General features: G+C 34.9%; 2 protein-coding genes and 1 long non-coding RNA gene across 3 annotated transcripts; 1 reads left to right on the top strand and 2 right to left on the bottom strand.

The window, feature by feature from the left end:
• Positions 1 to 13,613: 13,613 nt before the first annotated feature.
• LOC149778428 (vesicle-associated membrane protein 4-like) lies at positions 13,614 to 73,182 on the bottom strand. Its single transcript, XM_089939254.1, has 7 exons — positions 72,970 to 73,182; positions 55,359 to 55,405; positions 50,898 to 50,951; positions 42,169 to 42,269; positions 31,612 to 31,691; positions 29,711 to 29,762; positions 13,614 to 16,061 (listed from the first exon to the last, which is right to left on the bottom strand). The coding sequence occupies exons 1-7, from the start codon at positions 73,033 to 73,035 to the stop codon at positions 16,027 to 16,029; spliced, it is 435 nt and encodes a 144-aa protein (XP_089795380.1). The 5' UTR covers positions 73,036 to 73,182; the 3' UTR covers positions 13,614 to 16,026.
• A 21,238-nt stretch (positions 73,183 to 94,420) lies between these two features.
• LOC149778429 (uncharacterized) lies at positions 94,421 to 107,993 on the top strand. Its single transcript, XM_089939255.1, has 4 exons — positions 94,421 to 94,597; positions 98,766 to 98,940; positions 102,364 to 102,599; positions 107,676 to 107,993. The coding sequence occupies exons 1-4, from the start codon at positions 94,493 to 94,495 to the stop codon at positions 107,877 to 107,879; spliced, it is 720 nt and encodes a 239-aa protein (XP_089795381.1). The 5' UTR covers positions 94,421 to 94,492; the 3' UTR covers positions 107,880 to 107,993.
• Positions 107,994 to 110,744: 2,751 nt separating this feature from the next.
• Positions 110,745 to 112,730, bottom strand: LOC149778430 (uncharacterized). The gene is made up of 2 exons (XR_016415340.1): positions 111,779 to 112,730; positions 110,745 to 111,195 (listed from the first exon to the last, which is right to left on the bottom strand). It is a non-coding gene; the product is annotated as an uncharacterized LOC149778430 (long non-coding RNA).
• Positions 112,731 to 144,179: the final 31,449 nt, after the last annotated feature.

A 144,179-nucleotide genomic window follows, 5' to 3' on the forward strand; every position in this document is an offset into this window, starting at 1 on the left:
AATCTAAGGGATCTAATGGAGAAATATATACTTGAATATCCAAATGATGATCTTAAACATAAAATCATTGAGATAGTTCAGCATCTGAACCAGGTGAAATCTGATATAAAACTCCTTCAAACATGTGTGATAATCACAGCAATGATGGGTGTAAACAGCGTAAATTCAAAATCGGATTTCTTAATAATTTTAAGATCACTGAACGTCAGCTGCCTACGTTCAAACTATTTGGGTTGGACTATGATAAAATGTAGGAGGTTTGCAATGATATAATTAAAGAATATTTTTCTGAAGATTTATGTGAAATGGGAGAAAATAAGAGGCCCTCCAGATATATTCTGACATAACACGATCCATTGGGTGGTGGTAGTCATGTATCGCAAGGTATTGTCAATATCACGTCGACAATCTCTGTAAATCTAGTCTGTGACGTAGGCGACGGTATTTGTACCGCGTCTGGGCAAGCATACAAAGTCAGGCCCAGCAGGGATATGTTCTTTACAGCTTTTCTCCGGAGGTCACGCAGGGTCATTTGACTGTATGTGTCCGTTAATCCATGTTTATTCACAATCTCATAATCCACGGTAAATTGTCATACGTCATTAGGAAAATATTTCTACAACATTATTGTGTTACAGCAGGTGCAGTGATTATTTTGTCATTGTTTCAGCGTCATCATAAATTCTATATCAAGATCAAAGTGGTGCTGTTTTTGTCTTCTCTCGCATAACCAGCTAATTTTGTTCTTTAACGTGCTGGGGACTATTGTTGCCCCAGTCGTTGGTCGCGAAGAGACCTGCGTCTCCGACGCAGTGTCTGATCGATTAAAATTATCAGACAATTTTACGCAGTTGAGATTTTTTTTAACTCTCGATACTCCAAATATATTAAAGTTGACCTTTCGATTCGATCGTCGACAATCCAGATATTGGTATCTGAGAATGTTAGCCCCTGCGGCGAATGACTATTTTTTGCATAACCTAGAGTCCAGCAAGATGTCTCCAGCGGCTTTACCACCGGTGTTAGAGCATGCTTAACAGCCTCCACGAGAACTTCAACGACATCATTAAGAACGATCTTATGTTGTGTATCAGTTCCTGAAATAGTTACCAGGATATTTTGTCGACGGATATCCGCTGGATGATAACATAATGAAACTGGCATAGCCGGAAATCTTTCCAATTGAAGCTCAAATAATCTACGCTAAAGTGAATCACTGACGTTTTTTCGTGATACAACTATCAGCTCATCGGGTCGCCAAAAGTTTTAAAAATTTCAACATGAACGTTTGTGGAATTACACTACGGATTATCCCACATTGAATATTGTCCGGCTGTAGTAACGTTTTGTAACTTTAGTAATGATTCATCGAACGAAGGGGTGGGGGTCGTACAACATTTCCTAGTAAATATCGACGTAATTTTTAGCGAGTTATGTGGGGATTCTCCTATCAACGGAGGGGGTTGTCCTTGATCGTCGCACATGATAATTGCTGTGGTTTTCGTCGACAACTAGTCGAGAAACATTTTTGATGTGTCTTTTGACTCCGTGCATATTTCGCCCCAAATGATGATTTTAGGAATATATATCAAACCCATTCCCTCTGGGGTCCTCGCATTACCACGTTATCAATAAAAACTGTTACATGTGCATGACTTAAGCCCCCGCTGTTTCGTCTCTGGCATGACGGTGAATTGGCGTTAACACAATCATGTCTGAGCATTTAGATAATTCTATCGCAAGTGTTGTTTTACCAGAAGCACCAGGATCATTAAGATAGACCGTGCTATGTCTCGTGATTGGATCACTCACTGACGGTGGCAATGATGGTTCTGATAATGTACTGTTTCGGTAATACACCGCAGGAGGCTTAACATCATCCGATTCAGAATAGTTACGTATTTGTTTGCGCTTTATTCTCCAATGACCCCAACGTGGATTATCATTGGCGGTGGCAAAGACACTAGCGTCTTCGACGGCGTCGATAAATGGTTTTAGTAAATCTATTTTCGATTGAGTTATTTAAATAGAACCCGTGGCGACTCTGGAAATCCGTTAATCATTGATAACTGGTTTATTGGCGAATATGCGAGCATCGAAGATTTCAAATGAGTAAACAGCTGAGAATAAAAATCATAGTAGCTGACTATCGTGCTAATATTTATTCCATCTCGCGTGATTGCACGCACTTTGCCACGACATCAATACTATCTCGAAGTTGTATCTGCGATCACAAAATCTTTTTCAGCGGCGTTTATTATCAGATGACGCAGAGAATATAAGCTTACCGATAATTTGTTCTGCAAATATCTTTATCATCTTGAGGAAGCCAGACAGATTTGTGTGGCCTGTGTGATATTATCTCAGAAGTTACCGTCAGCGATGTAAGGATCTTGGCAATCTAATTTTTCTATCCGGTTTATTAAAATGACGACCAAGCCAGACGGGTACAACCGGATGAATATTTGCTGAGAACCCGAATGATTCAGTCTTATCAAATCCAGTCAGATCATAGTCGAGAGGTTGTGGGGCGTTTGTTGCTACTCTGGTAATTTCGTGTGTTGGATGACCGAATCGTTCAAAATACGGTTGACATTCACCTTATCCATGAAAACTAGCCAGGTAAAATGCCATGTTGTCAGCTTAGATCATATCGGCAAAATTATATTTGTGTTCCAGAGACCGCCATGTCCAAACTCGACACAAGATCGTAATATGTCGTCGAGAAATTCTTTTCGTGTTGGACGCCATGAATTTTTTGTTTTGCTATGAGCCACAACAGACGATGTAGTAAAACAGATTTTGAGTAATTCATCACTGTCACCGTCATATTTTACCACAATTTGTTTCTGCGCACGTTGGAGAGATTCCTTCCGATAAAGTATACCGGACGACATCACAAATTGATCAGATGTTAATTCATAAGCTGAAGATAAATCTTCGTCGTTACCGTAAAATAGCCAGACAGATACAAGGTGACGTGCAATAATATTGTAAATTTCCTCAAAAATATCACCCTCATAAAAAATAGTTGTTCTTTCTCGTAAAAACTTTGTTACTGATTCAGTCCAGGCGTGAATGTTATGATCTGTACTCGCTATTGGGGCTCCTTTACTACAGTATTTGCCAGAATGATACAAAATCTCATTGGTTATTGTTTTGACCACGATTAGAAACCTCAATGTCTTTTTCCAATACAGCTACTTCATTTATTTTAGCTCCGTCGACATGAGAGTTTTCCCATATATTTTATTTCATTTTTTTATATTTGTGATTCTGCTAGTCCATTTCCACGTCGCGCGTTTTTAAAATGTTCTCTGACACTTTGAGGCGCACAATTTAACTCGCCTGTTCTCATTGGGGCAAGAGGATCATTAAAACTGTATAGTACATAAACAGCGGATACTGGATACGTGTGATTGTCTATTCCGTTAAACGTGCCTGGTATAGAATTATTTTCCACGCTGACGACATTGTTATGTCGCCGTGATTCCTTAATAGGGTCCAGTTTATCACAAGTAATCCAGGTTAGACCATCTTGGTTAACATGTTCGACAATAAATTTTATTCTAAATATGTACTTGCTGTCATCCACAAGATTATTACTAATAGTTCTCGCGCGTTCTTTGACCAGACATGAACAGCGCCATCTTGCGCAAACTCATGTTTTGCCATTCTGATAAATTCGTGTAAATGTAACTCAAACGGTGGACTTTTTTTTATCGGTTATTCTATCGAATTCGAACATGGTAATATACTCTGGTTGAATCTCGGATAACCTCTCAAATTCAGTCGAAGTTACAAACGATTTTATCTAGTTTCGTTAAAAAAATGGTGCAATTTTCCACCTTGGAAAAGGTGGTGTTATCCCAGTTACTTTGAAATACTGTTCTCTCAGCTGCTTTGCAACAATAGAATTACTCATTCTCATATATAAGAAAAGTATTTTCTTCAATTGAACTTTATCCAAATAATATAATATGACAGAGCAAAAAATAGTTCGATGGTTCATGATCGGATTAGTTACACCTTGTGAAAAAAAATTATCATGGTGTTATTGTGGTTGTCACATGGCCAGTGTTTGCCGTGGCAGTACCACAACCATGTCTGAAATGTAGAGCTCAGGTCAAGGGGAGAACACAACTGTGTGTATCTTGTGGTGGACGAATATATCGTGCGCTTAAACAATATTACGAGATACAAAATGCTTCCAGTGACATCAGAATAAAGGATGCAATGGATTATGTCAAGAAATATTCATCTGCTGAGAAATAATGTTATATCAGAAGAAGAGAAATTTACATTTGGAGCAAGCTGAGACAGAGATTGAACTCGATCAATTTAGATGTCACATTGTTTCAGTAGCTCATTGGTGGAGATCCGTTTTTCTGCATAGGACTCCCAAAGTGCCATCAACCGTCCCTGGCATTTAACAGTCTGCTTGTGTTAGTTCTCCATGGCCATATTATGTAAATAAAATTAATTTAAATAATAATATGATTCTTCTTATCTTTGTGCTTGTACAGTATACGGTATACACTTTCAACAGTAATGTTCATACAGTTAAATGATTCATAATAAATTCAGCTAACGAAAATCACTTATGATTCTCGTTGTTTTAGTAAATATGATTTATTTAGGATAAAGAAATATTCCACATAAATCTTGCTTTTAGAAAAGGCATTAACATACTCAGACTCATACCAGTATACGTAGATGAAAACAAATCACCTACATTAATTTTTTCTGTGTTAGTAATTTGCAGAACATTAAATGACAGATTATGAATTCAGAAAAACATTAACAGATGTTGCTTAAAACAAATATTATTAAAATATAATTCGTCTTACAAGGTCCACAAAATTAGAAGAATATAAACGTATGATATTGACGTCTGATATTTTACCGAACTAAATCAAAACTTTTACAGCACCTAACTTTCTCCTTTAGGATGTAAGCTTTATGTAGTACTATTAGTATTATTATGTTATTTGATTTAATTTATATCTGATTTAATTGTTTGTAAGTTTTAAAAGCTTTTTATTTTTTTAATTCCATTATATGTCACAATAATGTAGTTCTGTTTACTAGGAACTCATACTTTTTTCCAGAAAATAGTTTGACCTTGACTGTTCATTTTTGTAAACACATAAGGCTGACCTGGTTCCCAACCTTAATTCAAAATTAGTAACAGTCACGTCAAGAATTTTTTTTAAAATTTTATTTTTAGTGTAGGAATAATAAGGTTGAGATTGAGGCTGTGTTGGATATGTGACTCTCGACTTGTAAATAGATCTTAGTGAAGTAAACAACATTTTTTATTTTATTCTTTGAGTAAAATGATTGGTTCTTGTGAAGGCCATGCTGAGAGTATGTGATGTAAACATGATCGCATGACCCTTATTCGGGCATCTGTTTTATGCAATATTCAAGTTTTAAACCATTGCTTAGAAAGAGATCTCACAGTTGGGCTTCTAAACACTGGGACATAGAGGTGTTTCTTTTGTTGTGTCATTTTGGGAATTACATTTTAATGTTTATTCAAATTATTTGGATTCTAAAAGATTAATTCATTTCTCTGGAAATATTTTGAATGCTCATACAGAATTCTTGAACAAAGAAATTTCACTAATTCAAACACAGGATTATTTCTTGTGTTTCTACAAGGAACTGTTAACTTCAACACAGTACAGGATACAGCATACGTCATCGCCTTCCATCTTGGATTCTTTGTCGGAACTTGAACTTGAATTCATTAGAATATTTCAATATTAGGATTTCTAATACTTTATTCGTGGATTATTCTTGGATTATTTTTGGATTTGATTCTTAAAACCAAAAGTTCTTATTTTTTCATTTTACATTATTTTCCCAGGGAAATGAATAATTTGTTAAATTTTTCAAAGCTTGTTGTTTTCACTGTTTCTTGTGTTGCTGTTTATTCAAGCCTTAACACGTAACATAAAGAATTTATAGTAAAACAGACAGTATAAATAAATTCTACATAAATCTAACAAAGGCATAAACCTACCCAGACCTGTCCACCTGTATTTGTGGACAAATATAATGTAAACTCAGATCAGTATGTATGAATAAATGTTGCTGCATGGACCAAGTTTTATGATTTTTGTCCCAACAATGTGCATACAATTTAATGATCGATTCCTTAATTGCATATCTGAACTGCTCAATGTAGGAAAAAATGAGAAATATCGTGTCTTAAACAAATCTAAGCATTACATTCAAATCTCTAATTCAATTTTTTTATATTCAATCAGGATAAGGAGTAAGTAACCAACTTGATGTCAGTGATTTTATCGGGGTTCTTGGGTTTGGAAGCAACCACAACTGGAGATACCAAGGGAGTGGTCTATCTACCTTCTCAATAATGTTTCATTTTTCAATTCTTTCCCGCTCTATTTCAACTTTATTCTGAATGCAAAATGGTACACATCGGTGGGGTTGAGTTAGAGAGATTACAGTATCATCAGTGTGAAGGTGTGTCTGTATGTTCTTTGATTTACCAATTCCTTTGAATATATCTGTGAACTTCTTGCACTATTCTTCAGACTTGTTCTTCGGTGTAGCATGTATTCTTGGAATTATTAGTAACTGCATGCTTGTTTCAAAGCTCAGATTTCCAAAATTTCTTTTAATTACATAGAATGGAGTTCTAGTGATCTTAATACTCAGTCTTGGCTTGAAATTTGCCAACTTCGTAACTGTAATTTCGTTTCCGATCTATAGGCAAATACATCTCTTCTCTGTTTTCTGCAGTTTGAGCTTTGCAATATATGTTTGTCAATGATATTAAAGCTTGATACTGTATCAATCAATCAATGTTTTTTGTTCCATCTACTTCTACCACTCTATGAGGCTGTTTTTGTTTAAGAATATTGACTTTATCTTTAAGAATATCGACTTTATCTTTAAGAATATCGACTTTATCTTTAAGAATATTGACTTTATCTTTAAGAATATTGACTTTATCTTTAAGAATATTGACTTTATCTTTAGTTTGCAGGCCAAAGGTGCATTCTTCATCTGAGCTCTCAGATATACTACGTCTATCTTGCTGACTTTCTACTTGACTTTGTTTTCTGCCTCGATTCTTGATCTGCAGGTTTTTGCAAAATGGTTTTTCTTCTTGCAGAAATTACATGTTTCCCATTTGCAGGACACTAACTATCTTTGTGTGAATATTCACTAAAATTTCTGCATGTTTGGTTTCTGCATTGTTGTTTGTTGCTGCCTTTAGCTTTTTGCATAAAACATGTAGTGTAAGCCTTGATCTAATTAGCTCTGAAATATCACTTGACTAAAAGTAATCAGATATTCCACACTGAAAAAGAAATCCTAGAGAGAATTCCTGATGGTCACCAAGGCATAGTTAAATGCCGAGAATGTGCCAAAATGTCAGTTTGGTGCAAAGGACTAAGTACTCAGCTAGAAAACTTTGTAAAATCTTGCCAAAATTGCATAAAAAAACTAAAGAGATCATGTTGAACCAATGATACCAAATGAATTTCCAAGCTGACCTTGGCAAAGAAGGACATCTGACTTATTTGAACTGAATGGTCAAACTAATCTCTTGATGATTATTTTTCATGATACAATGAAATAGCAAAATTGCAAGGTACAGGTTTAAAAGCAATTGTCAGTTATCTCAAATCAATCTTTGCGCAACACGGTATACCAGAAGTATGTTTCTGATTTTGGTCTGCAATACATATCTGCAATCTTCAAAGAATTTGGGGGCCCCGAGTGACCGAGTGGTCTAAAGCGCTCACCATTATGGATCACTGCCATCTCACCTCTGTTAGCGTGGGTTCGAGTCTCGGATTCAACCAATATGGGTATGTTAGAAAGCTTGCCAGTAGCTTCTCGTGGGTCAGTGGTTCTTTCCTGGGTTTTCCTGGGTTCTTCCTCCACCATTAATACTGGCTGCCATGTATAGCCTATCTTGTGCTGAAAAATGGCGATAAACCCTACAACAACAACAAAATGAATTTGCGACAAATTATGTATTCAGGCATATTACAAGTAGTCCAAAATATCCACAGAGCAATGGTCTCACCAAAAGAGCTGTTAAAACAACTAAAACAATACTTAGAAAAGCAAATGATCCTTACATAGGTCTTTTGACATATCGTGCAACACCATTGCCAAATGGATACAGCCCTGCCAAATTATTAATGGGAAGAAAATTACAAACTACTTTGTCAATGGCACCAGAAAACTTGCATCCGAAATAGCCAGATTTAAAAAAACTGAAGAAATCGGAAAACTATCAAAAGCAAACTCAAAAGAGAAATCATGATCGAAGACATTGCACCTGAAATATGAAAAGAACTTCATGTAGGGAATAAAGTGCAAGCAATACAACTATGTATATCTTTTCAGTTTTAATCCCAATGCATCCAAAGCATGACGTATTTCTCAGTATACACAATAGTTCTGATCAGTTGGTTTTTATACCTCTGTAATTTAAAAAAAATAGCTTCTTTTAGAATGAAGAAAAAATATTTTCATACGGACTTAATTTCTGTGATCAATGGGGTAGTCCTTAAAATAATCATGGAAACGTAATAAAATATCCAAGCAGCCAGTATCACTGTTGTCAGCTGTTTCATGTTTCAGACTTGCTTCTATCCATCTAATTTATTAACATTTGCACATTTAAAGTAATTTACATGCATTGTTGAGCATCCCAATAATGTGCTGTAGTCTATGTACATAATGAATTATACAGACTTTCACTTTTCATAGGTGCCATCATTTTATTTTTTATTCATTATTTGACTGATGTATCTTTGTTGTATGTTAATAAATTATACCGCGATCTCCACTTTCAATCATCAGGAATATATCATAATTGTTTAAAAATATTCTAACTCAGTACTGGATATATTTAAACTGACACGAACATCTTGACATAACGTAGTGAACTAGTGCACAGGTTCTAGTTTGTATTTTTCACTGACACTAAAGTATCTTTGTCACACAACATTAAAGTATCCTTGTCACACAACATTAAAGTATCCTTGTCACACAACATTAAAGTATCCTTGTCACATAACATTCCTGCAGATCACCAAATAGTCGAAGGTTGAAGTGTGACATCATATTACCACATTATATACATAATTTTTATTGATGTATTTTAATTGTTAATTGATGAGTAAAATGTTTCTTTTGATTGTAGAACTGTTTCAATGAACCTATTCAAATTATATATATTTTTTTCTGTGTGTCCTTTTTCTGAAACTTAGTTTGCATATTTCGTTTGGTTTTGGCAAAAAATCATTTCACTGCATTTGTAAATTTGTTATCAGTTACCATGGCTGGCCCAACCCTCAACCAAACAGATGCCAAAGTACAAAATATACGGATGTAAAACAAAAATTTTTTTGGGGGTGGCGCCAGAGTCATAGTTCACCTAGGGCGCCAAAAACCCTTGGATCAGCCCTGTCACTTATATTATTTTGCCCACTGTTCCAATGACTTATGTATAACAATTTCATACATTTCTGGCATCTGAAATTCATGTTACGTTCATTATATGCATACGTAGGACATACCGGAAAAATTATTATAGGTTCAGGCTTCGTCTTTAAATATTTTTTCCCCCAATGATATGGCATGTATTGTCTAGTTAAAATGCCTTTTTTGATCATCCGTGAACAGCATTGGTTTTGTTTTTTTTTGTCCTTAATTTGTCATATAGTTTTTACAACAAGATGAGAAAAAAAAGAATGCATGAAATCAGCATACCTTCCATATTCCCAGACAGGGCGGGGTTTTTTTTTGTGACTCATAAGGTAAGGTCACAACAAGGGGGGACAGTGTGTCAGCAACAACAAAAAAACAATGTCATCCAACTGAGAACAATCTCATATAAGCCAAAATAAAATTATTGAAAATTCAAATTGAACAAAAGAAAATAATGTCTATTTTCTTTAAAATGTTTAAATACACTTACAAAGAAAAAAGATTTGTAGACTTAGTATGGTCAGTAGCATCAAAACATGTACAATACTCACATAATCACATCACATTGATATTAAATAAAAACATACACCAAGTATGGTCAATATTATCATAAAACACTCACATAATCACATCACATTGATATTAAATAAAAACATACACCAAGTATGGTCAATGTCATCACAATACATGTACACATATGCAAAGACTCACATAATCACAACGCAATTACATTAAATAAAAATATATCCCAAGTATTTTCTTCAAAATCCATTGGAAAACAAAATATAGACTTAATTATATGCAGTCTAAGACACCCTCAATAGTTCAAAAGAAGTCTGAAGCAAATGTGTTCATATTTACACTCACTACTGTTGTTCAAACATATCTCCTGGATATTTGGAGTGAATCCTGTCCGAACCGAGTTGTCCTTAATGACCATAACATTAACATTGTTAGAACTATATCTGATGCAGTCTGACCACGAAATATGCTTGTCTTTATAGAAAAATGAACATACTTCACATCTGGGAATGACTATTGCATTGTGGGAAAGGTGGGATGAGAGGACATAATATTTTCAAGATTAATGGGGGGTTGGGACTGAGGTAATACTGCAGTGATATACACCTCTGTCCAGTATGGTTGTTAACGCTTTATCAGCACAAGAAACTCTGAGAACATGACCGTGTGCTTATAATTAAATCAGTCAATTTCATGGATAATATTACCGCAGAAAACACGGGTCAATTAATAATTATTATTTTAACAATATTAAGGCAATGAATAATAATAAAGAGAACTAATCATTTCAACGTGTCAAATATGTTGCATACAGGTGGTGCTCCTATTTAGATGGACGTCGAATATTCCAAAATTACTTTTGCTTATATGTTGTTTGCAGTATGTGTACAAAATTAACCCCACCTGCACTGCTTTGCTTCTCAAAGTCAAACTCTGTGAACTTGGAGTTTTGTTATTTAATTTTGCTTGACTTTGCTTGTTTACCCAGCAGCTTAATGCTTCCTGAATCACCTTAAAAAAATGAATCACACTTAAATACTATTTAGACAACTGAAACAATCGGAATGTAATGCAGGGAGTAATATCAGACTTAAAAACAAAAAGTTTCTGCTGTTCACAAACCACAAACTTGCCAATAATCTTTAATACAGATGATGGCTTAAACATTCTCATTCCAGGAAATGATGTATAATAACTTCTTTTTCAATTTACATCTGTTTTAGTTACCTATAGCTTAAGACAAATTTAGTTACTCTACTCAACACATATCTGAGTTACCTATAGCTTAAGACAAATTTAGTTACTCCACTCAGCACATATCTGAGTTACCTATAACTTAAGACAAATTTAGTTACTCCACTCAACACATATCTGAGTTACCTATAACTTAAGACAAATTTAGTTACTCCACTCAACACATATCTGAGTTACCTATAACTTAAGACAAATTTAGTTACTCCACTCAACACATATCTGTTTGAGTTACCTATAGCTTAAGACAAATTTAGTTACTCCACTCAACACATATCTGTTTTGAGTTACCTATAACTTAAGACAAATTTAGTTACTCCACTTAACATAATGGGCTCATCCACATCAGTCTTCCAAAGGCTTAACACATCACACTAGCTATTGTCAGCCAGTTAAGTGTGTGTGTGTGTGTGTATTTTTAACTTAACTTTAACAATTTGTCAGTGATATCGCTACAATGTCTTCAGTGTGACAGTTTATAGTGATGTCTAGCACTGGGGCATCATGCTGCGGACATGTAACATCATGTCCCACCCAGTCACATTATCCAGACATCAGGCTGACCAGTCCTAACACTAATCTCTTAATGCTGAGTGTCAAGCGAAGCAGCTGCTAGTACCATTTTTTATGTCTTTGGTATGACTGAACTGGGGTTCAAACCTGTGACCTCCCGCATCCACTAGGTCACCGAAGCAGTCTTCAACAGTTAATACCTGAAATTGTGGTTGATTATACCAGACCTCTTTGCATTTTAATTGGCTCTTGAGACAATCTGCTATATACATAGACCCAAGGATACTTTTACATGAGCTAGAAGCTGGGTTGTTTACCGTTTATACCTGCAAAATATTACAGGAATATACTTATGTACATCTATTATTTTTGTAAATTTTATTCACGACTATAAATTGTGGTAACTGTCAAGCTAAATTTAGTGTATGGGTATATTTTCTATTTTAAGATATTAAGACAGTAGACTGTGATTTGGATCTATGAATATTCATTGACATGCATAATGAGAATTATTAATAATAATATTAATAATAAAACCTTTTTACAAATTTATTGTTGTTTGCCATTGGATGTGTTAGGTCATGTGGATTCTTTAACAATGTGGGATGTATGTGAAAAGTACGTAGCTAGTAGAAGCAAAATGCATTGTCACCTCTTATGCTTGTAGATAAGTGTGTGGAGCTGGACAATTTTCATATTTTTTATTTCATTATTGTAACATCAGACTTAGACATGTTTTATGTTATGTTTAAATATTATTTGAGAGGAAGCTTTCTGGTTAGATTATACATTAAAACAACAGTGCTCATTGGACTAAAAATTATTCTGGGACTACTATGAATTATTCAAAGAGTTCTGGACAATGACATTGTGATAACAAAATTTCCTCAACATCCAATTTAAACTCCTTGAACTCCATGTGCTCCATAGTGAGGTTCTAGTGAGCCAATTGATCAAAGTTGTCTCCACACTTACTGTTAATGCTGTAATCAGCAGATATCACTTCCATACGATGTTTGGCTGTAGATATATTTACCGAAATGATAAAATGAGAACAAAAGAATTAAACTCATGATTTAAGCAAGTAAGTCAGTAGCGAAAAATGTGCACCATCAACAACTAAGTGAAAATTTTATGTTAGAAGTTTTACTCAGTTGTGTTATAAATAATTACAAAATGAAAGAAAACAATTAAATTATATGCATGTTTTACACTAGAAATTTTATTTTATTACAAAAGAATAGAAGTCATGATTACTTCATTAAAAGGGGTCCCGAGTGGCCGAGTGGTCTAAAGCGCTCACCATTTCGGATCACTGCCACCTCACCTCTGTTTGCGTGGGTTCAAGTCCAAGGCTCGGCTAGCATGGGTACGTGGGAAAGTGAGCCAGTAGCTTCTCGTGGGTTGATGATTCTTCCCTGGGTTTTCCAGGGTTCTTCCTCCACCAGTTATACTAGCCGCCATGTATAGCCTATCTTGTGCTGAAAAATGGCGTTAAACCCTAGAACAACAACAACAACAACTTCATTAAAATGTTACTGCTTTGTGTTTAATGCCATTTTTAGCACATGATACACTATACATGGTAGCCAGTATATTTTGTGGAGGAAGAACCTGGGAAAACTCCAGGAAGAACCACCGACCCACGAGAAGCTACTGGCAAGCTCTCTCACATAAAATGGCTGAGAACAAGATTCGAACCTAGTAGAAAGATGTTGGATGTACCTTTGAGTTTATCACTTGGCAAAACACACACAAGAAGCTGTCCATCCCTTAATTGCAAAATGCTCGAAAATTTAAGAGTGGAAGGGAAAGTAAAAAAAAAAACAGAAGACTTTCTTGTATGAAAGCTATAACTTGCATATTTTATTTGTTAAGAGTCTGTCCCAAACAATTGTTAAAAAGAATGAAGAGCATTAATTTTACAGTGACACTTTAAATTCATTGGGTTCCAATTTTTGTGATTTTTGTAGGTGAGCTAGAGCATGAATTTAAAGTCACAATGAAATAAATGCCATGCCTAATGAAATGTTTGCCAAGGTGTCATTCACCCCACCCCTCAGCGAATATGCAATGGAAAGGCATCCCCTGCTTTTTTCTTTGCTATAATGCCATGACTACCTATAATGCAGAGAATGTGAAATATACATTAGACTAAGTGCATCAATGATGAGGGACACTGGAACTAAATGATTCCAATTTGAATGCAAAATTTCATGAGTATAAAACTTGTGTAAGATTGTAAGGACCCAATCTGTTGTACAATAATAAATGTATATTAATTCACTGTCGTCTGTGTCCTTTTTTATTGCCAAAAGTGCATATTATTCCCATTTATATACACATCTTGCACATAACTGTTAAACAAACAATCAGAAGATTAGTCCTGCTTTCTCAAAGCCCATTTCAATCAGGTTTCTCCAAAATGCTACTTTGTCCTGTGTGCCAATAAGTCACTTAGCAATAACTGGCTTAAGGGTAGATGTTTTCTCAATACACATCTCCACTGTCTATATCTCTGATTCCTTATTTTGTAACAATTCCTTCTGTACTGTCCATCACAATAAGCAAATTAATAACACTGGCATTCATTGGAACTTTGTGGATCCAATTTTGGACCACAAAGCTAAGGTCACCCAGCAACAAGGGGTTCCCATGGGGCAATTTTAACAGAATTATTGCAAACAAAAGAGGTTTACAATCCTTGGCATTGTTCAGGCACCTAATTTCTAACTGTTGAGAACTTTATTATTTGATAGCAGTCTTTAAGAACACAAGAGAACCTAATTGCTTCAGATAACAATCAGTTAACTCAAACGTGAGTGCATAAAAGTAGGCATTCTCTTTAAGATTTCAGAATTTATGCCATCTGTTAGCAAGGAATAACTTAATTAACCAACTGCAGTACAGATTACATCAGTCTGCTTGCAAATGCTTTGAAATGAATGTCAGTATAATTGTTTACAGACACATATACATCATTTTTGGGGTTTGTGTACATGTTAGATCCATGAAATTAGGTACCCATGAATATGTACTTTTTATCCAAACCACAAATTTGAAATCCACAAAAACAAAGTATTTCACGATATTTTTCACTATGGAAAAATCGGAGTCAAATATCTGGTCCCTTGACTTTTCCTACCAATATTTTATTATATTTTCATTTATCATTCACAAATATAATGCATACAACCTTCACACAGATAGACAACGCTGACAACACCATCATAAAGTAATAATTAGGTTGTCATATATGGTAATGCAGGTGATACCAAACTAAACCCTCACCTGTGACATATCCTTCTAAAACTAGTCTAAACAATTAAGCAAAGTAGCAACCATTAATAAACAGAACAACCAATACCATTTTGTTATTTTACTTGTTAAATACATCAATTTAACTTCTACAATAAACTGTTTTCAATATATATACATTTGAAATAGAGATGGTTTCAACTGCATGAAGAATTCATAAAATAAAGTACTTACTACCAACAGGTCATATCAACCCTATATGCAGCTTTAGGGGGAACAAATATTAGTATGTAATACCTGCTACTACTGCACTGACTGTTCTTTTAAATCTGGGCCTCTAATTACTAGTCAAAAGAGGAAATATTAGCTTGGACTAGGGACTGAGCATCCCAGAAAATGGAATCCAATGCAGTAATAGCAGGTAAGGTAATTACTGCTGTTGAAACATTGAATTAAAAGTTATCAGAGAGAAAATCAATTGCTTGCATGCAATAGATATAATAAATTCATGTAATTATGGTACACATAAAGCTACAGAAATGACAAAAACCATTTATGTAAATCAGGATGATAACATATGTACAGAGAAAAAATAATAAATAAAGTGAGTTTTGAAACTTGTCCTAAGATCAGAAATAAAAAAAATCATAAAATCAGATACATACAAGGAAACCCCAATTGCAAAATTGGAAGAGTTTGCAACATTGTATTAGAATAGCAGGTTATTATGACATTTGTAAACCCTATGAGATTTAAAAGTATTCCAATGTCAGAGAAGAAGTGAACATCCCAATTTTGATACTTTCTTTCAAAAATCAAGACCACTACTCATCCGTATACATTAATAAGGAAGCTAAACCCTAGTGATACATCACACTGCAGGTGTTGAAACTGTTGGGCATTTTAGCATGTTGGTGACTTGTACAGCACTGCTTTCCAAGAAAACCTAGTATTTACTTCTTCTCTGGACTGTTTCCTTGATGCTTATTCTTAGTTCTTGTTTATCTGACTCACCACAATGGGGACTGAAAGCACACACAAAATAAAAAAATAATGAACTCACTGACTCAATACGAAAAAATCTTAAGTTTAAACAATATATTACTTCTTGCACTGTAGTGTAGATGCTTATGTAAAACTTCAGAGACAAACAGTAACTCATACAAGATGGTTCTCTAAACTATGAACAATAGCATTCCATCAAAACATTCTTAACAACTTCATTTAGTATACAGTGTCTGACTGAATCATGGGAAAGAAACAGATTTATAATATTGATAGTTAACATCAAATTAATGCATTTAACCTACTCTTGCACCATGTGACAGTCAAACATGTTCTTCTAGTTTTAGTAATGGCAGCCATAACTGATGGTGGATTCCCATCAGCATTATCTTCTTCCTTAACTGTATCCCTAGGAACAAAGTATAATTGCATCGCTTGTTTAAATGTAAAAGTCCTTGACATCATGGATTTTCTGCCAAATTCAGTCAAATTCACTTACGTGGTTTTTGAAAAGTCCTTTAAAGGTTTTTCTACTTTTAGAAACAGTGGCCATATTTGATAACACACAGACATCATTGGTACCTCAATGAAAGATCTTAATGCCAGGTTGACTTTTTGTACAAAAATTAAGTTTCCTTTCCAATATTTTTAGAAGAAAACATTTAAACAATTTTAAATTTTGCATAACTTCTGCCATATTTGACGACAGGTCAACATTATGTTAACAAAACTTAAAGTACTTTTAGACCATGATACTTTCTGTCATATTTTGTTAAAATTCTGTTAAGTGGATTTTGTGAAGCAGTTGATTCAAGATTTTTCTATTTTATAAATGGTGACCATATCTGATGGAGGATCAGCATTATTGGTAACAACTTGAAAGCACTTAATAAAAGAATGCTTTCTTTGAAATTTGGTCAAATTCTGCTGATGTTTTTTTTTTACATTTCTGTTTTTTGCAACAGTAGCCATATCAGATGAAAGATAAACATTGGTTGTAAAAAGGATGAAAGCACTTTATATCAGGATGCTTTGTGAAAGCTGGTCAAATTCTGGTGAAATTGGGCTTCGAGAAGTCATTTAAGATTTGTGTTAATTTAGGTAAGAATCATAATGGTTTACAGTGGATCAGCAAAGTTATACAAATTTGAAAGCCACTTATGCCTGGATGCTTTCTGTGAAAAGAAGTCCAGTTTTATTCAGCAGTGTTTGAGAAATCATTTACTTTTAGTAACAATAGCTAGATTTGATAGTACATTTGCATCACTTGTGAAACGAAACATCAATAGGGCTGATAAGATTTTTCAAATTAGCCAGTGTGTCTGCAATACTGTGTGTACAACCAGCACCATTGTCATTAAGGACAAACCAGACCCAATTTGAAGACTTTTTATGAAAACCCATTCAAAAAAATCAATTACATGATTTTCAATAAGTTCATTGTGGCAGCTACATCTGAACTGATATCAGTACCATTTTCATTCAAGACCAACTAAGCAATATAATTAGTCTTCTGGTGATAGCCCCATGTCAATATGACTTTTCATTCAGACTGAGCGGCAATAGCAATAATATAAAAATGACTGTCATGGTGGCCATACTGGATTGTCAGATCAGCACCAGTTTAATTTAGTACTAACTCAACATCATAAAAAGTCTTCTGATAAAAACTGCTGATATTACTTTCCATCTAGAAGAGGCACAAACATTTTCAAGATGGCCACTGTTGTGACCATACTGAATATCAGATTGGCAAAAGTGTTATTCAAGACCTACCAGACACCAATAAGAAGCTGTCTGGTGAAAACTCCATACTGATATCCCTTTCCATTCTGAAGTAGTACCAATGACAAACTTTTCAAGTTAATTGCCACGGTGGCCATACTTAACCGTGAGATCAACACCATGTCATTTACTATCAACTCAACATCATAAGAAGTCTTCTGGTGAAAACCCAATGTTGCTATGACCTTCCATAGAGTAGTATAAATATTTTCAATATAGCCACTATGACAACCATGTTGGATATTAGATCGTAAAAAGTTTTGTTTATGGCCTACTACACAACATAAAAAGCCTTCTGCTGATATGACTTTCCATTCAGGAGGAGTAGTGCTGACACTGGATGCGAGATTGACACCATTTTCATTAAAGACCAATTAGACATATGAAGTCTTGCTGTGAAACCCAATAATGATAAGACTATCAAGTCAGGTGCTGTGATGATAACTACATTTTCAAGATTGCTACTGTGGTGGCCATTTTAATGTCCAGGCAACACCATTTCATTAAGGACAAACTATACATCTTAAGAAGTTTTCTGGTGAAAACCCCATATCAATATGACTTTCCATTCAGGAGAGGTAGCAATATTTTTAGGATAGCTGCAATAGTTTTTTAATTATTTTGCTTGCTAAAAAGTGTGACGGACAGCTAGCACAAAACCAATGTCCAACATACTTGGATAGGTGAGTGGGGGGGGGGGGAGATTATCAATATTAATATACAAATGCCTATACCAAAACAGAACTGCTTAATCACATGCACCATGTCAAGCTAACAGCAAACAAAAAGGATATCAAATCTAAGCAAAAATGATTATGTATGATCCAATTACTCAGAAGCTAAACCTGCTTTATTTTGACATCTGTTGTAGACATCATACTCTTCCAACAAAAGGACATTGTCAGTCTCCAGCTGTTACATACCATGAAACCAATTCTTTTGAGCAAAATATATTTCTCTGACAAAACATTCCTGATCGGTGTACATTAGGAGTACATCCACTACTTCACAAATTCCCAAGCCTTATTTATACACTGAAAAGTGCTAAATGTCAACTTCAGACTTAGGTGAAGTCAAGAAAAAGTGATCTCCCATTTGATAGAGGGATTGGCACCAAATACATGTACCATCCATACCCCAGTTATGATTGAAAAGGATATGCACACTACTGAAGGTTCTGAAATGTAGCTGTTGGAAGGCTTGGAGAGTATGCCCATATTATGATCAGGTAAAAAATGATGAGAAAAAAATTTTACTCCAAAAATTGGTTTCTTGTTCAGATATGTTATGATCATATTATAATGTTTGAGACTACCTGCAGAGTCACTGAACTTTTTGTCAAAAATCTCTCTCAATCATATTACTGAATTTATCATGAATATTGGGACATGATAAAAATAAAAAATTTTCCTGTCCCAGAACTTATGGTGAAACTTTTTTCACTAAGGTCATATGTCCCAAGACTTAAGAAACAAAATAAATTTGTGTTGAATTTGCACCCTCTCTCTCCATCAAACTGCATGTTGCAATAAAACAGATATACAAAATGCTTATCTGATAATAAAATGAAAGAAACTAATTTTGTCTTGTTATTATTTATTCTACTTTTTTATCATGAATAATTTATTAAACAAAAAAATACATCCAAAACCTCCATATAAATGTAAAATATGCATCCATACTGTAGTGTGTCTCACTTATGTCAGATAACACAGGACACATGGTTCACTAATGTGAATTATAGAGAAACGAATGATGTTTAGTTGTACTCAAAGGTTTGAATATGTAATCAGACTGAAAACCGGATCCAACAAAATCACAAACATGAGAGAGGGAAATATCAACTGACTGCTCAAAGGTACCTGCCATTCAAGCATGACACAGTGTAAGATGCAAATAACCAAGATTTTTTTATATCCAGATTAACTGCATGACAGTATCATGCAAATAAAAATCATCATTTGAAAATACATTCACTGTAAGTGCCAATGACAACCTTTTCACTACCATGGGTTGAAAAATTACTTTTAAAGCAGGCTATTGCTGTGTATACTATTTACCCTGCAGAGATTAATGCTCATTTGTATCAATTATGATTACAAACGGCAAACAAATGGAAGCCCAGGTAGTGAATAAATACAACTGGTAGTGAGCAATAAAATCATTGTTTGAACTTACTAACAGAATATCAAATACAAAGTTACTGTGTTACAAAGCAAGCCAACCTTGGAAGCCAACTTTGTCTTCTTTGTTTTTAATATCAGTCAACATAGGGAAGCCAACTTTGGTTCCTTTTTATTGGTATTCAAGGGAATTTTGAAAATAAATTGAAACAATGGAACAGTTCTTAAAGTGACACAACCTAGTGCTTTGTGCAAGGAAGTCGATAAACTGTTGTCTCCCAGAATATTTAGATGAAAAAATAAAATCATTTTATGAATTTGTGAAGGCCAGAAGTGAAGAAAAATGATATAGTTGACAAAACAATCATTAACATGGATGAAACTCCAATGTACTTTGATCTCAGATTGTCAGTAAGAAGTGGGTTAAAAGTGTGAGAATTCTCATAACTGGTGCAGATTTTAAAAATCTTACTTTAGTCCTTGCAGTTTCTGCAGCAGGAAATGCATTGCCTCTAATGATAACTTTTCATTGCATGAGAGAACTAAAAAATATTCATATACTGAAACGATGGATCATAAGTTTGCCAGAGAAGGGTAGGGTTGATGAGTCATGCTGCAGTGGATTAGAGAGTTTTATCTCAAGTACAGTTAATAAATTTCTTTTAATAAAATTTAAGTTTGAATGCTATTTCTGACATGTTATTTTCGAATTATCTGAAAGGTATCCCACAACTTTCGACTTAAAAAAAATAAAAATTTGTCCCAAAACATGCAGTGCACAAAAATTTACCTTGAAAATTAATTTATGGTGCCCCAACAAATATCGTGCATAAATATGTGAAGTAAGTCAATATTTGTTTTTTTTTTAATTTATGTAAAGCTGTACTGATGGTAACTGTCAGCATAAAAACTTTAACTGCTTCACATTTCTCATGCAAAGAAACAAGTGCCTTGTTTGTTGTCCCATCTCTGATCATTGACGGAGAAGAGACTAGTCAGATGATTCCTGTCCATGGAGAAAGGAACTGATGACACCCTCTCGGTGCATTAAGTGACAATTGGCAGTCCCCCTTCATTTCCATTAATAATAATGTCAGAAGAGGCAGGTAAAATCTAGGGCATGCCTGGTCCTCCAATCCATGAAACCACAGTGGTGAAGTTCCCAAACTATATGTGTGTTAAACAGGAACATCAGAAAAGGAATTGTAATGACCCAGTCCTTTCCCCAGGACTAGTCCTCAAAACTCGAAGCCCATTCCTCATAGGGAAGAGGGTGTTATCAAACCAATCCATCCACCTAGACAGGTGGTCAAAACTTGATACAGAGTCTGAAGACTGGCGTTCAACACCTGACAAAAGTCGCTTGGTGCTCTGTACCTGTCAGTCAGTGTTCTGTGATCAGCATTTGGTGATCCTAGCTAGGTGACCTAAAACTGACAGCCATACACTCAAGGCTTCTATTCCAGACTGTTTCTGGTGACATAGTTCAATGGCAAATTGAGACCAGTGATCAACTTCAGCAGGTTCAACTGATTCATTTTGGCCCAGAAATTCAAGGTGGAGATGGCAAAGTTGGTACTTTTTTCAGTACAACATGATGACTATGTAATCAGTCAAGACGTGTCCAATGCATATTTTCAAAATTCAATTAATATGATGTCATGCAAATATTTTCAATTTGCCTATAAGCGCAAAGTATATTATTCCATGCTCTTCCTTTTGGCCTTAACCTAAACTCTTGGGCCTTTACAAAACCTCAAGACTATATTATCTCATGGTTCAGGATAGCCTCCTCCACAGTGATGGCAGTGTTCCATGGGCCACTTCCTTCAAAACATTGCGTAAGTTCAGTTTTGGTCCAAGATATGAACAACCCTCTTGCCCCCATTTGATAAAGGAGACTGAGGCTCTCTGACACAACTTGGATCTTCCAATTGTTTTGTGGAAAGAAGTTTATCCATGCCTGATGAAAGGAGTCTGGTGCCATGGGTAGGTTGAGCAGGTGGCATTTTAGAGAAGAAGAATGCAGGAGTGCATCTAAGTCCATGTTGCAGGAGACCATCAGTGCATTAGCCATGGTGTGGTGAGAAGCCCTATTTATGACCTTGGCAATATGGCTCAATGAATCCCAGGTGTTTGTTTCCAACATTCTCAGTGAGGCGAAAACTCACCAAGAATGCTTAGCAAATAGTAAAAAGTTGAAATAACATTCTACACTAGCTTGGAGGTGGCAATGTAGACTTGCCAATCCACCCGAGTCCATAAACTGAAGCCAAAAGTGGAAACATCCTTGTCAACATGAGGTATTTCTGAACTGTATGGGTCAGAGTGCAACTTGTATCAGTGAAACAAGAAGCTAGCTGGCAATTGGCTCACAGAAAAAAAGGCTTATTTATTACAGGTTTGTAAATTTGTTCTGAGACGCCCAGTGATTTATGCAACCTTTGATGACTGAGATAATTGCCAAACTATCATCATCAGCATCTACATCCACAAATACTCCACCCCTGTAGATGGAGATGACTCTAGGTGGAGGACATTAGTACATGGGCAGGTTATTATAGATTTTTTCTATTGCTGCCTTAAAGCTGAATTCTGTCCATTTCATTAAGGGATCAGATGTTGAAGGCATTTCCATTTCATCCCCTTAAGGGATCAGATGTCGAAGGCATTTCCATTTCCTCCCCTTCATCTAACTGGGTATTTTCTCCTCTTGCACACCTTGGATCCATGTAGAGTATTCCATACAGCAATGATGATGACATATCATCGGCATACATCTTTTTGCCCATTAAAATTGGTGGTATACTCGGCATACTCAATGTGTTGTATGTTTGGCACAAGATACTGTAGCTATCTGAATGGATGGCTTGCCAGTCCCACAAAAGCATCTGTAGTCATACATCACACATTCATTAGGCTGGATCAGTTTGGTTGGAATGGCATATGATAAATGCCAACAATGATAGGGTGGTACAGCTAGACGGCCAGCTGGCTGTACATCTGTACAAATCAAATTGCAGCTCATTCAGTCCAGTCATTCAGCCATAAGAAATCAAATAATGTGCCCTTGTTTCCACCAAGAAGGTTGTCACGTGTGGTCAGAGTATGCGGTATTGTGTATTCATGCTTCAGAAACAGAGACAAGTCTGTTCCTTGATCCATAGGAAGGGTGATATTTCACTAAGGATTGTCACACCTTGTGGGCTAAAGGTCTAAAGAGCTGAAGGCTTATCCCTGATGGAAGCAGAAAACTTTCTTCTAAAAGTATTAAATTCACCAAATGTTTATTAAAAAAGTCATATGCATCATATAAAACAACATTTTTACTTCCTTTACACTACAAAAGAAATGTAAAAGCTATCAAATTTAACCAAAATGTTTGGAGGACATCTTGATAGCATGGAAATTAAAGTAAAATTGGTTTAAACCAGGTATACCAGTAGCCACCTCACAGACAGAAAGGAAAATTAACCTGTAAGAGTTGATTCCCTTTATCAACATAATGTATAGACAGAAAGATGTTTTTTTACCATCATTCTGGGAGGGCTAGTTTTGGAGGTAGCAAAGAAAGTTGTCCCAAGTAATGTGACTGATAATGTATTTACTGTTGCATACAAGTACTAAATGGCAACATAAATGGTATTACCAATATTTCATTCATTAACTGATTTTAACTACCTTAATGTTTTAAATCTTAGGATCAAACAGAGTCATATTTTTATACATCAACAATAGCAGCTGTTCCCCACCCTTCCTCTCAACTGTTAACAAAGTGTGATTATACCTCAGTAACTTCTGTTCTTGCTTTTGCAGTGGTAGTACTACATACCTTTGAGCCTGACAAAGATCTATGAGACAGTTCAGTGGTAGTACTACATATATTTTAGCCTGACATGGTTCTATAAGACTGTTCAGTGGTAGTATTACATACATTTTAGCCTGACATAGCTCTATAAGACTGTTCAGTGGTAGTATTACATACATTTTAGCCTGACATAGCTCTATAAGACTGTTCAGTGGTAGTACTACATACATTTTAGCCTGACATAGCTCTGTAAGACTGTTCAGTGGTAGTATTACATACATTTTAGCCTGACATGGTTCTATAAGACTGTTCAGTGGTAGTACTACATACATTTTAGCCTGACATAGCTCTGTAAGACTGTTCAGTGGTAGTACTACATACATTTTAGCCTGACATGGTTCTATAAGACTGTTCAGTTGTAGTACTACATACATTTTAGCCTGACATAGCTCTGTAAGAATGTTCAGTGGTAGTACTACATACATTTTAGCCTGACATAGATCTATGAGACAATTCAGTGGTAGTACTACACACATTTTAGTCTGGCATGGTTCTATGAGACTGTTCATTGGTAGTACCACATACATTTTAGCCTGACATAGCTCTGTAAGACTGTTCAGTGGTAGTATTACATACATTTTAGCCTGACATGGTTCTATAAGACTGTTCAGTGGTAGTACTACATACATTTTAGCCTGACATAGCTCTGTAAGACTGTTCAGTGGTAGTACTACATACATTTTAGCCTGACATGGTTCTATAAGACTGTTCAGTTGTAGTACTACATACATTTTAGCCTGACATAGCTCTGTAAGAATGTTCAGTGGTAGTACTACATACATTTTAGCCTGGTATAATTCTATTTGACAGTTCAGTGACACCAGGACCCTATTTTAATGTGTCATGACCATTTTACCATAGAACATTAGTTTCAAATTGTTCTTAAACAAGCCATTTTCCAGTTCCAAATCTTGTTATGGTCTTCTAAGTAATTATAGAGCTTTACTTGTTTGTCTTGAATAGAATAAAGGTCAAGTTTGTCTACATAACCAGATATCATTATCCTGACAGTTCAAGACAAAATAATCAATTGGCTGACCTTTTTTATATGCTTCCATATGTGCAATCTGGACTTTACACAGACTTGTTACTAATAAACCCTACTGTGTAAAGATAACCACAAAGTTTCCTGTGGTAAGGGAACTATGAAACATTTATTCCTGGTTCAATATATTCAACCCCTACAAAAGCTAATTACAATTACATTTACACATACATGCTTTTGCAAGTACCAAAAATGTATTTCACTTCCATCATGAATTAATATGTATTGTTGTTCATGACTAAAGTGAAATTTCATAAAGATGAATGTGCAAGAATTGGCTGACATAACCATAATGAAATTTTAAAGTGAGATGGATGTGTGAATTTGGTGCCATGACCACAATGAAACTTTACAAAGACATGGATGTGTGTGAGCTGGTCGATAGCAACAGAGAAATTTTATAAATATGTGATTAATGTGAATTGGATGTGATAACCACAAGAAAAGTTTACAAAGACATGAATATGTGTGAATTGGGTGATATGACATCAGCGAAAGTTTAAAAAAAACATGGATGTGTGTGAACTGTGTGCCATAAGCGCAATGAAATTTTACAAAGACATGAATCTGTGAGTTGGGTGCCATGAAAACAGTGAAAGTTTACAAAGATATGGATGTGTGTGAATTGTGTGCCAATACTACAATGAAATTTTACAAATACATGGATGTGTGTGAACTGGCTGCCATAACTAAAATGAACAAAGACATAGATGTGTGTGAGTTGGGTGCCATAACCACAATAAAAGTTTACAAAGACATGAATGTGTGTGAGTTGGGTGCCATAACCACAATAAAAGTTTACAAAGACATGAATGTGTGTGAGTTGGGTGCCATAACCACAATGAAAGTTTACAAAGACATGAATGTGTGTGAGTTGGGTGCCATAACCACAATAAAAGTTTACAAAGACATGAATGTGTGGAGTTGGGTGCCATAACCACAATAAAAGTTTACAAAGACATGAATGTGTGTGAGTTGGGTAACATAACCACAATGAAAGTTTACAAAGACATGAATGTGTGTGAGTTGGGTGCCATAACCACAATAAAAGTTTACAAAGACATGAATGTGTGGAGTTGTGTGCCATAACCACAATAAAAGTTTACAAAGACATGAATGTGTGTGAGTTGGGTTCCATAACCACAATAAAAGTTTACAAAGACATGAATGTGTGTGAGTTGGGTGCCATAACCACAATGAAAGTTTACAAAGACATGAATGTGTGTGAGTTCGGTGCCATAACCACAATGAAAGTTTACAAAGATATGAATTGGTGTTAACTGGGTGCCATAACCACAATAGAAGTTTACAAAGACATGAATGTGTGTGAGATGGGTGCCATAACCACAGTGAAAGTTTAAAAAGACATGAATGTGTGTGAATTGGGTGCTGTGACCACAATGAAAGTTTACAAAGATATGAATTGGTGTTAATTGGGTGCCATAACCACAATGAAAGTTTACAAAGACATGAATGTGTGGAGTTGGGTGCCATAACCACAATAAAAGTTTACAAAGACATGAATGTGTGTGAGTTGGGTGCCATAACCACAATGAAAGTTTACAAAGACATGAATGTGTGTGAGATGGGTGCCATAACCACAATGAAAGTTTACAAAGACATGAATGTGTGTGAGTTGGGTGCCATAGCCACAGTGAAAGTTTAAAAAGACATGAATGTGTGTGAATTGGGTGCTGTGACCACAATGAAAGTTTACAAAGATATGAATTGGTGCTAATTGGGTGCCATAACCACAATGAAAGTTTACAAAGACATGAATGTGTGTGAGTTGGGTGCCATAACCACAATAAAAGTTTACAAAGACATGAATGTGTGTGAGTTGGGTGCCATAACCACAATGAAAGTTTACAAAGACATGAATGTGTGTGAGATGGGAGCCATAACCACAATGAAAGTTTACAAAGATATGAATTGGTGTTAATTGGGTGCCATAACCACAATAAAAGTTTACAAAGACATGAATGTGTGTGAGATGGGTGCCATAACCACAGTGAAAGTTTAAAAAGACATGAATGTGTGTGAATTGGGTGCTGTGACCACAATGAAAGTTTACAAAGATATGAATTGGTGTTAACTGGGTGCCATAACCACAATGAAAGTTTACAAAGACATGAATGTGTGGAGTTGGGTGCCATAACCACAATGAAAGTTTACAAATACATGAATACGTGTGAGATGGGTGCTATAACCACAGTGAAAGCTTAAAAAGACATGAATGTGTGTGAATTGGGTGCTGTGACCACAATGAAAGTTTACAAAGACATGAATGTGTGGAGTTGGGAGCCATGAACAATGAAAGTTAACAAAGACATGAATGTGTGTTAATTGTGTGCCATAACCACAATGAAATTTTACAAAGACATGAATTGGTGTTAATTGGGTACCATTACCACAGTGAAAGTTTATGAAATTTTATGAAGACATGAATGTTATTTTTCCTGCCTTCAAAAAGTTGGTCGACTGTAGCTAGTCCCAGTAGCATAACTAGACCAACCAGTAGATCTCACAATTTGTGACAGTGGTGAAGCCCAGCATGATCCCTGAATACACATTAGTTTTGGTACAATTAAGAAGAAAACACTATTTTGTTGAGTTCGAAAAAATACATGTATATAAAATTGCAGGTACCATGCCATAATCATCTTATATAAGAATTCATACATGATCTCTTACCCAAAAATGATAATAAACCATTTACACATTACATTTTGTACTTTTAAGAAAAAATATTTTGAGACAAGTACATGTATATAAAATTTCAGGAGCAATGCCACAACCATATTGTATCTGAATTTGTGTTATAGCAGAGTGGGCTATTATGGGGTCACACTGTACAGGGACGTGTGAGTTGGGTGCCATAATCACAATGAAATTGTGCAAATACATGGATGTGTTTCAGTTGATCGTTGGACGCACAGATCTTCAAACTATACAAATAGATTCAAGTTTTTTTTACTTTATTTAAAAGTAAGAAAGTTGCCAAGTAAACAAATTGCTTAATATGAACAAAACTTGCTATGTGCCATACAAGTGAATTTTAACACCTTAAAAGGATACAAAGATTTGTTTAAAATGAATCTTTAGAGTTTAAAACAAATCTGGTCTGAAGGAACTGCATATACTTTATTTATAAAAACATAATTTAATCCCTAGTTTTATTTCATATTTAATTTACTATGATTTATTATTTGTATTATTAAGAAGCTAACCAACTTTGTCCCTTTAAACTTCAGTTACTTACCCATTTTCAATGTATGTGTTTCATACATTTCTTATTATTAGAATTGTATTTGTCAGATGTTTTTGTATTATCTTTTTTATCATAACTATTATGAAGCATTGCAAAAGCTATTCTGCACTTCTGATGACCCTGAAGTCAACTTTTTACCATACCCCATTCAAGGATTAGGAAAGCTCTATGTGGTCTATTTGATAATATTGCTCACAAGTTATCAAGAGACAGGTGTATGTAAATTTAGCTATCAGTCCACATTGAAGTGAGTCTAATCCAATTAAGTTACTCATTTTATAAACCCTGCACGTTTGCTGAACTGAAAATGGCTTCAATTTCTTTTTTTAATGACTAAACAGCAGCATGAAATTTGTCTTACCCCTTTCATGGTTACTGTATGTACTCACTTTCAAGTTGAGTCAAACTACAAGCAACATAGACCCTGATCTATCATCACATAATGTATCAGTGATTGAGGATCTATGTTGTTCGTTCTACAGATTACAGACTCAGACTGCAGATGGAATAAACTCACAAGCATGTATATATGGAACATTTATAATTTTAGCAAACAATTCTGTCCTAGTTTTATTCCATGAGCAATCATGTCAAAACCACTCAAAGTTCTTAAATTTGTCTTTTGATTCTAAATTTGGTCCATTTTAAAAAAAAATTCATATGCAAGTGATTTGGACAAAATCAAGAATTCAGAATTTTGTGTTACAACTGATTTTTTAAAATTTATGTATTTCATAGGTGAGCGATTTTGGAATACAGTAGAGAAATTTTTAACTTTGTCTTATTAATATAAAATGCTCTATGCTCCCTTACATTTATGAATACTTTGGGATGTAATTCTTACCAATTAAACTTACAGGTTCTAAATGAGTTTAATTGATAAAAATTACATCCCAAAGTATGCATAAATGTAGGGGAACATAGAGCATTTTAATATTAATAAGACAAAATTACAAATTTCTCACCGTGTCCAAATCACTCAACTACAAAATACAAAATTTTAAAAATCCGTCAGACTGCTTATAACTTAAATATATTGTGGCATGAAAAAGATTATAGTTTGCACTATAAAACAATGTCAAATTAAAATCTGATTGCAACTGCTTTGCAAAATACTTTACCCTACCATATTAAATACACGACTAGCACCATTTTCATTTAGGACCAATTAGGTATCGTAAGAAGTCTACTGGTGAAAGCCCCATGTTGACATAGCCATCCATTTGGAGATGTGTAGAAATAGCCACTGTGGTGGCCATACTGCATGTCTTAGTAGCAACATTTTCATTTAGGACCGATTAGACTATGGGATGAATGTGTGTGCAAAGGTTCAAGGCAATCTCACAGTAGTTTAGGAGTAGCTACAAGACACTTGTGGTAACAGACAGATGGATGACAGACAGAAGACAGACAACAGACTATCCCATAAGCTTTTTGGGATTATGTTCATTGGAGCTAAGAAGCTTAAACAGGCTACTAGGAAGGTAGGTAGTGATTCCTGAGCCTGTTTAGCTACTAACAAACGTAAAACAAAAGGAATCTATGCTTCTTGTAATGAAATGTGGAATCTCACTTACCAATAATGACTGCAAGCACAATGAGAATGACAATCACCATTATTATTCGCATCTGAAATGAACAATATATATATATATATATATATAATTTCTAGGTACTAAATATTTTACCAAAGGCTTGGTCTATGATTCAGCATAATGTGTTATTCTCCAGCTTAATAGTACTAAAATCCATAATAGTTTTGAATCCTGAAATATGATTACAGAACTGTTATGGCAGAAGAGTTTAACTTCTACAAAATGGATAATTATAACAAAATCAGCATTTCCTTTGCACTTCATTTGCATTCATTATGCATTTCTTGTACATTCTGTTTACATTCCATTCATGTTTGCATATCAGTTATCATGTCCTTTTTCATTTATGACCTCAGAAATGCATTCTGATTTTACATTAATTGCTTCCTTTCATAGTTTCCTTTTATTTTTGTTCATAAGTAATGCATTTCCAGAAGTCTGAATTTCAAATTTTCTCACCAATGGAATGCTTTAGAATCTAGTCTTATTAATGGTGTAGTTTATTAAAACAGACAATTCATAAAATTAATAGACTACATTGAGTTTATGAAAAAATAAATAAGCAACTGGAACAGATGCACAAACATAGTTATCTGACATCTGTCAACAGATTTTATTTCCTATTCCATTTTATACAAATATATATTATACATATACAACTATCAGGGATGATGTTATCACACCATCTTCAGCTGTTAGAAAAATTTCACAGCTTGCAAGTAGTGAAAAACTGTGTGTCAGTGTAAAGATTCTGATCCAGGATTGTCATGTACAAATTTATCAATTAAAATTAACTAGCAGTCCAAAAATAGAAATAAATTTTCAAATCCATTCAAGAAATGTATATGCATTTAGTTTTCATTCATCATTCACAATTCTGCAATTTGTATCTGCAGTTTTCTCCATTTCACTTGCCCTAATTCTGCATTTCACTTGCATTCAGTCTGATTTCTGTCAGAACTAGTTTAATTAGTTTTAGGTCAGTATGTTACTGCTCCTCAAATAGAAGACTGATATTTCCTGTATTCTGTTTGTTTTCCTATGACACTAAAATGATTCACATGGGTGAGTCTATGCTTTCAAGCAACAGATGTGGTTTAGGTCACCATCTTTGATGATCTCAATATTTCCATAATTTCTGGAGTTACATCTCTATGAATACATGTATGGAAGAGCTTCTACTTTTTATTTAGTTCAATTTGTTTTAGAAATTTTAAAACTAGACATTACAAATATTGGACGCAGATGTGCTTTTAATGAAATGGACTGTTCTAGAAACCAGGAAATGACAATGAGCTATTAGTCTGCTTATTTACAAAGATCTTTCTTTTGCTATGAAATGCCAATAAGTAGACAGCGTTAAGGACCAACTGGCAACAGTCAGGTTAGAAATTTTAAATCAATGAATGAAAAGGCTAAGTTCTGTGCATTTTTTATATCACTGATGCTTTTTGTTTTTAAAATCTGTAGGGGAGGTAGAAACAAATAGGAAGGTGTGTGAATACTACAGCTGCAGTCAAAGTCTGGTGACAATCACCTGCTTAAAACTATTTAAAAGACAGGAAAATTTATTTTTATCAGATGATGATGATTAATTACCGTTTGAAATACTGCCTCCAATTTTTGCATGCTGTAGAAAATTACATTTTGGGCAACTGACACTCTGAGGTTTGACTTTCAAATTCCTTTATTTGTAAGTATCCTTCAATGGCCCAACCCTTTCTACATATCAGGTTTATTGCTGACAGGTTGATTTGAACTTAACTTTTTGGGGATGAGGACAAAATAGTCACAAAAACCGCTAAAAACTCCAAGATATGTTTCAGTGGCACAACCAAATCATGAATATTGATCATACGTTTTAAGACTGGATTGATACTAACTCGGCAATTTTTCCACCACATATTTTTTTGAAGCTGCTTTGCCCTGTTCCTAAAGATGTCGGAATTCATAGCAAGACCATCTGAAAAGAGAGAAATATACCTCAGTACTAATAAATAAAGCTGAGTTAACACTAACTTGCTAAGAATTTAAACCACAATTCATGTACACACACATCTTAACCCTTATACTGTAACAACCAATTTTTCCTTGTAGAAAAAGTTTCTTCGAGAATACTTACCCTATTATAATTCCTTAAAAGAAGAACTAGTACTACCTCACAAATCCAGCCATCCCAGATACTACTTTTAGCTAACGGTAGCTAAAAGTTGTCTGCCAACCTGTGGCATTCACTGGGTGGAGCCATGATAGGATGGTTTTATGAGGTTTGTGTCCTATGTATGGCCCTTAGGGCCGTTGTTGATTTCTGTACTATCCCTGTATCAACACTGTGGTTGTTGGGGAGGGAAATTGGTCTCCTTGATGGCTTGTTTGCAGAACTCTTCAATTTGTCAGTTAAACAGAAGGGTAGAAGATGAAGGCTGTGCTCATTGCTTAGCCTTATGGTGGTCCTTTAGGAAAGTGCAGGCAGAGCACACTGAGTCACATTCCACCAATTCTAAATTGTGGCTGTGATTACAGTGCTGGCCAAAGTGTGTTAAGCGACTCTGTTCCATACATGCTTGCCTGAGATATTTGTAGTGGGAGATGATAAGCTATGTTCCACCTGTTGGAAGACAGCCATAGAGACAAAGACCCACATCGAAGACACGGCAACAACACTGCACACTAACTGCCAAGTGTCATCAAAGTCCATCAAATTCAAACGTATGGAGTGTGGCTTTGTGATCCCAAAAGCAGCAATATCACTGTCAATTGCTGGGGTTTCCAAATGAAATACTGGTAATTGACAAAGGTAGAACCACCAACGAACTGATGATGAAAGCAAGCCAGAATGTCTGTAACCTGCCTACACTGCATACTTAAGTAACTAAGTTGGACTCTGGAGTCTTCCGTTTCATCATAAGGTCAATGGATGCTGGAGCTCTGGTCCATGTTGTTGATGGAGTGGGAGGAGTAGGGCAGAACTCCAGGATTCAAAGGCAGAAAACATCCTCACTGGAGGCCTGGAAGGCTAAATCTTCCCCTGACAATGGAATCTAGAAATGATGAAATAAGGTCTCCTGTAATGTTTGAGACTTAGTTGAAGAGTGACAAGGTCTGCTGCTCACTAAACTCGTAGAATGCCCTGAAATAGAAAATGTAACTTCAAGACAGGTTTGAGTTAAGTCTCTTCTCATGGCAGAATTTAGAAAGATTTGTGAAGCGACATCTGATGAAACATGAGAACTAATCTTGGCATAGTGCCAAATGAGTGTCGAGGCAGTATGTGGTTAGACTGGTCCCTGTACATGTATGCAAATGTCAGATTCAACAGGGTGTTAAGTGATTGAGTCCATAATATTGTTGTTTTGGCCTCTCATGATCCCTAGTATATGGCCTAGACCAGTTACAAGGGTAATAGGATATCTGTGTGGGGTGGATATCATCAGGATCATCAAGTTGGGACAGGTTATGAGATGTTTGATTCACATAACCAGTCTGTATTCTTCTGAGCAAAAAGGAACTTGGCTGTTTATTTAGCTATTTCACTAAAAGTTCTACAAATGAAATAGAGTCGAACCCAGAGGAAACAAGGTCAATAGAAGTCACCAATAATGCCGAGTCCTATGGTGATGACTTGAGTGCTGGAGCTGTTTCAGAGCATGCCAGTGTCCAGCACTTCATGGCTGAAGGCTAAGAGTTAACTTATCTCCCTTTTCTGCTCAAAATTCTCACTCTGAGGAAAGGTCATATTGCAGACTGGTGACATCTTTGTCCTTAGCTGTGCATTTCAGACAAATAGAACATATAAAACCATAGCACTGCACCTTTCTTTAGAATGCAATGCCCATGCTGACCTAAATCTTAAAAAGTTGACCCAGAAATTGATAATAAATAGTTTAGTAAAGCAATGAAGCATACAGATAAAATATAATGATAACACCACCTGTAGGGAGGTGAAGTATAAACCTGTGGGCCTGCACCTGTGTTGTTTGAATACAGAGTGGGCACAGAGCTATACCAAATGATGGCTACCTGGAAACTAGTGATAGCAGACAATCTTAATTACAATAATACCTGTAGGGAAGGTCAAGAAGGGCATGTACAGGTAGAATCATTGAAGCATGGCATTCCAAGGCTAAGGATGCTGTGGTAAAGGAAACTCACCTGTATGCACCAGAAATGATGAATTATACATATATAACGAATTTCTTAAAGGAATAAAGACATGCACACATATAAAAATATGTATGTATGTATGTATGTATGTTTAATTTAATTATATGTTATGTACATTGTACATTATATTTGACATTGTTCAAACTCAAGCTCATGATATACCTGACCAGTAACATTTATTTTGTTGTTTTTGTTTTTAAATTTTCAGTTTGTATTCTAGGGAAATAATTTTTTAATTGAATTTTATAAAACTTGTTGCTTTTGCTTTTTTCTATTACTTTGTTTAAAACCATAGTCATAACAGAAAATTGTGGTGCTTGTCCCAGAATACAAATTTCTCTAAAATATCTGAGAAAACTTCAATTTGTTTTTTAAATTAAATTGACTCTGATTCAGAATTTTATAAGTCCCAGGTATTATTTCAAATGTTTGAGAAATTTATAATGAAACCAACAAGCTTTCATAGTGTCATCTAAAGTGGAACCTTTTATTTTAAATCCTACCCAAGAAGGGTTCAAGTCCTTAAAAAAGGATGAATTAATCCAACTTGCCAGACAATGTGATCTTCCTGGGCTGAAGGCATCTTAAAAAAGCAATATATACAAAATATTTTGGTCCAATTTATGGTGGAAAAGAATCTTTTGGATGAAATTCCATTGGGTTTAACTATTAAGTCTCTATATGGCTCTGAAACAAAAGTAACAGAATTGCAATTAAAACACTAGATGGAGTTAAGAAAGCTTCAACGTCAGAAAAAGAACAAAGAGAGACAAAAAAGAAAGAGAAATGCAGTTGCAAAAAGAGGATTTTGTTGTTGTTGTTGTTGTTGTAGGGTTTAACGCCATTTTTCAGCACATGATAGGCTATACATGGCGGCCAGTATTAATGGTGGAGGAAGAACCCAGGATAACCCTTGAAAGTACCACCGACCCACGGCAAGCTGCTGGCAAGCTTTTTCACGTACCCACATTGGCTGAATCTGAGACTCAAACCCACGCAGACAGAGCTGAGATGGCACTGCAAAAAGAGGAAAATGTGAGACAAATGCAACTGCAGAAAGAAGAAATAGCGAGAGAAGAGAGGCTAATGGAATTCCAAATACAAAGTTAAAATGAAGAGAGGGAAATTCAGATGCAGTATACATGCCAAAAAATCCAAGAGATATAAGCATAAGTATTGCTATTATAAGTCAGAAAAAAGTGTAAATTTGGGCATAAAAAAGTGTAGTCTATATATTACATGCCAGAATTACAGCATGTATGAAAAAGATACATTTTTACAACTAACCTGGTTTTGCAGCTGGTCAAAATTCTTGTCACAATGGGCAAATCCATATGGATTAGAACCAAAATACAAATACAAAATATAGTGAAAAATTATTTATATTCAGCACTCACTTCAACAAGTCTACATGTGTAACTTTAGCTGAATGATCGTCAACTCAAATTCTGCAATGATCACTGTCAGGTGCTGAGAGTCATGTATTACATTACTCTCATATTCTTCTTTTAAGGTTTATAAAACAGTGTTGATTTTTTACTTTTTCTGATCTGACATGTTTTGAAGTTTGAAAAGATCCATCTACTCTAATATTTCCATCATATAACATCCACAACTCACACATAAAGCATTTCACTGAATGTCTGGTGCCATTTTCTTTGAAAACATAGTGTTGTTCATTAACTACATGTAAAACCCATTACAACATGATGCTTGGAGTCCAAAGAATAACATCACGATATAAGCGGGATTGTGCTAACAATTTTTTTAAAAAACTTCCCCATACAAAATGTGCATTGAAATTTCAATGTCATCAGTTTTAAATAACCTCTTGATCAAATAATCTGCTAGGGATACAAGTAATCGGCTTTTTCAAAAGGATGTATTTAGAATGTTAAAAAGAGAGGTCATCTTAAATTAAAAAATGGGAGCCATGCTGTCATTGTGTTATAAGCAGAATCACATTATAACAAATCACATTATAATGGGTTTTACCTGTACATTTTCAATAATTTTAAAATCAATCTGTTGGGCAGAGTTCACTTTTGAAGAAACCTGTATGTTTTCTTCGAAATGCGTCATATTAAGTTACAATAAAAACAAAATAAGGAAAATACTCTTGCACAGCAGTCATTTTTTTAATAATCTCAAATTTATAAGACTAAAATTAAAGAGATGATAATAAAATGACAAAAACAATTTGTATTGCTTTATTTTAATTTATTTATAAATGTAACAAAAAAGTGTAATCCATTTGCAGTCTCATCAAAAACATAACTTGGTTAAAAAAAGTGAAATTATTATGTAGTCAAACTTTCAATACTAAACTTACAAAGTATCATTTTAAAGTTAATTGCCTCCACATTTTCAGCCAATATACAATGCACTGCTATTACACACTATTGGTTAGTTGGTATTACATACTAAGAGAGGCCACTCATGAAATACAATAGATGTCATTAGGACAAAGCACTAAAATATCTGCTTGATCCACCAGGGTGTAGACAGGGTTAACGTATCAGAACTTTGGTTAGCGAAGATACTTGAAGAGTTGAGCTGGTACCTGAGGCATCTCAGTAAAGGTCTAGAAAAAGAAACTGGACAGAGCCATGTGAAATTTGCAAGAAAAAAAGAACAATTATTTGATGGTGGTACTCAGCAAGGAAGGCTGGTCAAGACTATGATAACCTCAGCCTTCTCTCTGGTATGTAGTCAAAGTTTAATGCTAAACTCACAAAGTATGCTTGTACAAAGTCTTGGTCATGTATTTAAAGCAGTACATTTTTTGGGTCCCCTCCCCCCCCCAAACAAAACTGTCTGATTTTAATATGGAGAATTATGAACCATTTATGTTGAAAGGTTCTACATCACTTATTAGTGATTCTGCCAATCATATCCTTATTAAAATTTTAAGGGACACAAGAGCTTCTCAGAGTCTTTTATTATCATGTGCTTTGCCTTTGTCTGAGAAAACTTCTAATAAAAATATTCTTATTCAGGGAGTAGAGCATAGCTTTGTTAATGTTCCTCTCCACTGTGTAAATGTATCATCAGACGTAGTCTCAGAACCCATGATAGTCAGAACAGTGACATCTTTACCCATCAAGGTTATTCATTTATTACTAGGCAGTAACCAAGCTGGCAATAACTTTGTGGTTAATCCACTTGTAACTGATAGGCCTTGTTTGGATGAGAAAGTTGATCCTACTGAAAAAGAAATCCCTGATGTATACCCAGCTTGTGCAGTTACTAGAGCTATGACAATGAAAGCTCTTGAGAATAATGTTGATCAGCAAATTACTCCTTTAGCTGACACATTTATTAGTTAGGCTTTTGAGTAAGTCACTTCTGCTCCTGGTATGAATCAATCAAAAGGTATTGATCACAGTGATCCTCTTCTAACTATTAAACTCTCTTTATTCTAATCAGGGTGACAAATGACAATCACTCATTGTCGAAGAGGAACAAGATCCTGAGATCTCCTGTTTGTTTCAGAGGGCTAATAGTGGATTAAAGCCAAAGAAGTATATTCTGTTATTTTGTTATGAGGAAATGGAGACCACCTGAGGTACCCACTGATGACGAGTGGTCAGCAAGTTATCAAATTGTTTTTCCTACCTTGCATAACAGGAAATTCTTAGTTTAGCCAATGAAACTCCTTTGGGTGGTCATTCAGGGGTCAATAAGATTTATCACAAAATCTTGAATCATTTTTTTTTTGCCTGAAAATTGAAGGTGATGTTTGCACATACTATAGATCTTGTCACAATTTTCAAACCAAAGGAAAACCCAATCAGAAGATACAGAAAGCTCATCTGCAACCTATTCCTGCTTTTTGATGTCATTTGGTAGAATAATGGTAGACTGTGTCAGTCCCTAACCTAAGACCAAGTCGGGTAATAGATACTTGTTGGCCAGAATTTGTGCATCCACAAGGTTTCCATAAGCAATTCATTTGAGGAATATAAAAACTAAAACCAGTAAAAGCTTTCTTGATAACTTTTCTTTTTGACACAATCTGGCCTTCTCAAATCTGTCAAATTTAATCAAGTATCACATTTTATGTCTGAAATTTTCCAGGAAGTTATGCATGAATTTGGCATCCATATGTTTTGTATGAAAAAAATATGTGTGATTTAAAGCATCTGAGGTAGTCCAGTAAAGTTAACCTGGTTCCCTGACCAACTACACTAAATCTAATAAGAAAAATGGACCCAAATCTAACACAGACAAGCTAGTATCTGGATTTTACCATAACAATCATATTTCTATATTTTTTGGCTCTATACCATAAGTTTATATGTCAAGGGTAATTTTCCAACTAGATACTGTAATAGCATCTTTCATACGAATGTGAAAGTGTGAAATGGGTTCTACTTATCCTATCTGGTCAAGCAGGTTTGGAAAGTTATTCTCTAAATCTTTATTTTTGTAAAAACAATATTAGTCACCACAGCTGTACTTGATGGGAGATAAGTATCACTTTTTTAGTCTAGTAGGTTTTTCACCTGGTTGCTAATGAAGTTATGCAGTTGCTAGGAGAGCCATTCTAGACATAATTACCATCAGTTCACTTGGCCTAACTTGTAGGTAAGCTAAAAGTTGCATAATCTTTTGCATGAACCAACCATCCACCCTCCTAAAACTGCAATATGTAGTTCCCAATAAGACAAAAAGACAAAAGGCAAAGGTGTCCAAATTCTATAAAATGCATATCAAATAAAAGATAGGTAGAATGTATAGAATTCTTAAAACATTCATTTACAGTAATTATAAAAACCATATGCTTTTAAGAAGTTCAAGATCTAAATCTGAATCTGTCAAAAATAATATAATAACTCAAGTCCATTAATAGAAATTTTATTAAGGAAATAACTATCTGAAAACATATTTTCACAGTCTGGGACAGAAGATTCAATAAGTGGCTTTAACAAGATTTTTTTCTTCTTCACTTTCTAACATTCTGTCAGAATATATCTCACGAGTTTTGTGGGTTCAATATATTTAACTTAGAATCTAACAATTCACCTGGACACCAGGACATCAACAGAAGACAAAGTTTCTGGCAACATCAACATAGAAAAGGTAAAATTCATGAAAATAAAGTCCAGTGTTGAAAGCTGTTAGAGTAAACAACCACTGCAAGAGGTAGAAGAATTACCTATGTAGGACACAAGGTGTTAACAGATGGTGACTGTGAGCATGCAAATCAGCAAAGCAAACCAGACCTTTGCCATGCTTCAAACTATCTGGAGGCCAGCAAATCTAATCATGGAGACCAAGTTAAAAACCTTCAAAAGTAACATCATCAGTGTTCTGTTATATAAATACTGGAAAACAAACTCCTTCTAAAAGAGGTTGGATATATTATAAACAACAGTCCCTATAAAATCAGAAGCATTCTCTGTCCCAACAACATCTCAAATGAAGAACTTTAAAGAAAAGCTGGAGTGGAAACTGTCGCACTGTAAATGAGATCAAGAAGATGGAGATGACTTGGGCACAGAATGCTGTCTTCTGCACTATCTGGATAGCTCACTGATGGATACTGCAGGGCAAGAGAAACTGATGCAGGCAAAAAGGAAACATTGTGACAGACAGTCAAGAAATATCTCAAAAGCAGTAGTCTGACATAGTTATTTATAGGTTACTGCAGATTAAATTGCACATCATGTGTTACACTGGTTACTTATAGGTTACTGCAGATTAAATTATCATGTATTAGACTGGTAACATATAGGTTTACTGCATACTAAATTGTGTAGGTCATGTGTTAGACTGGTTACTTATAGGTTACTGCATTATTAAATGGTACAAGTCATGTATTACACTGGTTACTTATAGGTTACTGCAGCTTCAATTGTACAGATTGTGTATTAAACTGGTTACTTGTAGGTTACTGCAGATTAAATAACATGTATTACACTGGTTACTTATAAGTTGCTGCAGATTCAATTGTACAGGTTGTATATTAGACTGGTTACTTATAGGTTGCTGCAGATTAAATTATCATGCATTAGACTGGCAACATATTGGTTACTGCATACTAAATTGTGTAGGTCATGCGTTAGACTGGTTACATGTAGCTTACTGCATTATTAAATGGTACAAGTCATGTATTACACTGGTTACTTATAGGCTGTGATAAATCTTTATCACATGTAAATATGGCAACTCATTTATGAACTGGTAGTCTCACAATCAAACAGGGTTTATCCTGTAAATTAAACTGCACCTGCCAAATACATTTAATGAAAAATGTGGCATATACTTGTAATTAAAAAGTGCTGATGTCATTTTCTTGTTGCCATATTATGATTCTTAAGGGTGGTACAGGGCAACCAGTTGAAAGTTTTCACTTTCCAATTCTGATTTTTTTTGTCACAAATATTACTATTTATTCACAACTTTATTTATTCACAACTTCAAGCACTAATGAATATATTTCACTCATGGAATTATCTCCTAAATGAACATAGTTTGAAAAAGAGCTTTTACAACAAAACAAACGAAATACAATTAACACTGAAGAACATCACGAATATAAAATTTACATTTCCTTTCAAATGACAACAAATGAAATGATGGTAAGTCTTAGGACACCCTTAATTATTTTTAAAAGTAATTTTCCTTATAACTTATAAAAGCTGGAGAATTAAAGCAATTTATTTCTTGTACTATAAGTCTTGGGACACCATAGACATTTATTCTACTGATCGACCAGCATATTTTACATCATTTTTAAAACAACTGACCGTGGCTGTTAAGGGGCATTCATTATGAAGTATTAGATGGAAATATTTAAATTAATATGATTTGTTTAAAAACTCAATAAATTTATTTAAATTTTACTTTGTTTTCTTATTATTTCCCTAAAAGAAATATGAATAATTTGCTGGATGATGTACCAATTTAATAGTAACTTCTCCCTTTTGTTCTCAAGTTTACTACTGTCAGTTTATGCATTATTGCATTAAAAATATTATAAGTCACTAGTAATTACATTTTGATGCCTTTAAAACAAATAACTTATTAAAATGTGATACCAGTATGACAACAACCTAAATACATGTAGTGTTTGGTTCAACATTCACAACTGCATAGTGATCATGTCTACACCATGGCATCAGCACATGTACAATGAAGATTTGGACTTGTGCTGAATGAAGTACATCCCTTTGATTCAAGTTATAGGCACTGCTCCACTATACTTATATAACATCTCTAAAATAATAAAAAGAATTTTCAGAAATAATGCTTGGAGAAAAAAATTTGCATACTGTAAAATCTCATTTGCTTTGATGTTAGCAACCAAATATAAGTACCTGTATACGGCTTTGATAATCATGTATAAAGTAAAAGTAAAAGGCAATTACACATCAAAGCACTGGTATTGTACATAATTCCCTCTTTATCCAAGCTAGTTTCAAGGCTTAAGCAATTAACTGGCCTCGATTACTCTCCAAAAAACAAAAGACAAATCCGCAAATAATAACCAAAAGGAGATGCTGAAATAACCAGCAGTAACAATCAAAAGAGGAATGAATAATGTATGAAAAATTATCATTTTGTGAAGCTGATAAACAACACTAAAATGCAGAGCTGATGATCTTAGTCAATCTATATTCAGAATTTTAACCCAAATTATGGCATTCTATAATGAACGACAGCTATGGGAATATATGCTTGTTATGTGCCTTATACAATTTTAAAAAATGTCCTTTCATAAAGATTTCAATTTCTGTGAAGGATCACTTACATCACTCAAAATAACTGTACAGTATATGGTGAGCATGCAGATCAAAGTCAATGAAAGCAATAAACAATCCTACTTGAATGTAATCTGGAAGAATATAATTTGGGAAAAACATGAATAAAGCAAAATCTGCATCAAACATTTTGGAAAATAAACATGGATATACATGACACTAAGCACAATTTTTATACCATGTAAGTATTTTACACTAAATGTCATTACGACATATATTATCTATATTGTTCTTATTAAGCTTATCAGCATTTTTAAAATGTACACATGAAGTTTTAACTGAGTCATCTTACAATTCACACAAACTCCAAACACAAGCATGGAATGTAGGAAATTTTGACAGAGTTAAATGCTGGAAAGCAAAGTGGCTAATAAATGACATTCATTTACACTAACAAGTGTAAGATCAACTTGTTGAAACATAAAAGTCATGACAGTGTGCAAGACAAAGAAGACTCTAAATTTATGTCTATTTAAAGTAATTTCCTAATGCAGCCATTCCTCCTACCTGATTTGTCTTGAAGGTCTTCTAATCTGTCACCTCTCTCCAGAACTTTTTCCACATTTGATTTCATTACTCCAACAACTTCCTGTACCTGGCCTTGTAGTCTGCAGAAAAATTAGCAGAGGTGCATGTTCAACAACTAAGACTTTATTTTTATTTACTTTGACTTCCAATGAAATCAAATGCTTCATGTTTACAATCACTTCACACAGTCCAATATTTTAGACTTGCAGAAACAATATTATTACAATGTAGCCTAATTATATAGTACACACAGCCCAATACTCTATACCTAAAGAAGAGGACACAGGTGGCCAGGTTGTCTACAGCTCTCAACTTTCCCAATCACTGCCATCTCACCTCTGTGCATTTTGTTTCAAGTCCTGGGCCCAGCCAATGTGGATATGTGAGAAAGCTTGCCAGTTGGTTCCCATGGGTCATTGGTTCTTACCAAAGTTTTTCTGGGTCCTTCCTCCACCAGCTGGCTGCCATGTATAGCCTATCATGTGCTGAAAAATGACATTAACCCACACCAAAAACAACAGTATACCCAAGGAAACCAATTTTTCCTAGTAAAATATGTTTCTTCTAGAATACTTACCCAATTATATACCTTAGAAGAACAACAACTACCAGCCCTCCCAGATACTACTTTTAGCTAAAGGGAGCTAAAGGTTGTCTGCCAACCTATGTGGTGGTCAAGCAAAGTGATCTTCCCTTACATATAAGACTTGGTGGCAAAGTCAGAATACATCAGTTACTACTGGAGCAGAAGGCACATTCTCTATGGATGTAACTGGGGGGGGGGGGGCCAGGAGGTTTATGTGTACTATGAGTCGGTAAGTATTCTCAAAGGAACATATTTCACTAGGAAAAATTGGTTTTTCTTCAAATAAGTTACCCAATCATAATACCCTAGAATAGATAAGAGGTGGAGGGAGGTATATCCCCTTACCCCAGAGATATCATCTCCAGTCTCCTAAGGTATGTTAGACAGCTTCTAGGTAACCTGAGGGGACTCCATCTGTCAGGGGGTGGATTCAAAAGGGAAAAATCCCCTACCCCAATTCAGCGGAAGTCATTAAACTACGTCTTAAGAAGCTGTCGATCGATCTGGAAGGTTGAAATGTTGAGCTGTGGATATAGGTCCTACCAGATCAAATTGGGCACTCTGGGATGAGAGATCTCATAGATAGAAGCTAGAGAATGTGGACTCCATCCCACACCCTGAATGATGTCAGTTTGCGAACAGTTCCAGTTTGATGCCAGATTGGTGGCAACTGCCCAAATCTCAAGAGCCTGTCTGATATATCCTCCTGTCATTTTATGAGAAGTAGAAAGTGGCATGATCTCCCTCGGTGCAATGGCTCTGTTTTATTAAGGTACCACCTAAAAGCCCAAACTGGGTCTTGTAGCTGGCTTCAGCAGGTCTTGTAGGAAAAGGATCACTAGAGATCTCCTTGAAATTGGTTCAAAAGGTGTGCTGTTCAGCCAGGTTAATACCCAAGATAGGATCGACTTTGGGCACAGGGTAAACGTTTTTGGCCATGGATACACAAAGCTGGCGAGTAGGTTGGATAAGTCCTCGGCTTGTTCAATATCCGCTCTTCCATGATGATGAAAGGTGTCTGAGATCGAGGAGCGGTAACCTTTGATCGTTGTTGATGCTAACTTTCTCTCTTTGAAGAGCAAGAGGAAATTAGCTTTCTGCAGTACAGAGAGGTAGGATATGTTAATTTGTGCAACACTGAGTGAAAATTTGCCATTTGCCTTCATATGCTGTCAGAGTGGAGGGCCTTCATGCCTGAGTGATTCTCTTCATGACTGGTTGTGAGAATTATTTAAGTCTGAGCCCCTTTGTCTGGGATGGGAGAGACAAAGGATGGGAGTTTTGGTATTGAGCCTTGTTGCAAATGGGCCCACCACCAGTCGGTCCCATCAGGTACAGATCTGAGGGAGAACAAAGGGATGGAGTGATCATTCCTTCTGTACTCGTATCATTACTCATTTTGTCAGGTGAGTGAAGACCAAGGGGCCAATGTTGAGCTCTAAAGGGAGTGCCCTGAATCGGTATATGATGTTGTAGGCAAATCAGAGGAACGTGCTGGCAGCCTTGTGAATAGAGAGAAGATGGTAAGGTCATCTAAGTCCACAGTGATGGCAAAGTCTCCTTCATGGGTGGCACTCAAAATGTGCAGTGCTCTTTCCAGTGGGAACCCAGGGGCATGGATGAATGGATTGAGGGTGTTCAGACTGATAATAATAATAATAATAATAATAATGTGGACTTTGTATAGTGCCTAATCTTTAGAAGCTTTAAGTGGTATACAACATTAGTTAACACCTATAACATAAAATAAATGTATATAATGATATGACCACAAAAAACACCATGAAATTAGAAAACATAAAAAACATGCTTAAAATATTTCAGGTACGAAATATTACTAGATCTTTAAGTTTGTTCTTGCAGTCAAAATAGGTGAGTTTTAAGAGCACTCTTAAATGGGATCACTGTTTCTTTGTGTCTAAGTTCAATGGGCAATTCATTCCATGTTGCTGGGCCCTGGTATGCAAAAGAACGTTGTCCATATGACTTCTTTTCATAGTGGGAATAAAAAGCATGAGATTGTCAGAAGACGAGCATAAGTATCTTGCTGGTGTGTACACATGGGTGAGGTCGGATAGGTATACTGGACTGGAGTCCATCGGTGAAACGTAGCACAGAGAACAAATTTTGTGTTTGATTCTGGATTGAATGGATAGACAGTGTAAGGTACAGAGCAGCAGGGAGGTGTGCTCTGATCGTGGTGCTCTGATCGTGGTACTCTAAGTATGATCTGAGCAGCTGTGTTTTGAACTTTTTGAAGTTTCTAGAGCAAATATTGAGATGAACCAGACAGAAATAAGTTACAATAGTCCAGTCTTGAAAGTACTAATGAACACACGTGTTTTAGTGGCATCCACTGAAAGATATTTGCAAACTGAGCTGATGCATCTCAGTTCAAGATATGCAGCCTTGCATAAATTCATGACATGGTGCAATGTGAGAGTACTGTCCAGAGTAACACCCAGGTTTCATACTGACTTTGTGAATTTAATGTTGCTGTTGCTGATATTTATTGTTTGAGGTAAAGGATGTGAATGAGAAAGTCTTTGTGTTGTGATCAGAATGGCCTCAGTTTTATCATCATTCATCTGCAGCTTATCATCCATGATTTCACATCAGAAATGCACCTCTCTACACCTTGGATGGTAGCATCAACTTCAGTTGGGTGGCTAGATTTGTATACTTGGGTGTCATCAACGTACAATTGGTGAGACAGTGGTCGATGATCTATGGCACTTGAGAGCGGCTGAGTGCATAGGATGAAGAGAACAGGCCCAAGAAAAGACCCTTGTGGAACACCACAACATAGATCAACTGGGCTGGAGTGTATTCCATTTGCAGACACAATGTGTCCTGCTGACCAAGTAGGATTTGAACCACAGTAAGGCTGTATGATGAATGCAAAATACATGCTGGGGATGGTGAAGTAATATATCATGGTCTATTGTGTCAAATGCTGCAGACAAATCAAGGAGGGTGAGGACTAATCTTTCCGCTATCCAAAGCAGAGAGAATGTCATTAACTACTTTTAGAAGAGCAGTTTCAGTACTGTGGCAAGGGCGATATGCAGATTGTACATGGCTAAAAGGACTGTTTGAATTCAGATGAGATACAAGTTGGGATAGAACAACTTTATCTAAGATTTCTTTTATATGAATGGGAGATTAGAAACTGGGTAGTAGTTCTTTTAAATCATTATGGTTGAGTGTTGGTTTCTTCAGCAGAGGCTTTACAATGGCAGTTTTGAAAAATGATGGGAATTCCCCAGGTCAGAGAGAGGTATTAATAACATCAGTTAGTGAAGGCAATACTGGATCTAAGCACTCAAGCAGCAGTGATGTTGGGATTGGGTCAAGTTCACATGACTTTAAATCCATAGAGACATGTTCAAATGCTGCTAATGGATGCCACTGAAATTCTGTATCCCAACTGTATAATGATGACAAGTCAAATGAAATTGTGTTGTCAAGCTTATCTCTAATGGTCTGTATTTTGTCACAGAAGAAATCTGCAAACAGATCTGGAAGGTTGACTGGAGAAAAGGTAGTTGGAAGTGGTGTACATTTGTTCCTCGACATCAGCTTGTTAGTAATCTCGAAGAGCTCTTTGCAGCTGGAACTTTCCATGATCTTAGTACTGTAGTGGGCTGATTTTGCTTCATGGACTATGTTTGTGAAGTTCTTCTTAGCGGCTTCATAGATTTGCTTACGAATAGTGAGTCTGGTGGAAAGCCAAAGCCTCTCAGTTTTGCGACGGTCTCTTTTAGCAGTACAAAGCTGGTGCCTAACACTGCTATACCATGGAGAACATTTTTGAATTGATACTCTGCACTTGGTGGCTGGGGCATGTTTGTTGAGCAATGAATGCAGGCAGTTATTGAGTTGTTCTGCTGTAGGAGGTAAGCAAGTTGTTAGGTTTGCTTGGATGTTATGCGTTAGTTTGGTTCTGTTTATCATACAGAGATTTCTCTTATAATAAAGGTGTAGAGTTAGGGACTGATATGTCAAGATGGCATATAATGCAGAGGCGATCTGATGCAAGTTCGTGGGATACCAGGGAGGACCATAGAATATTATCATCAGGTCTATGAAGAATGCAGTCTAAAATGTGACAATGTTTATGGGTGGGTTGGTTAACTGACTGTTTGAGGTTGAAAACATTAATAGAATCTAGAAGTTTTATGTATTTGGGTTTCCAGGACAGTCAAAGTGAAAGTTGAAATCTCCAAGAATAATCAGGTTGCCACCTATTGAATTTCCATACTCCAGGAGATTTGGAAACTGCTTCGAAAAGAGAGATTCCGTCAGCTTGTTTTTTCTACTAGGAGGAGGGCAGTATAGGCAGAAAAAATGGACTGACCTTTGTTCCAGTGTGAGTGAGGTTTGGACTAGTTAAAACGATATGTGGTAGAAATTGAAAGTGTGTGTGTGATTTGGATTTTTAATGTAACTTTAAAGAAAATTTCAAACATATCGCTACGATGTCTGCAGCGTGGCAGTTTATAGTGATGTCTAGCACTGGGGTATCATGCCGCAGACATGTAGCATGATGTCCCACCCAGTCACATTATCCTGACACCAGGCCGACCAGTCCTAACACAAACCTCGTAATGCTGAGTGCCAAGCAAGGCAGCAGTTAGTAACATTTTTTTAAGTCTTTGGTATGACTTGGTTGGGGATTGAACCCACAACCTCCCACATATAAGGCAGACGCTCCAACCACTAGGCCACCGGAGCGGTGAAATTGAAAGTTGTGTGGTTAAGACATTTGATTATAGAGTTCTTTGTGATGACAGCAATTCCACCTCTGCGAGAGTGGCAGGGGAACGACCTGATGGAGTAACGAGCGGGTGTTAGAGCTGCGCACTTAGGCTTATCGCCTCATGTTTTTAGCCATGTTTCTGTCAGGAAAAAGACATTGATATTCTGATTGTTGATAAAATTAACTATTTCTGTGCACGTTTCCGGTGGTCCTACTGCTTGGGCATTGAATAATGCAATAAGCAGAGGTATCTCTTGGATAGTTGACACAAACATTGAAGATTTAATAGGGATTTGAATTAGGTTATCTAAATTAATGGCCAAATTTTTAAATTGTTGAGCCGGAAAAGGCATACGGGAGATAACTGGAATTCTTCTTCCTGTTCTACACCAGCCAGCTTTGAAGCATTTCTTTTTTCGCTTCTGTTTACATTTAAGTAATGATGAATGTTTCCCTGTTCATTTAGTCTAGAGCACAATGTAGTGTGGAGAGCCAAGGAGTGGTCATTTAAAGCAATTAATGAAGGTCCATCATAGCATAAATGGGTTGACTGGCAAGTATCACATGATGGTGGTTTGTTCAACAACAAAAGATGTTGTACCATCGGATACTGTAGAATAGATGACAGTACTGAAGAACAACTAACATCATCTTGGTTGTGTGAGGTGAGGCTAAGGTCCCTTGTAGTGCTTGAGATGTAGCTGGCGAGGAGTGACGAGGTCTGTCACTTAGTAAACTGGTAGAATGCCCTGTATGAGAAACCATTTCTTCAAGCCAGTCACTGAGTAAAAAGGCTCTTCTCGTGGCAGAGGGTAGAGAAATTGCCAATCAACATTTGTTGAGGCATGAGGAACTAATCTTGGCATCATGCCGAATGAGTGTCTCGAGTTAGCATGAGAAATGGACTGGTCCCTGCTAATGTCTGCAAAAGTCAGGTTTGACATACTGGAAGCCGGGCTGTTATTGTTTGATCCCGTAATATTGATGTTTGTACTTTCGTGATCCCTAGTATATGGCCTAGGCTAGTCAAAACAGAACTAGGCCATCTGTGTGAGAAGGATATTGTTAGGATCATCAGTTGGGACAGGTTATGGTATATTTGATCTATATAACCTATCCATATGTCTGTTGAATAAGATGGAATCTGGCTGTTTGTTAGCTCTATCCCTAGCTGATCCATGAGTGGAATCATTGGACCCCTATGAGGCAAGGCAGAGGGGCTTGCCAAAACTGCTGAGTCCTGTGGTGGTGACTTTGATGATGAAGCTGTTTCAGAGAGTGTCAATGTTCTGTGCTTTATGGCTGAAGGGTAAGTTGAATTATCTCCCCTGTCCCCATAAAGATTCAAGCTGAGGAAAAGTCAGCATGCAGACTGGTGACATCTTTGTTCTGAACTATGTGTTGTTTGCGCTTTGCTCAAAGTTCTAATCTATAAGACAAAATAGAGGAAAACATAAAAAAACAAGGCAACCAAAGCAAGTGCTCATTATAAATGATGGATAAGCATGACTCAAATGTCACTTATATAAAACTTGCATGGGAAGGATGAGACTGAATAAACCATGTATAGAACACTGACCTGTACTTGTCCTACCAGAGCAGAAGAAATAAAGAAATGTACATGAGTGTCTACACTACACATAACAAATTTTCATAGAAAAGGGAACTGAGGCACCATTACAGAGAAGTACAAAGTAGGTGCAACAATATCCATAAAAAGGCAATACTTGTAGTGAAAAATAACCCAGAGACTGCCCGAACAAGAAAAAATAGTGAAGTTGGCATCCGGATGCTATGAATACCTTGGAACAGAAACTCACCAATATGTAATCGTTCTTAATGGAATTACACATATAGGAGTTTTATAAGCACTAGAGAATTGCACATATAAAATAATTATAGCCTGAACTGAATGTGAAGTTGCTTAGGCATCACATGCAAGTACCTAAATGTGCTATGAGTTAAAGTGTTAGCAAATTGTAGATGCAGAACTTAACATGACAGAAAAAGGTGGAAATATAGATGGAGTATACTTTCCTTAGATCTGAAGTCAAAAACTACTCCAACTTGTAGTGGTATATCTTTCACATAGAATCTGGCTTTTGTGAGGTCTCTGATGAAGAGAGCATGCTTCTTGGCATGAGTGGAAGTGGTAACTGGTGTATTCTTAGGCTCTGCAGCCAAGGCTTATATATGTAGGGGAGATCACTCTGCCTGACTGCCACATAGATAAACTTTTAGCTCCCTTTAGCTAAAAGTAGAATATGGGAGGGATGGATTTGCAAGGTTGAGGTATTTTTCATAAGACATTATGACTGTGTAATGTATTTGAAGAAGAAACAACATTATTATAATGTAGCCGCATTATATAGTAAACAAAGTCCAATACTCTAGACTTAGGCAACAAAATTATTATAATGCAGAATATTCTATTATACACCTCATAAAATTTTCTGAAGCTGAAAGTAGTCCACCATGATATTGCATTAAAAAAAGACAGTAATGCAATTCATGATAAAAAAAATTTCAATAATAAAATAAATACACCAAGTACGTGCAAACTAATGCATGAAAATCCTGGAAAAGATGATTTCAAAGTACCTCAGCTCTGCCCAGGTTTGGAACCAGCTGATACTGACTGATTAAAGAATGTGTGAGACTCAACCTCAACCTGGGCAAGAGAAAGAGGTGACTGTATATTTTCTCAGCTTCTAAAAATTGTGTTTTATGACCTGACTGGTATATTTTCATATAACTTGATGCTGAATTTGTGGCAAACCATTCTGCCTTAACCAGTCATCACTATAAAAGTGGCACACAAGCAAGGCAGACAATATATTATATCTCATCTTTTACTTGTTGAATTGAATTTTTAGAAATTTCCTCTTAGTGTTTAAACAGACGTGAGATTATGGCTGCTTCAATTTCCAATTCAAGAACTGACACTGGTAAACTAATAAAACATTTCCATTTTGAAGATATATAGAAGCACACAAATACTTTAAGGATACTTGTTTTTGAAATAATTAGGCAATATTTTCCCAAATGTGTTGCTATATGTAAAAAGCAGGATTTCCTGTTGCAAATTATGGGACAAGGTATATTTACTGAGAATATGGACAAGTCTACTATTACATACCATATCTCTGCAGCAAATCTCACTACAGTCCTGCAAAGGATTTACTATTACCTATGATCCTAAAATAATACAAAACATGAAATTTCCTCAGTTACATTTGTACTCATTGAAGCCTTTCTTTGAAAAAAATTAACATTTTTCCCATTTTCATAACCTCTCTGTTTTCTTACAAAATTTTATAGTTTGGCAGAAATGATAAGTTTGACAGACTACTGAAATACCTGGACACTTTGGGGTCCTTCCCATGCAGTTTGTCCACTCTAACTTTTGGTCCACTGAAATGGAAAAAAAAAATTGTACAGAAGTTGCAGACATGTAGCATGATGTCCCACCCAGTCACATTATCCTGCCACCAGGCTGACCAGTCCTAACTCTAACCTCTTAATGCTGAACGCCAAGCAAGGCAGCTGTTAGTACCATTTTTGTAAGTCTTTGGCATGACTTGGCCAGGAATCAAACAAACAAACTGAAGCATCCGAGGCGGACGCTCTAAAAACTAGGCCACTGGAGCGGTTCCAATGAAAATGCTTTCTAAATATATTTTTTTTTAAAGGTTTTGACTGCTGTGCTTGCATTTTTGTCTCCATAAAATCTGTTTGAAACAGTACGTGATCTGTCAAGGGGTAATAATGGTGGACCTTTTCATTTAGACTGTCAGTTGCATAAAATTTAAGGAAAAATACACAGTCTTTGTAGAAAGGAAAGTCAAAATACCGTGTGATAGAAGATATTGCCAAAATATAAAAAATGACAATTAGGTCAATACTCTAATGTGGAACACCAATTTCTGGGAAAATATGAAAAAAGAAGTGAACCAAATAATATCCAACTAACATTTATTACAAGTACATAAACAATTTTTTAAAGCATATATCTGAAATCTTATCAATGGATTGTTGTACAGAAGCTTAAAAGTGCATAGTCATAGTAAGAAAATCCACTGCTAAAAAGAAGATGCACCCACATGACATGTGTGGGAGCATATTTGTTCACTGCTGTGATCCAATTTAGTTAGAAAAATGATCTACTCCTATTAGTGACAGTCAATTACAATACTACAATCTAGGTACTCCTATTAATTACAGTTACAATACTGTAATCTAGGTACTCCTATTAATTACAATTACAATACTGTAATCTAGGTACTCCTATTAATTACAATTACAATACTACAATCTAGGTACTCCTATTAATTACAATTACAATACTACAATCTAGGTACTCCTATTAGTTACAATTACAATACTACAATCTAGGTACTCCTATTAATTACAGTTACAATACTGTAATCTAGGTACTCCTATTAATTACAGTTACAATACTGTAATCTAGGTACTCCTATTAATTACAGTTACAATACTGTAATCTAGGTACTCCTATTAATTACAGTTACAATACTGTAATCTAGGTACTCCTATTAATTACAGTTACAATACTGTAATCTAGGTACTCCTATTAATTACAGTTACAATACTACAATCTAGGTACTCCTATTAATTACAATTACAATACTACAATCTAGGTACTCCTATTAATTACAATTACAATACTACAATCTAGGTACTCCTATTAATTACAATTACAATACTACAATCTAGGTACTCCTATTAGTTACAATTACAATACTACAATCTAGGTACTCCTATTAATTACAATTACAATACTACAATCTAGGTACTCCTTTTAATTAAAATTACAATACTACAATCTAGGTACTCCTATTAGTGACAGTCAATTACAATACTACAATCTAGGTACTCCTATTAGTTACAATTACAATACTACAATCTAGGTACTCCTATTAATTACAATTACAATACTACAATCTAGGTACTCCTATTAGTTACAATTACAATACTGTAATCTAGGTACTCCTATTAATTACAGTTACAATACTGTAATCTAGGTACTCCTATTAATTACAGTTACAATACTGTAATCTAGGTACTCCTATTAATTACAATTACAATACTACAATCTAGGTACTCCTTTTAATTAAAATTACAATACTACAATCTAGGTACTCCTATTAGTGACAGTCAATTACAATACTACAATCTAGGTACTCCTATTAGTTACAATTACAATACTGTAATCTAGGTACTCCTATTAGTTACAATTACAATACTACAATCTAGGTACTCCTATTAGTTACAATTACAATACTGTAATCTAGGTACTCCTATTAATTACAGTTACAATACTGTAATCTAGGTACTCCTATTAATTACAGTTACAATACTGTAATCTAGGTACTCCTATTAATTACAGTTACAATACTGTAATCTAGGTACTCCTATTAATTACAGTTACAATACTGTAATCTAGGTACTCCTATTAATTACAGTTACAATACTGTAATCTAGGTACTCCTATTAATTACAGTTACAATACTGTAATCTAGGTACTCCTATTAATTACAGTTACAATACTACAATCTAGGTACTCCTATTAATTACAATTACAATACTACAATCTAGGTACTCCTATTAATTACAATTACAATACTACAATCTAGGTACTCCTATTAATTACAATTACAATACTACAATCTAGGTACTCCTATTAGTTACAATTACAATACTACAATCTAGGTACTCCTATTAATTACAATTACAATACTACAATCTAGGTACTCCTATTAATTACAGTTACAATACTGTAATCTAGGTACTCCTATTAATTACAGTTACAATACTACAATCTAGGTACTCCTATTAATTACAGTTACAATACTGTAATCTAGGTACTCCTATTAATTACAGTTACAATACTGTAATCTAGGTACTCCTATTAGTTACAGTCAAATACAATACTACAATCTAGGTACTCCTATTAGTTACAATTACAATACTACAATCTAGGTACTCCTATTAGTTACAATTACAATACTACAATCTAGGTACTCCTATTAGTTACAATTACAATACTACAATCTAGGTACTCCTATTAGTTACAATTACAATACTACAATCTAGGTACTCCTATTAGTTACAATTACAATACTACAATCTAGGTACTCCTATTAGTTACAATTACAATACTACAATCTAGGTACTCCTTTTAATTAAAATTACAATACTACAATCTAGGTACTCCTATTAGTTACAATTACAATACTACAATCTAGGTACTCCTATTAGTTACAATTACAATACTACAATCTAGGTACTCCTATTAATTACAATTACAATACTACAATCTAGGTACTCCTATTAGTTACAATTACAATACTGTAATCTAGGTACTCCTATTAGTTACAATTACAATACTGTAATCTAGGTACTCCTATTAGTTACAATTACAATACTACAATCTAGGTACTCCTATTAGTTACAATTACAATACTGTAATCTAGGTACTCCTATTAGTTACAATTACAATACTGTAACCTAGGTACTCCTATTAATTACAATTACAATACTGTTAGTTACAATCAAATACAATATAAAGTTTCTGCAGTGCTCTTAAGAAGTCTTACGTCCAATGGCCAAAATACAACGCATAATATTATCTCTCCATCCAAACATACAAATTCAAGTATGAAGAACACTGCATTTGATAATCATACATTCAAATACTTACAAATATTTATACAAAACAGAGAATTCTGAAGATAAAGTATTTCTTAACTCATTATCTCCCGTCGTGCCATGTTTACTTGTCATGAGGATGTGCCCTACTTCTGTGCTCTTTACCATCAACATCATTTAAGATGCAACAAAGTGGGTGGTATCTCAGAAAAGTAGACAGGTAGCTCTACAATTATACCAAATAACTAAAGGTAGACTTTCTACCCACATTACAAAATACAGAAAGAAGAACCTAAGTTTTGAGATGTGATTTTTTAGGCCAAAAATGACTGTTTATGAAACCAGAGTTTGTGTCGAGATTTTAGACTTTTTTACGTGCAACCTAAAGGATACAGGTCCAACCTACACATGGACAGGTGAATCTTTGCTACAAACAGGATTTGGAATCAAATGTAACTGGGACATGAGAATCATGGGTGCAACATGACCAGAAATTAAAAAATTTACCTTTCTGCATATGTGCTATCAAAAGAGCCAATAAAACACAATTTCTTTTATACACCCATGCATCCAGCTAAATGAAAATCTTAGAAGTGGATATATTTGGATGTAATCCAAAGTAATCCCCAAAATGCATTTCCAACCTAAATTTCAGACACAAAAATGAGTTAAGGAGTTAAAAACCAATGTTAAATACAAATATGCATAATGAGAAACATGCATCTAATATATATATATATATATATATATATATATATATATATATATATATATATATATATATATATATATATATACATATATATATACACTTTCTTGCTTTGCTCCCATTGCATGTTTTCTTTTCTGCTCTCTCTTCTATCTAGTCCTCCCAGAAACGTAAATTCAAGTCTACCTTTAAGAGTTGACCGCTATGTTGGCTGTAATTAGTTTGCCCTATGCATTATTTAGCTATGAGGCACAATCATAGTCTAAATGTTAATGAATGACACACTGATTTTTTCAGCGACTGTGTATTCTACACTGTACAATATGTTCTTAAACTTTAATATGAACACATGTTGCAATGCTACATGCATGGAGTACCGGCATGACACTACAAACAAGGTAAACTCTCCCAATCAGATGTACATGTACTTTTAAACTTACTTCAGAAAAAAGTCATCCTCTTCTGAGTCAACATCTAATAGGGCTCGCTGTAAAAAAAAAAAGGCAATGTCCAAAATAGTTTCATTTTTTCTGAATCTTTATACATTTGGTAGTGTCTGTCAAAGACTAAATTAAATATCTTTATACATTTGGTAGTGTCTGTCAGAGACTAAATTAAATATCTGTATCCATTTGGTAGTGTCTATCAGAGACTAAATTAAATATCTTTATACATTTAGTAGTGTCTGACAGAGACTAAATTAAATATCTGTATCCATTTGGTAGTGTCTGTCAGAGACTAAATTAAATATCTTTATACATTTGGTAGTGTCTGTCAAAGACTAAATTAAATATCTTTATACATTTGGTAGTGTCTTTCAAAGACTAAATTAAATATCTTTATACATTTGGTAGTGTCTGTCAAAGACTAAATTAAATATCTTTATACATTTGGTAGTGTCTGTCAGAGACTAAATTAAATATCTTTAAACATTTGGTAGTGTCTGTCAAAGACTAAATTAAATATCTTTATACATTTGGTAGTGTCTGTCAAAGACTAAATTAAATATCTTTATACATTTGGTAGTGTCTGTCAAAGACCAAATTAAATATGCTTCTTAATGTGATCAAGACAACATGCAAATATTATATAAATAAATTTAACTTGAATATATTAGAATTTACAGCCACAGATATAGGTATGAAGGACTTGAACTGACTGGTTTAGAGTTAAATTTAAAAACTTGGAACAAGGTAGTCAAAGACATTAATGTAGTGTTATAAACAAATTATATAAAACAGAAAGAAGGCTGAACCCAACAGGAATTTTTTATGCTTCATTTCCCATCTCCGTGTACTTCCTTCACTTTGAGAATATTTATCTCAGATGGAAGTATAGTAGGGACTGGGGATAGGGATGGTTGGATGGATTGGGTAATGTATAATTGATATCTTCAAATAGTACAGTGTGGAAGCTGCAATACTGTTAATCACAAATTTAAGCAACCATTAGTATTGTATTAATCTATTTAAGGTAAAGGCAAAAGCATGATGGTATGTGTTTTTATTGTCCAAAGCATATCTGGGTCTTCATTTATAGTATTTATTGCACATAATGTATTCAGGTCATCAGTTACAGTATTTATTGTATATAATATATTTGGGTCCAGACCACTCTGGTGACCTAGCGGTTAGAGCACTCGCCCCAGATGTGGGAGGTAACAGGTTTGAACCCTGGCCAAGTCATACCAAAGACTTATAAAAATGGTACTCAGCATTAAGTTGCATATTCTGGATATATATTAAATTCATTTCAAATGGTTGCATACAAATGATATATATTAAACTCTCTTCAAATTATTGTGTACTGGTATCTTCAATATTTATTAAATTCATTTCAAATAGTTGCCAATTTTGGAATTTATTTTCAAATAGTTACAATATTATGGAAATTTACAAAACCAATGATTATATTTAACTGGGTTCTATTTTTTGGTTTCTGCAGATGATCCTTAAGTGTGTTCAAATAAATTATACTGAATATAGAAAAAAATTCTAACTTGGTATGTATGTATGTTTACACACTGCTCTGGTGGCCTAGTGGTTAAGAGTGTCTGTCCTGGATAAGGAAGGTCGTGGGTTTGAACCCCGGTCGAGTCATACCAAAGACTTCTAAAAATGGTACTAACAGCTGCCTCGCTAGGCGCTCAGCATTAAGAGGTTAGTGTTAGGACTGGTTGGCCTGGTATCAGGATAATGTGACTGGGTGGGACATCAAGCTACATGTCTGTGGCATCATGCCCCAGTGCTTGACATCACTTTAAACTGCCACACTGCAGAATTGTAGCAATATGACTGGAAAATTGTTAAAGCTATGTTAAAAACCTAATCACACACAAACACAACATGTTTACATAGCTAACTTTGTCCATGATTTGAGTTTACAATATTCAAAATACAGACTTATTTTTAATTTTATTGGAATTTTCCATTGGAATGACTCACAAAACAGGGTCAAGTGAAAATGTCTATAAATTGTGACCTGAGAAACAAAAAACACTGGTCTACAAATTTTTAGAAGTCGTCTGCTTCTGAGATAAAATGTGCTATTTATTATACATTTTGGTGTGCTGTATTTAAACAAGACAATTAAAAGAACTGACTGGCTACTGTTTTGAAGATATTTAAGTTTTTACATTTTATGTCTATATATATATATATATATATATATATATATATATATATATATATATATATATAGTGTAGATAGTAGAGTTTTAATCATAAATTGTAAACCTAGGTCTTTTCATGTGTCTATGGTTGCTTTACATGATAATATTTCACCTGTCCTGTTTAAGTAACACTTTAGAAAACAGTAACAGGGTTATACAAATACAATTTATTATGAAACAAGGCAAAAAACTATTATGTATATATAAGTACATAGTTTAGTCCTTATTCAGTGTCAAATCAGTGCTTCTTGGCTTGTCTCTTGTATTCATTAAATGGAGCATCTCTTGTTCTTGTGACTGTCCAGCAATAGTTTGCAAGCACTGATGGGCTCCATATGCCCTGAAAGCGTTTCACCATTGTTGCAATGTCTTGGTGAAATCGCTCTCCATGCTCGCCTCTCACTGCTCCACAGATGGGTGAAACAAATTCTAGATGAGAGTACTAAAAATGTATCTTTAGTGACGTGTTGCAACCAAGGCTTTTTGTATGTCTTGAGGAGGTTTTACACCAACTCCCTGTAGTTGTCTGCCTTGTTGTTTCAGAGAACATTTGTTGCCACTAACTGGAAGGCTTTCCATGCCATGTTTTCCTTGCCATGCAGTGCATGGTTAAATGCATCATCTTGAAGAAGTTCATGAATCTGAGGACCAACAAAGACACCTTCTGTTACCTTAGCTTCAATTAACCTTGGATATTTTCCATGGAGGTACTTGAAAAATGCTTGTGTTTTGTCCATGGCCTTGACAAAGTTCCACATCAGACCCAGCTTGAAGGGGAGGGTGGTAACACAATCTTCCTTGATTCAACAAGTGGTGGATGCTGAACACTTTTCCTTCTAGGATCCAACAACTGTTGGAGTGACCAATCTCTCTTGATGTAGTGGGAATCTCTTGCACGACTATCCCAGACAAAACAGTACTCTGTGTATCCAGTCTGCAGACCAAGCAAGAAAGCAAGAATCTTCAAATCTCCATAAAGCTGCCACTGATGTTGGTCATAGTTTATGCACCTCAAAAGTTGTTTCATGTTTTCATATGTTTCCTTCATCTGGAGTACATGACCAACTGGAATTGATGGCAAAACTTTGTCATTATGCAGCAAAACAGATTTAAGACTCATCTTCAATGAATCAATGAACAGTCTCCACTCATCTGGATTATGAATGCTGTTGAGGGCTGCCATCATACCAATGATGTTGTTGCAGGCTACAAGATCACCTTCCATGAAGAAGAATGAGACAAGATCCTTCTGACGGTCATGGAACATGGAAACCCTAACATCACCTGCCAGGAGATCCCTCTACTGTAGTATGGAGCCCAACAAATCCGCCTTACTCTTGGATAGTTACAAATCCCTGACAAGTTCATTCAGTTCACCTTGTGTTATAAGATGTGGTTGAGAGGAGAAGGATGAGAGACATATTGTCATGTGACAGTGATGGTTCAGGTCTAGAATTTTCATCCACTTCCTCTTCCTCGCCTGACTCAAGTGAGAATGATTCTGGTGCATCAGAAACTGGCCATCCTTCTCAGTGGGGTACTGGGCTTACAGCTGATGGAATGTTTGGATGATGCACAGTCCACTTCTTCCTTTCCCAACTGGAGGCACAATGAAGAAGTAACAATTGCTGATATGATCTCCCTCCAAATCATTGGCACTGCAAAAGGCATATATTTCCTTTTCCTGTTCAAACACTGGCAAAGATTTGTTGCCCAGGTGTTGCAGCATATGTGTGGGGCCCACCTCTTGTCCTGATCTGCAAATTTTGCAGCCAAAATAAAGGTGATAGGCTTTCTTAACAACAGTGGTTATACAGTGCCTCTGTGATGCAAAAGTCACTTCAACACAAACATAGAAGAAGTTATCTGCATTGTTAACACAAGTACAAGGCATCTCTGTTCACTTTGGCTAAACAGAAATGTACCCCTTTGCAAAATCAAACACTGACAAATAAAAGAGCACAACACTGTATGATTTCTAGAGCTGATATAGGGCAATTTGTTCAGCAGAGTGATGTAAGCTTAGTTATGACTGCATCATCCATGCCTTCTAGGAATAACATTATGCAATTCATATCATGTATGATGCAATACCAGCTTCAGATTGCATCATTTATTGTTTTGCCTAAAAAGCAAGTACTGTCCAAACCCAGTCATAGATGTATTAATAGATCCAGTCAAAGATGTATTTTAGTTATTTCTGGTTGAAACTGAATATCCTTCCCTTTATAACTCACTTATCCCCCACCATTCCCAAAGGCAAGGGCCGTATATACTGACCCAGTATCATATCTTTAAAACTAGAGTCAATCTACAATTTTAAGCATCATTTTCTTTCTCAGTGGGGGCCCCGAGTGGCCGAGTGGTCTAAAGCACTCTCCGTCACGGATCACTGCCATCTCACCTCTGTCTGCGTAGGTTCGAGTCTCAGGCTCAGCCACTGTGGATATGTGAGAAAGCTTGCCAGTAGCTTCTCGTGGGTCGGTGGTTCTTTCTGGGGCTTTCCCGGGTTCTTCCTCCACCATTAATACTGGCCGCCATGTATAGCCTATCTTGTGCTGAAAAATGGCGTTAAACCCTATAAAAACAATAACAACTTTCTCAGTGACCCAGAATTAGTAAAGTTTGACTACATTTATTTCAGAAGCATTTTGGCTGTAGACCAGTGTAATTCATTCCTATCTTAGATATTCCTTGAATCCACTTGCTGTCAGAGTTTACAGTTGAGTTCAGATATAATTTGAGAGAAATTAATATTATTCATTTTGAATTAATAACTGCTCATTGACTTGGATATATACTACTTGGGACTATTGTGAACTGGTACGTCAGGGCATTCAAGACTACTGGAGTTCATTCTGAACATTCTATGTTTTAAATTTGTATAAGGACATTTAGGATTATTTAGGATTTAATTCACAATACTGTAAGTGTCTCTTAAATTTTCACTTTGTAACTAAGAGAAATAAACTTTATTTTATTCTACATTTTTTGGGGCCCCAGGTGGGAGAGTGGTCGTAAATGCTCCATTTCACCTGTCTGCTTGGGTTTGAGTCTCAGGCTCAGCCAATGCAGGTATTTGAGAAAGCTGCCAGTAGCTTCCCATGGGTCAGTGGTTCTTACTGGATTTTTCTGTGTTCTTGCTCCACTAAGTATACTGGTCACCATGTATAGCCTATCTTGTGCTGAGAAGCATCGTTAAATCCAAAAGAACACGAACAACAACACTGTTGAGTGTTACATATATCTGATTTAATTCATATGTATTGTAATTTAATTGTTTGTCAGTTTTAAATATTTTTATTCTATTATATGCTGTTATAATGTAAATTTATTCACTGGAGATGATATTTTTCCAGAAAATTAGTTGACCTGAATCATTCTTTCGTAAACACCAGGTGTTGATCTAAATCTTGACCTTGTTTCAAAATTTGTAGCAGCCTTCGTAAACAAGTTCTATTTTATTTTTAAATGATTGGTTTTCGTCAGGGTCATTTTTGGTGTACATGACATAAATACGATCACGAACACACCCCTTTTCGATTTTGCAATTCTGGTTTTTCCATTACTATGCATTTGTTAATTTTAATAGAGATGCTAAGAGAGAGATTTCTCAGTTTTGGGCTTTTTACACTGATGTCAAGTTATTTTGTTGTAGACAGATTTTGAGTTATAATTTTCTTCAGATCAGTTGGATTTCAAAAGGATTAATTCATTTTTCTCTGGAAATATTTTGAGGAGTGCTCACACAGAAATTTTGGAAAGACATTGTTTTTCAAATTTAATTTGGATTTCCAACACTGGGGTGCCATTATTTGTATTTCTACAAGGAACTGTAGATAAGCACAGTACTGACTACAGCATACGTCATTGTCATCCATCTTGGATTTTCCATCAGGATTCAAACTTGAAATTATTAGAACATTCAGTACTACGGCTTTTGCAATTTAATTTGTGGACTATTCCTGGATTTTTTTTGGATTTGATTCTTGAAACTGTAAGTTCTTCTTTTTTAATATTTACAGAATTTTTCTATTAAATTTTAAAAAGCTTGTTTTCAATCTTTCTGTGTTACTATTTATTCGAGCCTAAACATGTAACATGAGCTAGAGTCATAACAGTGTATTAAGGCAGTAGTAAATGCACATACGTTTGAATTTCTTCCCAATGGTCTAAATCAGTGGTTCTCATAAAAATAATTTTGTGAACCATTTAAACATTGCACAGGGTTTCAGTGGACCAATTAATCATCTTTCCTAATGTTGATCGTACCATTAGTTAACTATTGCAACCTCTCTGCAGACCACCCAAAGGGAACTTTTGGACCATAAATGGACCACTGTTTGAAATCCTCTAGTCTAAATTTACTAATACATGTATGTACAATTAAAAAGTTTGCAGTTCTCATCTGCTTCTTTCAGGTTTTGATCCCACATCTCTTCTGGTTAATATAATAACCTCAATACCAAGGAATGAGCAAATCTGCAGAACCATTGCTATGTCCGTCTGTGGGAATACTAACTAAAGGAAGATGTATTTTTTGCATTAAGCAAATTTGTTGTTGTTGTTGTTGTAGGGTTAATGCCATTTTTCAGCACAAGATAGGCTATACTTAGCAGCCAGTATTAATGGTGGAGGAAGAACCCGGGAAAACCTTGGAAGAACCACCGACCTACGAGAAGCTACTGTCAAGCTTTCTCACATACCCACATTAGCCGAATCCCGACACTCGAACCCACGCAGAATGAGGTGAGATGGCAGTGATCCGTAACGGAGAGCGCTTTAGACCACTCTGACACTCGGGGGCCCCCAAATTTTTTGCCTATTTACACAGTACTGATTTCCTTTAATAAAATTTTAGTGCATTTTTACAGTGCTATTTTCTATTTATAATACTAGTGTGCACTCTATGTTTTTATGAGAAAACAGTGATTCCCTTGTTATAGCTTTTCCAGATTTACTGGTAAATATTGTAAATACTGTTTGGTGCATTCAATGATTATATTGTTTCCTTACGTATAATCCCAAAGAAAACTGATTATAATTTTTACCAATTTTTTTAGACTGTGTGTATTCTTTGTATTTTGAGGTTACATTTCATCAACAGACTTAATCTTAAAAAACATAATATATAATTGGTTCTATTTATATAAAAGAAAGATTGAAGATTTGACCAAAACAATCTTGTACAGTACTAACATCAGAACTACAAATGAACTTGACTATTAATCATTATAATATTACACTACTGATCATATCCTTTCCATTTTATCAACAAATATTTTTTACATTTTTTTAAAATTCAATCTTGAATAACTAATTTTGCTGGCATATAACAGCTAGCTCCTCCTGTTCCTTTAAGTCTTCCAATTGATGTATCACATCATTTTAAGTCTTCCAATTGATGTATATGTACCACATTATTTTAAGTCTTCCAATTGATGTATATGTACCACATTATTTTAAGTCTTCCAATTGTTGTATCACATCATTTTAAGTCTTCCAATTGATGTACCACATTATTTTAAGTCTTCCAATTGATGTATCACATCATTTTAAGTCTTCCAATTGATGTACATGTACCACATTATTTTAAGTCTTCCAATTGATGTATATGTACCACATTATTTTAAGTCTTCCAATTGATGCACATGTACCACATTATTTTAAGTCTTCCAATTGATGTATCACATCAATTTAAGTCTTCCAATTGATGTATCACATCATTTTAAATCTTCCAATTGATGTATATGTACCACATTATTTTAAGTCTTCCAATTGATGTATCACGTCATTTTAAGTCTTCCAATTGATGTACATGTACCACATTATTTTAAGTCTTCCAATTGATGCACATGTACCACATTATTTTAAGTCTGATGTATCACATCATTTTAAGTCTTCCAATTGATGTATCACATCATTTTAAGTCTTCCAATTGATGTACCACATTATTTTAAGTCTTCCAATTGATGTATCACATCATTTTAAGTCTTCCAATTGATGTACCACATCATTTCAAGTCTTCCAATTGATGTACATGTACCACATTATTTTAAGTCTTCCAACTGTTGTACCACATCATTTTAAGTCTTCCAATCGATGTATCACATCATTTTAAGTCTTCCAATTGATGTATCACATCATTTTAAATCTTCCAATTGATGTATATGTACCACATTATTTTAAGTCTTCCAATTGATGTATCACATCATTTTAAGTCTTCCAATTGATGTATCACATCATTTTAAATCTTCCAATTGATGTATATGTACCACATTATTTTAAGTCTTCCAATTGATGCACATGTACCACATTATTTTAAGTCTTCCAATTGATGCATCACATCATTTTAAGTCTTCCAATTGATGTACCACATTATTTTAAGTCTTCCAATTGATGTATCACATCATTTTAAGTCTTCCAATTGATGTACATGTACCACATCATTTTAAGTCTTCCAATTGATGTACATGTACCACATTATTTTAAGTCTTCCAATTGATGTACATGTACCACATTATTTTAAGTCTTCCAATTGATGTATCACATCATTTTAAGTCTTCCAATTGATGTACATGTACCACATCATTTTAAGTCTTCCAATTGATGTACATGTACCACATTATTTTAAGTCTTCCAATTGATGTATCACATTATTTTAAGTCTTCCAATTGATGTATATGTACCACATTATTTTAAGTCTTCCAATTGATGCACATGTACCACATTATTTTAAGTCTTCCAATTGACGTACCACATCATTTTATGTCTTCCAATTGATGTAATGTACCACATTATTTTAAGTCTTCCAACTGTTGTACCACATCATTTTAAGTCTTCCAAGTGATGTATCACATCATTTTAAGTCTTCCAATTGTTGTACCGCATCATTTTAAGTCTTCCAATCGATGTACCACATCATCTCCCATGATGACTTATCCATGAAATCAACAAAATAACTGTTAGCAAAAATGGGCTTAGAATTCTATCTATTTCATCTACTTTTTGTTGGAATGTTCAACTACCAAATAAGTTAATCCATACATTTCACCCACTGCTAGGTTTATAGGCTTCAAACAGCAACATGTATATAGATCTATGATAAGACTTAGTATACCCATCAATATGGTTTGGTAGTATATCTAGCCATCTTCTTCTTTCATTTTCAGCAAAATACTTCCACATTCCGTTCTTAAGAATTCAATTAAATCTTACTTTTTATTTCTGATTAAGTGGAAAGGTGAACATGATAATTATTATAATTATTAGAAATATTTTTTAATAGTGTTTCTTACTAATTATGCATTAGTTTTTCTTTCAAAGCATTACCAATGCATGAATCATTTTCAAAGAAACTAACAACAACAAAAAGACTGAGAAAGACTATGAAGGTTTTATACCTTTAGCCATATGTCTGGACAACATATGAAACATAAAGTTTTTGGAACATTGCAGGTCATATACCCCTTATCTACCATTACAACAACACCTATAATAACAAGTAATAACTGATATAGTTCATACTTTTCTTGTTGCTGCAAATGTGAAAGTTTCTGGTCCAAATTATTCATAATTTCTGAATTCCAAAGATTTTATTATTCCAAAGTCAATACAGTCCAATTGCATTCCATTGCTTAAATCCTGAGTGTGGGACAGATACAACTAAATTAATTGCACAATTAACCTGGTTATTTCAATCAACATACTCCTCATATTTATGTGGCACAATTATTTTTGTTTTTGCCTCTCAGTGGTATTGATGATATAATTTAAATAATTTACTTTCCTGTCAGCTGTGTTAGGACCATAATACTTAGCCGGAAGAGGATTTTGTGGTATGTGCAAGACAGCCAGAACTCTATCATATGGCTGGACAACACTCTATAAGCTATCACTCTATAAGCTTCCACTACATGTAAAATCTGCTGAAAATATTAGAGTATTTAAGAAAAGATATCATGAGCATGTATGTGTTTCTAATAGATAAAGGAATTTAGCATTTTAATTCTAAACATGTTAAAATAAAAAGTAATTATTGCTATCTTCATTTAATGTGCATTGTTATACTCTCCTAAAGAGGGCCTCAAGGGAGAATAGTCCTTGACTAATGAGTCACCCTCTATAAATAAAGCATTATTATTATTATTATTATTATTATTATTATTATTATTATTATCACCAGGCTGAAAATTCCTTTCCTTTGTAATTTTATCATACCTTAATTTTATTTTTGACAAAGTAGAGTGCAGATTAGTTCTTGCAACCTCACAAGCCTTTGACAACTTATACATAAAATTGGAAACATAATTGAGAAGATTAATTTCGGTATCTTCATTAGAAAGAAGTTTATCATTTAACAACTTCAATGGTCCATGCACAGTATGTAAAGTTTATCATTTAACAACTTCAATGGTCCATGCACAGTATGTAAAGTTTATCATTTAACAACTTCAATGGTCCATGCACAGTATGTCCAAAAACTATTTCCAAAAGGAACTGAATTCTAAAGATTCTTGAACTGTTTCCCTAACAGCAAACAATAGTAAATGAATGCCTTCATCCCTACCTTTATCTGTATCAAAACAATGTGACCAAATCATATTTTTCAAAGTCTGATGACATCTTTCTAAAGTCCCTTGGCTCTCAGGGTGATGGACAGAAGACTTGAATTGTTGGATGCCTAATTTGTACATATCTTGCTGGAAAATTCCAGACATAAAATTTGACCCTTGATTAGATTGGCCAGATTTGGGAAGGCCAAACTGAGTATAAAAAAAAACTTTATCAAAGCTTTTACTATTGTTTTAGCTTTAATATTCCTCAAAGGAATTGCCTCTGGGAATCTTGTTGACGCACACATTATGGTCAACAAGTATTGGTTACCTGACTTGATCTTAGGCAAGGAACCAACACAATCTACTAATTTTCTGATAAATGGTTCCTCAAATGCAAGAATAGGTTGTAGATGAGCCTTTGGTATCTTCTGATTGGGTTTTCCTACCATTTGACAGGTATGACAAGATCTACAGTATTTACCAACATCACTTTTAATTTTTGGCCAATTAAAGTGAGTTAAGATCTTGTGATAAGTTTTATTAATCCCTAAATGACCAACCAATGGAGTTTCATGGGCCAGACTAAGTATTTCCTATCTGTATGATTTTGGAACTTCAATTTGATAGTTCGCTGAGCACTCGTCACCAGCAGGTACCTCGGGTGGTCTCCATTTTCTCATAAGAATTCTATTTTTAAATGAAATAACAAACAGGTACTTCAGTGGCTTCACTTTCACTAATGGCCCTTTGAAACAAACAGGAGATCTCAGGATCTTTTTCCTGTTCGACGACAAATGATTATCATTTGTCACTCTGATTAGAATAATGAGAATGAGTAGTTAAAAGAGGATCCCTGAGAGCAATACCCTTTGATTGATCCAAACAAGGAGTGAAAGTGACCTCATCAACTCCTGACCAATACATGTGTCAGCTAAAGGAATACTTTCCTGATCAACATTATTTTCATGAGCTTTCTTTGCCATAGCTCTAGTAACTGTATAACAAGTCTATTCTCTAAAAAAAGGTAACAGAAAAGAGTGAAAGACAACAAACATTGTAACATTTAAGCAATAATTTATTTCCCTAGAATACAAAGTGAAAAAAGAACTTACAGTATTGTGAATTAAATCCTGACATAATCCAAGATATACATACACAAGTCCTAACAATTTAAAGTCCTGAATAAAACTCAGTACAAGTCCCAAAGAAATCCAAAAACTGCAAGCGATGACATGTCCGTTATAGCTTATAGTGTTAATGTGTCAGCAGTCTTTAGCTGAATCACAGTAATATGATTCCAGATTTAAATTCAGTATAAATTCCAGTGAATGTCTTTATCCAAGAATTTTATCAGAGCACTTTTGTATTTCCAGAGAAAATAATACTTGAATTCAATAATTTGAGCAAAACAGATTCCAGCATGAAATAAAAAACACTAAACACACCATACAACTTGACTCTGCTAAAACTTAAAGCACAAATGACCAAGTCCTCACAATTACAAGATTATATAGTTCTCCACTTGACCTCAGGTCACAATTAGCATTTTCTAAACAAAACAACATTACCTAATGGAAAATAACCTTCTAGAATGATCCTAGATGTTTACAAAATCAAAACCATAACCTGGATTACACTCAGGAAATTCCAAAACGTAGACAAAAATGAACATATTTACTTCTTCTATTAATAATGATCCTGATAATAAGCCCATAAACAGCAAGAATAATTTAGCTATGTAGAAGTTGCTTACACAAAATAAAATTAAAAATAGTCAATCAGTCAAGCAGAAATTAACACGGTTTTGAACAAGGTCAAGTCCAACATACAATGTTACATTACAATAGCATATAATGAAATAAAATAAAACTAACCAACAAAGCAAATTAAATATACATAACAATATATATATATATATATATATATATATATATATATATATATATATATATATATATATATATATATATATATATATATATTGCATGTCTTGCTTTTCTTTTACTTCTCCCTGTTCAGCTCTTACTTTTCCCTGTTCTGTCCACAAGGAGAAATCGCTTCACCTTAAAATTCAAGTGTAGCTTGACCCTTGGTCCATGAACCATGTCTCTTATTAATGATGCCAAATTACACTTGAATTGCATTCCCCAAAGGCATATTTTAACATTCATTTGGTTTGTCTTGTGTTATGTCCTTGTGGGTAACAGCGACACATGATTAAGTTCGGAAAATGATACATGAATATTCATGAGATATTTCTGGATTTGTATATCCTTCTTACACAAAGACTGACACTGAATTGGAGGTAAAATCAGTCAACTAATTTTGGAAATCTCATTTTATCACTGATATTTACCATATACAACCAATTTATTGACTAGTTTTAATTGTTTAGAAACTGCTCTTAATGATGATCTTTACAATGTAAAAAATAAACGTATTCATCAGAAAAATGTGAATTGGCCTTGCCTATGCAAATAGTTTTGCTTGTGTTCTCAATGACTCTATAACATAGTCTTGAAAAATGCTTATAGTATTTGCCAACCTTCCATGCAACTTGTCCCTCCCTACTGATTTTAAAAAAATAAAAAAGCAATTAAGGATACAAAAAAAATCCTTTCATAAATTTATAATTTCTAACCTGATTATCAAACGGGGACATTCAATCCAAACAGAGTTTTCAGTTTAAAAAGAATAACCCAGCCTGCTCACTGTTCTTTTCCAGTTCCTAGTGTCCAAATTTAGTGAAAGGATGAGGTTCCTTGGACATACAAAGGATGTTTTCTTTTTAAGTTGTCATCTGCATCCAATATTTGCAATGTTTAGTTTTAATATTTCTCAAATAAATTTACCAAAATAAAAAGATAAAGTGTAAAAACAGATTAACTTCCACATTTATTAATTATTCAGAATACACAAAAGATAATAAAATATATCACTCTCATTGTTTGAAAAATACCAACTTGCCCACACAAATATGGTCACAGTCTTAGTGAAAAATCTCAGATACTTTGATTATAACACAAAGGAAATGAGTATTAGAGTCCACCTGGCAACAATCACGTCAGATATTATAAATTCAATATGCCAAATAAAAAAGCAAGTGTAGTTCTGGTTACCTGATTGACACTATTTTTATCTGCCAACCCAACATTTCTGGAGGAAAAAACAAAACAAAAATGTCAATAAAAAAGAAATAAATGGGGGCAAAAGAAAATCAATAAAGGGATGTCACTTCACTTAAGTTAAATGTTCAGGATGCAAATGAGGCTTTTTTCTAGTTTCTGCTTGATTTAAATCCAACTGAGCCTAAAGAAAAAATCTACTGACATACCCACCCTTAATATCTTGTCAATGTAACCAGAACCACTCAGATTTTATTTCACCTAAGTTGTGTACATTTTATACTCAAAACTTCCATCTGTGTACCTCTTGATTTAATGCCAGCATGTGAGTTGTTCCCAATTTAACCATGTAACAATGAGTGAAAAATGAAAAAATCATGTGATGTGTGGAATGAATGACAGCTAAATATCCTGTTAGAAAACAGAAGGTGGGCAAAGCTTTGCATGAGTAATAAATGTCTTTTGGAATGATTCTATTGTACATGAAACAAGATGGCAACTGTCAGTTTTTGTCTTTATTATACAGCCATTTCGTCCAATTCTGTACACGGACTAATCCTGCATATCCGATATTATGTATTTGTAGCTTACTATATGCTCATTTTTTTTTTCTTTAACAATACATTGTCAGATTCATGTAGTATTTTTCCATACTGCAGCGCTTCATATTGCATGACATGTATTTCTAGAAACAGAATTTGTATATCAGAAACTACTTTGTAAACAAACCATGTAAACTCATATCACAGACATTTTAGGTTGATTAGATTTGTTTGTGAATGAACTAAACAATTGTTTCATCCATCTGAAAGTAGAGATGATAAACTTAATGATGTGGACAAGTTCAATGAGTCACAAATGAAACTTTCCAACAACAAGTGAATGAACGTGATCTTTACAATGTCAATAACAAACATGAGTGATGCAGTAAATGAAAAATCTATTCTCATAATTCAAACAGTTATTTAGGAGAAATATTCATAGCTTTTCGCAAAAAGAATGGTTCAGACTATGACCAGTGCACAATAGGGTCTATACAAATAGCATAGGAAAGCATTTGAGGCCAAGAGTTATTGCATACCTATCAGAGACATACCATTTTAAAATGGTCAATCAAAATAAATATATTAATTACCTGTGCACAGCCATTAGTCTGAAACTATTTGTACAGAAAAGTCCATTCTAAATATTGCCAAGAAATGTAAATCTCTGCTACCAGTAATGTCCGAAAGAAAAAAGGGAGATCTACCAATACTTGTTGGTCTTAGGACAAATCAAATTTCAGGTCAATAACCAACTGATAAACAGGTTTTCTGTTCTGACTAGGATTAATACTAAAAAGGTGATTGTTCTGAGGAGGGGTGAAATGATACACATGTGCCATGTATCGATATGAGCCTGCGGTACAATAAGTATCGATACACATATAAACTTGGCAGTCTTTCTATCTTTGGAAGGTAGGTGGTGCCTCTTTATGTACGTTGACATACTAGTTATACTTCCAGTGTGCAGATTATAATTCTCATAAATGACAAGAAAACAAATTTACTTTTAAACAGACTTTGAGTTGGTTGTCAGTGAGTTTTATATCAACATTTTAGGCCATATAATGGTGGCTCCATTTAACTCACTTCAACCACGAGACTCTTTGTTTTGCACTGCATGAATGCTTTGAAAACATCTTATTACCAGTTTCATGTCTCACTTAAACTTGGAAGACATCATGATGTTATCTTCAAAACAGAAGAAATAAAGCAATTTCCTCATGCAAAGAAAATCTCATCTAGAACATATCTGGGTATGGGAAAGAGGATGAATACCAACAAAATCTATCACATTGTACTTCCTGTAGATACAAGAGACTGATGTGACCACAGGTAATTGTATTTGTAAGTGAAAGAAGAAAACTATTGACAACAGCCAGTCAATTCTATAATTTTTTTACAAAAATCTTATACAAGGTGATAAAATGAGTGGTTTAAATACTGCCTCCTTGCTAATTCTGTGCTATTTTTGATATTCCATTAGCACCTTTATTCACTGGTTAAATATCTTTGCATGAAACGAGAAATTCCAAATGTGTTCCTCATATACAATTTAAGGAGAAATACTGCCAGGATTTTTTGTTAAAGGGGACTTCACCCTTTGACACCAAAAGAAGGGGAGAGTAGAAAAGAAGGAGGGGGAGGAGGAAACAGTCATAGTTCAATATTTACCTAACACATTAATATCTACCTCTCTCTTTTCTTGCTCCACTCTTTGAACTCTACTGAAATCAAAATCTTTAAAAGATGTCACCTATAGTGGTATAAGTATTAATCTGTTAATTATTTTTGAGCATACTCTGTTCATTATCAGTGTATGAATATTTTTCTGTTCTTCCTTCTAAAGGGGCATATGCATAGCTAGCTTTGTCAGCTTGAAGATATTGGATGACTGATCTTTGTGCCTGTCCAGAACTCATGAATATAATCTTTTGGATACATATGCTCCAAAAAAGGATTTTTCACAAACATAAACTTAAACTTAATTTCTTGAATCAATAGTTTACTGACTTCAATGCCAGATTTCTTATCTGTTCCATAATGCTTTTTTTGTCCATCAATGCCATAGTCTCCTTGTACAGACAGAAGTATTCAAATAAATATCTTTACTTCTTAATTTCATTTTTTCACCCTTTATTCAGCTTATCTTAATCCTAAAATGGACTGGCATATGATCAGCATTTGATGTTAGTGAAGTTTCTCTCTTATTTAGCTAGCACTTCATTGTGGCATGCAGTAAATAAGCTACACTAATTCCTGATTGGTAGTTATTTTTTAACCTGGGCCAAAATAAGCGATAATCACCAATGTAAATTCAATGTAACATATTTCACCATGTGACACACAGGTAGTGTAGCTTTCAAACTGACCAAAGTAGTCAAGATAAATTTCAACGTAGAAACTTCGTGTAAAAGTTGTCATTAAATGATGAGTGAAGTACTTTATTATATGTTTGGAATGTATCCTATATGCTGAACATGCTGCTGGATTAAGATTATCAGGGGGGCCAGATTACAATTATTAAGATGGGGGGCCAGATTACGAACCATGTCACTTTGTTTTAATATGCAAACAGTACGCGAGTACTCACAATAGTTGGAGGAATTATAAGAGACAAAAAGAGACAGAGACAGATGTGTTGGAAATTCAAAATCGAGAGAACAATAACAAAAATCTTAAAAGGGATATAAAAAAGGCACAAAACTTAGTCATTTCATTCATTGTTTATGTATGTATGTATTTATGTATGTATGCATGTATGTATGTATGTATGTATGTATGTATGCATGCATGCATGCATGCATGTATGTATGTATGTATGTATGTATGTATGTATATTATTTAGCATATCTTTACAGCTCATTACAGTATTGATTTTTTTCTATCTCGAATTTCCGACACGTCTGTCTCTGTCTCTCAAAATTCTGCCTTGACGACCAGACGTAACCGCAGAAAAAAAAGAAAGAAAGAAAAAGAAAAAGGCAGAGAACAACGTGTTGGTCTATCTAACGTCAAGATCCTGTACTAACGACCACACTTTTTCTCCTTCAGATGGTCCTCCTGACAGTACAGTGGTTTGGGTTTTGAGAGAGAGAGAGAGAGAGAGAGAGAGAGAGAGAGAGAGAGAGAGAGAGAGAGAGAAAGAGAGTCACTTTTTCAACTTCTCTTGAACTGGCATAATCTTCTCGCTCGGGAGTCCTCACAAATTTTGGTGGCATTTTGTACGGTCTACGTTTGTATATCTATCAGACCTTACATTATGTAGAGACTGCGTAACTTGTCAAACGAAACGACTGAAAAGAATGGATAAAATTAACAAATCGATATATTCTTCCACTTCCTGACAGCTGTTTCCCGGAAGTAGTATTTATGTGATAATTTGGAAACTACGATTTCTCAAGATATTTGCTTCAACAACTTGAAATTTAAAATCGTGCTTGTCTTGTGTTTCTCGAGAAGTGGTATGGTGTATTGTGTGTGCGTTTTACAGTTAAATTCCATCTTATTGGTCTCTTTAGTGATTTGTATTGATCTAAAGATATCTTGTATGCCACACACTATAATATTAAAACACAAGATTCATAAATTTTAGATATAAAAATACATATAAAATGATTATATTCCTTCAAGCTTACCAACTTCATACAGTTCTAGAATTTCTTTACTGATAGAGCATAGTGTAAATAATTAAAAAAACAAATAAGTTAACGATTAACAAAAAATTATAACTAATTTCAATACTGCAGACTGACTCCAAAATTGTTTGTAGTAATTGCGAAGTATTAACTGTTTGACTTTAATACGAATATATTGTGTTGTGAAGCTTCAAAGGAATTTGATTTCCAAATTAATTATTGCTGAGCATGAAGTAAGTAGCGAAATCTTCTTTACAATATATCAATACAGATACATATAAATTCTTAATAATATTTAACATTCCGAAACATAATATATAATTTATGATTAGTAGTATATAATAAAAAGAATACAAAAATGTTTCAAATGCTTCGACATTCAAATTATTCCACTGCCGCTTGAAAAGAAAATCTTTAAAAAGTAGTACTTAATTTCTCTTAACTGTAGGAAAAGGAAGGTGAGTGCTGTGAAGTCTTAAACTAAACTATTACCAAAGACTTGGGTGGTTTAACTTATACTGTGATCTCAGGCAGCGAGGAATGTGAGGTCGCTCCCAAATAAGTTGTATACAGGACTCCTCCCTGCGCTTCGGAGTTAAGAAAAATTACAAGGCCTGTTTCAGAAGATTTACGAAAACATCTGAACCTGTATTATAGCACCTTCCATTTTCTATAAATGACCCTATAGCTCCACAGCTCTAGACTTCACAATTCATGACCTTCGCAAAATCTTTTTTTTTTTTTTTTTTTTTTTTTTTTTGTTGTTGTCACGTAAGTATCCAAAAATTCGTCTAGCCACCATCCTAGAAATTTTTTCCTAATTTATTGAATCAACCTGATATAATATCTTGTATCATGTTACTGAATTCGCTAGCTTAGATCACAGGATGGATTTTGCATTATTTTTATACAATGTTAGACGTATTGCTATATTAAAGCAACAATCACAATCTTTATTAAAATTGTACAAATTTAAGTTACAACAGTAAACAAATGAATTTTGCAAAACTTCATTGAAAATTCAATCTTCACTTGTATATTAAGTATATAATATTGTGTAAATCAGAGTTTGACTTTTTCTTTTAGATATTAATTTTTTTCCTTCAAAGATGAAATTCCGTACCTTGGATTAATGCATAGTATTCGATCAATTGGGTCCTTAGCGAAGTATGAATGACCAGAGCCGTAGTGAGCGACCACGGCCCCTGGGGTAAGAAACACCCGGGGTTCTCCTAGTTTTTGTTCAAACAAAATTTTTCTTTTATAAAATTAAAAAGTGTTGTTCGGCCTGGTCCCCCTTACAACACATGCCTCATTTGTGGATAAAATCTGAACGGCTGGCCCAGCGGGGTCGAATTGCCTTGGGGTTGAACTGTCCTTGGGGTCGAAATGTCCGAGCCGAATTGTCGTTGGGGTTAAAGTGTCTGAGAGCCCAGAAGACGAGTCCAGAACATTTATATATTCAAATGTTTGAAGAAGAGATAAAGGTGAAGGCACAAGATCTACAAAAAAATCCAGGCGACGTGGAAAATGTCATATAAAATCAGAAAAAGCACAATATCATGAAGTGGGAACGCAGCGAGATGTAAAAATGTTCATATATGGTTATGGAATGTGAAGAGAAAACATAGGACAAAAGAAAACATCCACTCAGGTCTACTGAATGACTATCTTAGGGAGCTTGTGGTTTCTGTACGCAAATGTGACGGCAGGATGCAACTCTCGTCCAAACTGAAATTTAAAAAAAAATAACTTAATGTAACCACCACCATAATTAAATAAAGAAACCACGAATAGGTCTACATCCAAGAACATAAAAATTGCAAGAGAGAGAGAGAGAGAGAGAGAGAGAGAACAGGTCATACTAACCTTTGATACAATGTATTAATCATCAGGTGCATGAGCGTGTTCTGTTTCACGTAAACGGTGCACTTTTAATTTATTCACTCTGAATAACATTGTTTTATACCGTACATGTACTTCGGATCTTGTGAAACGCATCGGCTTCAAAATAAATATCGATCCTTATTTTAAGGCATTGCTTAAGACCGATGTGACACAATACCCTGGGAGCTATGACTAACGCTGTAGGTGAGAAAAGATACTCCAAAGTAGAATCGTGAACCACTCCTTTAGGAAAACAACATTTACCACGCTCTCAAAAGCCGGAGTGCAACCAAATAAAATTATGCAGATCACAAGAAACAAAAACATTTCAACGATTGTTTTTCGTATCAATATTACGTTGTTTTTCGTTGGCTGCATAACATTCCATTCTCTTTAGCAATCTGCGTTTTTTTCGCTGATGAAGCGCACTTTCAATAATGTATATTAATGCGCGATGCTCAAGTTTCATTCATAAATTGAAGAACACGTAAAATATGAAATAAAACATAATGATTTTGTTGTTTCAGTTTTATTATTTCTTTAATACAACAGAACGATTAATATGATTGTTTCTAAGTATATAATAAAAAAAATGTTATTAGGCCCACTCGTTCAAGTGGCGTAGCATCCTTTGCCACATGCACTCGGGACAAATATTTTTCAAGACTCGGTCAATTTTATATATATATATATATATATATATATATATATATATATATATATATAATGATTCATTGATCTTCCACGAAATGTATCAATTTTTCATGAACAGGAACCTTCGCTTGCAGAGTTTCCTTTTAATGAAAAATTTATACAGCTAGGGGTATATCATTGATACAGCGTACATATTGTACATATATATTATTTACTTATTATATAAATACAAATATTTGCCCTTTGAACAGAGATAAGATTGACTACAGGCAATTGTATTTTGACCGAGTGAATGAACCCATCACATCCTTTCCGACTGTGTCCGCTACAAAATGTAGTGGGGCCCGAAGTGGCCGAGTGGTCTAAAGCGCTCACCGTTACGGATGACCGCCATCTCACCTCTGTCTGCGTGGGTTCGAGTCTCGGGCTCGGCCAATGTGGGTATGTGAGAAAGCTTGCAGGTAGCTTCTCGTGGGTCGGCGGTTCTTTCTTGGGTTTTCCCAGGAGTAGTATTTTATAAGGCGGGGGGTGGGGGGGTTCGCAGCTAAACCTTATTTTGAACTTGGACGACAGCATGATTTTTACCCCTCCCTGATCCCCCTGGTGAGTCTAATAAAATACGAAAACAACTTTGTTCAGGCAACAGCGTCGATTTCATCATTCGATTTACCACTTGAGGACCTATCAGGGAAAATCATCATAATCGACGAACAAAATAGGGTTGGAAAATAAATAATCCCCTTATACAAGACTACTGCGATTTTTTTTTTATATTTCACACAAGCTTTTACTATTCCTATTTTTGACATTCACACAATAATTATGCACAGCAACTTGTCGAGATATTTTTAAAGTCTCAGCTTTTTCTATTATATAGCTCTCATCATCATGACAGAACGAATATAAATTTATCTCACCACTGATGAGAGAGCCATCTTGATAAACTTTCCATGTGAGACTATTGATTTATCGACATAACATCATCAGCTGCGATCTTTGTATATTTGTCTTGTGATATCGGATTGTAAAGATTATTAATATCACCAGAAAGCGAATCTGTAACCCAAATAAGCTTACTAAAATACTCAGAATTTTCTGTGCGAACCAGATACAACTTTATCTTATTTCTGCTTTTGAAATGCCTGTTGTACTTGTCACTGTCAAGCATAATCGTTATATGCTTGCCCCGGAAATTAATTCTTTTCATCTTTAACGAGGTATCTTCCACAGTAATATCTTCCATTATTTTTCATATTTCACACAAAATTTTACTATTCCTATTTTTTAAATTCACAAAAAATTTACAGAGTCTCGTTTTTCATATTTCACAACCCTATTAGGCATCTTATCAACAATAAATCGACTTTGACACGTAGCTCCTTTGTCAGATTTAACATAATAAACTTCTCACCTCTGAGATAAGCTCGAAGCTGATTGCAAGTTTTATTCTAAGTCGCTATTGCTATTGTACACGAAGTATTTTAATTCTCGTATTTTGGCTTTGTTTATTGCTGATAGAGCTACACCTATCCCTGATACTATCAGCAATCACAGATTTGCTGTTCCACCCGCTGACGCAATTGTAATCGTTGTTAGTATCATTGAATGTAATTCAGTACGCCCATTATTTTACTGTAATATTTTCTGGCTTGTCTGACGCAGTAAAGTTTTTGATGATAGTGGTATCAAACATACACTTATACTTGACCGAGCTGAACAAAAGTATTGTCTGGTGCAAGCTGCAAGTGTTGATGATATGCAATTTGTAATTTTATGACTAGTTTTATGGATACCACGAGTCGTTCCATCTATCGATACAACAATAAAACTTGAGGAGCTGTTGACCACGTTTACCAAAACAAATATACTTTGACCAAAATAAAATGTATCAAACCGCAGTAGCAAATTCGACAGATAGCACTTGGAGAATAATAACAGCACCAAGCGAACATTTACCAAGACACATACTTATTGTGTTTCAGCGACAAGACCGACGTAATCGTCAACTACAAAACAATTCTGTTTTTGATAGTCCATATGTCGGACGAATATTTGTCAAAATAAATTCTAAACAGTGTCCAAAAAGAGTGATCGAGTGTTAATGATACAGCATTAGCTAATAGAAATGTTCTCGTGTTTACATGTATCTAATCTTTTCAATGTAAAAATATTAAGATGCTGATACCGAATCTCAAATTTCAGTCGAACAGTTTAGACACTTTATCCATTATTTCACTTTGATGTCAGTAAGTATGGCGAACGAGCTATTGGTTCGACGGCAGACATTGAGATTATATGGACTCTTGGACCAATCTCAGCTGTTAATTATTATGCTTATGCGCTAATTGTATCCGATAGGTTCTTGACAATTGATGCTACCAAGAGCAGAATGGCTCTCCAGGTATAGATACCGGGTATAAACATGAGCGGTACAATTTTATCAAACAAAAAGATAATACGATGAAATATATTAGACACGAGATAAACTTGTTGCCAGGACAAATTAAAAAACTAGCACAAGCTATCATTAAACGACAGTCAGTTTCATTCAAGATAGATTTCGAAACGCTTGGCGTTCTGCCAGCAAAACTGATGCTAACACAAGGCAAATCAATAAAATACGATTGCGCAAGCCGGTTATTTTAATTTATCACCAACACAAGTCACTACAATGGCTCGAAGTAAAGAAAGAAGCGGTGGTTTTCTGGGACCTGCACTATCAACTATTATTACCATTACTCGGTACATTAGGGATAGCTGATAGCTGCTGCTTCGTGAGCCATATCATGGGCAACTAAAAATGCTGTTTCCGGTGAAGGTATCAAACAGTTAGTAATCTAGTGATTTTGTCTAACAGTTATAATTTAAAAAATCCCCGAAACACGAAGTGTTCGGAAACGTACATCAGCAGCGAAATGTAAAACAACTAAAAATAATAGAACCTCAAAGACGAACCGCAAAGTGATCCAAGGTGGATTCATAGGGCCATTGCAGGCAGGAATACCAGGAAGTTTACTTCCCAATCTAATGGGGATAGGACGTGGGATGCTACCAGGTACTCGCTTTGAACAACTTTGAGATTCGAGATAAACTGAAAGATATAAACGGATTTCGAGGAGTATGTTCAAAAGACGAGCTCAGACCGCTAGAAGTCCAAACACAATACAGGAACTTCGCTCTCTGCCAACAGCTGCAACTAGTAATATTTTAAATGATTAGAATTTCAAAGATGGATATGGCACGCATTGGGTAGCTCTTTATAAAAACAATTATTTTGATTCGTTTGATCTACCACCGAATGATGTTATCAAACAGTACGTGTTATCATCTAAAAAATACAAAATATAAATTACTCTTATAATCATCTTCAGCCAGTTGAAACTGTAGCCTGTGTATATTATTGTGTTATGTTTATTAAACAAATGTCTGGGACAAATGGTGATTTTCTGAAATTTATATTGCAATTTTACACCTTAAACAAGCCTGGAAAACGACAAAATTGCAATTTCATCTAACAGAGCAGTATAAAAAATTACTACGTTTTGTCTCAAGTGCAGAAGTAAAACAGAAAACACAAACGATTTATGGAAATAACTAATAATAGCAGACTAATGTTTAAAAGTATCTGTTCCACATATGGCAGACAAAAGAGTATGTTTCTTAAACAAGTTAAACTGAGTGACTCACTACCTGGAGGAATGCTAAGACTTATTGATGTTATTTTAGTTGACGATTAAATTATAATAAAAATGCAGAGCTAACTAGTTGTAATCAGACCCGGCTTAGATATTCACAAGTTAATTGGCAAATTACCGAAACCCAGTCGTCGATGGACTTTGCCTTTTCATAGTTACACAGGTCCTTGGACTCAGCTCGTTAAACAACTTGATGAAAATGACAATCTAGTTCCAGGAGAAGAACCGTATAATCAGATCGTTGCAATTGAAATGCATTTTGACAAATTTTATCGTGACAATGAAAATGATAAATCTGGTTGTGACAGTATTATGCTTGACGAGCTTAGAGATATGAGACCTAGTGGAATACGAGAGCGAATTTATTGTAAGCTAGTACAAGGTCTCATTGGAGCAAAATATAAAATTGGGATTGAAAAGCCCCGGCTTGGTAAGGCTCATGCGCCTCAGCCCCAACTAGGAGATGACGGAGTGCAAATCACTCTCGCACATGAACTTAATAAACCTATAAAAAGGTTCCTAGATGAAAGGTTATCGCAAATGCAGTTGATGACATTTGGGCACTAGATCTAGCTGATATGTCAAGCTTGGCTAAGTACAACGACTACAAAAGGTATCTGATGAACGTAGGTGATAGTTTTAGTAAATACGCGTTTAGTTACACAGATAAAACTAGAAAAACCATAACTAATGTGATGTGATGTATTATTATCAACACGGAAAGAAAACCAAATAAAATTTGGACTGGTCAAGGAACGGAGTTTCTAAATTAGCGATTCGAGCAGTTTCTGGAACACAATAACACCAGCAAGCACGTCGCTGGAAATGAAAATAAAAGTGTTGCCGTAGAGAGATTTAATTGTACGTTAAAATAAAAGATCTATAAGCAACTGACAGCTGAAAACACTAACATATATGTTGACGACCTGCCAAAGGTTGTCTCAGATTACAATAGCACCAAACATAAAACGCTTAGAATGTCGCCCAACGAAGCAGTCAAAAATACAATACTAGTGAACGAGAATATGTACCGATGACACAAGTTTAAAGTCTGTGATCGTGTTAGAATTTCGTTAGTGAAGAAAACATTCGAAAAAGGATTCGCTCCAAACTGGTCAGAGGAAGTATTTGTTGTGGATAAAATTGTAACAACAAAACATGTTACATGTAAGCTGAAGTATCTAGCAGGAGAGAATGTTATTGTAAGATTTTAGGAACAGAGACTACAAAAGACGGATCAGGATATATTCGTCATCGAGCGAGTAATGGCAAGAAAAGGTAAGCGACGTTTGGTTAAATGGAGAGATTGTAGTGATAGTTTTAATAGTTGGATACCACCTAGTGAAATTCATCAATGTTTTATTAGATCGTTGGGTACTACGAATCATGTGATCCAGTCATGATAAATCTTTTCTCATTTCAAAGGGACAGACTTATATTTCACTAGCCTGCACAATTACATTAAATGTTGTCCTCGCGTTGTTGTTAGTGTAGACTGCTTGCACTCTCCAATCAGGTTGAAAATCTTAACAAATAGAAAATAAAATTTTATATTGTTTTGATGACCATAAACTTCTAGTTGTCCACGATTCATAAATGGTTTTAACATATCCCATAATATCTGATGCTCAGAGATAGTAAAATTAAACTTTTAAAATCTTTTTTGGCAAGGTGATATTTTACATTGTACCGTTATTTTGTTGCGACATAAGCCTGTTCGTCTTGAGGTATTATACCTGGTTTATCAGCAAATTTATCTTCGACAAAAGTAAATACATAAGTCGAACTTGATACTGTAAACATTTTTTAGATTCTCAGAATCCTGATGTAATTTACACTCCGAGTGTTTGCACTCTACAGGATCATGATCGATATCAGAGTAAAGATCTGACAATCTTTTCGCGAACAACAAAGTTGTTTAAGACATCTCTTATATATAAAACTTTTATCTAATTACTGTAATAAAATGTCAGATGAAATAAGACGCATCGTCAGAGCAAAATCTTAAATATGAACCTGTTATTCGACGTTGTAAAGCTATTTATGAGCAATGAAAGAAAAAGAACGGAAATATGTGAATTTTATTGTTAAATATAATCCTTACTCGATCCTTACTCGGTATTTAGTGTGATAAATATGATCCCTACTCGGCATTTAGCGTGTTGCTAATAGATTCTGAGGTATCAGAACTTGAGAAATATCAAAATATATTTGTTCGATATGACAGGGATACTGTTATGAAGTGGGCTTACTGTTGTCTGACAAGGAAAGATCTCAGAAATATTCTGCAAATTGATCTGTCAACAGCAATTCTGTCAGCTATAAGAATTTGTTTCGCGGCGACATCAGCGTTATAATAGAACGTGAAAAAATAATTTTGTCTTACTCAGCAATGCTGAGGTCGATACGGCAAGATTCTAGTCGAAAAAGATAAGGAAACTTTAAACAAAAATATTGATTTTTTTTAAAGTAGCGACGTGACACCGATATTAAAGAGCAGGTGATTTCTACTGAAAGAAGATTCTGACATTAAATCTTTTTGAGAAGGCGCATTTTGTAATAACATCAGCGACACGCCTCATTGACGCTACACAAATATCAAAATATTTTTCAGCTCCTGAACTAGAAGGAAATATTTTTTCTTTTGTCTCCAAGTTAATTGATATAACTGGACGAGCAGGTTTAAAATTAATTTTACCTCCCTTACCTCGTCTAGTATTTTCTTATTGTGTAACAAGGTCAATGTTCTCCAGACGATTGTCGATTTTAATATTATTAAGATGATCCACCAGGAATCTGACCATTAAAAATTTCAAATACAAGCCAGTGTGAGGAATACCTAACATACTCACTGTTAGTTCCACGGATCATTATATTTAAGTAACATTGATTTCCAAGACTTTCAACAATTTGTTTTTGTTTTAATAATTCCTCTGTTGGGCGGCTGGTTCAGATCATAAGCAGGATGCGGTTGAAATTCGTCTTGTAATAGCACATGTGCGATGTCATTGTTTGTTGCACTGCAATTCACTTTATAAACTCGCATCCCCATTGGAATCTCATCACAGATTAGCGTATAAATAAAGTCCTGCTCTGCATCCTCTTCATATTTCACTCGAATTGTATAACCAGCAAGAGAGTTAAAACTCCGACCGATATTTTGGCTGGAATGTTTATCACAAAGCCAATGTCGTTGACAGCAAACAAATTATATTTATGATGAACCCATAATATTTCCTGACATCTCGCAAAATCGTTTGAGATAATAATATGCATGTGATACAATTGTGTCATTATATAATAACAATTTTGTTTCTCTAATTGACATTTTCAAATCGTAATATTAGATCAGTATAAAACAATAGTAATACGATGTTGAAACTTGCTGGCTTGTTCTCGACATAAAGATACCAGTTTAGAAATGTTGCAACTGTATTTCTTGGGTTGGATAACAGCTGGGACTTTGATAATAAACTTTTACTAGTAAATTTCTCTGCCAAGCACTTGTATCTGCTTCTGCCAACTAATAAATCCGAGCTTATTTTGTATTTTGCTTTAATAACATTACTACTGATCATACAATTAACTCTCTCTCTCTCTCTCTCTCTCTCTCTCTCTCTCTCTCACACACACACACACCGCTTCCGTCACCAAAATTGGCGAAAATAAAATACTACGATGCGTACCATCTGAAAAATTACCCAAAGATTCTGTTAAAATTTATACTAATTTTGAACACACTGTATACCACCCTTGTGTTTTCATCACTTGCGATTTATCAGCTTATCCTGTGCATGGTTTTGTAAAGATGAAATGTTTATGCATCGGCTGTTGAAATAAAATGCATAACTTCGGACTCTTTCTCTCATCATTTCAGCCCAGGAACTAGGTCGGGTTTATAGCTGGTTTACAAAATTCAACATAACAATCCCACTAAATGGCAAGAGATATTAAGCAAACTAAACCAAAAAATTCAACATTTTATAAAAATAACTTACTTTGTTGGAGAGAAACAATAATGAATATGATTTAATGTGTTTACTACGTCTCGTTTATGGGAAAGAAGTTACTAAAGAATTTCGAAACAGACTACACGCCGTGGAATTTCTTGACAATCCGTTCGAACGGCAAGTTGACAAGTTGTTTAGCAGAATATAAACTAGGTGTGGGACAACTTCTCGCACAATTAGAAACTTGGATTAAGATGAAGTATTGTTCTAAGGTAAACATTTCTATCTTTTAAATAATGCACTTAGTTGTAATATTCTAAAAGATAAACATTAAATAGGCTTTTCTGGGTTATAAGTTCAAGAGGATCATCGAGTGGGTCTTCTTGCCAACATTTAGAAATCACATTTTAATATGCATTTAGAATATAAATGTATGAGGCTTTTGTACACTTTATGAATATCACTTACCTAAATTAAAGGACGATCATTCTTTCTTCATACAAATTGGATTTTCGACCAGAAACAACACGTAATTCAAGATTTACAGAAATGACGTAACGTTACGCAGAATTACGCGAGGCGCAGAATAGGCTGACATGGTGGTAGTATATATATATATATATATATATATATATATATATATATATATATATATATATATATATATATATATATATATATATATATATATATATATATATATATATATAACTTTTGCTTAGTAAACCTGACCGAGTTCCTAGGTTACAATGCTGACAGTATGAGTCCAAAGTAATGGAAGTTAGTTTAGCTATCGTGATTGCAAACTACGGTAGTATGGTACATCGGGAGTTTGCACCATTTGCAATCGAATCAGTTTCTACTCATAATCTTGACACACATTCGTTGATTGCTTGCATTATATGACACCTACAGTGAAAAGCTAGACCGCTCCGGTGTACAAAACATTTATTTTTTATTTTCCCTCCGTTTATTCTCCTTCTCAGCCTCCTTTTCAACCTCGTTATCTGCTTATAATGCATCATCATCGGAAGCCTCTGATACTCAGTGGTTAACCTGCCAGATTCGCGACCGATTGGGTGTGGGTTCAAATCTTACCACTGGATCAGCCAGGGTCGGCTAATGTGACGTGTCCTTGGCCATAGCACTTTACTACTCAAATCCTATATGTTATAAACAAGCATGTCAAAGGACCAAAATACAAGAGTCTGTCAAGACACTCAGTCCATAGCTAAACCAGCTATTAGGAAAGAATCATTATACACACAAACAGATGCAACCTCGCAAAGATGACTCTCTTCTAGAGGTATTAGACGGACTGAGCCATAATTCAGTTAAAGAACACTGCCAATCACGTGAGATCGCTCCGGTGGCCTAGTGGTGCCTCCGATGCGGGAGGTGGCGTCTTCGAAGCCCGGTCGAGTCATACCAAAAGACTTATCAAATGGTAATAACAGCTGCCTCGCTTGGTACTAAGCATTTAGAGGTCATTGATAGGACTGGTCGACCTGGTGTCATGATAATGTGACTGGGTGGGACATGATGCTACATGTCTGCGGCATGATGTCTCAGTGCTAGACATCGCTATAAACTGCCACACTGTAGACATCGTAGAGATGTGACTGAAAGATTGTTACAATTCCAAGCACACACACAGATTTCTTTACTTAAATTGCGTCAATTAGCTTACCACTTATTGTACAAACTACTTGTTCAATGAAACGTGGTGGTGCATATTCAAGCCCATAGCTTTCAACTAAAGTTATTTGGAAAACCTTAAGAATGAAGAATTTGGTGACCAATTTCATTTCGTTTTATTCAGATTTACAGTCTTGAAATTGCCAAACCAGTCCAAGTTCATCCTTACTATCAACCCTTAAAATAACCCCATCTTTATATTTATCACTCTTTATACTTCAGGCGTTATGTGTTGAGATTCTGTTTTGCTGTCCAATTCGTTATGTGACCATCAAGCTCCCATTTAAGTTTGTGGCAGATACAATGATCTTTATGACTATTTCTGCATTTATGTCAGTGTTGAATGTTTCTGTTCCATCTTGTAGATCGCTTAAAATCTTCCGTATTCATTTCACCCTTTTTAACAATTTCTCTATCATACATTGTACCACACCTAATTTATGACCTATTTCTTTGTCGGCGCACCTCTTGGTATCTTGTGTCATTGAATTTCTGTTAGCTATAAGAGTTACAGAATTCTGATCGTTTAAGACTTGATCTGCTCATTTAAATCTGGTATGGATACATTATAGGTTTTTCTCGTCTGTTTTACAAGGATTGCATTCACAAGAACCTTAATCAATAAGTCCACTATCTTTCAATCGACTTCTTTAATTTGCCTATTAATTTAGGTCAACCTATCATCCAAACTTTCTACACAAGCTTTGGAGTCATCAACAAACCTTTGAAGGACTCCATGGTTCTGTTTATTCTCTCTCGTCATTCGGTTCCTTCTGCAACTGTTGAATTTGTGATTGTAATTCTTGGTAGGCTTATTAACTTCCGCCACGTCCACCCACTGAGGAAGCTATTTCACTATTTATGCTTTCTCAGTGGGTTTAAAGTTTGGTTCTTCACGATATGTTATGGCTTGTCAAGCTTATAAAGAGGCGGTTATACCGGCTAATGCCGTTTTAAACATATCATGGACGTCTGAAATCTTCGTCTTATTCTCCTCTATCTTTTTGTTCTCGAGTTCCTAAAACTTGGTTGCTCTTGTTTGGTAGATTTATCATCACTTTGTTCTCTCCATTTTCTAATAACTTTAAAATTATTTAATCAAATATTTGTATCGACACGTCTTTGCACAGATCTTCTAGTAGCAGCATCAGTAATTTTAACGAGTTCATCGACATTGATCATACGGTTCTTGTTTAAGTTTATCTCATCCGCGTTATTCGAATATCTAGTTTATTATCTTTCTTCTCTTTTATCAGGATGGGACTTCTTACAAATGTGCATGATCAATACAATGGGTACGGCATGTATCAATTTCCCTACTTCATCATTAATATTCAGGTAACGCACTATTTCCCCGGTTTTCCTCACTGGTTATACTGGCTATTTAAAAAGGACCTTGTATATCTTAGACATTATTCAAAGAACCGTTGTTTCCCTTTATTTTGGTGTATGATTGATGGGTGTAATATGGGTTATAGAGTATACAGCTTGGCCTTACTTCAAATGTCCACCTCTCAAAACACTGCTAGCTCCGTTTGATCATTTTTAACTTCCTGGACTTCAGAGGTTGAAAAAAGAAACAAACAAACTAAAAAGAAAACAGTCAATAATTTTTTTTTAACATTTTATATATTTGGTAATTCATTTATTGCACTTTCAGAAGCTGGTATCGTCTAGTCTGGCAAAATTAATTTTCCCTATTCCCCTCATAAATGAAATTATAGGAATATGGGACATTTCACCTTCCCCAGCCAAACCAAGGTGATCACATCAGAAATGGAAAACGAAGCTGAAGGAGGCGATCGAAATGGAATCGGGTCACAATTAATACTTCCAGTTCAGTACCCACGAATATAGTTCTAGTCTATTTTTAGAACATTTTTCCCTCTCTCATTGTGGTGGTGATAGAAGAGTTTTATTTATGCTTTTTTGGTAGGGATTTAAAGGTTATTGTTTATTCTTGAGAATATGAGCTAAGTATGTTGTTGTCTGTGTGTATTTCGGCGACAGTGCACAGTGAGTAATAAGGCCTTGGTGATGATTTGGAAGTGAAATCTGTGTTCTGTTTACATGCTGCTATGTTGACAGTCCAGCATCTCAAAAAAGAGCAGGTCAACCTTTGACGAGAACTTCACCGTGAAGTCATCTTTGAACATATGATTTGTATTGATTGTCACACAGTGGAAAGGTCAGTACTGAGAAACAAATGTGGAGAACATATAGTAAAATTAATTGTGTAATATGTCATGTCAGGGCAGCATTGATTCAACTTTAAATCGCTATAAAATTTTATTATTAATGATAGACACATGAGATTTTCACACCATGTGTATATTGACTGTAACAATCAGAAAATATAATTAAAATTAAAAAAGTTAATTAAATTGTTTTAAACTTAATTTTAAAGTTTTAAAAATTTAAAAATAAATTTTTCCCTATAAACTCACAGAAATGGTATCTGTTGGAGATGACACTCATTATTATTAGCTGCAATGTATTCCTACACCATATAAAAGTTGCAATGGAGGATTTTTTCAAAGCCTATCAGCGAAAATCTCATTAAATTCTGTAATAGCACATAATAGTGTTTGTAAAATATGGACAGGAAATCTAACATCCAATGGATTATATGGCCTATTGTCATATAAGGATCATGTGACAAACACATGGAAGAAAAAACATGTTCACAGACTGGCACTGATGGTGAAGTTGAGAAGTCTGACTATACCAAAGGAGCTAGATGCATCCCATTTATGCCATAATAGTTTGTGTGTGAATGTGGATCATCTGATTCTAAATCGTCATTCCGTTAACAATAATAGGCAGTATTGCAAAGGTTATGGTCATTGCATTGGTCATGGTGACTATCCAGACTGCATGTTAAAGTTGAAATTGTAATATGGAATAAATTCAGGTATCATGATATATCCTTTACACCCACCCACATCCATATCAATTTATGTCTGGCATGGAAGGAAGGAAGGATGGATGGATGGAGGATGTGTTGAGTAACAAGGAGAAAGGAAAGAGTGTGGTCTTTATTTTAGTAGACCATGCTAGTATGACAGTGCTTTCTTAAATACATTCCTCCCTCCCTCCTCCCTCCCTTCCTTCCTTCCTTCCTTCGTTTCATTCATTCATTCATTCATTCATTCATTCATTCATTCATTCATTCAGCTAGTCTCGTAAGTCATGTTTTGTCATGTCATGGTATGTGAATTTTGAATTTTTTAATCTTTGTTTATTTTGCTTCTTAATTTCTTTATTTGTGTCTTCATATTCAGAGAAAACTGTTTCGACCTCTCCATAGGTCTCATCAGGTGGTAGTAAGTAACACAACTGCACATAACATGCGTTGTGTTACCTACGGATTTCCCCACTACAGTTTTCCCTTCTGTACAATGTGTTCTTCGCGGTGTCTTTGAGCACTTTCATTTTGCACATGGAATTAAGATAACTTTTTCTGTCTGCAGTGTCCATTGGCTCCTGCTAAACCTTTGCATAGGAGTTATCGCCCTCGGTGTCTAGCAGTCCTTTGCAGTAGTCAGACTTCCTATTGCCTTGCTGTGTCCTGTACCTCAGATGGGCCTGTATCATATTTCCTCGTCTTGCTAGAATACGTTTCCTGGTTTGGGGATGCTTTTGATACAACTGATGGTAAGTGCAGTTTTTATCCATTATCTCCAGTGATCTCAGAGTCCTTGTTGAAAGTTTACCTCCCAAGTGTGTCACTTTTATTTTCAGTGATGATCCCAGGCTGTTATTGAGTCTATGTATTGTTGAATGAACTCTCGCCTCAAAGTTTCTGGAATAGTTCACATTTTTAGGTAATGAAACACTGACTGATCTGTTCACCGCCTCACATTTCTATGTGTTTGTGTTCAGTCGCAGTCTTTCTACAACATCACAGGAGAGTTTCATTTTCAGAACTTCTAGCAGGATATTCTTATCATTTTCTGTCATGTTGAGATGAATCACTTGATGAGGGCCCAGGTATGCTGATCGCATCCACCAGCTGTTAGTACTTCCTCCCCCACAGACCTTTGAATAATGCCGGCATTTTGAGCAGTCCCCTGAATAACAGCGCAGAGTGGCATCCAGTATTTGGGGAAGTTGACATTTAATTTTTGTAACATCACCACTATTGTCCTCCATCATTTGCTTGAAGATTAAACCGCAACGTGCTTTAATGTCTTGGCTGACAATTTTATGTTTGAGCCTTTTTCCTTCTCTAGTTCTTATTCCTGGAAACATGTTTTCACTAAATATTGCAGAATTACACCGTTTGAACTGTAAACGACCCAGATGGATGGGATCCGAGAGTCTTTCTATTTTCCACATTGGATGCAGAATGGTGCAAGCATTTTGGAAGCCAGCAGCAGCCTGTGCATCTCCATCTGTTGTTGCATGTCTAATGAGAATCTCTTGCAGCACAAACTTTTTTCCCATTTCTCTTGCCATTTCATACTCTGAATGTGGTGCAACTAGTGACAGATTTGCTGTGCAGTCATCATGGCCTCCTGGACATTGCACATCAAAACCTTTCCCCTTCAGCCATGATCCAGTCCAACACAACTTGTTTTCTACTGTAGTCCCCACACTGTATTGCTTCTCTGTAACAGTTTCTCAGGCAATTCCAACAGCTTGTGATGAACTTTGACCAGATTTCTTTTCATGTCCAAAGCTAATGGCATTGTATCTTGCATCAAAAGCAACATTTATTTGCTCAGGATGCTGAACACCACGCATAACATTAACTTGTCTGACTAGTTTCAGCTTGTCTGTCATGTCCATTTCGCTGAGCTTCACAGTTGCTTTGCTTACAAGGTTGGAGGCCCTTTGCATAGATGTTCTGCTAGGTGGCGGAATGTCAGTGGCTGCAAGAAAGTATCTAGCCCTGGTGTTGCCCATTGGTGTATCTTGTAGCCCAGCTTGAAACATCATATTTACAGCAGCAGGATTTGGGCCAGGTTTATTTGTTTTTATCTCCTCATACAACTTATACTCTGGTGACTTAAAACTGCAGTTTTTACACATCATAGTATGCTTCCAAGCAAGTCCCCATTTTATTTCATTAGCGATATGGAACTCTGGTCTGCCACATTTGTTGACTTGATTACCATGGCGAGGAATGATATCATTCCACATTTCAACATTTTTTTTTCATACAGATCATACGTGTCCCATCGTGCTCATTCAAATGTGTCTCTTTCTGGTCCAGTTTTGCTTTGGATGATGTCGTAGAAATTTTTGCAGACCCAGGTGTGCCATTACAGTCTGGTCCCTGAACTGACTTGAGACCCCCATTTGTCGGCTTTGTCACTGCTATGAGAGAGAACTTGTCTGCATCAATTCTTCTGGTCACTGGAACAGATGCAGCACTGGAACTTGGTAGAGTATCATCAGTCAGATATGTGACTCCTTTGTTATGTGGAATATATCCAGGTTTAAAAAAAGTTGTCTTCCTCTTCTTGTACCCCTTCATGGTTTCAGTTACAATAACTGCATGTAAAATACAAGAATCATCCTCTCTCTCTCTCACTTATATAACTAGGAGAAGGCATGCTAGCTTGGTTTCAGAGAACTTCGCCAACTCTTCAATACTACTGGAAGTCTAACATCTGAAGACTCCTCCCCTTCATGGGTGGAAATGATGTCATGTACTTGGTTAGACCTAGCTTGCGTATTTAGATGCTACCAGATTTCAGGTGTTACCTTTCATTGACAAGCTCTGGTTTAATTGCTTCACACCTGATAAGGAAAACCATTGATGTTTATGACAAAGAAATGGAGAGACTTTTCCATAGAACAAAATTTGTCAACTTCAGGTTTTACATTTTCATTAAAATTTAAGTTAAATTTCAATTTTCATATCAAAATATGTATCATTTTTTAAAATGGAATTTTCTAAGAAAGTTAAACAGTCAAGTTTAATATCTAGTAATTTCCAGATTGGTGTTAGAACTAAAAACTAATTACAGTTTACTTGAAGTGTTTATCTTGATTAGCAAAATCACAATTAAACTTTAAGTTTTGTGCATTTTTGAAATTCGGCCATTTGGAATTGGCTTGTGCTTGTGTTACAGTGGTGTCAGCAAAAAGCCTGTAACAGTCCTATTCATGGATGAAATTCCTTAAAACTTTGCAGAAGTATTTAAGAGATATTGATTTGATCACGGATGGAAGTTTTGTCCATGGAGGTAAAATTTTCTAACCCTGTCAGGAATCGGGTCACAATTAATACTTCCAGTTCAGTACCCACGAATGTAGTTCTCGTCTATTTTTAGAACATTTTTCCCTCTCTCATTGTGATGGTGATATAAGAGTTTTATTTATGCTTTTTTGGTAGGGATTTAAAGGTAATTGTTTATTCTTGAGAATATGAGCTAAGTATGTTGTTGTCTGTGTGTATTTCGGCGACAGTGCACAGTGAGTAATAAGGCCTTGGTGATGATCCGGAAGTGAAATCTGTGTTCTGTTTACATGCTGCTATGTTGACAGTCCAGCATCTCAATAAAGAGCAGGTCAACCTTTGACGAGAACTTCACCGTGAAGTCATCTTTGAAGGTATTTTAGATTAACATACGATTTGTATTGATTGTCACACAGTGGAAAGGTCAGTACTGAGAAACAAATGTAGAGAACATATAGTAAAATTAATTGTGTTCTATGTCCAAATACGACAGCGGAGGCCAACACTAAACAGGGTTGAGGGACTTGAATCACTACCCATCCACGACGGTCTCTTCGTATCACGTGACAAACATTAGTTACTGGTGAAGGCAGAATGCTACTGCAGAAAATTTCCATCTGAGATATTTATGCTCTGAGTATGGGAAAATACTAATGATCCTAAACAAAGTCTTGGTTTCTTTCTTACCACTGAGGTAGTAGAAGATGGGATTCTTAATGTCAGAGGAAATGCTGTAATAGCCAACCAAGAAATCCAATTTCTGTAACGATATATTCACTTACAATTCCTGATGTCTGTGAATGAATACATACATTTCCTTATATGTGTGTGACATGGTTATGTATGCATCCATTCATTTTAATGTTTCCAGCCTATTCATGAATGAGTAGTATAGTCAACAGGAATGCCACTTCACCAGAAGTGAAAGTGCTTACGCGATGTATTGATAATCTATAAAGTATGAAGTGCGTTATCTGAAATACCGAGGTATGAGGTGTGTTTGTGATACTACAAGAGGTATAGAAGAATCAAAGTATTAAGTGCGGGGTATGTATGCGATGTATTAAGTGCGGGGCTATGTATGCGATGTGTTAAGTGCGGGGTATGTATGCGATGTATTAAGTGTGGGGTATGTATGCGATGTATTAAGTGGTGGGTATGTATGCGATGTATTAAGTGTGGGGTATATATGCAATGTATTAAGTGGTGGGTATGTATGCGATGTATTAAGTGGGGGTATGTATGCGATGTACATGTATATAATACATGAGGCATGAGGATAAAATATAATGAAGTTGTACCCATATTTACCTTACTTCTCACTTGAGCAATAAATGTTCAATAACTGTGATAAAAAAGCAAAAGAATGCAACCTTTTATAATTATATAATATGGGGTTACTAAAGTCAAACGTGAATGTGTATCCCTCATCGACCGCAACAACGCCAAAAGGACATAACCAGTGATCTCTCCACAACATTATTTGGCAAAAATTAGGTTTTGACTTGACAAACTGAACCTCGACATTGTGTCAGCATATAAATACGCATATCATGGAATGAGCTGCGTTGAAGCTGGTGTCTAATACCAGATTGAAATAACGCGCTAATAGTTGTCTTATTAGACTGACTAATTAAAATCACAACGGATTAGATTGTTTTCCAGATCCATAATAGTTGTGTCTACTAAAAACAAGCGCGAAAATCTTCGACCAATCTGATGACTGCCCATGGATTCAGTGAACTAAAGTTGTGAACTAGGTTGAAAATATTCCCTTCCATTAAATCACCGAATGCTTACATTAATGTAAGGGTCACATTAAAATATTCAAGACTGAAAATTGTGTTTGAAAAACAGTAGAGCAGTATATTTATTACAAGAAAGCAACTGCAGAAACAACTAAATGATACAGGTTACATTAGATGATTCTAAATGCTATTATCTCTTGCATTATTGAAACTGTAGAAAAGATCTCCCTAATCACACCAAAAGCAAAAGCTGGTTGGAATTTTTAATTACCCCGATTCGGAACAAGTTTGATACCGATTTGGGTCTAGATCATAAAAATATTACAATTTTTTTTTCTTCTTGTCTTTTTGGATCACGTACAATCGATTGAAATTGGCAAAACATAGTGGCAGGCGAGTTTTGCGCAGGATTTGATCTTCGGTTTGAGGGGCAACACAGTATTAGGTAATATTTCGATATTTTTCCTTACTTAAAATTAGTTCAGGTTTTCATTTCTTTTAGTGTGTGGTGAATTAGTTTGTAAATATTGGACATTCATTCCGTTAGATTTTACTGGGTACCAAGAGAAAAGGCCGTCCTTAAAATGAGTAAATTGAAGGTTTTATACCAAACATCGACATAAAAAGGGACATTCGTTTCGAATAAGTTATAACTGATTTAATCGATTGTTAAATAATCCTGCTAACACATAAATAAATATACTGCTCTACTGTTTCTCAAACACAATTTTCAGTCTTGAATATTTTAATGTGACCCTTACATTAATGTAAGCATTAAGTGATTTTCAACATGGTAAATAGATAAGAGGAGAAATTGGCTTGATGATAATATAGAAAAGACTCTATCGACGTTTAGATGCAATAAAATTATATACATTTGTCTTTCTGGAGCTGTAATGGGGTAGTGTCTTTAATTTTTTATCTGAAAATAATTTCTCTTTTACTTTTACCTATACATGGATATTTTCCGCACATCGTATAAAAGACATATTTCAAAGCATGTTTTCTGTGAGAGTGATATTTCTCTAATGAGTCAATGCGCATTAACCATGCATCAGTATGAATCAACAACATCAGCTCGTTATGATCTGCCAATCATTTTTCTGTAGTCATATTGTAAATCCGACTATAAAAGTGGGCCAGCATTTTCTGATCAGGATTATTATATGACATTCTGTGTACGAGCTAGTTCCTGACAAGTCGAATCAAAGCAAGATGGTATATTTAGTGTGGCTGTTTGCACTGATAACAGTTGGACACAATCTACAACTTCCTCCCGGACTTCCCCATGACACGCCTAAAGCAGGATCGCCAGAACAAGTAGGTTTTCCACTTATCGAGCAATTAAGTGTAAAATGAAATTATAAATTTTGTTATATTTAAATTGTTTGCAAAATGTATACCCTAAAATCGGTCAGCTACGCATTTGTAGATAAAAGACCAAATCGTATGCTAGATGTTCTTTTATTTTTTTGTAGATGTGTTTTTTATGTACCCAGTTCCTTTCTTGTTGCAAAACATTTTATGTGAAGTTCTTTTCAATCATGTTCACATATCGCCCACTTAACTGTTTCATCACAACAGTCTTTCATATTTCAGTTAAATATGATTCAACGGAACTGCGAGGTTGCCCAAACAACCACTTTTCGTCCCGCGATAACTTACTTATGTGAATCTAATAGGTTAAAGATAAATGTTTGATCAGTGTTAAAATACACACATCATACATTTTTATAATTTTCAAACCGTTTTTGGTTTGTGTCTTAGGTTTTATAGTTTGTCCTTTAAGCTTTATGTCAATGATATTTTTAGACTTAATAAAGAAAAGCGTTTGTCTTATGTATTTATAGCTCTTTAACTTTTTTCACCACGGAGAGTCCAGCTAACTGTCCTGGTATTTCTTTAGAACAAAACCTATCCTATTTTGTCTTTTAACAAAAAAAAAAAAAAAAAAAAAAAAAAAAAAAAAAAAAAAAAACATAGATATTATTGCAACATTTATAATGGAATAAAGCAGCATCTCGGCGATCGCATTATGTTCGATGTTTAGTGCGACGATTCCCGTACATTATACGGTGACAAGTACTGCAAACTTGTACCTACTTATCTTATACTTCTTGGCTGCCTAAACAGTGTAATTATAAATAACACTCGACAATACCCCAGATCATTATTCATCAAACAAAGATTAAAGGATCACATTTCAGAATTTGAATTATTCTGTATTTTCGAAGAAGAATTTTTTTTAAATGTAAAAAATATTACGAAATGATGCGATTAAAATAAACTCACCCTTAATATGAATTTTGTTCCCTTTTTTAATAACAAAAACAAAATATTTTTGCATGCAAATTGAACGAGATTCAGAGCATGTGTCATAAAACAATGTGTACATTTTCGGCGTTTACGTCAGATTTTTCAAGAAACTTTTGTCCAATCGTTTATTGCATTTTTGCAAACAAACATCACTGATCTGCATAATTATCTATTTTATTATTTTCCATTATCATTTTGAATTCCCAACAACTCGTTTAAGATGTAAACGGATAAGTGCTTCTAATTATAAGGTTAAATGATACTGCTTAATGAGCAATTTTATTACTTTAGCGTGATTGTGCACTTTTTTATTGCAAGAAGTCATGCCAATTGCAATTGATAAGCATTAACTAATTCATAAAGAAAGAAATCACAAAAGGAAGGGAAACAGCTTATAATATCATATGAAAATTTGCTTTATGGCAACCTAAATTTTCAGGAGCAAAGGTAACTCTGACAACGTTTTCTCATTGTACTTTTCAGGATTAGTTTTTCCTGGCAGACAATGTATACAGTAATAAACACAGACACACGAACGCGGTAATTTGTTATTGATCACACTAACTAATGAATGATTGAGATTTTACATCTGTTTGTCACTACTTAAGGATATCACTTGATTAAAGGCTAAGTGCGGAGAACACAGATGGAATCCAAGATATTTGTTTTGTTTTGAGAGACTTCTTCCTATATTATTTAACTGTAAGAACATACATTCCTCCTAACATGTGAAACAGGCTTTGCATATTAAGCCCACCCACAGCCATCATTCGAATTCTTTATTTTCATTGTAATAAGTTTGACAGGTACGGATTAATTATCACCTTTTTCTCCTAATTAAAACATTATTTCTTTGCTACTAAACATTCGTACACACATGTAGCGAATATTTTGGTCACAGAAATCTTTTTATGTACAACGAAAATTGGATTTTGTTTCGTCAGAAATAAATTTAAACAATTTTCAGTAGTTTTTCATTTGAGAAAAAGGCAAATAATTATTTAATTTACTTTGAGTCTGAATTAGGTTTTGAACATTTCATCCATATTCACATTTTATCCCTAAACTGTAGCCAAATCTGTTTTAAACATGATGGCAGGATGAAAATGATAATGGATTATCCCTTCCTTCGATGATAAAGTTAAAAATTATCTTAGGAATGTTGCGTGACTGTCCAATGTGCTATTGGACAGACTATGATTATTTACTATATGATTCATAACCATTATTATTCCGACTGTAATTTAGTTGTATCAATTTACGCAAACTATGTTATATTTTATTTGGCCAATTCAGCTTTCTATATGGTTTTGAAGAGTATTGCCGTGACTATCTCAAATGGCCCGGTTTTATCATATTAACTCTTATGACTGTGTGGAATATTTTTATTTTTATTTTATGGGGGTGGGGGATGGAGCAAAGGGAGTGTGGAGCTGATCCTAAGACCAGAAGTGTTGATGCCTTCACCTGGACTCCGTTAACAAACTTGTGCGTTTTTCACTGTTATCTTTAGTTGTTACTTACAACTTTGAGGACTGCAATGAAACTTAACATCCGTAACATTTTATATCATTACTTCTAAATTATTATGAGGATGGTCGTGAAAACCGACACACAGAAGCATCGTAAGATCTAATTTGATCCTAAGTAAAATCAGTGTTTTTCTGACATTCATTAAAGGCATCTTAAAAATCTTGTTATCGCTACTTCTTCCAAATACCTGTGATTATTATCATGAAATAGTATGCTTACATTTATCCTAAAGTCTAGTTTGTCTCAAAAAAAGACAATGGTCAGGGAAGCCAACTCATAAGATTTTGATGCTGCTTTAAAGCCTGTGAGGACTGTCATGGAGGCCATTTTGAAAATGTTCTGTGTTTCATAGAAAAATTAATTGCATTTTACTTTAAAAAGATAAGTTTTAAAATTGTTGGCGTTTAAACAAAAAACGTTTTTGTTAACCAAAGAAGTATATCAGAATTTTGAAGCCATTCTTCAATTCGTTTTAGTCACCGCTTCCTTATACGGTGTACAGTTATTTGTTTTGGTAAATACATGCTAACGTTTTAGCCACCCACCCCAAAACTAATCTAGTCAGGTTTCTGCATGATTAAATTCTCAACAAATAACGTAAACTTCGATCATATTAGTTTCATATTGTTACATGCAAGAGTCTCTCTACCGAGTAAATCAAACGCTCGCATGAGCATGGTTTGAAGTTCATTGTTTCCCCTATTTTCAAGGACCCCCAAAAAACAGTCTTTGTCAACTTAAAGGTTGTTAAACGAGAGAATACTATAATAATGTGTCTATAATCACCTAATAACATCACATCTCGAAACTCTAATTTCTTACTCGAATGCTTTTCCTTTTGTTTCGCATTTGTGTGACTTATTAGGAAGTCTTTCCGAGCTGAATATTAGTACTTCACATCATACAATACAAAATACAACTCAAACACAAAGAATTAATACAAAGAATAAATACTATTTCAAATCACTAAACACAAAAAATATTCAGATAATTCCTTATTTAATAAATTAGGGAGGGTTCATTTTAAGAAACTTATCCATTCTGTCATACAAGATCAGGAATAGTGTACATTATAACGCTGCTCCTAGAAATTAGTTAATTACTTGGGTTGAGAAATACGTTCACAACACCCATTCCCCATAATTAAACAAAAAATCAATAAAATCTGACAAAGCTACAAATGCAAATAGCACATACCCTGGGTATGTTTTATATGTCAGTAGTTATAATTTCCTCTGAGTGATATATACATTAATGTCTTAAAGGTGTAGTTAAAGACAACTAACCAACCAACCATTCTCAACAAGAATCTCTTCAGATACCATTTATATATGTCAAGTTGCGAGGCTAATCCTGATATGATTGTGGCTGATGTTTGACAGATTTTTCTGTCAAAGTTTGAAAACTATTTCATTTTGAAATGTCACCTTAAGAAAAATAAACAACCGATGAAGCTTTCGAAGTTATTACATGTAAGACTGAAGAATTCGTGCAACAATCATGAGGAATAACGTGACGCTGCCACAAAGGGTAATGTGAGTCTCACCTCCTTTGTTAATCATTATTTATATATTACTTTTCTAATAAGTTTTATAACTTAAAAATACCGTATTCATATTCTTCTATCACGTATTTTCAGTCCACTCCTGTATGCTACTCGATAGATTCCATCTGTGACGTAGCATTCAACGCCACTGATATTGCTTTCCCGAGTCAACAGTCAATTTGCACCTGTCCTGATGCCATACAGTGCCCACGGACGTGGGGGAATGATTCCCGCTCAATTTATTTGTACAAGACTCTTCCTTCGCAAAGTTAGTATTTTCCCCTTTGGTGTGTGTGTGTGTGTGTGTGTGTGTGTGTCTTTTTGCCACAAATCATATACCATCTCCAAAAACTATGCAAAAGGATATAAGATTTTGTATTTTTATTTCAAGCATAAATACTAAGAGTTAAAATAATCATTCAATGTTTATCCATTAAACAAATTGTGTCCCTCTCACTCACTAGGATTTTTTTTAAAATTTGACATTTGGTACAACAGTTCTGCTTTGATGAAGGCATCATTTTGTCATCTCAGTCTGAGTCTGTTAATAAAGTGACCAGGTCTTATTAGTCCACTTTTTCATATAGTCTGAGTCTCTTAATAATATGGTCAGGACTTATGTGTCCACTTTTTCATATAGTCTGAGTCTCTTAATAATATGGTCAGGACTTATGTGTCCACTTTTTCATATAGTCTGAGTCTCTTAATAATATGGCCAGGACTTATGTGTCCACTTTTTCATATAGTCTGAGTCTCTTAATAATATGGCCAGGACTTATGTGTCCACTTTTTCATATAGTCTGAGTCTCTTAATAATATGGCCAGGACTTATGTGTCCACTTTTTCATCTCAGTCTGAGTCTCTTAATAATATGGCCAGGCCTTATGTGTCCACGTTTTCATCACAGTCTGAGTCTCTAAATAAAATGACCAGGCCTTATGTGTCCACTTTTTAATATAGTCTGAGCAGGTCTTTTCTATAGAGGCTCGTCACATTAAGCATGCAAGAGAGGTAATGAATCTTGTGTGGAATTCGAGTTCTGTATGTTTATTTGATCCTCTGATATTTTGTTATCAGTGAAGAGAATGCAATTAGGCCTAGAGAGTATAAAACGTTTAACAGCATGAACCTGAACTCAGACTTCAAATTCATTATTTGGAAACTCAAAAGTATATTATTTTCAAAATAAGCAAAAACCGTAATAGCAGCGTACGATGGTTGTCATTGAAATTCTGCATGATAGTTAGGAGCAATTTGTTGTGGCACCGTTTGCCAGAATTACCAGAATTATGAAATCCGATAATAACGCATCTTCAGCGATGCTACAAATTAATATGAATGTGAACGAAACACATTTTCCTGTACGTAATCAGATATATTTATTCCTATCTTTCGTTGTTAAAGCAACGTCTGGTTCTAATTAAATAAACTTCTTTTGCTTGTGTTGTTTTTTTTTTTATAAAGTTTAGCTGAAATTGTTTTAAGGGGAAAAAGAGCAAGAAGTTTCAAAACAATGTACGAAGCAGCTTGTCAGCTTGTGGAGAAAGGTACTCCCATTTGCGCTGAGATATATTTTCTAGTACATGTCTTGCATATGAGGTTTTGTAAATAGTTAGGTATCTTTGATGGTTTCTTTGTTTGCTTGCTTGTTTTGATTGGCATGGTGGATAAATAAAGATTTGAATAAATGAAGCCACATCTTGTCAAATAATAGTCCTTACATGGACAGTCCCGAGATTGAACTTCTTTACTTCAGCTTTGTCGAGTTTATTGAGAACATTCTTTAGTCTGGAGTTACTTACACTCGTGTGATTCGGAATTCTTTTGTTTTAAAGAATAACGTTAAAATGAATTCAATTTTTGTATGCATATGCTCGTCATTTTCTGTTTGAAAACAACTTGCTAAAATTTGGATGGTACCAATTAAGCACTGCCAACTTTACAAAATCTGGTTGAATCGGAAAAATTTATTCTTTTGATTTCTTCAATTTTTTCTTCTTCTTCTTCTTCTTCTTCTTCTTATTATTATTATTATTATTATTATTATTATTATTATTATTCCTCCATAGATATAGCTATGAATAATTTTTTAAATCTGGTATCTGCTTTTTCAAAGAATCTCTAACATCTGAAATTCTGAAAATTGATAAGTCTTTAACCGTGATTTCTAACGCAGAAAATAGGTCAAATAAGTCTCACAACAACGCGTTTGTAAGTTCCAGTCATCCTATTTTGTATTATCATTTGTTTTGTGTTTAATGATATTTGGTTCAGATTTCCATTTTATATACTAGATTATCTCTATTTCATCATTACTTTCTTGCTTATATTGATTTTTAGCAATTTTGTGTCGCTACATATTAGTCTCAATGTCTGAAGCGGGGTTGTCCTAGCCTTATGTTACGTGTTTAGGCTCTAATAATCAGTAACAAAAGAAAGAGTGAAAACAACAAGCTTTGAAAAATTTAACAAATAATTTATTTCACTGGGAGAAAAAAAATGTAAAAATGAAAAGATAACTTACGGTTTTAAGAATCAAATCCAAAAATAATCCAAGAATAATACACGAATTAAATTTTAGAAGTCCTAGTAATGAATTCAAGTTCGAGTCCCGACGAAAAATTCAAAATGGAAGGTGATGACGTATACTGTAGTCAGTATAGCGCTGATGCGTTTAGAGTTCTTTGTGAACCACAGAAAATAATATTCCGGTTTTTGAATTCCGAATAAAATTTAAAGAAATGTCTTTATCTAAGAAGTCTGTGTGAGCACTCAAATATTGCCAGGAAAAATTATTATTCTTTTAGAATCCAAATAATTTGAATAAAAATTAAAATGTAACTCCAAACTGGTCACAAACATACACTTTCAAGTGTAAAGGCCCAACTAACTAATTTCTCTATAAGCATCACTATTAAATCTAACTATTGCGCAATTTCGGAAAACCAAGAATTGCGAAATGGAGGCTGTTTACATATTTAAAGTCACGTACTCCCAGTATGACTTTGATAAAAACCAATCATTTTACTCCGAGAATAAAATAAAAATAGAAAGTTATTTACTTGTCTCAGTGATTTCAGAATCAAGGTCGGGAATTAAGTCAAAAATAGAAACAGTGTTTCTATTATTATGTATTTACGAAAAAAAGCCAGGTCAATCTGATTTGTTTTGAAAAAATGACAAATCAGGTAAACAAGATTACATTACTTTGACATGTAATGAAATAAGAAAAAACAACTTACAAATAGACAATTAAAGTCAGTCTAATATAAATTTAATCAAATATAAATAACACCTAGAGCATATGCCATTTTGTCTGCAAAGAACCTGGTGTTTGCTGGGAATTAAGAGGGCTGAGCCTGTAGAATTAATGTTGTTCACCTCTTTAAAGTGTTTCCATATTATATCAGTGTAGGTTTGGCGTTTAATGTCTTGCTATTTGTTGCTGGTTGAATAGTATGTATTCAATGGGTAATTATTGTTGGTTGTATAGGCTGTATTCTATAGTAATTGTTGTTGGTTGTATAGTCAGCATTCATTAGGTAATTATATTTGTCTGCTCCTCGATTTATGCAAACCCCTTATTTCCTGTTAATGATAAGAACTGAACACATTAGTCGTGAAAAGACAGTAAATTGCATTAATGTGGTATCCGATTGCTGTCTTTTACAAGCGATTGATCAACTTTCAGATAATGACAGAGAGGAAGAGGTTCTTATGAGATTGAGTTTCTGCCGAACCTTAGCTGTAGACCTGGGTCGAGTTTGTGGGAAGTACGAGCCGATTATCACACTGACGGGCCCACCTGGACCCTTCCCGCTTAAACTTGTGCCGCCTGGCATGCGCTGTCAGTGTGGAAGACGCCTCTACCTTCACAGGTCCTGGTCTCAGGGGATATACAACTTCATGGAGTACAGCTGTGGAAAGGTAATTTCCAGTCTATGGTAACGCCTTTCCTCTAAAATCTCAACCTAGGACTGAAAACGAAAGGAAGGAGAAAATGTATGTCCCAATCAGATAAGGGTAATAATAATCATCCACTGTTAGAAGGCGGTAAAGTTTATAGTTGAAAAAGCAGGACCTGGTATATAATGTAATTATAATAATATGAGAAGCCTTGTTAAAGGCTTTTATACAGGAGTACATTTCATTTTATGCAGGAGCTCATTTCATTTTATGCAGGAGCTCATTTCATTTTATACAGGAGCTCTTTACACAGGAGCTCTTTTCATTTTATACAGGAGCTAATTTCATTTTATGCAGGAGCTCTTTATACAGGAGCTAATTTCATTTTATGCAGGAGCTCATTTCATTTTATACAGGAGCTCTTTATACAGGAGCTCATTTCATTTTATACAGAAGCTCATTTCATTTTATACAGGAGCTAATTTCGTTGATGTCTAATGATTTCTGCTTTATGAATGGAACAGTTTTCGCATGTGAAAGTAAAATGTGAGATTCTTTGTATAACATGACGAATTGTACACGCCTTATTATATAGGCAGACAATGTATTGGTACTAGAGGACGTTGAGGAATGTTTATCGTACGATAGGACGTTGACGAATGTTTATTGGTATGATAGGACGTTGACGAATGTTTATCGTACGATAGGACGTTGACGAATGTTTATTGGTAACATAGGATGTTGACGAATGTTTATTGGTATTATAGGACGTTAGCGAATGTTTATTGGTATGATAGGACGTTGACGAATGTTTATTGGTAACATAGGATGTTGACGAATGTTTATTGGTATGATAGGACGTTGGCGAATGTTTATTGGCATGATAGGACGTTCAAACGCCACGCTCCACTTTTTGTGAGATGATAAGGTGCAAAATGAATGAATGGCAATATCAGTTTGTCATTTACTACGTATCATTCTTTTAAGTACACGTTTAGCACCTAGATATTCAAAGTCAGTAATCCTGATCACCAGAATTTCCGGATTTGATTTGGGTAAACGTTCGGAGATCCCTGAACAATCAACGGAATGTTGTAACGGAAATAACTGATGAATTTGAAAGTAGAAAAACAAAAACTATTTGATTTTTTTCCCAAGATCCTGCAATCATATAACTATTCGCTTTAAATGAATTCCGATGGTGAGGGCAATAACAAAAATTAACCAAAATTAAGTTATAATAATCCTAATAAAGGAGACAAGTTTTTCTCCAAATAATTAAACAGTTATTGCCATTTTGTGAGTTAAACAATCAGAATGTTCGGGCAATTTATTCAGGCCGTAATGGCAATAAGCATGTAATGTTTATTATATGCTCATTTTTACCCCGTTAACTTTACATTGTCAGAATCGTACAGTATTACCCGATATTGAACCCGCGCGACAATACACATATAACATTGGCGTGCATAAAGGAACTACTTTCTATTATAAACAAACAATGGACGCAGACGCCAGCACTTTTGATTTGTACACTAATCATGTACACTCGCGTAATAGGCTCTTTACGTTGTGGTTGTTTAAATTTGTTTCTGAATGATCTAAAACAGATGTTTCGTGGACTGCCACATAACAGCTGCTTTGGCACATTCCGCGTTGATACAATGTTACGGATTTAGGCTAGCTACATTACAGTATATAACAGACACATGATAAGGTCCTTACAAATAACATACAAGTGACAAGTCATATACTCTCTTCTTTAGCTGGTGATAAGAATGGCAAAATAAAATATACTTACAGTTTTACATCCGGAATTTCCTCAAAATGTATTTTCTTAATTATGCAAATCCGAATTACATGAGCCATGTCATAGGTTCTCAATCTGGATTACACATTTCGAAATTGTACTGTAATTTCGATGATAAGTGCAATTACATCCTCCTTACTGCACTCAAAATGAAATAAGCATTAAATTCCATAGCGTCTTTTTGATAATTGCAATTGAAAGACTTCGTATTTTGCCCACATTTTGATTTCAAATATTCAATGACAGAAACAGAAACACATTTGCAGATGTCAACACGCTTCTCCCTAGCTTCTTCAATCTCATGTATTTCATATGGAATTGTCGCATACAAATCCAGTCCATAATCACGAAATTTCCTAGAAAAATATCAAAATCTCTTTATTCCAGATCAAATGGAAAAGTTGTTGCAATGTACATTCATTCGCAATATGACTCCAAATTTCAATTTTAACTAGACACGCCATTTTCTTTCGAAAGTTATGTCGAGCGCGCGACTAAGTTCAAATTTATCTAGGCGGAGTTATGTGCGCAGTAATAATTGTTGATTTGTGTAATGATGAATATGCGCTTGTGTGTTTAGTTTGGAATGCGGCATACATTCATTTACGTTGTTTCTTGTAGTGTATTTTGTTTATATAATTAAGCCTTATGTAGAATTAAAATAAAGATCATATAATAAAAAGGTTATTACATTTGTATGGGAAAATATGAACTCGTTTTGTCGGAAGGATATACTTTACTCCCAAGGTCGTGCAGTATTCCATCCAAAAAAACTTGTTCATATTTTCCCATACAAATGCAGTAACCTATAAATATTTATGGAGAAAATGTCAGAATATCTTTCAAATTATGGACAGAGTGTACAATTTCTCAAATTAGCAGGCTTATATTGATCATAAATGGCATGAACACTCTTTTCAGGATGTATACTGCTGACAAATTCATGTTTATCACATAGTCGGTACACTTTGCCTACAGTGTGTGCAATTTCATATTTTTGTTATTATACATGTGAACATATCATTTTATATGATTCTGATTGGTCCAAATGAGCCGATGAAATTAGTGTGCAGTATTCTCTTTACTCATTGGCTGCGATCGTCGGAAAACGTTTTAAACCCCGCCTTTTGGAATTTTTTGTTTTGATTAAACATTTGTGGCCGCCATTCTTTGTTTGGACTCGTGAAAGGGAACTGGAAAAAAATGGTCTCGTCTGTTTCAACTTTGCCAGTTTACCCCCACATGGGTTTGTTGTTAGCATAACATGAAAAATGTCATAACTCCAAGACAAGAACAATAACAACAAGTAAAAGTACCGATATTGCTTAGATGATAACGATGGTGGTGGTGGTAGGGATGGATCGGCGGCATATCTGTAGCATGGAATCCACCCTATATACAAGCTTGGTTTAAATGTGAACTTACTGAAGTAAATAAATTCACCTTTGTTTACAGAAGAATGTAGACATAATCCGATCTCCACAACTAACAAAACGTTATCCAACCACAGCATATTTACGCGGTAAATATGTTATGCAAGTCCGACTCATAAAGAGATTTGTTTACGTCTTCTGATTAATCTAATGCTCCAACTCAAATACTGCAAATATCCGGTCACAAATACATTACAGTAAATATCACAGGTGCTCGACGCGTGCTTGATGTTGAGAAGGATAAAACAATAATCTGAAGGAAAAAATGATACAGAGTGACAAAAAAACTTAGAATACCCCCATGGCCCGTTCTGACATAGGACCCTCTCTATCATAATATATGAGAGAAGGTACGTAACTTCCAAATGCTTCGTTCCACCCATGACCCTCGATTTCCTTCTGCTATATCCGTCTTTAAAGGCACACGTCCATACTGTATGGCTTGTTTTACTCCAGTGGTATTTTTCTATTCAACAAGCCATGTTGACTTTTCTGCGTTGTACCAAACTGAAGTTACAAGCTCCGAAACTAGGCGATTTTCGAGAATTTTCTCTTTTGGGACAAGTGCGTGCACGTGTGAAAACCGGTGAAAAGAGCTACATGTACCATGTTTGCGACTCTACGATGCATCCCTTCTTGAATTCTTGAAATACAGAACAGTGGTCGAAGCAAAAGTAAGTTTTTACTTACCATTAACTCGATTCAACTTTAGGAATCCTGTTCCATGCAAGAATTAGAGAATGTCTTCTTCACTGCACATACATCGTATACAGGCGACTCTATTTTCAAAATAGGTAAACTATGCGGCACACACGTCAACGCCGAAATATGATGGAGTCGTCGACTGAGTCGCTGAGTCGTCGACTGGGTCGTCCTCTGGGTTGCCGACTGTGTCGTCGACCAGATCGTGGTCGCGAGTCGTTACTCGCTCACTCACTCACTCACTCACTCAAGAGAGAGAGAGAGAGAGAGAGAGAGAGAGAGAGAGAGAGAGAGGCAGACAGACAGAGACGAACGGGTCAAAATGATGAGAGAAGAGAGACCTTCTGTGAAAATGTGCATTGTCGCAAAGTTGTGATTCCAAGATTTTTGCGCTTCTTGAACGAGCTTTGTAGCGCCTGTATCCTGGTCGACTACAGACCTAGTCCCTACTCTTTTAGATTCACCGCCCTGGCCCTTTCCTGTTCGGCGAACTACGACCAAATGTGTTTGCTCTGGCTGGATGGTTATACTGCTTCACTTGAAAGGAAACGTTTGCAGACAATATCGCTTCATGGCACACCACCATTACAGCCACAGTTAGTACTAATATATACCCACAGGAGGAATTACGTGACCCAAAATATAAGGCGCGAGATGGTGCTACAAAGCCCGCTGACATTTAAAATCAAACATAAACTTTAACGAAACGAAAATTACTGTTGGTGCGTTTTCTCATTCCAGTAATCTCACCAATGTTAGAACATTCCACTATGATATTTATCAATAAATTACTGATTCAAATGCATATAATTCAATTTTTAAAGCCATTTCTCTGCCTGTATCCGAAAGTGGAATGATCATACAGTTTTGTCTACTTATGCGACTCGCGAGCAAAAGAAAGAGATTCTTAAATATAATTTAGTCAGTGACATATAATTCGTACTTCGTTGACTATGTTTGACGTTTTTGTTCGAGTCTCATATACATCGTTGGCATAAAGGTCATAAAACTTCGTCTGTGGATATGTCATCTTGAGTACAGAAAAAAAGTTGTGGGGCATTCGTGTTCTATGAATACATTTGTAGTTTTGATATTGAAATTAATAGACAAAAAAATATTTACACCATATTTCTGAATCTTGTCCTTTTACAGCCCAAATGTAACCAGATGTCGACTGGTAGCGATGTGTGTATGACAGTTCAGAACGTGCGGGACCCCAGCTACTTCCTCAAGTACCGCCTGGAACACAACTATCCCTGCCGTTGTCCCAGGGGTCACTCCTGTCAGGTTGACGCAGACCAACTTTCCAATCAGACAGGTGGTCAGATCAACGGCTTTTGCAAACCTACCAAATAACAAATCATTCGCGTTACCAAATTTAGGTAGCTTATGGGGACTCATAGACAATCAATAGTTTTATGCAATAACGACCCTTTTGAAAATTAATAAACCAACATTGTAAACTTCAAATTCAGTGTTTGAATGTATTGTAAACACTGTGTATACACCCGAATTAGTTCTGAAGGAAGTCACTACGATTTTAAAATTTAAGACAACTTTGGTGTTTAAAGCAAAAACGGAATTTTCCAGGGGAAAAAATGTTTGCGTGCTTATTTTTATATGAAGTGAACGAAGATAAACCTAAAATAAAACCAGATTATTACAGTAAACATTTAACTTATTATGAAATATACTAACCCTATAAGAAACAATGAACGTTATGATAAGAATGTCGAGTAAGTATGCTTAACACTGACTGTGCAGAAGAAATATTGGACAGGAAAATTTAACTCTAACACCAGTCGACTTTGAGGAATTTGTAGTACTTACGGTATTAATTCGTATAAGAAGCCGACGGAAACACGATAATATTGAAAATTTTCAACTTTATAATTTTACCAAGGACCAAACCTATATTTATGAGTAGTGTGTATTTAAAGTTCATGTTCACTCGTATCTTGTACCTGTTGAGCATTTTTATGGAATTGGAAAAGTTCTTAAATTTGATTCGTTTGCTACGATTTCCATCGTAAATGAAAGAAAGAATATTGGTTATCAGTAATTGGTTCTTCAGGCGGTTAAAATACTATAGTTTCTGCATAGATCCACTTTCCCGGGGCAGACGCCCCTACCTAAAATCTAAAAATATCAAGGATATACACAGTTGTTCGTTGATTTATAATTTCTAACTCACTGTTATACCATGTGATCCCTAAACTTGTAATCTTCTTGGCCATTTGCATTATTGCAAAAGAAAAAGAATGATAACTAAATACGTGCGAAACTTTATGCAGTTATACATTTACGACATGCCGTATTAGATTCAGGTCTCTTTCTACATCGTATTATTGGCACATTCAGCTATTACCTACTTCTGACAGGTGTAGGGCGAATAGATTTGCAACATGGAGAGAATGTTGGCATACCTCTATACTACTTTCATGTACTGAAGCTGAAATTTTTGTACTTTATTTCATTGTACTTGTGGATATTGTATATGCTGTAAGCACCACTGTGGACCGAAATTGCTGCTGCCATGTGCTCGAAATATCAACCTGAACTAGTTAAAAGTACACTAACGGTAAGAGTTATTAAAAGAGGAAAAAGGAATCAAACTGTTCTAGTTAAAAGTACACTCTCGGTAAGAGTTATTAAGATAGGGAAAATGAATCAACATGGACTAGTCAAACGTACACTATCTGTAAGAGTTATTAAAATAAGGGAAAAGAATCAACCTGAATTAGTCAAACGTACACTATCTGTAAGAGTTATTAAAAGAGGAAAAAGGAATCAATCTGTTCTAGTCAAAAGTACACTCTCGGTAAGAGTTATTAAGATAGGGAAAATGAATCAACATGAACTAGTCAAAAGTACACTATCGGTAAGAGTTATTAAAATAAGGAAAGGGTAACAACCTGAACTAGTCAAAAGTGCACTAACGATAAGAGTTATTAAGATAGGGAAAAGGAATCAACCTGAACTAGTCAAACGTACACTATCGGTAAGAGTTATTAAAATAGGGAAAGGGTAACAACCTGAACTAGTCAAAAGTACACTAACGATAAGAGTTATTAAGATAGGGAAAAGAATCAACCTGAACTAGTCAAACGTACCCTATCTGTAAGAGTTATTAAAAGAGGAAAAAGGAATCAAACTGTTCTAGTCAAAAGTACAATCTCGGTAAGAGTTATTAAGATAGGGTAAAGGAATCAACCTGAACTAGTCAAACGTACACTATCTGTAAGAGTTATTAAAATAGGGAAAAGGTAAGAACCTGAACTAGTCAAAAGTACACTAACGATAAGAGTTATTAAGATAGGGAAAAGGAATCAACCTGAACTAGTCAAACGTACACTATTGGTAAGAGTTATTAAAAGAGGGAAAAGGAATCAAACTGTTCTAGTCAAAAGTACACTCTCGGTAAGAGTTATTAGGATAGGGAAAATGAATCAACATGAACTAGTCAAAAGTACACTATCGGTAAGAGTTATTAAAATAGGGAAAGGGTAACAACCTGAACTAGTCAAAAGTACACTAACGATACGAGTTATTAAGATAGGGAAAAGGAATCAACCTGAACTAGTCAACAGTACACTCTCGGTAAGAGTTATTAAAATAGGGAAAAGGAATCAACCTAAACTAGTCAAAAGTACACTATCGGTAAGAGTTATTAAAATAAGGAAAAGGAATCAACCTGAGTTAGTCGAAAGTACACTAACAGTAAGAGTTATTAAATTAGGGAAAAGGGTTTTGAACTCGTCAAAAGCACACTATCGGTAAGAGTCATTAAATGAAGGAAAATGAATCAATCTGAACTAGCCAAAGTACACTAGAGTTATTAAGAAACGAAGAGGAATCAAACTAAACTATTCAAAAGTACACTATCAGTAAGAGTTATTAATGAGGGAAGAGGAATCAACTTGAACTAGTCAAACGTACACTAACGGTAAGAGTTATTGAAATAGGGAAAAGGAATCAACTTGAACTAGTCAAAACTACACTATCGGTAAGAGTTATTAAATAGGGAAAAGGAATCAACCTTAAATAGTGTTACACGGGGGGAGTGAATGTCCCTCCGTATTTGGTTTTCGTTATTTAGGGGTTGACCGCCCTCGATGTTATTGCCCGGTTCGAGTAAATATAAATATAAGTGGTGAAACTTATAGGTGGAATAGATAGAGATCTGAGCAGGTATATAGAACAAACCAACACGAGCCCCCGTACATGTAAACAAACAATTTAATCAGTTATATACAAACACTGTGAAAATTCATTACATCAGGAATGTACTCTGCTTTTAGAAATTTAACTTTCACCGAAATACAAAGAAAACGCAAATAGATCTAAATAAGATAGTCGATCTGTTACTTATAGATTTAGTTCATCATAGGATCGAGTGAACAATCGAAGTCAACGTCTTGTACGGTTTCATAACCTGCTCGTCCTCAGTCTGTTTTGCTTCCTCTGTCACTGTTCAGACCCTCGGATCTCGGGATGATACTTTCTACCACCCGTCTCAGGACACTCTCAAAATACTTCTTCAGAGATTAATACGTCGCAGGGTTGCGTCACAGGATTATATGTCTCACTGCACTCTTCTCTATGCTTCTCCGTATAGGTCTCAGAATAACATCCCTCATTCGTTCTATACGTCTCTGGAGCTATTTTCTCCCTTTTAAATAAATATAAATAGAGACAACCTAAATTTCAAGTTATTTATGAAACGGTTAATTCTTCATTATTCTCCCTCGTTATCAGATTTCACTATCAGTGCTAAACAGACGCTAAGGCTATCAATCGACTCCACATGTCCTATAATGACCCTAGTTAGTCAAATGGCTAATTCGTTACGCCTTGACCTTACACATTACCACATACACAGCGAATAAATAGGATACATCACGTCAATCAATTACTAGTTCATTTCCGTCAATACACACTTATTCTTAATCATACGTGAAATCTTCTAAATTCGGCGAATTCACACGGATTCTTGAAATCATATTAACTAATGTAATGCATTACATTCTTAGAACATAATTCTTATGCAAACAAGACGACAAATTCAAACAATTCGTCAAACTTATCTAAAGAAGATTAATGTACAACTTCCTATGCATAAACTCAACACAGTTATACTTCATAAAGCAAATTATTACACGAATGTAGAAAAAAGATTCATGCAACTACAAGTAAATAACTTCAGCAAAGCATTATATATGGCATAAACAAATTACATGGAATTGTCACACTACCTTTGCTGTCACGTTTCTCCCTCTAATCGGTAAATTAGTTCGTCGGTTCCTTTCGACAATCGTCCCCTTTTTGGACAACAGTTCCTTTTAACGAGAATTTCTTGCAAATTCTCGGAGTCGTAACCTTTGGGTCTCCCCTTGTAGGAAAAGCTTAGACTGATTAAAATTCGATGCGGGCGATATTAAAACCTATGAAATTTTGTGTTGGAACACGCCCTCTCATTTAACGTACCAATCAGAATCAAATACCTCTGCCGCCTTTTTCCAGAGGCGCCAAAGTCAGGGTCAACTTTATACCTGCATTTTTCACGTCCGAAGGTCATGTTTGAAAACATGTGATGCTCACAGTGCAAACACAAGGCCTTTTCCAAAAATTATAATTCTGCAAAACAGTGTGTACTAAACAGGCTCATGCAATTGAAAATAGTTGTCATCCAACTATATTGAGGTATTCTACTTGCCCCGAACCCACGTGTTTACTGCTACGGAAGGTCTTCTCTTCTTCCTAAACGATTATTAGTTATTCACTATATACATACTGTACAGTGACTATGAGAGGTGTATATGCCTGACATCAATTTCAAGAAAAACACAAGCTCGAAACACCTAGTTTACAAATATAATCACATCTTTAATTAGTAAACAATAACAGCTGAAAAAGTCACACCTCAGCCTTAAGTTAAGAAATTTGCCAGGGGTCAATTTACGAAACTATCCCCTGCCACCTTAATCACTATCTTGAAGTAAAAGTCGGACACGTGCACACATTCGGCTGATCAGTAAATAACCGCACAGCCCACAACGCATACTCCAATGTTAATACAATCACTTCATAGGTTTAAAAAAAAAATTAATAAAAAGAGAAAAAGAAAGAAAGAATTCTTTAATTTAATTTTTTGTAATTGTATTATTAGTATTTTTTTATTTAAATTCTTTTCTTTTATTTTTTTTATTTTTTATTTATTTATTTATTTATTTATTTATTTTCTGAGAGAAAATTCTAAAGACATAGTAAGGGATACAGGGAAACTATATGGGGAAGTAAAAGGCGATGACATCATGGGGCTAAGTCACATGGCGCTACGCGAAGTGGACAGGCTCATGAAAGAGTCTTTGAAAACACCCCATGTAGAACATAAACAGACAAAACAGAGACACAAATACATACTGGATAACACTTAGTTTAAAGCCCTACTAACTTCTTCTATATTTAAAAACCATACAGCTCCCGCACTTTATGTTTGACCACTACACAAAAATGTGGACTCATAAACAATTTTGGATCTTTCAATAAAGAATAATCAGATAAACTAAATAAAGGAGGCCTAACTCGACCCAGGAGAAACACATATAGAATAAAGAAGTGTGGACCTTGGATCGAGCGTAACCTACCTATCAGCATCCTTAAAATATATTACGAGGAACGACACATATTATCACTTGAATAATACAATAGGAATTTTTTAAAAACAAAATCTAAATAGTACACCGTTTAATCGTCAAAATTCAAAAACCATTAAACAAATTAAAAGATAAAATATAACATATAACGGATCTTAAATTCAAATTAGGACGAAATACAACTGGGAAAGATTTATGATCTATACTTGCTGTCTCAAACATACAGAAAATATTGCATACACACAATATAGCACTACTACATATAGCAAACACTCAGACCTAGGCGACCTCTAGCAAAGGTCACAAAACTTTTAAGGGAAGGAATTTCGAGCAAGGTAAGGGAAACCATGCTCGGACGAACAACCCTTAGATAACACTAAGGAAACATAAATACTCCATCAAAATATCTACAAACTAAATTTTTGATATAAAATTTTGTTTTTAAATAAAACATACAACACATCTGAGGGGGAAACACACAAACATAAAATACTTTATTTTTTTTGGAAATGGGGGGGCATCTGTCTGGTGCCCCCCCCCCCAAAAAAAAGGTTAAAAAACTTGACATCGTAGTTAATTAAACATAAATCAAAGAAAATTTTCACTCCTTAGCTAACACCATTTTGTTGCTAACTATTGCAGAAAAGCATCCAACAAACCCAACAATGATTAATTCTTAGCATACACGATTCATACATCACTTAAGTCAAATCAGTTCAAACCCTTATCTTATGACTCGTATTAAAGAAAATTATGTGTGAAATTCAGATAAAGTACTTTTTAGCGTTGAGGTTCGATCTCATTTCCCTTTATCAGAACCGTCTACTTACTTCCCTGGTTACTTGTCTCTCACAGACTCTCATCTACACATCACTTGGACAACCTGTACGAGTGTCTCGCCCATGCTCCCCCCCCCCCCCCGGCTAGGTCAAGACCTTTTCGCATCGCGTTAGAAATGGACTGTCTGATTCTGCTGTGTAAGTTATTTTTAAAACACGAGACTTCACATGTGAAACATCCTGTAAACGATTACCTTACTCAGCCAGATTTAAAGTTGATTTGACAGTGATTATTAACACACGCCCCTTGAGGGTTTGGAAAATTATGTTGCTGTTTCTGCAACATTTCAAGCCTTCACCATTTCAATAATCAAAACTCATTCTTCAACATTGTCCAGTCTCGCCTGTCAGTTACCAAACGGGACCTCATTAGGAATCTATGATGTCCCACAAAATGCGCTCACGCACTCTCATCCTTAAACGTGCTACGGATTTAATCAAATGCAAAGTCATATACATCAATTTAAAATTGAAACTGTTTCAAAGACATGTACATAATTCACTCTGCTACAATAATTTTCTCAAGAAAATAAGCTGAAAATGTGTATTTTGCTGTGGTGTATACAACATGCCTCGTGGCAGTATTGGGTGTGAATTGTCCTTAATTAAGAGGTCTTAGAAAACAAAAGCAAAGTCAATTTAAATTCAAAGCTGTTACATAAAGTGAAAGAACTCTAGCAAAATAAAATTATGGTAATATTGATAACGAAGCAGATTCATTTCTTCCATATACCAGTGCTGACAGAATTACCAAACTTTGAACCCATTTACCTTTGACTTCTGTGAACCTGTTTTGTTCCATCCCTCTCAAAACTGTACAATGTTTCAGTGACATCTCTGGAATAATTATATCAAGCTTTATGGTCTTGTCTTTTAGCATAACATTGATACTATGCTGAGTAAATGTAGCGTTTATTTTAAGACAGCTCACTTTTTTATGTGTGTGTGTGTGTGTGTGTGTGTGGGGAGAGACGGGCTTGTATGGTACTCTCTACGAATTAATTTTGTTCTGTGGAAGAAATACATGACAATTGTTTAAAAAAAATTGTTTAGATGCTTGCGACTTGACTGTTTCAGCTATACAGACAAAATTAAATCACACAAAAAATACCATTATGGTGGCGCTTTACAGATATTAATTACTTGTAACAAAGTGAGAGGTTTGAGGTGATGTTAAATGCATTTGCATCATGCAAAGTGGAGATAATGATGAGAAGATGTAATAATATACATTATAGGCTATAACAGCTTGTGAAGGTGTAATAATATACATTATAGGCCAAAACAGCTTGTAAAGGTGTAATAATATACATTATAGGCTATAACAGCTTGTAAAGATGTAATAATATACATTATAGGCTATAACAGCTTGTAAAGGTGTAATAATATACATCACAGGCTATAACAGCTTGTGAAGATGTAATAATATTCATTATAGGCCAAAACAGCTTGTAAAGGTGTAATAATATACATCATAGGCTATAACAGCTTGTGAAGGTGTAATAATATACATTATAGGCTATAACAGCTTGTGAAGGTGTAATAATATACATTATAGGCTATAACAGCTTGTAAAGATGTAATAATATACATTATAGGCTATAACAGCTTGTAAAGGTGTAATAATATACATCACAGGCTATAACAGCTTGTGAAGATGTAATAATATACATTATAGGCCAAAACAGCTTGTAAAGGTGTAATAATATGCATCATAGGCTATAACAGCTTGTGAAGGTGTAATAATATACATTATAGGCCAAAACAGCTTGTAAAGGTGTAATAATATACATTATAGGCTATAACAGCTTGTGAAGGTGTAATGATATACATTATAGGCTATAACAGCTGATTAACTACTAAATATTTATCAAGTAAAAAGGTTATCGAGTCGTTTGGGGGGGGGGGGAGGGGTTACATTTGAAGTCCAGGAAGTGAAACAAACCAAATTACATCCATTAATCATACACCAAAAGAAATTAAAGAAATAATTGTATTGATCATATGTTCGAACAATGGTTCTGCAGGCTGACAAAATACATAAGTCGCAATATGTGTCGCATTAACAAACTAATTTAGGTTAAATAATGAATACATATGAGCAATCAATATGCTTGAGAAGTATAGGGGGTTTCACGGTTGCAACGGAGTTACTGATCGTTGCGCCTAAATTACCTCCCTTAGCTCCAATGCGCATTGCCCACACAAAATTTCCAGTTCCGGACAGTTCACCGTTCTACATTTGGTTAGCGAGACATAAAGTCAACAAAGAAACGAATCTTAGCTGTACTACATATCATTATGGTTAAACCAATGAATCAATTATATATGTCAAGCATCTTTTGTTCATACTATGATAATAATTATAGACATTAAATGAGATAATTAGATTCACTGTTAATACTTACATTGTATCAGATAATTAAATAATATTTACATTCCATACTTAAATGATATCAAATAATTCAATTAAATACACTGTCCATACCTGATAATATAGATTCATTATCCATAATTTCAGATACATTTTTAATAACATTTCACTTTGCTCTCCGATTTTAAACATTTATTGCACATTTTTGGTTATATAACTTTAACGAAAATAATCTCAACAATTTGAATTCTTCATATGTTGATATATCCTTTTTTCTCAGTTACTTTCGCAAGGCTAATAGTTCGTTTGTAACACGAGTTAAGAAAGTTATAACACAAGTTCGATAAGAAAATTATAACACGAATTCGATACGTCAGCTGATTTGTAATGCTGAATATTTTAAACCAGAAAATTTTTTTTTTTTTTTTTAAATGGAACACAGATTTTATTGTATTCAGATGAACTTAACAAAGTAATAATTATATTAGCTATCATAACGATAAAGGAGTGTAATTAATGCAGACGGAATATTTATTCATATTTGGGTGTAAATATCGTACAATATTCAGATTAAATAACATGCCCAATGAGGATTTTTGTTTGTTTCATTTTCTTTTTGACTTTTGAAACATCAAGTATCGGACGGTACATGCAATAATTTTCAACGTGATTTTTCTTTGCTTATGCTGACACGTTATAACTCTCAAATTTGCAGGGGTCTTTAGGCAACATTTCTGATTGCCACCAGCAAATTCATCTAGAACAGCCTTCTTAAAATTAGTTTAATTCTGTTTAACTTTCCTTGCATCAAATATGTAAGTTTTAAAGATCAAATTATTTCACAGATTCCCTCCTATTACTTTGGTTCGCCTTTTAAATCAATATTGATCCACGTGACCGGATGTGAAATTGCAAACAGTATGATTTAATCTATCTTTATCTATCAGTCACTCTTTCTATCTTAGCATAATTTTATATTCGTTTTTACCAGTAGTATGTTTATGTAATATACTTATGCGAACACACATTCATTCGAGGATATACATACCCATGCACCAGATGAAATGAGACAGACATACATACAGACAGACAGGCAGATAGGTGAGAGCCACAAATGTCACATACATGCATAGTGTGTCTAACATCGATATTTCTCCATATTGTATACTCTAAAATTACCAACCGTTCAAGGAAATAAAATTAAAATAATCATCAAGGAGACTCGTACGTGCGCCTGTCTGTTCAAGCGTGGTTCACATTTGTACATTTTGAAAAAACTCAAGTTATTTCATTAAAAATATAATGAACATTAATAGAAAAGCAACAGTCTAAATCAATAATAAAAGAACCTTAAGAAGTTAGAATTTTTTTCTCGTTGTCGTTCAGCCTCCAATAACTGATATGATTGAAGCTGTACAAATAAACATTTTCATTATTCTTCAAGCGAGATAAATTGCAAGAACTTTTTACGCAGCGATACACTTTCGCACAATCAAATAATACAAACTAGAGCATAAGATAGTAATGGAAAGAAGTTCTGAAATGGGCAGATAATATTTATTTGAAAGCTGGGAGCAGCGCAAGTTAGTGAGAAAAAAAAAAGATGTAAAACCAAATGATCAAATATTGATAGAATTTCTTTTTAAGATAGTGAGATATCGATCCTGTTTGCATAATGTGAGCGGTCTGTCACATTTTCTTGATCTACATCTGCCATCTTAATTGATTGAACTATCCGGAAGTGAGTTGCACCGAGATGCCCTCTGGTGTTTTCAAGGGGAGACACTAACCGTGAAACCCCCTATAGAGACTTCGCTAATCTATATTTATCTTTTTTAAAAATGTACATACAGACCTTTGTTAGCAGTGATATAAATGTTATGTATATTTAATTTGTATTGTCTAATTGGCTTTTGTACGTAATTGAGGAAAGGAGTCTGGGTCTACCTAGCTAACGTCATACAAACAATACAAAATAAATATACACAACAATACTAAAATACTGAGATGGGATTATTGAAGTTTCATTCAAATACATTCTGGATTATACCATTGTGATACATAATGAATAAAGACTATTGGTGATCAACACATTCAAGACATGAAATTGGGAATATTCTATACTTTTGGAATTGTGATAGAACCTTTAAGATTATTTTGGATTTAGTATTAGTATTATGAGTCCTTCAAAGAGATGGAGACTGTTCGCGTTTTGCTAGATTGCCGGTAAAACAAAAGAGATTCGAATTCTAAGATTATTATTTATGGCATACATAATACATCTGATGCCCTCTAAAGCCAGCATAAGAAAATTTACCATACGTATAAATGCTGCCACAATTATTATTGATCCTACGTTTGTATTTTTTTTTTCAGTGGATCCTACATTTGTGTACACGTTCGTATTTTTTTTCTCTGTAAATCCTATGTTTGTGTACACGTTTTTATTTTTGTTCAGTTGATCCTACGTTTGTGAACACAATCGTATTATTGTTCATGTAATCCTACGTTTGTGTACACGGACGTATTTTTGTTCAGTTGATCCTAGGGTTACCAATTGCTGTAAATTTATCTGTAGTCTGACATCACTAATAATAATAATAATAACAATAATAATAAAAGTCCGATGTTCTCATCAAATTAGTAATGTTACCGAAAAAGACATGTAACAACAAATAATTCAATGAAGATGATTGCGAGTGCCAACCTAAATCTGTAATCAAATAACAAAGTTGGCTTAAAACGAGAATGTTTGCCCCGTTCGCTTATAACAGTTGTGATATTGTACCTTTCTAGATTGAAAAATTCTAAAGGTAAAAAAGGAGAAAAAAGGGGAAAATATTTGGCAGACCTCTGATGTGAAGGATTACACTTTCAAGGACTTCTTGAGGACAACAGAAGAAAAAAAAAAACTATGTTGGCTGATAAAGTGAATTTTATAACATTTCACAGACGTAACTGTTTCAGAAAGATAAAGGAAAAGATAAATCGCATATTTCATTACTTTAAATCGTCCATGGCAATAAAGCAAATTTTGTAACGTTTCAATCTCGTGTAATGACCCAATTAATTCTTTCGTTTATTTTGTATTTATTTCGGTAATGCAAAGTCGTTTCTATTCTAACCAACTTAATAGCAACTCCATACAGTCGAAATCGACCGATAAAGGCAACATAATTTATAGCTTGCTTGACTTTAAGGTCAATTAAACAACATATGTTATAGAATGGCATCAAGCATCCTTACAAAAGCGGCCGGTCTGATATCAAACAGGCGTTGCAGGCGTTACTTAAAACAAACATCTTCAACAATTTATTCGCAAAATCCGATTAAGAGAATTAGGTCACATTGGAAATCATTCTGGATTAAAGTCTTTTTAACATTCTTTTTGCCAACTATTTACCACCACACCACCCCATCCCACCAAAAAAACACAACAAAAAAACAATCAAACAGAACTTAACCAGTTTTGACAAAAATTATTTCTGGCACTAAGAACTTTCAATTTATTTTATGAATGATGCTGATTCATCTTTCTATGGGTGGTGTTACAAAAACTACAAAAACATTTAAACGACTTCTTTTCAAAATCTGCTTAACAGAGTTTAACCCAATGTAACTGCATGCTTCCTGGATTAAAGGGCTCTCAGTTCAATACACATGACGCCCGCCTGCTATCTTCTATTATCGCCGTTGAAAAAACAGAAGAAAAAAAGCTCTCGCAAAAGACCCTACTCAACACCACTTGACCAAGTTTAACGTTATGGCATAAAGACCTTTTGAGTTGTTTTATTTTATACGAAGGATGCCGATCTGTCAAAAATGGCCGCAATTACTTAAGATGGAAACAACTTTATAAGACCTATTTTCAGAAACTGCTAAACAGAATTTAACCAAATCTGGCATAAACGGCTTTAAATTCTGCTTAATTTAAGCCAATTTTATATTACATATCCAGCAGCTACTCAAAATATTAAACTCGCATTGACTTTTGTATGAACAACACTAAAAAGTATATCACCAATTTAGGCAGTAAACATTCTAGCTTGAAATCTTTTCAAATGATTGCAAAATGATGCAGAACTGGTCACTGCCACAAAAACTAGAAAGCCCTCTAAATTCATTAGCTTTTTTATAAAAAAAAAAAGAAGAAAAAAACCCACTAACACCCACGCACGATCTTAAAAATCTGGGTATATATATATATATATATATATATATATATATATATATATATATATATATATATATATATATATATATATATCTGGAAACTTTACAAGAATTTTCTCCCAAAGTGCTGGACATAATTAGACCAAATTTGACGGAAAGCATTCTGAAATTAAATGTTTCTCTGATTTTACTTGAAACTCTAATCCACAATCAGAAATAGCCGATGTCACCAAAAATATAAAAACCTTTAAGCAACATCTTCTCTCAAACTGTTTAGCAGAATATCACCAAATTTGACAAAAAAATGTACTCTGGCTGAAGTACAAATGATGCTGACATGCTGTAACATTTGGCCGCTCATTAGCATATATCACCAAAAGTGCGTTTATGTTCGCATAATCACATGGTTATCTTTACACATAAATTTGAATGCATACAAATTACAGAAAACTGTGTTACTTTGACCTATATTTCTGGATGTAGATAAATAGATTTGATTCGAGGCGTTTGGTTTCTCCACAGTTACACCGCTCCGGTGGCCTAGTGGTTAGAGCGTCCGCCTCGGATGCGGGAGGTCGTGGGTTCGATCCCCCGGCCGAGTTATACCAAAGAATTACAAAAATGGTACTAACAGCTGCCTCGCTTGGCGCTCAGCATTAAGAGGTTACTGTTAGGACTAGTCGGCCTGGTGTCAGGATAATGTAACTGGGTGGGACATCATGCTACGTGTCTGCGGCATGATGCCCCAGTGTTACACATCACTATAAACTGTCACATTGCAGACATCATAGCGATATGACTGAATTTTTTTTAAAGCTACGTTAAAAATCCATATCACACACAAACACTCCACAGTTAGAACGCTTTTCTAGTAACATGTAAATTAACTTTCTGTTACAATAGTTTTAGTCATAAATGTTCGTTGTGGCAATAACGTGGTTCACACCATCTTATTCTAGTTCCAAAGTATTTTCCTTGTTATGTGTCCCTTGCTACAAAATGTAGGGAAGAAATGAATGAGACAATTTCAATATATTTGGCTCTATTATATATTCATTAGGACAGAATTGTTAAGTAAAAGTATTAAAATTGAAATTTTCTCTAAATTGTATTACAAGTAATTTTGCATTAAATTATAATGAAAGTAATTTTCCACTAAAATATATTGAGATAAATTGTATCTATTTGTGTAATACAACTGTATGCTATTTTATAAAGATCGCGCTTTACGAGCAGGTGCAGAAATAGATAAAATACATTTCGCTCGAATCTAAATGTCAAAAATTCTCAGCATAAAATACATTTCGCTTGTATCTAAATGTCAGCAATTTAGATTTAGGGGGAAGCTGTTGAACAGGCAAATTATTAAATCAGTAATAGATGAGTTACGCAGATGATTCACACGGTTTCCGTGGGAAAGGTCGAGACCTTTGTTCTGACTGGATTGAGCGAAAGCAAAACACTGTATAAACAGAGACCAGACGTGCGCAGAATTAGTTCGTTCCTCAAGTCAAAATAGCTGTCTCTTCCTTACAGCGATTCTGTACCTCATTCCCCAAGATGTAGCCGTATCTACACGGTTATGGGTTTCACCCTTGTTAGACAGCCTGAACTTCTTCTTCTCTCTTTCTCTCTAGCCATGGGCAAAGACATTTCGTAACTTATGAGTATCCCTTCTCGTAGCAAGAGATGAGAAGAAGGTTATGATACAAAAGCTTATAAGAACAGATTCAGTCAAAATGTGAGCTTATGATATGGCCGTGCGTCCGCGTTATCCCCCCCCCCCTTGCTTTAAACCGTTGGGTGGGTGGGGTGGGCAAATGTTGGAGCAAATTTAGACCAAACTTTGATGCAACTGACTCATTATAGATCTTGGTATAGACTACTGACTGTAGTGAAACGTCAGGACCAACAACACTCAATAAAAGCTGATCCGGGGTTGCACGGGCGGGATTCGAGTTTGAAATCCTTTGCTCACGAGTTCTGAAGCAGACGATCTGGACTGGCCAAGGCGGCATTTGAATTTGAGGCTCTTTGCTCAGAAGTCCTGCAAACTATTGATGAGTCATCACGGCGCCTATATAAGAAGAAATAATACCCATAAATATAACACCCGTCAAGGGGAATAATTATGTTGGAGTCTAATGAAATAGTTGTAGTATGCGCATAACGGACTTTTCACCCAGACAACATATGACCTTATGAGATAGAATCTTTTAGGCACCATGTTGATTGCATATGGTGATGCTGCTCATCCTGTTTTTAGGTATTAAATTTGTCCTGGAAATCACACCGGATCTTTTGATCCATTTTGTTTTTTGGAGCATTGTTTGAACCGTGATAATAGTCACATGACAGAATATTCATTACGTGGCAATCACATGGCAAATACACTAACGCTTGAGTAACTTTACCAAAACAAGCAAAATAATATTTCTAATGAACGAAAGCTGCAGCTTATTGATCACTCGATATCGACGGAACAGTGGAGAACGAGTAATCCGGTATTTCGAAATGGCGACTGCTGCAAGGGTCATATGGATTATATAGGGTTATTTTATAATTTGACGTGAATTTATAAGTTTGTAAACATCGGATTTGACACTGAAATATGTTGTTAATTTAGCTGCAAGGCATACTTAAATAAACGTAACTTAAGCGGCCGCGAGAAACATTGGTCCGGTTCATTTCTTTCCTAGCACCCTCTAAGTTAGTGCATGTGCAACAACATTTACATTCCTCAAAAGTCGAGAGAAATTACTTTTGGCTTAATGTAAGTACATTGTTTAAAATCTTCCCAATACCAGATCGTATTATGATACTTGTAACGAAGAGAAAGCTCATAACTTTATCATACATACATTAGCCTAACACGTCTTTAAAAGAACTTTCTGTCCAATGAATAAACATTTACATAGACGTTCACTGTTAGAATATCAGACCAGTTTTCTTGATGAAAATTGCTTTTAGTAGCGATATTTCTATATATGCACACACATTTCTTAAGAGAATTTGAAAACGTGTTTACTGAAACATGGAAAATGGGTTCAGACGTCTCGCCGTCGTCCACGAAACGAGAGAGCATGCCATCATAGAATTGCGCAACCATGACGATTAATTTATCTGGGCAAACAAATGTTTATTTTACAGATGCTCCCACAACTGTCTATGTCAAACGCTTTTGTTAGGTTGATGAATATCCTGTACAGATTGGTGTTCTGTTCCTAGCATCTTTCCTGGAGTTGATGAGCTGCAAACACCATATCTGTGGTCCCTCGTCCTTTCCTGAAGTCACAGTGACTCTCAAGAACAGGCCCGTGCTCAATGTCATGCACAAGGCGATTCATGAAAATTCTGGCAAGGAATTTGCCGGCTACTGACAGCAAGATGTTCCTAACGATTGTCGCAGGACTGTTTATTGCCTTTCCACCTGTATAAATGGACAATGGACGCACCCTTCTATACTCCTGGGGTATTATTACTTGAGTCCATTACTGGAGTTACAGACTTTGAACTGAGGAGAATTTCAGAGGCAGTGTAGAAGCACGAGCGCCGTAAACCTCAGAACATCAGCACGTCCTCTATTAATCAAGCTAACTACATCTACTGTCAAGTGTGTCAGACAGCTCAGAGTACAAACTGGCTTACTCAGTCACTCACGTACTCTCAGACGCTATGCCAGTTACTGATGTCATATTCATCTTTGAGCTTAAAAGGCGAAGAATAGAACATGTATGCCACGTACAGGTGGGCCCATGACTAAAATACATGAAACATCGCTGATTCTTTTCCCTCTAGAACCTAATAATTTCTTTTCGTTGATGGGCTTTCTGGTAATACACTTAAGGTCTACAAGTGAAATATCATATGCATAATGGGTCACATAAAAATTGGGGTGGGGGTGGGTGGACAGAATCATCTAGACGATTTTCCCCACTACAATCAATTGGTTCCTTTTCATGAATGGACTATTACCTAACCTGCTTAAGGCTCACATATAATACATTTACTGGTTCACTCAACAAACTGTCACATTGGGTTTATTAAAAATGAGCCTTTACATTAATACATATTTCAATTTCAGACTAATAACTTTTCAGAAATCAGTTACACAGAATAAGACACCACTTTTAATTCATGTTCATGCTTCTTTTGTAAATATATCCCAGACTGAGTGAAAGCGTCCAAGGACAAGGATGCTAGGTACCTCAACATACGGCTTAACTTCTTTGGAATTTGATCCACTAGCACTATACACTATATATTAGTGATGCTGCACCTATAATCTGGCGTCAGATGCCCACACAGTATTTGTCTCCATGTTAATGTCGTGTAAATACTTATTTACATTGTTGTTGAGTTAATTGCTAAGCCTTTTAGTGACTATTGTGGAGCACATATGTCTGACTATTACGGCAAATGTTGTAGCTTTCTTTGCTTCCTGAAATTGCAAAGCTTATAGTTCTAAACATATAATTACCATCGCCACGTACAATTTGAAATTTTGTTAGGGATGAGGATGTCCTATGCAAATTACACTTTGGTCTCCACATAAAGTTTTTTGCATTTACCTGCAACTGATGCATTTGAAGATATTATGAATGTCTTTATTTTCTTTGTATACCTGGTGCATCCTTGGAAGTCTTGTTTACAATCTTTTCAATTGTTGACTCGTTCGTCTTTAAATAACTATAGGTGGATTACCATTACTTCATTTACTTATTGTTGGAGGAGTTGAAGTCTGATGTTATCTCTTGTCGTGTGTTTTCATTAGTTCTTTTAGTGCTTTCTTGTAATTTGTGGCATAATTTGTGGTTGTGGCTTTTGTCATAGCTGGTCTTGTTGTATAAAATTTCAAATGGCTAGATTGGTAAATGTTGGACAGCAGCTTGCCACTACGTTCATTTTGCAGTCATACCCTGCCCTTTGTAAGAACATCTGTTACTATGTAAGAGCTCACCTGTCGTCGTACCAGTTTGCAGCCAAATCTTATTTTATTGGCGTTCTTTATAAGAAGAAGAGCTCCCTTTTGCAATGGTTTCAAGGATTTTTTTCTTTAATCGAAATTTCGCTTCTATCCGATCTGTGCATTTAATGTTTTCTGTTACACGTTGACCTACAAACTCACTATGTTTCTTAACGTTAATGAGGGAGCAAAAAAGAAAGAATGAGAAAGAGAGAAGGCAGAGGGAAAGTGAGAGGAGCAAGAGAGAGAAAGGGAGATAGAGATAAGAGAGACAGAGATGCAGATGAATAGAAAGACATAGAGGAAGAGAGAGACAGAAAAAGAACGAGAGAGAAAGACCGAGGTGCATATATGAGAGTTTTAGAGAGACAGATGGTGAAAATGAAGGGAAGAAGAGAGAGAGAGAGAAGAATAAGAAGAAGAAGAAGAAGAAGAAGATAGAAAGGAAGAGACAGGGGAAGAGAGAGGAACAGATATAGAAGATGAAGAGAGAGAGAGAGAGTGAGAGAGAGAGAGAGAGAGAGAGGAGGATGAGACAGAAGAAGAGAGATAGGATGAGACAGAAGAATAGAGGAAAATGGACACAGGAAAAGATGGACAGATAGAGAGAGGAAGACGGGAGAATAGAGAGGAAGACAAGGGAAAGGAGTAAGAGGACAAGAGAGAAGACAAAAGAGAGGAAGCCAGATGGAAAAGAGAGGGGGGGGGCAAAAAAGAAGAGAGAGAGAGAGAGAGAGAGAGAGGGAGGGAGGGAGGGAGGGAGGGAGAGAGAGAGAGAGGTGAAAGAGAGGAAGACAGAAGAAGACAGGGTGAGAGAGAAGACGACAGAAACAGGAAGACATGGGAAGAAAGGAAGAACGAGGAAGACAGTAACATAGAGACAGAAGAGAGAGGGAGATATGACAGGGCTTGAAGACAATTGACACCTTTAAATGCAAATATATTGAAGCATACACTCTAATAAGGAAGTATTCCTATACATTTAATTACAGATAAGGTCAGCTAATTAATCAAGTACTATTCAGTTCTTCTAACTAAATCTAATCACTCACTGGAATAATGATGAATAACTGTTCTTGATAGAGTATGGGCATATGAATAAATTAATTAGCTAAATAAGAAGTGTTCATTTTTATTTAAAAAAATAATAATTTTTGCATTAATAATAAATTACGAATACTAATTTTCTTAATATACTACTTATAAGAATGAAGGCTTGTTAAGATTGTTGATACTTCATTTCTTCTAAGAACACAGCAGTTATCTTTATAAAGTACACCGCTGCTTGCAGTAAAACTTTTAGCCTTAATGTAAATGCTGCCCTTTGCACTCTTTCTCTTACTGAGATATTTGATAGCTGCCAGGTTTGCTGGGTAGGTGCTATCATTAACACACGAAACTATATCAATTATGACTTGTCATCCATGATTGTGAGTCAATAGTAATTATATTAAGGATATTCAACTTTATTTATACCAGGATCTGATGCCACTATATGCTCTTATAAAAGTGATTAATGAACAATTTCCTGTAGGAAACACCTGGAATTACCTTTGATAATTTACTATGTACACAATATATAACATTTCAGGTGGGTTTTCAATATATCAGTTTCAGGGCTTTATTTGTTTGCAAATGACACCACCCTTCTCAGATCTCTTGACACCCCCCCCCCCCATCATTTAGAACAATAACATTCACATAGTATCATCACACCTGTGACACTCTCCTTTAATACACATACAATAAGGAACACCACTGGTGCAGACTTCCTATTGTTTTCTTTTTTTATTAACAAGTTCAATAAAATACTAAATTATTTTACATATCCTAATAAAAACTGACAATTTGGGACAATCATGTTTCTTCCAAGTGACAGACCGCACAGCTAGCCTAGTTGTTAGAGTGTCCGCCTCGGATGCGGTAGGCCGTGGGTTGGAACACCCGAGTCATACCAAAGACATAAAAATTGTACTGACAGCTGCTTAGCTAGGCACTCAGCATTAGGAGATTAGTGTTATGACTGGTCGTTATGGTGTCAGGATATTGTGACTGACATGATGCCCCAGTCATAGATATCACTATAAACTGCCACACTGAAGACATCATAGCGATATGACTTAAAAATTGTTACAGCTACGTTAAAAATCCAAATCACACACACACACACACACACTCCTCCAAGTGAGACCTTAAAATAGTTATTTTTCCTCATTCTAGCCAATTCCTTCCCCAGGGGGAAACATTTAGTTGGATGGGGAAAGAATTGGCCAGCCCATTGTTTTTGGAGGGGGGCAAGAATCACCTAGCCAATTCTTTCCGAGGAGAGGGGTGGATTTGCAAAACTTTCAGCTGGAGGGGAAATAATTTGCTAGGTAGTTGTTTCCCCCGGGGAACTAATTGGCTAGCTGATTCTTTCTCCGGGGAAATAATCACCTAGCGAATTCTTTCCCCGGGGAAACTTTTAGAGTGGGGTAAATTTGACTACAACACCGGTATGATGTTCAGATGGTACCTGACATGGAAGCCGCTATTATATTCATATGGTACTTGACATGGCAACCGGTTTCAAAGTCATATAGTACATGCCATGGAAACTTGTATCATAGTCATTTGGTACTTGACACGAAATCCGATATTATAGTCATATGGTAATTGACCTGGAAACCTGTATTATAGTCATATGGGACTTGACAAGGTAACAGGGATATGGTACTTAACACGGAATTCTGTATCAATGCCATTTTGGTACTTGACATGGAAACCTGTATCAAAGTCATATGATACTTGGCATGGAAACCGGTATATTGAAAACATTATCATAGTCATATTGTACACGACATGGAAATCTGTATCATAACCATATGGTACTTGACATGGAAACCGGCATCATAGTCATATGGTACTTAAAGGTCACTGGCCATACTCTAACCTTTTTCTTTTTACATCAGATTTGCATTACATGATTAAAAGTAGTTATACTCGCACAAAAAGAATTAAAAAAATATCAAGTATAAAGAAGAAATAATAATTTGCTTGCTCGAAATAGAAGTATACAACGCTGTTATTTCCCCTTAGCTACGATTTTCCACCTACAGAGGACGCCAACCGGAAAATGACGTACATTTATCCCACAAGACGAAGTACATGCTTCTTGTTGTGTAAAAATAAAACACTATAAACTATGGATAGGAAACATTTAGATGAAACTATTGAAAACTATTTTACTGTTCAGCCTTATATCGATGGGCGTGCACGACGCACTAGATTGTGTCGTTTTCAAAACTGTTACATTGTTTCAATTTATTTTCGAAATAACCGGTAATGCAGGTAAAAATGAATCAATGCTGGTTTGCCTATGTCGGCCGACTTTGTTAAAAAACAAAAACAAAAAAAATCGGCACACTTAAAGAATCCAAAGGATCCAAAGGTGGCTTCCTTATGTCGGCCGACTTCATTAAAAAAAAAATCGGCACGCTTGAAAGAATTCAAAGTCAGTTTCCGGGGTTGGCTTGCTTCGTATAAAATAACCTTTGTATTTGATATCCTGTCGGTGGCTTTAAGCAATGAGTTTATTACACGCTGCCAGTTGTGTTTATTCATCACCCGGGCTTCTCTTTGTTTGTCATATGTAATCATAATTGATACAAACGGGCATTGATATATGGAAAATAGTATACACAGCAATAACTTGCTTTGGTAATACTTTTGTAACCCATGCTAGCGAAAAGATTATCATTTGCACTCACAGTGAATACATTTTCAAATAATGATTTTTGGTTGTGAGAAGCCATCGTATAGTTAACCTGGATACAATACAATCTTGGTCATTTTGTACCATGTAACATATCATGCATGAATGGCAGGTGCCTTAAAGCGATCGGGTGATATTCCTGTCTCTTAAGCGATACACACAACAGTAAGGATGCATAGGCCAGTCGGCATCCTCTACATATACGGAGTTCGTGGATATATTTTTTTTCTTTAAAAAAATTTCACATGATGGAAAAAGAAGGAATAAATGATAATAATGCGAGGCTAGTTTCTTTCATTTTATTTTCAAATAAGTGTTTTGTTTATCTGTTTTATTGTACCGGGCACTGGGGAGTGGGCTCAAATTCAACATAAAAATATTTCGTTTCTTAAGTCTTGGGAGATATATCTCGATGAAAAAAAGTTTCACCATAAGTTCTGTGGCAGGATTTTTTAAAATTAATTTATCGTTTCCCGATATATACGGTAAATGATAAGTGTCCTAGAGTAATACATCATATTTCTTTTTTAAATCCTAAAAGTTCATATTGGTTATAATTATGCTAAATAAAGAATTTGATCAAAGTCCATACTCTGCACGTACAAAAATTATCATGATTATTTTAAACATTAATATTTTACATCTGCAGTAACATTGCGCTACTGTAATCTTTATTTGATATATTTTTCTTACGCTCTTTCTATCCCTCTTCTCATATGAGAATGTTTAGAATCTGTAGAATCAATCACATATATTGTTAAACGGGGGGAGTGATTGTCCCTCCGTATTTGGTTTTCGTTATCTAGAGGTTGACCGCCCTCGATGTTATTGCCCGGTTCGAGTAATTGTGAATATAAGTGGTGAAACTTACAGCTGAAATACATAGAGATCTGAGCAGGTATATAGAACAAACCAACACGAGCCCCCGTACATGTAAACAAACAATTTAATCAATTACATACAAACACTGTGAAAATTCATTTCATCAGGAATGTACTCTGCTTTTAGGAATTTAAACTTTCACTGAAATACAAAGAAAATGCAAATAGATTTAAATAAAAATAGTCGATCTGTTTACTGATAGATTTAGTTCATCATAGGATCGAGTGGACAATTGAAGTCAACGTCTTGTACGATTTCATAACCTGCTCGTCCTCAGTCTGTTTTGCTTCCTCTGTAGCTGTTCAGACCCTTGGATCTCAGGATGATACTTTTCACCATCCGTCTCAGGATACTCTCAGAATACGTTTCAGAAATTAATACGTCGCAGGATTGCGTCACAGGATTATACGTCTCACTGCACTTCTCTCTATACTTCTCAGTATACGCCTCAGAGTAACATCACATCATACGTCCCAGAATATTGTGTCTCAGGATAATACGTCTCATACGTCTCAGGAGCTATTTTCTCCCTTTTAAATAAATATAAATAGAGACAACCTACATTTCACGTTATTTATGAAACAGGTAATTCTTCATTATTCTCCCTCGTTATCAGATTCTACTATCAGTGCTAAACAGACGCTAAGGTTATCAATCGACTCCACATGTCCTATAATGACCCTAGTTAGTCAAATGGCTAATTCGTTACGCCTTGACCTTATACATTAACACATACGCGAGGCCTGGGGTTCTGAGCCAGCCTCAATTTACACAGCGAATAAATAGGATACATCACATCAATCAATTACTCGATCATTTCAGTCAATACACACTTATTCTTAATCATACGTGAAATCTTCTAAATTCGGCGAATTCACAAGGATTCTCGTAATCATACTAACTAATGTAATGTATTAAATCCTTAGAACATAATTCTTATGCAAACAAGACAACAAATTCAAACAATTCGTCAAACTTATCTAAAGAAGATTAATGTACGACATTCGTATGCATAAACTCAACACAGTTATACTTCATAAAGCAAATTATTACACGAATGTAGAAAAAAGATTCATGCAGATACAAGTAAATAACTTCAGCAAAGCATTATATATGGCATCAACAAATTACATGGAATTGTCACACTACCTTTGCTTTCAACGTTCCTCCCTCTAATTGGTAAATTAGTTCGTCGGTTCCTTTCGACAATAGTCCCATTTTTGGACAACAGTTGTTTTACGGAAATTTCTTGCAAATTCCCGGAGTCCTACTTTTTGGGTCTCCTATTGCAGGAAAAGCTTAGACTGATTAAAATTCGATGCGGGCGATATTAAAACCTATGAAATTTTGTGTTGGAACACGCCCTCTCATTTAACGTAACCAATCAGAATCAATTATCTCTGCTACCTTTTTCCAGAGGCGCCAAAGTCAGGGTCAGCTTGACCCTGGTAGTTTGAGTAACAGAGTTTCTGCATTCTCTCAATTGTGACAACTTTACCATGAAAATGAAGTTTTCCTTGTCCTTAATAATCCGCCTGGCTGCTGTATAAATAAATGTTTAATTAGGAACAGAATTCTCCCTCTAAAGGACATTGCCGTACACGGTAGTATGGCGATATGATACGCGCTTGTCTCCATAAATCTAATTAATGGTTCTCTGGTCTCCACTAATGTATTCTTGTTAGATCGACATAAAATTTGCCACTTCACATATATATAGTCATATGGTACATAACATGGAAACCAGTATCATAGTCATATGGTACTTAACAAGGAAACCAGTATCATAGCCATATTTGTATTTAACAAGGAAACCAGTATCATAGCCATATGGTACTTGAAATGGAAACCGGCATATTGAAAACAGTATCATAGTCATATGGTTCTCGACATGGAAACTAGTAGCATAGCTACATTGTACTTCACATGGAAACCTGTATGATGGTCATATGATATTTGACATAGAAACCTATCGTACTTGACATGCACACAATTTCATAGTTAGATGGTACTTGACATGACAACCGGTGTCATAGTTAGATGGTACTTGACATGACAACCGGTATCATAGTTACATGGTATTTTTAGCAGATTTTCTCCTAACCTTCTAATTGTTGTATTAGTTACCCATCTGAAGCTTTTTTTTTACTGGAATGTAGTAGGGTAATGTCAATATAAAATAAATATTCCTTCTATAATCTGAAAGTTATCAGAACTTTTATAAATGCGTAGGTATATTTGAAGTTTGGGGGGCGGTGCATTTTTGTTGTTGTTGAGCAATTGACTTAATTCCCTAGTCAAATAATTCGCCGTAAAAATTGTACTTTTAAAAAATTCGGATGGGAAAAGGTTTCATTTAATATATTTTTCTAGCTGTATCAGAAGGAAAAAATCAATGCCAACTAAATAAGTGTAAGCTCAGTAACTGGCAGGTCACCAAAAATATTCACACGCTTGTGATACTCCTGCAATTTGTAATCATTCGTGTGACCTATTAACGAACTAGTATGTGCAGTCCTATGTGGTAACATCCTAGGATAACAGTAGCAATTAATGAATACTCCCTTGTAGATTTGGGGATTTGGGTGTCTTAGGAGGCTGAATCAGGCTAGAGGCATCACAGTACCAACTGTTTTTCCGTACACCTCAGTGCAAATGTTTTGTAAAATAATATACTTTCTATCCTACCTCAGCATGTGTGTCACACACTATGATAAAGAACAATGTTAGATTGTCAATTTGACAAGGACAAAACCAGGTATTCCATTGCCTTTAAGAGAGATAACTCTGCTGGGGTAAGAGTTATCTAGTTAAAAAAACAGACACATTTTCAAACATGTACACCACATTTTTAAAAACAATCATAAAAAATACAAAATATTATCTCGATATGATTTAACATAATCTCACACGTTGTTAAGAGGCTCAACTTTTTCAAGCCTAACAGAAAGTACAACTACCTCATAATGCACCAATCACAGCTAGTTCCTCCTATACATTCAGCTCCGTCCACCTGGGGTTGCACAATTGGTAGAATGAAATGAAATATTGGCGGATGCTAGTCTGTTGATTTTCCTATCGCAACCGGCTAAACGAGAACGGTCATGTATATGGGCTATTTCAGCCTGGGTTAAGGCGACTTTCCCGTTATGCATTCAAAAAAATGTTTAATATCGTTTTTCTATTTGCTGCTGTAAAAACAGCCTTCGAAACTTAGCAGGGTCATTGAACAACAATCACCATTAGTGAAAACAGGAGATAATTCAACATGATGTATATATAATTCCTTTCTTTCCAACATTTCAAAGATTAGTTGGTTTTCAAAGATTAGTTGGTTTCCGATTGAAGCGTTTTTCAAAGATTTTGGAAAAGTTCGTACATTATCATTTTTTAAAGTTTGAGATTCCACAGCATGATGCGATTTATTGGAACATAAATTTGAAATGACATACGTTTATACAGAAATTAATTAATTAACATAAACAGGCAATTGATCCAGACTGATGATCAAACTTAATGAATGCGATCTGAGCGCGAGGTGCGATTTCTGCCTTGACTGTCATGTCGAGAATATATTTCTTAAATGAAATTACTCGGCACGTAACATTGAGGCATCCAAATGTTTATACTTTTTGCGTAAGCAAACAACAGTATCGTATGTTTAAACTAAAGCTTACAAATGTTAAAACTATTATTTTTTTAAATTTGGAACAAGAGTATCTAATAAAAATTACAATAAATTCAAAACGAGAACTTATGAATATAAATACCACATGTGTATTATTGAAGCTAAATTCAGTTTTATTCATCATTTGTTTCCCGGTGTGCAATTTGGAGAAATGAATAACAATGTGGCTAATTTCTGTCGGGATTGTAATGATATGCAAATATTTTAAGGGAAAACTCAATGTCAGTGAAAAATGGTTAGATTTCAATATAACTACTCGCAGTCAATTTGGGAGGGAACAATAGAGTTCATGCAGTGCATCTTCTAACCAACACATTCATGAATGGAAATTCTCGAGAAAAGTTCAGTCTATACAGTTCTACAGCTAAATTTGACAGGATCGCTGAGATATCGAAAACATTATATTTCTCCCAAAAACATGAAGAGTACAGCATACAAGAAGTGTGGACTTCTTAGAGTGTCCTAGTTTATCATTTATAGATGTTCGTTTTAATATTCATCCCTCTTTCGTAATAATTGCACGCTATAAACGCATCTCATACGTCCCTCCCCTCTCTCAGTTGAAACAGACTAAATGTTATCCTGCAGTTTGTGTTGGCTCTTGCAATATATTTTTTTCTCAAAACAATATTTAGTTGTATGCCTCTTTTATCTTCTCCTGTTTTAAATAAATTTTAATTTTAATTTTAGAATGTACGAGAAAAACTTGCCAATAACATAATTTATTAACTCGACTTGCGTTGATTGTACACATAGCAACTACACGTGTAGTGATATGTATGCAATATATCTAAATTGTAGTTTGTGTACAATATATCCAAATCGTAGCATGTGTACAATATATCCAATCGTGGTTTGTGTACAATATATCCAATCGTGGTTTGTGTAAAATATATACAATCGTGGTTTGTGTACAATATATCCAATCGTGGTTTGTGTAAAATATATCCAATCGTGGTTTGTGTAAAATATATCCAAATTGTTTTTTTTATAGTATACCTAATCGTGGTTAAATACAATGACTCCAAATGGCAGTAGGTGTTAAATAAATCCAAATCGTAGTATGTGTGCAGTATATACAAATGATGTTTTGTGTACTAAATATAAAGTTCGTACTATGTGTGGGGCCCTGAGTGGCCGAGTGGTCTAACGCGCTCTCTGTTACGGATTACTGCCATCTCACCTCTGTCTGCGTGGGTTCGAGTCTCGGATTCAGCCAATGTGGGTATGTGAGAAAGCTTGCCAGTAGCTTCTCGTGGGTCGGTGGTTCTTTCCGGGGTTTTCCCGGTTTCTTCCTCCACCATTAATACTGGCCGCCATATATAGCCTATCATGTGCTGAAAAATGGCGTTAAACCCTACAACAACAACAACAACGTACTATGTGTACGATATATCTAAATCGTGGTTTGTGTATAATATATCCAAATCGTAGTACGTGTACAATATATCAAATCGTAGTATGTGTACCATGTATCCAAATCGTAGTGTGTGTACAATGTATCCAAATCATAGCTTCACAAAAAATATCTAGTAACGGTTTATGCGTGTAGCTGCAAATGTTATGCTTCTCCTAAAACGTTAAAAGGGAGAGGATATGTTTCGGCACATTTGTTTTATGAGCAGACAGTTTCAACACGAAATGTAAAGGTAGCGGTAGGAGGAATGCTAATATTTTCTTGGTTAAAAATATGAAATACGTTTGCATTAAAACAATACTCTTGTTATGAAGATTTGTACCATCTCATCTAACTCATCTTAACAATTCATATCCATGGAGATAGGTAACATCAACGCTCTAAACAAGTAAAATATATTAAGATATTAACCATTTGAGTTTCGACATAAGTCAAATCTACGAAGATAGCTACCATTTGAGTTCCAAAATAAGTCACATCTATGACAGTAGGCAACATACATTTAATTTCGAAAACAAGTAAAATCTATGAAGACAGGTGCCATCTGAATTTTAAAGCATGTCTAATCTATGAAGACAGGCAACATCTGAATTTCTAAAGCATGTAAGATCTATGAAGACAGTTGCCATCTGAATTCTAAAACATGTCAAATCAATGAAGATAAATACCATCTGAATTTCTAAAGCATGTCAAATCAGTGAAGACAGACAACATCTAAATTTCAAAAGCATGTCAAATCAATGAAGATAAGCACCATCTGAATTTCTAAAACATGTCATATCTATGAAGACAGGTGCCATCTGAATTCTAAAGCATGTCAAATCAATCAAGATAAGCGACATCTGAATTTGTAAAACATGTCAAATCTATGAAGACAGGTGCCATCTGAATTCTAAAGCATGTCAAATCAGTGAAGATAAGCATCATCTGAATTTCTAAAGCATGTCAAATCAATGAAGATAAGCACCATCTGAATTTCAAAGTATGTCAAATCAATGAAGATAAGCATCATCTGAATTTCAAAAGCATGTTAAATCAATGAAGATAAGCACCATCTGAATTCTACAGTATGTCAAATCAATGAAGATAAGCACCATCCAAATTCTAAAGCATGTTAAATCAATGACGATAAGCACCATCTGAATTTCTAATGCATATCAAATCAATGAAGATAAGCACCATCTGAATTTCTAAAGCATGTCAAATCAATGAAGATAAGCACCATCTGAATTCTACAGTATGTCAAATCAATGACGATAAGCACCATCTGAATTTCTAAAGCATGTCAAATCAATGAAGATAAGCACCATCTGAATTCTAAAGCATGTCAAATCAATGAAGTTAAGCTAAATCTGAATTCTAAGGCATGTTAAATCAATGAAGATAAGCATCATTTGAATTTCTAAAGCATGTCAACTCAACGAAGACAAGCACCATCTGAATTCTAAAGCATGTTAAATCAATGACGATAAGCACCATCTGAATTTCTAAAGCATGTCAAATCAAAGAAGATAAGCACCATCTGAATTCTAAAGCATGTCAAATCAATGAAGTTAAGCTAAATCTGAATTCTAAGGCATGTTAAATCAATGAAGATAAGCATCATTTTAATTTCTAAAGCATGTCAAATCAACGAAGACAAGCACCATCTGAATTCTAAAGCATGTTAAATCAATAACGATAAGCACCATCTGAATTTCTAAAGCATGTCAAATCAATGAAGATAAGCACCATCTGAATTCTAAAGCATGTCAAATCAATGAAGTTAAGCTAAATCTGAATTCTAAGGCATGTTAAATCAATCAAGATAAGCACCATCTGAATTCTAAAGCATGTTAAATCAATGAAGATAAGCATCATTTTAATTTCTAAAGCATGTCAAATCAACGAAGACAAGCACCATCTGAATTCTAAAGCATGTTAAATCAATGAAGATAAGCACCATCTGAATTTTAAAGCATGTCAATTCAATGAAGATAAGCACCATCTGAATTCTAAAGCATATTAAATCAATGAAGATAAGCAACATCTGAATTTCTAAAGAATGTTAAATCAATGAAGACAAGCATCATTTGAATTTCTAAAGCATGTCAAATCAATGAAGATAAGCACCATCTGAATTTCTAAAGCATCTAAAATCAATGAAGATAAGCATCATTCGAATTTCTAAAGCATATTAAATCAATGAAGATAAGCCTCATTTGAATTTCTAAAGCATGTCAATGCAATAAAGATAAGCACCATATACATTTCAAAGCATGTTAAATCAATGAAGTTAAGCACCATTTGAATTTTAAAGCATGTCAGATCAATGAAGATAAGCACCATCTGAATTTTAAAACATGTTAAATCAATGAAGATAAGCACCATCAGAATTTCTAAAGCATGTTAAATCAATGACGATAAGCACCATCTGAATTTTAAAGCATGTTAAATCAATGAAGATAAGCACCATCTAAATTTTAAAGCATGTTAAATCAATGAAGATAAGTACCATCTGGATTCTAAAGTATGTTAAATCAATGACGATAAGCAACATTTGAATTTCTAAAGCATGTTAAATCAATGAAGATAAGCACCATTTGAATTTCTAAAGCATGTCAAATCAATGAGGATAAGCAACATCTGAATTTCTAATGCATCCTAAATCAATTAAGATAAGCACCATCTGAATTTCTAAGCATGTTAAATCAATGAAGATAATCACCATCTGAATTCCAAAGCATGTTAAATCAATGAAGATAAGCATCATTTGAATTTCTAAAGCATGTCAAATCAATGAAGATAAGCACCATCTGAATTTTAAAGCATGTCAAATCAACGAAGATAAGCACCATCTGAATTCTAAAGCATGTTAAATCAATGAAGATAAGCACCATCTGAAATTTAAAGCATGTTAAATCAATGACGATAAGCACCATCTGAATTTTAAAACATGTCAAATCAATGAAGATAAGCACCATCTGAATTTTAAAGCATGTTAAATCAATGAAGATAAGCAACATCTGAATTTCTAAAGTTTGTTAAATCAATGAAGATAAGCATCTTTTGAATTTCTAAAGCATGTCAAATCAATGAAGATAACCACCATCTACATTTTAAAGCATGTTAAATCAATGAAGTTAAGCACCATCTGAATTTTAAAGCATGTTAAATCAATGACGATAGGCACCATCTGAATTTTAAAGCATGTTAAATCAATGAAGATAAGCACCATCTAAATTTTAAAGCATGTTAAATCAATGAAGGTAAGCACCATCTGGATTCTAAAGCATGTTAAATCAATGAAGATAAGCAACATTTGAATTTCTAAAGCATGTTAAATCAATGAAGATAAGCATCATTTGAATTTCTAAAGCATGTTAAATCAATGAAGATAAGCATCATATGAATTTCAAAAGCATGTTAAATCAATGAAGATAAGCACCATCTACATTTTAAAGCATGTCAAATCAATGAAGATAGGAACCATCTGAATTTCTAAAGCATGCTAAATCAATGAAGATAAGCACCATCTGAATTCTAAAGCATGTTAAATCAATGAAGATAAGAACCATCTACATTTTAAAACATGTCAAATCAATGAAGATAAGAACCATCTGAATTGCTAAAGCATGTCAAATCAATGATGATAAGCAAAATCTGAATTCTAAGGCATGTTAAATCAATTACGATAAGCAGCATCTGAATTTCTAAAGCATTTTAAATCATTGAAGATAAGCACCATCTGCATTTTAAAGCATGTCAAATCAATGAAGATAAGCGCCATCTGAGTTGCTAAAGCATGTCAAAGCAATGAAGATAAGCAAAATCTGAATTCTAAGGCATGTTAAATCAATGAAGATAAGCAACATCTGAATTCTAAAGCATGTTAAATCTATGAAGATAAGCAACATCTGAATTTCTAAAGCATGTTAAATCAATGAAGATAAGCATCATCTAAATTTCTAAAGCATGTCAATTCAAGGAAGATAAGCACCATCTGAATTTCTAAAGCATCTAAAATCAACGAAGATAAGCATCATCTGAATTTCTGAAGCATGTCAAATCAACGATGATAAGCATTATCTGAATTCTAAAGCATGTCAATTCAATGAAGATAAGCATCATCTGAATTTCTAAAGCATGTCAAATCAATGAAGATAAGCACCATCTGAATTTCTAAAGCATGTCAAATCAATGAAGATAAGCACCATCTGAATTCTAAAGCATGTCAAATCAATGAAGTTAAGCTAAATCTGAATTCTAAGGCATGTTAAATCAATCAAGATAAGCACCATCTGAATTCTAAAGCATGTTAAATCAATGCAGATAAGCATCATTTTAATTTCTAAAGCATGTCAAATCAACGAAGACAAGCACCATCTGAATTCTAAAGCATGTTAAATCAATGAAGATAAGCACCATCTGAATTTTAAAGCATGTCAATTCAATGAAGATAAGCACCATCTGAATTCTAAAGCATATTAAATCAATGAAGATAACCAACATCTGAATTTCTAAAGAATGTTAAATCAATGAAGACAAGCATCATTTGAATTTCTAAAGCATGTCAAATCAATGAAGATAAGCACCATCTGAATTTCTAAAGCATCTAAAATCAATGAAGATAAGCATCATTCGAATTTCTAAAGCATATTAAATCAATGAAGATAAGCCTCATTTGAATTTCTAAAGCATGTCAATGCAATAAAGATAAGCAGCATATACATTTCAAAGCATGTTAAATCAATGAAGTTAAGCACCATTTGAATTTTAAAGCATGTCAGATCAATGAAGATAAGCACCATCTGAATTTTAAAACATGTTAAATCAATGAAGATAAGCACCATCAGAATTTCTAAAGCATGTTAAATCAATGACGATAAGCACCATCTGAATTTTAAAGCATGTTAAATCAATGAAGATAAGCACCATCTAAATTTTAAAGCATGTTAAATCAATGAAGATAAGTACCATCTGGATTCTAAAGTATGTTAAATCAATGACGATAAGCAACATTTGAATTTCTAAAGCATGTTAAATCAATGAAGATAAGCACCATTTGAATTTCTAAAGCATGTCAAATCAATGAGGATAAGCAACATCTGAATTTCTAATGCATCCTAAATCAATTAAGATAAGCACCATCTGAATTTCTAAGCATGTTAAATCAATGAAGATAATCACCATCTGAATTCCAAAGCATGTTAAATCAATGAAGATAAGCATCATTTGAATTTCTAAAGCATGTCAAATCAATGAAGATAAGCACCATCTGAATTTTAAAGCATGTCAAATCAACGAAGATAAGCACCATCTGAATTCTAAAGCATGTTAAATCAATGAAGATAAGCACCATCTGAAATTTAAAGCATGTTAAATCAATGACGATAAGCACCATCTGAATTTTAAAACATGTCAAATCAATGAAGATAAGCACCATCTGAATTTTAAAGCATGTTAAATCAATGAAGATAAGCAACATCTGAATTTCTAAAGTTTGTTAAATCAATGAAGATAAGCATCTTTTGAATTTCTAAAGCATGTCAAATCAATGAAGATAACCACCATCTACATTTTAAAGCATGTTAAATCAATGAAGTTAAGCACCATCTGAATTTTAAAGCATGTTAAATCAATGACGATAGGCACCATCTGAATTTTAAAGCATGTTAAATCAATGAAGATAAGCACCATCTAAATTTTAAAGCATGTTAAATCAATGAAGGTAAGCACCATCTGGATTCTAAAGCATGTTAAATCAATGAAGATAAGCAACATTTGAATTTCTAAAGCATGTTAAATCAATGAAGATAAGCATCATTTGAATTTCTAAAGCATGTTAAATCAATGAAGATAAGCATCATATGAATTTCAAAAGCATGTTAAATCAATGAAGATAAGCACCATCTACATTTTAAAGCATGTCAAATCAATGAAGATAGGAACCATCTGAATTTCTAAAGCATGCTAAATCAATGAAGATAAGCACCATCTGAATTCTAAAGCATGTTAAATCAATGAAGATAAGAACCATCTACATTTTAAAACATGTCAAATCAATGAAGATAAGAACCATCTGAATTGCTAAAGCATGTCAAATCAATGATGATAAGCAAAATCTGAATTCTAAGGCATGTTAAATCAATTACGATAAGCAGCATCTGAATTTCTAAAGCATTTTAAATCATTGAAGATAAGCACCATCTGCATTTTAAAGCATGTCAAATCAATGAAGATAAGCGCCATCTGAGTTGCTAAAGCATGTCAAAGCAATGAAGATAAGCAAAATCTGAATTCTAAGGCATGTTAAATCAATGAAGATAAGCAACATCTGAATTCTAAAGCATGTTAAATCTATGAAGATAAGCAACATCTGAATTTCTAAAGCATGTTAAATCAATGAAGATAAGCATCATCTAAATTTCTAAAGCATGTCAATTCAAGGAAGATAAGCACCATCTGAATTTCTAAAGCATCTAAAATCAACGAAGATAAGCATCATCTGAATTTCTGAAGCATGTCAAATCAACGATGATAAGCATTATCTGAATTCTAAAGCATGTCAATTCAATGAAGATAAGCATCATCTGAATTTCTAAAGCATGTCAAATCAATGAAGATAAGCACCATCTGAATTTCTAAAGCATGTCAATTCAATAAAGATAAGCACCATCTGAATTTTAAAGCAAGTTAAATCAATGAAGATCAGCACCATCTGAATTTCTAAAGCATGTTAAATCAGTGATGATAAGCAGCATCTGAATTTCTAAAGCATGTTAAATCAATGAAGATAAGCACCATCTAAATTTTAAAGCATGTTAAATCAATGACGATAAGCACCATCTAAATTTTAAAGCATGTTAAATCAATGAAGATAAGCATCATCTGAATTTAAAGCATGTTAAATCAATGAAGACAAGCATCATCTGAATTCTAAAGCATGTTAAATCAATGACGATAAGCATCATCTGAATTCTAAAGCATGTTAAATCAATGACGATAAGCACCATCTGAATTTCTGAAGCATGTCAAATCAATGAAGATAAGCACCATCTGAATTGTTAAGCATGTTAAATCAACGAAGATAAGCAACATCTGAATTTCTAAAGCATGTCAAATCAACGAAGATAAGCAAAATCTGAATTTCTACAGCATGTCAAATCAATGAAGATAAGCATCATCTAAATTGTAAAGTATGTCAAATCAATGAAGATAAGCATCATCTGAATTTCTAAGGCATGTTAAATCTAAGAAGATATGTAACATGTTAGTTCTAAACAGGTAAATTATATGAAGGTATGTCTAATCTGAGAAGTAAAAGAAGTCAAATCTATGAAGAGAGGTAACATTTGAGTAGAAGATAGATGACATCTGTGTCCAAAAGAAGATATGCATATGATGACAGGTGCCATCTGAGTTCTAATCAAGTCAAATCAATATTTCAATGAATGTATGTGCTATTTGAGTTCTAAATCAAGTCAAATATTTGCAGATATATTATATTTTTGACGTGCCCCTATAAAACTTTATGTGCATTAAAATGTAAAGTAAATACACTCAACCTTGATTTTACATATTGTACCAAAGGACATTTTGAAGATGTCATTGAAAATATAGCAATTTAAGTTGATGTGTGCGAATATGCACCGGTTAAAGCAGTGCTTGTTTGAATACGCTAGTATTTAAATGCATCTGGTCAGGGCTTACTTGATTATTGACACGGTTCCGTTTGATAAATATGTCAGGCGAGAGTGGGCTACGTGTAAATATTGGGGTTTGTTTATCGACATGTCTGTGGTTGAAATGATCAGAAGCAGATTTTGTACTTGCTGAAAGGTTTGTCATAAGTTGAAACTTTGCAGAGATTAATGAAAGTGGGGAAACTATAAAATTTCCTAAACCCTGGAGGGGCTTTTCTTAACAACTGCGTTTAGATAAATATCAGTTATGGTTGGGTAAGCTAACGGTTCGCGGGTGTTTCAGAGGCAAAATCTACTCTTTTAAAAATGTCTTTCACCGCAAAATTACTCAGTCTAGTTTTGGCGCAAGGCAAAGGGTCTTGACTCGGGGGGGGGGGGGAGACGAAACCCTATTAAAGTTGTCCAAGGAACGTGTAGTTGAGAGTCTATGAGAGATATGTAACTAGGGGTGTAAGAATGTACTGCTAAACGGAAGAAAAAAAATTTGTCTGGAGGACTGAGAGACAGGCTCCTAAAAGCGGTGACGCATGAGTAGGTCAGAGGAAACAAGAACGTTCCTGAATAAGTGGACCCCAGCCAACAAGCTAGGTTGTTTCTGGAGAGTGACCATCAACCAGTTATCAGATTATGAAGGCATTCAGGAAAATTGAAGTTCGAAACACTCGTTCGGTTACCTGATAAAATTTAACGTTTCTGTGTAAACGGAAATTCTAACTGAATTTTAGAAGTTAATTTATTTTTTCTGGTAGAGGTGCATCATACAATAGGTCTCGTACAACTTTGTTGTTTATCTAATTTATTAAATTGTTATATTCTGTGTACAGGGGGCTCGTTTCGTCGTTCTATTCTATATCGTGTAATCGTTCTATTATCGTGTCGTCCTTTTATTCTATATCTCTGCTCAGATCCTCAATTACTTCATCCATTAATTTCATATATTAATATTCGTTCGATCAGGATTATAACCCCGTGGTTGATCATCCTCTAGGTATGGATAACCACCACAGTAGCATAGGGGGGGGGGCGATTCAGCGACAAAGGGACTTTAATGTTAAAATAGTGTCCCGGCCCTTTGGCGACAATGGGAATTTAACATGGGGAAATTTTTTATGGTTTTTGGCGACAAGGGGAATTTACCATGGGGAATACAGGACCGGCACTATAGCGACAAGGGGAATTTAACATGGGGAGTACATGATATGCATTATAGCGACAAGGGGAC

The sequence above is a fragment of the Sinohyriopsis cumingii genome, chromosome 17, assembly GCF_028554795.1.
Source record: "Sinohyriopsis cumingii isolate HCF-2022 chromosome 17, ASM2855479v2, whole genome shotgun sequence".
In the NCBI taxonomy this organism is placed as follows: domain Eukaryota; kingdom Metazoa; phylum Mollusca; class Bivalvia; order Unionida; family Unionidae; genus Sinohyriopsis; species Sinohyriopsis cumingii.

Bases quoted from the DNA above. Each gene is read 5' to 3' on its own strand.
- LOC149778428 (XM_089939254.1), bottom strand. From the start codon at position 73,035: ATGCCACCAAAATTTGTGAGGACTCCCGAGCGAGAAGATTATGCCAGT. The intron at 50,952-55,358 runs GTAAGTTTAAAA...TTTCCATTTCAG, and splicing joins GAGGATGACTTTTTTCTGAA to TGGACCAAAAGTTAGAGTGG. The intron at 31,692-42,168 runs GTAGGAGGAATG...CTCTCTTTTCAG, and splicing joins AGACCTTCAAGACAAATCAG to ATGGTCTTGCTATGAATTCC.
- LOC149778429 (XM_089939255.1), top strand. From the start codon at position 94,493: ATGGTATATTTAGTGTGGCTGTTTGCACTGATAACAGTTGGACACAAT. The intron at 98,941-102,363 runs GTTAGTATTTTC...ATCAACTTTCAG, and splicing joins CAAGACTCTTCCTTCGCAAA to ATAATGACAGAGAGGAAGAG. The intron at 102,600-107,675 runs GTAATTTCCAGT...GTCCTTTTACAG, and splicing joins TGGAGTACAGCTGTGGAAAG to CCCAAATGTAACCAGATGTC.